The following is a 144,179-nucleotide window of genomic DNA, read 5'->3' on the forward strand; positions in this document are numbered from 1 at the left end:
TCGGACACGACTGAAGTGACTTAGCAGACGGGATTGAAGATTCCCTCTTTCTCATACCCTGGAGCCTGGGATACTTCCTTCTTCCAGTCTTCTTTCTGGTTTCCTAGTCCCGCCCCTTTCTCCCCTCTGCCAATAGTGAACCGTGTTGGTGGTCCTCAGCATCCCCTTTTCTTATCACTCCACAGGTTGTGTAGGTCACGGCCATCCTCATGATTTCCGTGATCTTCTGAATGCTGGTATCTGCCACCTCTAAATCTATGTGCAAAGGACTCTGAGTTCCAGACCTCTCTAGTGAATGCTTTTGACTTGAGTGTCCTACAGGCAACAGGCACTCAGATTTCCAATTTTTCATATTAAGGTTACTCACTCTGGCCTTTTGCCTCTGTTAATGGAATTAACATACACTGGACATTCACCTGGGCTTCCCAGGTGGTGCTAGTGATAAATAACCCACCTGCCAATGCAGGAGACATAAGAGATAAAGATTCCATCCTGGGTGGGGAAGATCCCCTGGAAGAGGGCTTGGCAATCCACACCAGTATTCTTGCCTGGAGAACTCCAGAACAGAGGAGCCTAGTGGGTTACAGTCCATGGAGCCACAAAGAGTCAGACATTACTGAAGCAATTTAGCATGCCCGCACGTACATCCACCTCTCGTTCCTTTGCCATTCCCATCCCATGGTCAAGTCCCATACTTTCCATTCTATTAACGTGTTTCAAAACCACCTTAGTCTCTATTCCTACAGCTGTTTTTCTTAGTCAAGTCACCATCTACTTGGCTGGTTTATTAAAGAATCTTAAGTTACTACTTTCACTCCAACCCTTACCGTTACCTCATCGTTTCTTCTGTACTGAATACAGTATGTTGAATTCCCCTTGAAGTTCTTACATCTGTAGACTAAGGAGGGCACCAGTGATTTATCAAACTAATTCACAATTTACTGCGTGTATTTTAATAGCATATATGTAACTGTAGGCTCACTAATGTCCTCATTTGATTAGTGTGGGTGAGATGTACAGTGTGTGAGATCAGAAGCACTGCAGATAAGTGTGATCGCTGGTTCTGCCAGGTTGCAGATGTGTAACTTTAAGTGATTAACTCAGCCTTTGCAGACTCAGTTTCTTCATCTGTAAACTGGGGGTGATCGTAATACTACTGTTTCATGGTACCATTGCGGGGATTTGACAAAATAACAGCACAATGCCTGGTACATTGCACAGTCAAGAAAAAAGCTTTCATCTCTCTCTAAAATAAACATTTTATTTAAAAATATACATATATTTTTTTAAAAAGAACACATGCCAACTTTGGTATTTAGCCATTGCTTCTTTTCTCTTCCTGGTCACCCACATTTCTTCCTAGTTATGTATAGTTGAGTGAAGGAGCCAACGTGAAAGCTCCACCACACGGGGTCCCTGCAGAGAACATATGCTGGCTCTTTGGATTTCTTTGCAAAGTGCCTCTTTGTGTTTCCAGGAGGCAGGATTTCAAGCACCCAGCTGTGCACTGCCCTCTTTTCTCACTGCAGGCACGTTGGAGAGAACTCTGGGGAGCAGCGTGGGTTCCCTTCCTTTGGAAAACGTTACAGCAGCCTCCAGGATCGCCATCATTCTATGACCTTCTCCCAAAACCCCTCTGGAGCTGTTAAAGCACACACAAGGAGCTCACAAGGCTGAAGGTGATTAAAGTAAGCGCAAGAGACCACCATGAGTTTGTCTTAACCCATAGAATTCTAGAAACTTAGATTCCACCAACTCCTACCATCAAAAGAGAACGTCTTCATGTTACCAAACCCAATGAGTCTACAGCAATTTCCCTGGGAGGTAATAGAGAAATTTTTCTTGGATCTCTTGCGGTCTTAAAGTCATTTCCTAATGCATAGTCTCACCCTGGCCAGGGCTCCCCTGAAAATGTGGATTCCAGATTCAAACCCAGCTCCTCACCACGCTGAGCAGCTCTCTAGCTTATAGGACTGTCTTGTTGTATGTCTAGTAATATCACCTAATGCTAGTTGAGTTTCCACATCTCAATTGCCCTGCTGGTTTCTACTGGATTTGTAAGAAAACTTAAGACTCCAGACTCTTTCACTCTGAGTTCGCTTACAGCTGACAGCAAACTTGGTGCATCTGTGGACCACAGCCAAGCCCTGAAGGGGGGACAAGCTGCCCTCACAATCCTGCAGCTTTTTTTCCTAAAAGATAGAGGCTCTCCATGGACACCCTAGCCTGTAAGTGTCCCTTTTGTCCAGAGAGCTTGTTCTGAAGATCAAGATGAAGGCATGGGACAAAATAATAATGTTTCCTTTGTCCTCTGATTTTCCAAATGTTTCTGTATCTGGCAATGAAGATAAACCCTAAAAGCTCAAACAGATGTTTTAAGTGGTAGAAAGACATCTATGTCCTATGTTGCTGCTGTTTGATCACAGAAGAAAAAAATGTCAGCATGAGTGTCGGTTTTAGCTAAAAATCCCCTCTCCTTTGGGAAAACGAAGACACCGCCCCCTCCTTGTCATCATAGGTAAAGGGATTCTGGTTAGAAGACTTGGAAATTACCAGGCTTCTTGCAACCTCCCAGTCCCTCAAGATCGGAACCATCTGTGCAGAGTCTACGTGGTACTGGACATCTGGGACAGGGGATGTGCTCTGCACAGGTGAGACATCAAGTTATTATCTCCCGGATGAGTAAATCTGATGCAGGAGTTTTCAGCCAAACCAGCATTGGTTTCTAGAAAAGGTGATAGAAACCTCTTCAACAGGTCTTTAGAAAAGACTGTCTTAAACGCTTGGGGTAGGTTTTTGATCCGCCCCACCTCCTTTTTTTCAGATGGGAAATAAATGTTTCTGGATGGCAAAGGCCACCTGTTCACAGAACTGAAGACCCTCCTGCTTTCCTTATCTGTCGGGGCGATCACTTCATGGAGAGAATGGTTTCTCATCCCAAGCTTTTCGATTTCCTTTTCGTAATGTAATGTCTCAGCTGAACCAAGGGGCTGTGACCTGACCTTCCTGCCTTTCCTCCCTCTTTCCTTCCTTCCTTCTTTCCTTTCCCCCTTCCTCTCCCTTTCCTTATGGTAGAATGTGTGCCTTCTCAGTAACAGTGTTAGAAGCAGGGCTTCTACTGAGCACAGGCTTAATGAAGTATTTGCGCAAAGGAACTTCCTGAATCCATTGGATAAGGGTGAACCCACAGGACTGCACCAGAGTTGGGAGCACCTGCAAATGTCTGCAGGTCAGCTTAACCACAGGGTGCTCCTGGGGGTCTTGAGAGGACCACATGTGGTTAGTTTCAGGCTCTAAAAGCCTGAAGAAACTTGACCGTAGCCATCTTCTTAAGTCTCTGTACATCTTTTAGTCATGCCCAATTTGTCACCAGAGTAGAAGACACAATTAAGAATTTAAAAGAACTTAAAAAAAATCTCCCTTATAGGAAACATAAATTAACACAGATGATCAGGGAGCAACCAGCTTCATCAACCTTTTCCCAATTATCCTCAGTTTCATCTTTCAAATCTCACTTCGGATCTACAGGAAGAGAGCGTGAATATGGTGGGTGGGGGTTGTGGGTGGAGGTTGAAAGCAATGATCCAGGAGTCTGCTCTGGGTTGTGTGCTGGTTTGTAGCAGCAAATATCTTTCGTTAACTGTGAGGCGTATATGTCAGTGCCAGATAATAGCCTAAAAATATCCCAATGAAAATGCATAGCCTTACAAAGACAGAGGCCTCCTAGCCAAGTCTAGCCCTTCAGACAGAAATACCCAAAGGAAAAAAAAATAATTGACACTCAGACCAGAGTCTCAGAGATTGCTGTGAGGTTGTTTTCCAAAGGAAGGGGGATAAAAATAACATTAAAAAATTCACACAACTTGGCACATGAGAAATGGACTGACCAGCGAGCTTTGTCAAGATCCCCCCAAAATGTCAACGTCTGAGGAACACACAAAGGTGAGGAATGTGTCAGGAAAGTTTTCTTCCCCATAGCTTCATCATCAAAGAAGAGATGGCAATTTTCCCCTCAGAATCTTTGGTTTTGATGACAGACATCAAAGCAAAGTGGAAAATGTACCGTGTGGCTCTTTTAAAGCACAAGGCAGATGAAGGAATGTAAAACGACTGTCGTCTTCCACCGCTGCTCTCTGTGAGAGGAGGCAGTACCTTTCCAGTGACCACAGGTGAACGCTCCCTGTCTCTTCACATCACAGTCACTGTCGAGACGGGCTTGTTCATCCTGAGCAGGTGGCTGTGCGTCACTGGGTTGGAGCCATGAGTCATACATAGAAGCAACTTGTAGTCTGGGTGATGAATCGGGAACTCGCAGTGAGAAAGGCCAAGATCATTTCACAGCAGATGGAGGCTTAAAGGCTTTTGGTATAGAACTCTGTTGCACTGCCTTGAAGATACACACACATACACACATGTGTATGTATATGTACATATGGATGTGTATATATGGATACACATATCCACACATACCTATAGACACACATACATATACATATGTATATATCTATACACACATGCATATGTGTGTGTGTGTATATATATATATACACATATATAATATATATATATTCTCCTCCTGCTCTCCCCACCCCCTCAGTAAGATGCGGCAGCTTTCAGAGTAGTAATCACCAAAAACACTCTGTGTTCACACATGTTAACAGGTTAACAATGGAATGACTTCTAAATCTTTTTTTTTTTTTTCAAAAAGAGAACTTCTAAAATCACAACATGTTTGGTTATTTTCTCCATAAGTGCACAGTGAACATTTTTTTTTTTTTACAAAAGAAGAAAACAGTGCCTTAGTGATTTAAATAAAAAATAAAAACAGCGAGAGCTACCTTCTACAGCATGCAACACTATGAATCCGTGTGTTAGAACCACAGTGAGCCTTAGAGACTATCCTGCAATTTAAGTTTTCAACTCCCAGCAAAAGCAGGGGAAGTGGTGAGGAATGCACAGGAGACCATCGTCTTTTTTCCCTTCCGTCCTTTTCGACGTGCAATTGTGTTTTCTTTCAGAAACCCAGACCTAAAATACTCTTTCCTTGGAACTATACTATATATAGTATAGTTACTATATATACAACGTAACGATTTCCGGTTTTCCCCAGAGCAACCCAAATCAGTGATTGCCAACCAAATGAGGATAGGGAGAGCTTCACGAATGATGGACGGAATCATTGGTTTCTTTCCTTTGATTTCTTTCTTTTGACTTCCTTTTACAGCAAGTTACTATGCAGATGGAGAATCGGTTACCCGGGAGAACCTTGACTTTCAGCTTTTTAACATATGGTTTTATTAGCAGTAGGACAGCTGATAAATGGATGAAATCCTCTTCTCCAAACGTTGGGGCAGAGAAAGGGAGATCTTCAAAAGAAGGGAGAAAATGGATGGAGAATTTGAAAGAAAAGTAGAGTGGGAGAAAGATAATGGAGGTGAACCCCTCCTTCCAATAAGAAAATAAAAAGAGAAGCCGAACATCCATAAATAATCACCCTGTTATATGAATAGTAACCCACTGTGTTTATTCCCGTCATACGTGAAATGATGTTCTTTAGTGCTGTCTGCATTATTCCTGATAACAGTTTCTTGAGACCAGAGAGATACTCTGATTTGCTTACATGGTCATCTCTAGTCTTTGACACTAAAGGAGGTTGTGCTGGAGAATGGCAGGAGGTTTTGTCTCTCTTCTTGCTTTAGGGTTCTCTCCTGTTTCACAATGCTTAACACCATGGCGGGGATTCCCAGGTGGCTCAGTGGTAAAGAATCCACCTGCCAATGCAGGAGACCGGAATTTGATCCCTGGGTTGGGAAGATCCCCCGGAGGAGGACATGGCAACCCACTCCAGTATTCTTGCCTGGGAAACCACGGACAGAGGAGCCTGGCAGGCTACAGCCCAGGGGGTAGCAAAGAGTCGGACTCAACTGAGCAACTGAGCATACACATCACCATGGAGACAGTGACAGTGATCCGGCCACTGGTTAAGAAAGGGAAATTTCAGGTGTGCTTCTTTGGGCCAAAGGTAGGTCGGTTGTTATCAGTGACCACATGGAGTCCTGGGTACAGGGTTGGGGGTCACTGTAGCGGGGGTGGCTTTGTGGCCAAGGGATACTGAGTTCACTTCACTTCCCTGGGAATGGATTGGTCCTGTCCCTCTGTTCTGCCTTAAGAACCTGACACTGGGCCTGACCTCTGTTTTGAAAGGCGAGTGATGGAGACATGAGAAGCAGCCTTCAGGGGTACGACTTCCATCTACTTTGAAGGACTGGCTTCTGTGTGTTCCCCAGAGAGCTTACAACTTCTTTCCATGGTAAGAGTAACAAATTCATGAGAAAATCTTACGAAGTGAGATTATACCCCAACAGTGCCTGAAAAAAATACAAGCTAGAAAAAAAGATTAGTGTTTGAAAGGCATTGGAAGAAAAAAAATTTTTTTTTTGCATTCTTGATCTGAAAAAACATAATTTTGAAACCATTGCTGAAATCATTAATAGTCACTGAACGTTGGCAAATATTACACTATCCATCTATTAAAAAAAAGACTCCTGTTTGTTCTTGCTGGTTGTCACAGAAGTCTCCATGCTTGTTTTTCATTCTCTCCAGCTCCTCCTCCCCTTCTTCCTCCTCCTTCTTCTTCCTCTCCTCCTCCTCTTCCAGCTCCTTCTTCTTTGGGAGAATGTAAATATTTGTGGTCATGTGCTTTCCCCGATGGGATTCCTCTTGGCCTTCCTTAGCACTTCATCAGGTGTTTACCACTGCTGTAAGTGGAGGTCCATGGGGGAATTCAGATTGAGATCCGTGACATCCAGGAAATCAATGTTGAAGATGCTGGGGCCCCCGGTAGACAGGGAGCTGAAGCTTGGGGTGGAGCTGGGCGGCGTGAGGTCCAGCCATTCCATGCTTTCCCAAGGAGATTCTGTGAAGCTTAAGGGCAGCCCACTGCTGTCCACAGAGGAGGGTGAAAACTGGGTTTGCATAGGGGACAGGGGGCCCGGCAGGATCTCGTGTGCGTTGAAGAGGTCTTCTGCAGCCTTCCCTGAGAATCCATCCATCATCCCATCGAAAGGAGGCTCCTCACTCCCGATTTTCAGAAGGGTGGTGTCATTCACCTTCCCCAAGGGGCTCTGAGAATTTAATAAGACTTCCAGGTGCTCGTCGCTCTCAGCACCGAAGTGATCAAAGGAGAGCTGGCCTCCTGCGGACGCTGGTTCAAAGGCTGCTGAGGACTTGGGGAGGGCACCAGTGGGGCTTCGAGAAGACCTGGGTATCTTTGGGACTCTGTGAAGACATGAATGATCCTCTCTGGCGTCAGCGGGCATTTCTGTTGGTAAAACACAACGGGAATTGTTCAATCACTTCCGATCGATTGTGATCATTCAAAGACTGATCACTCAAAGATTGATTCATTCACTTGAATGAATCTTTGGAATGAATGAATGACTTCCAAGAAGGAGATGGCCATGCTTCTTGGGTCATGGCTCTTCACCCGGTCTCACCCCTAAACCACTCTGTATATTGCAAGTTCTTCCCTTGGGTCTCTTCCCAAACCCTCTCTTGCTGGAAATTCCACTCTGCGATTATCAGACGCTCAAAGCAGGTGCTTTTACCTGCTCCTTCACTGACACCTGGCTGCCCCTGAAGACACTGCATCCTCACCATCCCCTCACTGGGGGCTCTTTGCTACCCAACCAGAAGATAAGTCATCAGGTCCTTTCCTGCCACCACTGTCTGATCGTTACTCCTCCTCCTTATTATAACTCCTCAGTGGTTTTGAAGGTCATCCTGCTCTCAAAGTCCACCCCCTGCCCTCCGTCTCCTGGTCCTTCTTCCTCATCCACAAAAAACTACTCCCTGTTCACTGCCTTTCTTCCACTTCAACTCTCGTCATTCTCCGTGACTTCAGCATCCCGGAAGTGACTTGTTGTCCAGGGGGCCTCTCCGTTCCCTGACACCCCATCCCCCTCAGTGCAAGTGATGCTGCCATTGCCACTCTGCTGGACACACCCCGGACCTTGTGGCCCCAAACACTGCACCCTCTCAAAGTTCCGTTTCAATCACCATTTCCAACTCCCTGTCCATTGCCTCCCATTCCTCAAGTTCACTTCATAAGGACCCTCTGATGACAAATTCTCAGTCATTTTGAGTCACCCCAGTCTACTGACTCCACGATTTTCTCATCATCCATCAGCTTCTTCTGGTTTTTATTTATTTTGGCCATTACATGCGGCATGCAGCATCTTAGTTCCCTGAACCAGAGATCAAACCTGCCTTCCCTGTAGTGGAAGCATGGCATCACAAGCACTGGACCACCAGGCAATTTCCTGGCTTTTACTCCTTTCCTTGTGCAGTCTGTACTCTTGATCCACCACTCTAATTACTCTCACATATATCCTCAATGCCCCTGCCCTTTCCTTCCATCACCGTACTCCCTTGGCAAAACCTCACACCTGGATGAATCTAACCGTCTGCTTTCTCCGAATCCTTCCAGGATTGGTTGGACTTTTAAGGAAAAAATTGCACAATGAAGTTGCCCAGTTCATTTTTAAATTCATGATGTTAAGTCGGCACTTAATACTGCCTAGTAGGGGGCTTCCCAGGTGGCGCTAATGGTAAAGAACCTGCTAGTGGTGAAGAACCGGCCATCTCCATTGTAAGATGTGAAAGACGCAGGAGACGTAACAGACGCAGGTTGAATCCCTAGGTTGGGAAGGTCCACTGGAGGAGCCTGGCGGGCTACAGTCCATAGGGTTGCAGAGTCAGACACGACTGAAGTGACTTAGCATGCATGCACTCAGGCACGGAGAGAGGGTGATCCTGCTGTTGTTTCTTGTGATCGATTCATCACTGTTCTTCTTTCCTGGAATTTCCCAGGCTCCACTCCCACACCCTGTTTGCAGACCTTGCCACATACTTCATTAAAAACATAAGGGTATCTTCACCGCTATATTTAAACTGGATAATCAACAAGGACCTACTGAATAGCACAGGGAACTCTGATCAGTGTTATCATGTGGCAGCCAGGATGGGAGGGGAGTTTGGGGGAGAATGGATACGTGTCTATCCATGGCTGAGTCCCTTTGCTGTTCACCTGAAACTTTCACAATGTTGTTAATTGGCTATACCCCAATACAAAATAAAAAGTTTAAATACAAAATATAATGGTGTCTGATAGGAACCTGCTCATCTTTCCATCATGAAACTTAACAACGATACAGACATCTGTGCCCATGTTTTTCTTCTTCCCTCTTGTTACAAGGGAGGAACTGCCTGTTTCCTTGCATGATGCCCATCTCTCTTGCCAGACAGCAAACCCCCTAAAGGTGGAGGCTTTGCCTGGTTCAGCGATGGACCTAGTCTGATGCCTGGCCACTTTCTCTCTGAAACTTTCAATGCTGTCACTTAAGTGCTCAGCACTGAAGAATTGATGCTTTCAAACTATGGTGTTGGAGAAAACTCTTGAGAGTCCCCTGAACAGCAAGGAGAGCAAACCAATCCTAAAGGAAATCAACCCTGAATCCTCATTGGAAGGACTGATGCCGAAGCTCTAGTACTTCAGTCACCTGATGCAAAGAGCTGACTCATTGGAAAAGACCTTGATGCTGTGAAAGACTGAAGGTAGGAAGAGAAGGGAATGATAGAGGATGAGATGATTGGATGGCATCACTGACTCTATGGTCATGAGTTTGAGCAAACTCAGGGAGATTGTGAAGGACAAGGAAGCCTGGCATGCAGTAGTCCATGGGGTGGCAAAGAGTTGGACTTAGGGACTGAAAAACAGCAACAACTTGAGGGCTCCAATATGGGGTCTTTTCTTTTTATCCACACATTCTCCTTACATGGTCATAGTCACTTGTGTGCTTTCAAATTTTAGGCACAACTATGCAACTGTTTAAAAAGAAATAAACGGATGACTTACAAGGAGGCAAAAAAGAACACAGTGATCACTGTCACTGCTTGAATGACGTGTGAACATGAAGGGCCCATCGGTGGGAGATTCATTTTGAGCAGACTTGCTTTACCTGCTTCCTTCTTCTCATAATAAGAAGAGAGGGACGTTGGGATTAGAACAGTAGGGGAAAATGGTTTAGCAGGAAAAACATTTAGGAAAACAAGGACCAAGCTGAAAGACGAAAACTGTTAAAACGATTGCTGAAAAGTTTTCTGAGGAAAATGGGACAAAGGTGATGAGGGGTCACACTCTAGGACTTCTTTTATCTGCTGCAAACATGGACAGGAGGCTCAGAGGCAGGCACGCTCCACCCCGACATGGCTCTTTAGTCCAACTCACAGTGAGCATCTGACCTTGGCCCTAAGAGTCCACACCCTAGAGTGCACACAGGGGCAGAGCATCCTGATATCTTACCTCCACTTTCAATGAGGACATCCAGGAGTTCGTCCATCTGCTGGCTCCGGGTCATTTGCTGTTGCCAATTAACCAAAGGAGAACAGAGAAATTAAAACGTAGCGACTGCTTCTGTAGGAAATCATCGGAAGCAGTATGACAGGTTCTTGAATTAGGTTTGCTTAGTAGTGTTGTTTTTTTTTTTAAATTGTGGTAAACTATAAACAACATTAAAAATTTACCATCTTAACCATTTCAGAGTACAGTGTGCATATCCACTAGGGTCATTCACGTGGTTGTCCAACTGGCACCACCGTTCAGCTCTGGAGCTTTTTCATCTTGCAAAACTGCAACTCTGACCCCACTGAACACTAACTCCCCACCCCCTCCTCCCTACAGCTCCTGGACACCACTGTTCTGTTCTCTGCTGCTGTGGATTTGATGACTCTAGGTATCGCATATAAGTGGACTGATACAGTATCTTTGGGGCTTTCCTAATAGCTCAGTTGGTAAAGAATCTGCCTGCAATGCAGGACAGCCCGGTTTGATTCCTGGGTAGGGAAGATCCGCTGGAGAAGGGATAGGCTACCCACTCTAGTATTCTGATCTGGAAAATTCCATGGACTGTATAGACCATGATGGGCTCACAAAGCAGACACAACTGAGCCACTTTCCACAGTGTCTTTCCCTTTGTGGCTGGCTTATTTAGCTTAGTATAACTCCAGTACTTTGGCCACCTCATGCGAAGAGTTGACTCATTGGAAAAGACTCTGATGCTGGGAGGGATTGGGGGCAGTAGGAGTAGGGGACGACAGAGGATGAGATGGCTGGATGGCATCACCGACTAGATGGACGTGAGTTTGAGTGAACTCCGGGAGTTGGGATGGACAGGGAGGCCTGACGTGCTGCCATTCATGGGGTCACAAAGAGTCGGACATGACTGAGCAACTGAACTGAACTGAACTGAATGTCTTCAAGGTTTTGCAGCAGGGGTCAGAATCTCCTTCCTTATTAACTCTGAGTAATATTCATTGTGGGGCTTCCCAGGTGGCCCTAGTGATAAAGAACACCTGGCAATGCAGAAGACTATAAGAGACTTGGGTTCAGTCCCTGGATGGGGAAGATCCCCTGGAGGAGGGCATGGCAACCCACTCTAGTGTTCTTGCCTGGAGAATCCCATGGACAGAGGAGGCTGGCGGGGTATAGTCTATGAGGTTGCACAGAGTCAGATGTGACTGAAGCAACTTAGCATGCAGGCATAATATTCATTGTATAAAATATGTATTTCATTTATCCATTCATCCTTCAATGAACACTTGGGTTGGTTCCACCTTTGGCCTTCATGAATACGGACATTAACTGGCTAAAGGTTTGGGTAGCATGCGGTTTTGGACAGGAAAACTACTAAATAAAACAATCTGACACAACAAGAGAAGAGGGGAAAGGAGGCAGAATGATCTCTAGCCCAGAGTCGTTCAGAGTAAATTCAGTTGTTTGAGAAGTTTCCATTCTAGGAGATGGGCACCTTAATATATAAATAGTACGGCCATTTTTATCACTTTGAAGTGACTTGGCTAGGACACAAAATATGCCTCAACAATCAAGCATCTTTTCTGATCACAATGTCATGAAACTAGAAATTAATCAGAGAAAAAGCAATGGAAAAAAATGCTTATTTGGAGGCTAAACAACATGCTACTAAAACATGAATTGGTCAGTGATGAAATCAAAGAGGAAATTAAAAGATACCTAGAGACAAAGAAAAGTTGGACTTAGTCTAAAAGTTGGATTATAAAGAAAGCTGAGCACTGAAGAATTGATGCTTTTGAACTGTGGTGCTGGAGAAGACTCTTGAGAGTCCCTTGGACAGCAAGGAGATCCAACCAGTCCATCCTAAAGGAAATCAGTCCTGAATATTCATTGGAAGGACTGATGCTGAAGATTAAACTCTAATACTTTGGCCACCTGATGAAAAGACCTAACTCATTGGAAAAGACCCTGATGCTGGGAAAGATTGAAGGCAGAAGGAAAAGAGGGCAACACAGGGTGACATGGTTGGATGGCATCACCGACTTGATGACATGAGTTTGAGCAAGCTCTGAGAGTTGATGATGGACAGGGAAGCCTGGCGTGTTGCAGTCTGTGGGGTCGAAAAGAGTCAGATGCGACTGAGAGACTGAACTGAACTGAGAGACAAATGTCAATAAAAACACAAGCATGCAAAATCTATGGGATGCAGCGAAAACAGTTCTTAAGAGGTAGTTCATAGGGATACCGAAATTCCTTAATAAAATAAGAAGAATCTCAAATGAACAACCTAACCTACCATCTAAAACAGTTAGAGGGACTTCCCTGGTGGTCCAATGGTTAAGACTCTGCACTCCCAATACAGAGGGTGTGGGTCCTATCTCTGGTTGGGGAATCAGATCTCTCATGCCGTGCAGCGTGGCCAATACAAAAAAAAAAGCAACTAAGGAAGGGGGCTGGGAAAAAAAAATTAGAAAACGAGCAAACAAAACCTACAGCAGAAGGAAGGACATTAAAGATCAGAGAGGAATTACATAAGATAGAGATGAAATAAGAATAGAAAAAAAAAATCAATAAATCCAAGACCTGGTTCTTTCAAACAGCAAACAAAATAGACAAACCTTAGGCTCACCAAGAAGGATGGACCCAAATAAAAAAACTAAGAAGTGAAGTGACTTGGATCTGCCTCCCGTCTGGGTGCTGGGGATGTGGCTCCCGTTTCTCTGGCTCCCCACTGCACTTAGAGTGAACACACCTTCCCCTCTGGCTCATCTGAGTTAAGTAAGCTCTGTCTGTGGAAGTCCACTTTGTCTGGCCCTCTTTTCTTTTGAAACCACAAAGGATCCATTTGATGTTTACAGATACCAGGGGATGGGAATGAGGAGGACAAAGGCATACATGGATCTCAGTCCCTGGGATCACTGAGTTTGGAAGCTAGGAAGAACCTTAGAAACAGTTGCCCCAGCAATTACTCTCATGTGTTAATATTTGAGTACGTATCTTGTGTCAGGACAATGCAATCAATGCTATGTCATCTAGCACCCTTATCCAGTAGATATCGTCTTCATTTCACAGAAGAGAAGTTGAATTCTTGACCAGTGTTTGTGGCAGTGGCAGCTGGCACCAAGTCTGGACATTTGGGTGCTAAGTCAGCCTCTTCTCTCTCTGCCTCACACAGCATGTCTACACACACCACGCTTCTTCACAGTGAGCATCTGGACAGTCTGCTTGTTCCGGCGGGGGAGGCCACAGAATCTACATGCATGAAGCCACATCATATAAAACAACATGCACTGAGTCAGCCTGTTCTTCCATGAAGATCAAATCGTGCGCTTACCTGCTTCACTGCATCTTCGTAGGATGGCGGCTGGGTTATTTCTGAAACTGCGGAAGTGGACTTGGAAAAAGTTGGGGATGGAATTGGAAACTTTGGCCCTGCCTTATCAGAAGAGTGCAGACCCGCCATCTGCGTGAGTAAAATTCAAAGAAAGACGATCAATCCATGCATCGACATTGTATATAGCTCCTGTTTTAGAAACTATAGACTGAACTGTAGAAAAAATTGATTAAAGGGGAAAAAGATCTGGGGCTTAAATATATATCACAGATATGTTACAGATGTATATGAACAACAGGACACATCACTGTGGATGCAATGCTGGAGGCATCTCAGGATGGGAACCTCAGAAATTCATTCCCCTCCTCTAAGGGGCACCCTGTCTGTTGGGAGAAAGCGAGATGAGAAAGAAGCAAAGTGTCTGTCCAGTCCAACACAAAGAGCTCCATCAACCCAGGCATTTCCAGAGTAATTTATCTCTCAGCCTGTGTTGTTCCTAAGTGAAAGTATTAGTTGTGCAATCATATCCAACTCTTTGCACCCCATGGATGGTTGCCCTCCAGGCTCTTCCGTCCATGAGATTTCCCAGGCAAGAATACTGGAGTGGGTAGCCATTCCCTTCTCCAGGGGATCTTGCTAAACTAGGGATTGAACCCAGGTCTCTCGGATTGACAGCAGATTCTTTACCATCTGAGCCACCAGGGAAGCCCGTTTCATTCCTAAGTGAGTGTATATGCAGGTATTGCTGGAGTGTCTCTTCATAAGCCAGCCCCGTGTGCTATAAGTGTGTTCTGTGGGGGTACCCAGGACATTACAGAGTCTCCATCCCCAAATGATGCCCTGCCCTGTGGCATGCAGCGCTTTTGTGTCATGGTCAACTCATGTCTGCCACCTTTTTTTTTTTTTTTTAAGACTAATTTTATATATTTTTTTGAACTTTTAATTTTGTATTGGGGTATTATAGCTCATTAACGGACAATGCTGTGATAGTTTCAGGTGAAGAGTGAAGGAACTCAGCCATACATATACACGCATCCATTCTCTCCCAAGCCCCCTTCCCATCCAGGCTGCTACATAAAAGTCTGCCTCCTTTTTGACTACCTTCCCACTGCTCCTTGCATTCCCCATATCCTGCATCTTTTACCTCTCTGATTCTCCTGCCTGCTGACATGTGTCATCTCCTCCCTTTTACATGGCGACTCCAACTTCTGGCACCTCTCCATTCATTTCCGAGGATCCACTATTTCTCTCATTCTCCACATTTTCTTCCCCCATGCTCCCTGACTCCTATCTTCAACTTCACTGAACTTGGTCTGTTCGCCACACTCTTTTGCAAACCTGCCAAGGCCATTTTACTTGTCATATTTTCTGGGATGAACCCAGGAAATGATGCCTTGGAATACTCTGACCTATATCCATATATCCATTTCTGTCCTTTTCAAGTAAACTTGTTTCTATCCAAAATGTCATTTCTTTCTGTTTGAACCTCAACACGGGGAGGAGAGGGGCCACAGAGAGAGATGAGGCCAAGTTGGCTCCCAGCTTAAACCTTTCTCCAGGTGCCTACCTTTTGCTGCACACCTGGGCTTTTGGGAGAAGGTCTGCCCCCGGCAGCATGACTGCTGTCTGCTGCAGCTCCAGAGAAAGGGGGGTGAAGGCTGGGAGGCTGGGAAGAGAAGCTTGGAGGGTGGCCCTCGTGTGCCCCTGAGTTCTGTGGAGAGGAAGAAGGACAAATGAAATGGCTGATCCCTGCCCTGGTGTCTTATCTTTCCAAACCTCCCTAAATTCCATCACCAAGGCCTCAAATCCAGCTTTGGACATTTCACCTTCTGCTCACAAACTCTCCATGGTTTCCACACATCTACAATGGAGGGTCTCCACATCTAACCAGGGTGAGTCTTCAAAATGCTCCATGGTCAAGCATTATTCATTTCCCTCTGTGAGATTGCGTGTGGGTATGTTCAGTTGCTTTGCCACGTCTCATTCTTTATGACCCCATGGACTGTGGCCCACCAGACTCCTCTGTGCGTGGGATTCTCCAGGCAAGAATACTAGAGTGGGTTGCCATGGCCTTCTCCAGGGGATCTTTCCAACCCAAGGATCAAACCCATGTCTCCTGTATAATAGGTGGATTCTCTACCACTGGGCCACCAGGGAAGCCCTCTGAGAGCTTAAATTCTGCTAATCCAGCCACAACTTGTACATTTTGCTTATGCTTTTTTCACATGGAATGACCTTTTCCCGATTCTCCTCTTCCAACTCCTCAAGTCCAATCCCTTTGCAAGTCCTCCCACTCTGCTAGCCCTTCATGGTTGACACCCACTCCCCTAAGGCTCTGTGTAGCATTTAACATCATGCTGCTCAGTGATGTTATCCTATATTGCTCTTTGTCTTTTTATTTATTCATTTTTTATCATGGAATCATTCATGTCTTCAAAGAGTGCTTTGTAAGCCATCAATTACTGTGCAAGTGGTGGTTCTTCTTGATAGCATCCATATCATTCACTTCAGCATCTTCTGGTCCAGAGGTATTTCAAGAGCTACTTGTACTTTTGATTCCGAGAACACCACATTGACATCTGTTGTCAACGAGGATGAGAATCCATGTTAAATTTCAGCTCCTCCCAGAGTGCTGACTCAGGAGTGAGCATCCTTCATGTGAATGTGTTGCTCTAGTGGGTTCATAAAAATGTATCTGCATTACCCCACCTCATACTCCCAGGGTAGAGAATATTCAACGTGAAAGAGGCATACATTTTATTAATAGTATCAGATAATCCTTGGTTCCATGACCCTGGGCAACTGGCTTCACCTCCCTGGGCCTTATTTTCCTCAATAGTGAAGAATAACAAATTGTAATTCGTAAGGCTGTTTTGGAATCCGTAAGGACTTCCCTGGTGGTAAGCCTCGGTAAAGCGTCTGCCAACAATGTGGGAGACCCGGGTTTGATCCCTGGGTCAGGAAGATCCTCTGGAGAAGGAAATGGCAACCCACTCCAGTACTCTTGCCTGGAGAATCCCATGGATGGAAGAACGTGATAGGCTACAGTCCATGGGGTTGCAAGGAGTCAAGACACGACTGAGCGACTTCATTCACTCACTCACTCAAGGCTGTTTTGACAATTAATGAGTTGCTCACATACATATCTCTTTTGAAAAAAAAAACAATGTGATTTTTTTTTAAAGATCATCTTATTGTTATTTTTTGACTTATTGATAGACTGATTTTGTTGCTCTGGGTCTTAGTTTCAGCACATGAGATCTTCAACGTTCGTTGTGGCATAGGGGATTTGTAGCTGCCACTCGTGGGATCTAGTTCGCTGACCAGGGATCAAACCCAGGCCCCCTGCATCGGCAGCATGGAGTCTTAGCCCCTGGACCACAAGGGAAGTCCTGTACATTGCCCCTTAATACCTGGCACATGGCAGGGATCCAATTAACTTTTTTTCCTATTCCCTTCCTAATAACATAGATCTCAGAACCTTTGTAATTTTCTTTCTCAAAGAGACTTAGACTTTTCTAATAATTCTTCGGTTTCATGGACAGAGGAAGTCTTGGATGCTCCCCTTGGTCTAGTCTTTGAACCGGATGTTCTTCTGAGCCATCCCTATGACACCCTTCATTCTGCTCCCGTCCACACTTCTTTCTGGTCCTGGACTATCCCACCCAGGCTCCTGGAACAAGGCCCTTGCACTTGCTGTTCCTCCTTTGCTTATAATGCCTTCACCCTAAACACTTACAAGGTTTTCTCTTTTATCCCCTTCAGATGTTCCTGGCCCTTCCATTTATTTATTTATTTATTTTTTGGCCCTTCCATTTAAACTTTCAAACTTCTCATCTCCCTTGTCTGCTTTTTCTCTGTAAGATGTTTCATCTTCTAATATATTAAATACTTTACTTAGACCTTTTGCTCACTGTCTGTCTCTCCATGAGAATAGGAATTTTGGTCTGGCTAGCTCAACACTAATCCCCAGATACTAGAACAGAGCCTGGCACACAGTAGGTAAATATTTGCACTTTACAGACCATTACTCAGAGAGAACAGTAAGGTCTGATAACTTTCCCTTTGGCCCTCTTGATGGGTTAGTTTGGCCTACAATGAAGTTTGACACCAAGGGGTCCTGGGAACAGCCCCATGAGCCAAATCCAGACCCCAGCTTGTTTTGTAAATAAAGTTTTATTGGAATGGCCATGTGCATTCATTTACCATGTTGTCTATGGCTGCTTTGGGGTTCCAGAGGTAGAGCTGAGTGGCTGTGACAAAGACTGTACATTCCACAAAGAAAAAACATTTATCATCTAGCTCTTTACAGAATAAGTTTGCCATCCTTGTCTCGTAAGTGAGTTTGTCTGACTGTAAAGGTTTGTGGATCGTGGTGCCCGGGAGTTACTATCAGACTTTTAGCAAACCCTCCCCATGCAAAGTTCCAAGGTCAGCTCCTTAGCAGTTGTAAATTCACATCACACTTTCAGGAAGAGCACGGGGCCAGTTCTTACCTGTGCAGTGCACACCTGGCTGCTGACAGGTGAGGAGACCCTGTGTTCTTCTCCTTGGGCGCCTGATGATGGGGGAAGGAAGTAATGATTGTTTGGCGATGGGGGCAAACTGATGTGCTGTGGGCTTTTCACAGCCCCGAGGGGCGAATGCTGCGGTGAGCACTGCGGGCTGAGGAATGTGGAAGACAGTATGTTGGTCTGACCCGAGGGCTCTGCACAGTGAGTGCTCCCCAGGGGCAGGAGCTGAGCGTCTTCGCGAGGCGGTGGCGGCTGGCCCTCCGAGCCGGTGCTCTGTCTTTTCACGGCTGTTTGCCGGGATGAGAAAGGACAGCTGGACACGGCATCTTCCTGCTTGATGGGGGCGGCTGGGAAGAGGGGCGGCTTCTTGTCGGGACAGCCGCTCCTCTTGTGCTTCTGCAGCTGCAGCCTCAGCTCCTCCACCTGCCTCTGTTCTTGCTGCAGCTTCCAGGTGAGCTCGTTGATCACCTTCTGCTTCTCCACCAGCATCTTGTCCTTCTCCGAGTCCAGCCCGTCCAGCTCCGGAAGCATGGAGCCGCCATTCAGACTGCCCATGAGGGTTTCCTCGGCGCACGTGGGGACCGGGGAGGGATGCAGGCCAAAGGATGGGGAGGCGTCGTTGAAGGTGTCCGGCAGGGACCCCGCCACAGACAGGTCAGACGAGGCGGGTGAGATTGGGGGGCTGGAGCTAGTGCTGCCGAAGTGGTAGAAGCCATTGGACAGGGCGCCGGTGGAGGGGGAGGACTGGTAACTGGGCAGCGCATTGCTGGGTGTCACCGGAAAGGTGACAGTCGTGATGTCACCGAAGTTGGGCACAGGGTTCCCAGAGCAGTCCTGGAAGGGCCGGAGTCGGTCCATGAGGGCCGTCTTGGTACCGGACACAGGCAAACCTCGTATTCGAAGCTGTTGTCTTAACTCAGAGACCTGAAGGAACCAGGCTGGTGTTAATGCTGCTTAGTGACAAACTTTTTTTTTTTAAGTATTGTTACGGCAGCTTTAAGATGTCACAAATGGAATCTAACATGTCCTCTTATTTGTTAACGATTTTGATATCATCTTGCATATTTTTAATGATTTGTAAAAAAAAAAATCATACACCATGTTTTCATGGTCTCACATTATAGAAATGTCCAGCTTAGATGAACCACGGGGGTTATCTGGTCTATTGCCTTGCAATCCCCATCCTGGTCCTTGCCCCCACTTAACAGGTGAGAAAGCTGGTACCTGCCTGGGTTTAGACATCAACCCTTAATCAGCAACACAGGGCAGCCTGACATGCTAAGACCTCTGTGCCCTTGGTGAACATCCTGCTCACCCCATTTTCCCCACACCTGGCAAGAGCATTAGAGCAGAGCCATGCCCGACATGGGGTTCCTGATTCAGCAGGTCTGGGTTGGGCACTGAGAAGCCGGGTCTCAAACAAGTTCCTGGAGGATGCTGTTGGTGCCAGGACCAAGTTTTGAGCATCACGGTTCTGCATTGCCATGAATGTCCTAATTTTAGTGACTGGCTAGATAACAGTCATATACTGAGAGAAGTGTGTGCAGAGATGAGACCATCAGTTCAAATCCTGGCCCTGCCTCCTCCCAACTCAGTGATCGCTCTGTGAAATTGGGTGACAGTACCTCTCTTACACAGTTTTGTGGGAATGAAAATGGCTTAGGATTTGCAAAGGGCTTGGAGTAGTGCCTCACAATTGTTGGTGCAAGGTTCTTGCTTTATTGTTATGTGGACTCACAAGGAATTATTTTAACCCCACATTTATATCCATAAATGTCTGTTGCTGTTGTGTTAGCCACCTCAGTCGTGTCCGATTCTTTTCGACCCCATGGACTGTAGCCCACCAGGCTCCTCTGTCCATGGGATTTCCCAGGCAAGAATACTGGAGTGGGTTGCCATTTCCTTCTCCAGGGGATCCTCGTATCCCAGGGATCAAACCCATGTTTCATGCATTGGCAGGTGGATTCTTTACCACGGGAAGCCTATAAATACATGTACGTGTATATATATCTAAACCTCTGCTTGCAGATGAAAATGTCTGGATAAAAACAGGCTAAAATTCTAACAACAGTTCTCTTTGTCTGCATTTCTAAAATAGCCCTCATCAGCATATTACTTTTGTAATCAAAATGGAAAACGTATCAAATACCTAAGTGTCAATAATTCAATATAAAAGCCAGAAATCAATAGGGAGATATTCTTGTGATGTTTTGTACAAAAAGGTCTTTTTGAACCTCAAAGCTAAGAGACTAATAATAAAAATACTGGCCACAAAACTGAAAACTATAGGTCAAAAATACTGGGAGAAAATACAAATAGCCATCTTATTAAAAAAAAAAAAAAGAAAAAAAGCAGGGAAAATAATAGTAAGCTCAGCATATCCACAGGAAAATATTGACACCCAAACTAAAACTGGGTAATGGACATGATCCAACCCTTCACAAACAAAAGATAAAATTAAAAGAAAAATGGGGACTTCCCTAGCAATACATTGGTTAAAACTTCGCCTTCCAATGCAAGTTTGATCCCTGGTTGGGGAGCTAAGATTCCACATGCCTCGTGGCCAAAACACCAAAAGATAAAACAGAAGCAATATTGTAACAAATCCAATAAAGACCTGAAAAATGGTCTACATCAAAAAAAAATTATTTTTTAAGAAAATTAAAAGAAAAATGACCTATAACATCTGAGTACCAGCTAATATTCCAAGAAATAAATATGTACATAGCTTTGCGTTTACCAGATGGACAAAGAAATAAATAATAACACTTTGTGTCAGTGAAGTAGCAGCAAAAATAATTGTATAAAAATGTTGCTGCTGCTGCTGCTAAGTCGCTTCAGTCGTGTCCAACTCTGTGTGACCCCATAGACAGCAGCCCACCAGGCTACCCTGTCCCTGGGATTCTCCAGGCAAGAACACAGGAGTGGGTTGCCATTTCCTTCTCCAATACATGAAAGTGAAAAGTGAAAGTGAAGTCGCTCAGTCATGTCCGACTCTTAGCGACCCCATGGACTGCAGCCTACCAGGCCCCTCCGTCCATGGGATTTTCCAGGCAAGAGTACTGGAGTGGGGTGCCATTGCCTTCTCCGATAAAAATGTTAAGGAAAAAAAAAAGCTTTTTAAACCTTGCTATTCTGAGTGTGACCATGGGCCCAGCAGCATCAGACAGCATGTGGGAGCTTATGATAGAAATGCAGACTCTCAGGGCCCTCGCCACACCTATCGAATCAGAATCTGCATTTGACCGCGAGCCCCAGGTGGACCACTGGGCACGTGCCGGCTTGAGGGGTGTTGCCCTAACACACTCCTTCTGGGAACAGATTGGCACAGACATTCAGGACAGGAATGTGACAACACGGACAAAGAGCTTTCAAAAACAGTCATGCGTTTAGGTTCAGGAGTTCCACTCCTGTGTATTCAGCCTGGGGAGATAACTAGAGAAATTAAATGTGTATGTGAATTATACATTTCATAGCAAAAATCTGGAAGCAAAAGTCCAATAGATGGAGGTCAATGAGGTGGAGAAATGATATGCCAGTACTAAAAAGAAAAACCTTACTGAAATATTAAAAGTTATGAAAAAGTCCATGATAAATAAAATAGAAAAGCATGCCAGAAGTATATACTCAGTAATTATTTTAAAACCAAACATATTCACAAATATTTTAAGTCTAAAAGGAAATACTATAGAATCTGTGAGTCAATTGTCTTTTAAAATACTTTTTTTATACACTATCATATTTCAGTAGTGAATATGTATTACCTTAAGAGTTACTTAAAAAATTATCTTCAAAAGGATTGCAATTACTGACTATATCACAAGCAATAAGATATGCTCTCAGCCCCCTAGCCTGGCTAGCCTTGTCTTGCCATTTTCTTCTATATTCACTGGTTTGAAAAAGTGAAAAATGGCAACTCGTTATTGTTTTAATTTAGAATTACTTAAAATTAATGAGTTCTACATTCATTTTTAGAATCTGCTCTGGCACTGAATAATTTAAACTACATTATTAAATAATGCAGCTCATATTCTAAAATAAAATGAATACTTGTTCAGTCCAGTTTACTTTAAATTTCAGACTGTTATGCTGTGTAGGCTTGCTTGGCACAAAGATTTGTATTCACCTCTTTTATACATTCACTGGTGTTTTAATTGTTGATGAATTTTTAAGTCAAATCAGCCAATCCTAAAGGAAATCAACTCTGAATATTCACTGGAAGGACTGACGCTGAAGATGAAACTCTAACCCTTTTGGCCACCTGATGTGAAGAGCCAACTTATTGGAAAAGACCCTGATGCTGGGAAAGGTTGAGGGCAGGAGAAGGGGGCAGCAGAGGATGAGATGGTTGGATGGCATCACTGACTGGATAGGCATGAGTTTGGGCAAACTCTGGGAGCTGGTGAAGGACAGGGAACCCTGGAGTGCTACAGTTCATGGGGTCACAAAGGGTCACACACAACTGAGCGACTGAACACCAGGGCCTTCTCTGGTGGCCCAGTGGCTAAGACTGTACTCCCAATGCAGGGGACCTGGGCTCCATCCCTGGTCAGGGAACTAGATCCCACACTCTGCAACTGAAGATTCTGCATGCCGCAACCAAGACCCAGCACCGCCAAATGAATACATAAATAATTTAAAAATATTTGTTTTAAAAAAACAAAATAATGCCAAACCCTATACCTTCAGATCATCTAGGTTGGATGGGAGTGGGCCTGGCTTGAGAGAGGAGACACCAGTTTGTCCAGAAAAGCTGTTTTTGGCAGGAGACAAAGGGGTATTGCTCAATGGTGCTGAAGACGCATTTGGATTTCTGGCCATCTGCTCATTTGGTTCCCTGTAAAACAAACACAGAAGAGGTACTGAAAATACAGTCAGATTTATGTATGGGGATATGACATTGTGATTTATAATAGGAAATGTATATATTTGGTCTTCATCCTGGTTTCTGGCACAGCTCCTAAAACCCTGGGGGTTTCCTAAGTCTTGAAAACAAAAGCTGTCTTTTGTTATCCTAATGAGGTGACTGTTGGAAGCCACTTAAGCTTGGAGGCTGGTGGCCTGGAGACTGAATCATGTGATTAGAGAGTTGGAGTTTTCAGTCCCACCCCTGACCTCTAGGGGAGAGAAATAGCTGGAGGTTGAATTGATTCACAAAGGCCAATGATCTACTCAATAACATAATGAAGCCTCTATAAAAACCCAAAAGAATGGGATTTGGAGAGCTTCCGGGTTGTGTAGCAGGTGGAGATTTGGGGAGAGTGCTGTATCTGGAGGGACATGGATGCTCTGCCTGACTCCCATGTACCCTGCCCCAGGCCTCTCTTCCATCTGGCTGCTCCCATGAGGACCTACATGCTTTTACAACAGACTGGTAGTCTAATAAGTAAAATGTTTCTCTGAGTTCTGTGAGCAACTCTAGGAAATTAATTGGAACCCAAGGAAGAGGTTATTGGAAAGTCCAGTCAATAGCTGGTCTGTCAGAAGGACAGGTGACAACTTGGACTTGTGACTGGTGTCTGGAGGGCGAGGGGCCAGTCCTGGGGGACTAAGCCCTCAAGCTGTGAGACTGAGATCCAACACCATCTCTGGGTAGAGGGCATCAGAACTGAGTTGAACTGCGGGACCCACCCCCCGACCCAGCTGGTGTCTGGTGGTGCGGGGAAGACTGGGCGACCCTACCACAGGACGTGGTGCGGTGTGGGACTCGCTGGGTCCTCTGATGGAGAAGCCACAGTCAGCCTCCATCCCCAGGTGCCCCCACCCCCGCCCCGGGCTTGGCTGACTTACTTGGGTGGAGCTGCGTGCAGCCCGGGGTAGCTGAAGCGGTGCTGCTGCTGCTGGCTGAGGATCTGCAGCTGCAGGAAGAGCTGCTGCTGCTGGAGCAGCCGGGCGTAGGCAGAGTCCATGGGCGGAGGGGACTTCTCCGCCTTCTGGTCCGGGGGGATGTACTGGTGGTACTTGAGCTTCTTCACCTTTGGCTTGGGGTCCTTGGGCTTTTTGTGGCGGTTCTTGCTGTCACTCAAGGACTTGGACTGCAAAGCGGATGGAGAGACGGCATGTGCTTTTAGATGGTGGATGGGAACGGCTTGGCATGAGGAATATTACCTCTAGATTTTATCTGATGGGTGTCCTTGAACCCCGACACACAATATAGCAAAGACAGGAGGCACAATGAGATCCTGGAAGTTAAGGTACCTAACAAACAAATCCATGCAAATACATCGCAAAGGATGGACACTCCTTAGGCAGGAAGTCTTGAGTCTTAGAAGTGGCTTCAGGGAACTTCCTTCCCAGAACAGAGGTAAGTCTATGTTTCACTGAGGCCAGCTTCCTAACCTAAAACCTAAACCTGATGACTAATGAAGACGACATTCTGTTCTTGGGTTAGGTTCATAAGAAGGTTCTTTTTTTTGGGGGAAAAAAAAAAGTTCACTGTGGACCATTTTTAAAGCCTTTATTGAATCTGTTGCACTGCTGTTTCTGTTTTGGTTTTTTGGTCGTGAGACATGTGGGATCTTTGCTGCCTGACCAGGGATTGAACCCACACTCCCCGCATTGAAAGGGCAAGTCCTAACCGTTGCACCGCCAGGGCGGTCCCAAGAAGGTTCTTTCGTCTGTATACGTGACATCATCTTTAGTGAAGCTCCTCGTGAGCTGACTTATTAACAACATAAAAGGAGATAAAATTAAGGCTGTCTCTAAAAACCCAAAAGGTAGATTCTTATTGCTTCTAAATCAATTCCCCTTCCCACCAAATACTGATATAAGATCAGGAAGTGACACCCTCTGAACTAAAGATTCTTCGCTGACTACAGGAAGGACAAGTCACCCACTGAGACCTTTCCAGAAGTTACCAATCATGGTGTACGGTTTGGATCCTTGAAAAAAGTTAAGGACAGAGGCCTGGAAGTGAAGACACATTTTTGAACGTGGTATAGTTATCCAACTTTACCATATCTCAATGACCCCGACCTGCAAGTTGGGTAAAATATTCTCTACTTTTGATTTCAGTAACCAATGGGAGGATGGTAAAATATATTGTTGAAACAATAAGATTTCAAAGGACAGTGTGATTATATTTATAACCTGTCCCTGAAATCCAAAGACCTCCAGAGACTGAGAAACAATAGGTCTGTACTTCATTCAGTTAAAAAAAAAATACATTTCCAATCCCTGACTGTATTACAGAAGATTGAAATGAACAGGGATGTGATGATGGAAGGGTCTTAATCTGAGAACAAGCTGGCAGGGGAAGGTGTGGTACCAGCAGTGTCCAGAAGAGGGAGCTCCTGAATAGCCAGCAGGCAGGTTGTCACAGGGAAGCTTTCCCATTTTAACCACGAAACACACATCTGAAGGTGACCTATTGGATTTGCTTTTCTCTGATTCAGCGTGCCCGTCCACCAAAGCCTTTTTTTGTGTGTGTGTTCTCAGGAAGGCTTCTTGTACACTTAGCTCAAGGATTCCTATGGGCCAGGGGCCCTCCTCCCTGCTCAGTCATCGATGGGTTAGTGCTCCAGGTAATGAGTCAGCCTTCTGTTCTTGGGAGAGTTTCCCCCAGCTCCTGCAGTCAGCTCTGCCCTGCTCCCACTCCTCCTAGGACCTGCTTGTCTGGGGAAGCTGCAGCCTTGCATCTAAAGCAACTAAATCAGGGGCTCAGCCATCTTCTCTATTTGTTGCCTTATTATCACAGAGACTCGGAGCATTCCGAATGTATTGTAAATCAAACCGTTTCCTCCAGATAGTGAGCACAGACCACGGAACCCATGGAACTCTGAATCACTGGAACTTTATGTGTGCTGCTCTCATTTGCTCAGTCATGTCTGACTCCATACAACCCCGTGGGCTGGAGCCTGCCAGGCTTTCTGTCCATGGGATTCTCCAGGCAAGAATACTGGAGTGGCTTGCCATGCCCTCTTCCAGGGGATCTTCCCAACCCAGGAATCAAATCCGCATCCCTTATGTCTCCTTCATTGGCAGGTGGTTTTTTTTGTTTTTTGTTTTTTTTTTTACCACTAGCGTCACATGGGAAGCACACCTGGAACTGTATAGCTGCATATTTTTGACATGACTCTTCATTGAAATTGATTGTCCTTTCTCAGGACAATTACTACACTTTCTTAGTACGAAGAGGCTGAAGGCTCTGCTCATTTGCATTCAGTTCAGTTCAGTTGCTCAGTTGACTCTTTGCAACCCCATGGACTACAGCACGCCAGGCTTCCCTGTCCGTCACCAACTCCCGGAGCTTGCTCAAACTCATGTCTATGGAGTCGGTGATGCCATCCAACTATCTCATCCTCTTTGTCCGCTTCTCCTCCTGCCTTCAATCTTTCCCAGCTTCAGGGTCTTTTCCAACTCTTTTGCATTAGGCAAAATTTAAACACTTCAGTAGAAATATTAATACAATTTCTCTTTGCTCCCAATGGTGGAAATCACTGAATCATATTAATATTAAAATATAAATATTCTCCCAAGTCAATATGTCTCTTCCCTCTACCTGTAATGAACAAAATTCACCAGTAGCCACATAATTTCAAAGCTGTTGAGCTGAGTGGATTGTGAAGTGAAAGTCGTTCTTTGCGACTCCATGGACAAGTCCATGAAATTCTCCAGGTCAGAATACTGGAGTGGGTTCCCTTCTGCAGGGGATCTTCCCAACCCAGGGATCGAACTTAGATTTCCTGTGTCTCCTGCATTGGCAGGTGGATTCTTTACCAGCTGAGCCACCAGGGAAGAGTGGATTGTAGGCTGGGTTTAAGCCACTGCAGTCTGGAGAGCTTTCCTGGGAATCAGAAATGCCTGTCATCCATTCAGAACATGAAAACTAGTTTTGTGGGCTTCCCTGGTGGCTCCGTGGTAAATAAATAATCTGCCTGCCAGTGCAGGAAACACGGGTTCGATCCCTGATCCAGGAAGATCCCACAGCAACTAAGCCCAAGGGCCACAACTGCTGAGCCCATGTGCTGCACCTGCTGCAGCCCGAGCACCCTAGAGCCTGTGCTCTGCAACAAGAGAAGCCACCGCAAGGAGAAGCCTGAGCACCCTAGAGCCTGTGCTCTGCAACAAGAGAAGCCACCGCAAGGAGAAGCCCGAGCACCGCAACTAGAGAGCAGTTCCCACTCTCCGCAACTAGAGAAAAGCCCATGCAGCAGTGATGACCAGCACAGATAAAGAAACAAACAGAACTAAAAAAGAGAAGACCACTTTAGTGTGTATGCAGTGGAGGGGGTGGCAGGGCCATTACTTTAACACTGATTCTTACTCAGCTTACAAGCTTTTAAGAGTATTTCTTAAGAATCATCTCAGCATTAAGTGCCAGCTTTAGAGCTGAGAAAATATTAATATGCCCCCAAGTCAATGAGAAGTTATTTGGGATAAAATATTATGAAAAAAGTCAAATGACTACCAGTTAACTGAGGAGAAAGTACCCTGTGAATTGTTAGATATAGTGCTGAGAAAATTAAACCCAAGCTACGCGATCCTGTTTATTCTGTGCCTCCTGCGAATGTGAGGCCTCCGTTCAGGCTGGCCTCCCTTGTGGAAAAGCCACTGTCCTATCTATACCTGTGTTACGGCGCGTGCAAATCCTGTGTGCTCTGCAGTCAGTGTCTGTCTCTAGGCTAAGCTACCGAAGGTGTTCAAGTCAGGAACGTGCTGGCTGAACTGTGAGCCCAAAGAAAGGAGCCACAGACGCTTCTCTTCGGCGGGGAAGACCCCTGATGGGCAAGAGCGTCTTGGTCCACGTACATTGATAGCCCACTTCTCCACCCCTGTCTAGCAATGCTCCCAGTGGACTGAATCCATCCGTTGGTCCACATGACTCTCCCCGTTGCCAGACCTAACTCAGCACACTCTGCCCCGCAATGGCCCTGTGAGCTGCATGCTCGGGCGGGCGTGGAGGCTGGCCCATCCTACCTTTACGGCTGTGTGTGCAGTGATGGGGGTACCCAGGGAGCCAAGCCCCTGCTTGCCCGGGTCTGGCTGGTTGCCGGGGTGTGGGGCTGGGTCACTCCTCTCATCTTCTGGATCCTGAAAATCCAAATTTGAGCCTGATTAGGATGCAGGAGCAGAAACTGTGACACGGGGATGCTGCAGTGGAGGCGCCCACCCTTGTCCCCCAGCTCTGCTGCGTCAACCCCAGCTTCTTATCTGAGGAGAACCTCAGACTCTGTCCCCAGGGGTGGAGAGTCAAGTACATGATCTGTCAACCAACTGAGGACTCTTTTTAAGAGAGAAAGCAGGCATGGTAAATAATCATTCCATCCAACAAGTGTAGAACTGGCTTGGGCTAGGCGAACTGGGACATCTGGTCACCCTATGGGCGGGATCCACCTACTTGCAGTGAGGTCTACATGTTGGAATTGACAGTGGGATTGAAAAAGAGAAGAAGCGGGAGGAATGAGTGGAGGGACTTTGGGGGAAAGTTAGGACAATGAAAAAGTTAGATGAGAAGGGGGTTGGCAGATTTCCATCTGTGTGTAGGTATGTGTGTGTATGTGTGTATCTGTGTCTGCATATATGTCTCTGTGTATGCCTCTGTAATGTATGTGTGCATATGTGTATGTATATACATTCCTTTGCATGTGTGTCTGTGTGTGCATACCTGTGTGTCTGTGTGTATGTCTGTGTATATAAATATGTGTGTGTAGGGGTGCAGCATCAGGAAAACCTTAATGAGAGGCACGTTCCTACACACAGAGGATGCAGAAATGAACGCAGCATCCTCTTCCTGCCCCACAGTCCTATGCCACGACTTTGAGAAAAGGCCCCTGAGCTGCCCAATCTTTGCCTGAACACGTGTCAAAGGTCTGTAGCATCCTTTTCTCTCAGAGCCCATGCCCTCCTCTCTCACTTGAGGCTGCTGGATTAACTGATGCAAAATGATTTTTGCATTTTGCCTGACATTGCTCAGTGCTCATTCCCTTCTTCCCCACTTCAAGGGTGAAAAAGAAAAGCGTGTGTCTTCTGCCCAAACCATCTTTAAATCAGAAGCTGAGGAATTTACTATCAGAGCAATAAGAATACAAATGGCCTGATGTACTGTTTGATGTTATCAAAGACGCTGGGCTGCAAAGAAGCTCAGGATGCAGGGAAGAAAGAATGCTTTGATTATAAACTCTTGCACAACAAACATGCAGCTCTTTTGGCTCTGCTTTTTCTGTCTTCTGTCTCCCTCTTGTTCCACATTTCCTCCTGGCAGCCTTGAATTTGCTCTGATGGAGTGAAGAAGGGCCTGACAATGACCGGTAACAGTACAGCTTCAGGAAAGAGGGTCATGGTAAATAACTCCTGAAACTGTCTGTGATCCCTGCATGCTTTACAGTATAAAAATGTTTTCAACTCATATGGGTTTAAAAAGTACAAACATCCAGCTATACAATAAATTGGGCTTCCTTGGTGGCTCAGCAGTAAAGAATCTGTCTGCAATGTAGGAGACCCAGGTTCAATCTCTGGGTAGGGAAGACCGTCTGGAAAAGGAAATGGCAACTCACTCCAGTATTCTTGCCTGGAGCATTCCATGGACTGAGGAGCCTGGCAGGCTACAGTCCATGGGGTTACAAAGAGTTGGACAGATTGAGCTACTAACACACACACACATCCAATAAATAAATCCTGGGGGTGTTGTGTTCAGCATGGTGACCATAGTTAACAAGACTGCATGGTCTCTTTGAAAGTTCCTAAAAGAGTAGATCTTAAAGACTCTCATCACTAGAAAGAAAATTTGTGACTATATATGAAGATGGATGCTAACTAGAATTATCCTGGTGATCATTTCACAATATACATGATGATATATTGTATCTATCATATATATTGTGAAATACACACATAATTCACACATGTATCACATGTATATGTTACATCAGATGTAACATATACACACACACATCACATGTATGTTATATTTCACAATATATACAGTAGATATAATATCCAACAATTATGTCCTACAGTTGATATTGTATATACTGTATATATTTGCATTTTGCCTGACATTGCTCAGTGTATTTCATGACATATATGGTATCAAACAGTTGTGGTGAACACCTGAAATTAATACAGTGTTATAAGTCAATTATATACCTCAATTTAAAAATTAAAAGTGCACACAGATATAAAATATCTATATATAATAAAAATAAGATATAAGATATCTATATATAATTAAAATATATAAAATAACGTATGCTCAGTTGTTAAGCTGTGTCTGACTCTTTTTCGACCTCATGGACTGTAGCCCACCAGGCTCCTCTGTCCATGATATTTCCCAGCCAAGAATACTGGAATGGGTTACTATTTCCTTCTCCAGGGGATTTTCCTGACCCAGGGATTAGACCCACATCACTTATGTCTTCTACATTGGCAGGCAGGTTCTTTACCACTGAGCTACCAGGGAAGGCCCATGTAAAATAATATAAAAAGTGATAAAAATAGTCAATATGTGTGTGTGTGTGTGTGTGTATATATATATATATATATATATATATATATATATATATATATATAGTATCTGATTTCAAGTCATTGAACAATTCCTGTGAGGCCAAGAGGAGTGAGGTCTTCCTGAAAGGAAGGGGCTGAGGGTGGAGGGTTCTCTCCAGAGTCGGAATGTGGTGGAAGATTCACATCTTGCTGTCACACGAGTGTGACCCCTCCTCTCCCTCCTCCTGTGCGGACGCTCACACTCATCTTCTCTGGGGGCTCCAGGAATACCATCCTGCCAGGCAGAGGGGAGTGCCATCAAGGCTGGATGTGGCTTCTAGAGGGGATGCTCCAGAGTTGGGGGGGTGGTCTGTGGTGCTCCCAGGGCCACACAGCTACCCAGCCTCATCAACTCATTTCCTTCTCTGTAACATCTGATAGAAAACTCCCACAAGGTGCCTAGCACTGGTCCTGGTACGCAGCTGGTGCTTAATCATGGCAGTAGCTGTTGACAGCTATCATCCTGCTCTTTATAAATGTGCTTTTAATAGTATTTGCAACGTATATTTATCATGTCTGGACAGTCTGTAGATTTGTCCAGAAAGAGGGGAGTGCTATGTTTGGGCTGGGGCTGGAGGCAGCCCTTGCAGAATTTGGCGTGTGGACAACTGCTAAAGGCAGGAGCAGCTTGGGCTCCTGCTTTTTAGCCAATCAGTTTTTCCAGTAGTGAAGTACGGATGTGAGACTTGGACCATAAAGAAGACTGAGCACCAAAGAATCAATGCTTTCCCATTGTGGTGCTAGAGAAGACTCTTAAGAGTCCCTTGGACAGCAAGGAGGTCAAACCAGTCAATCGTAAAGGAAATCAACCCTGAATATTACTGGAAGGACTGATGCTAAAGATGAAGCTCTAATACTTGGTCACCTGATGTGAAGAGCCAACTCATTGGAAAAGATTCCAATGGGAAAGATTGAGGGCAGGAGGACAAGTGGGCAGCAGAGGATGAGATGAATTAAATAGTGTCACTGACTCAATGGACATGAATTTGAGCAAACTCCTGGAGATAGTGAAGGACAGAGGAGTCTGGTGTGTTGCAGTCCTTGGGGTCACAAAGAGTTGGACATGACTTAGTGACTGAACAACAACCACCAGCACCTCCAGCTCCTGCTCCCCAGATCCTACAGTGGCAACTCAATCACAGGAAGGACCGTGAGCTTTGAAACCAGTCCTGCAGTGGCCCTTTCTTTCCAGGAGACTGTCGACTGACTGTCAAATCTTCGGGAGCCTCATTTCTACCTTGTCTGCAAAAACGGAGATAAAAGAGATCTACTTGGCCGAGTAGATACTGAAAATTTAAGTCAAAGGACATATTTCTGGGGACTCTCTCTCTTGGTGTTTTCTGGAAGCTCCTGCCCTCACACACAGAACCCTGAACTGAACACTGTGAGAGTTAGCAACAGGACGATGTGTTGTGAAGAGACATCTCTCAGGTCTCTATGCTAAACCCGCTGCGGAAGCCGTGATTTCAGGACTGAAGAGATGAGGAGGCTGGAAGGGGGTTTGTTTACCTGGACTGTCCCACGAGGACCAGCCAAAGGGGTCTCCGTAGCTTTCGTGTCCGGGGGGGATCCCGCTGAGCCCTGGAGGTCTTCCCCTCGAGTCTGATCTGGAGAAAGCCCATCACTGCTGCTGTCCTCCTCAAAGGCAAACGCATCCGCCGACTTGGAGAAAGTCACCTGGTTCCCTGAGGGAGGGGAAGCCAAGAACTGGGTCAGCAGACAAGCTTCCAGATGTCGCCCCCATTCGGAGCACTACCCGCTGCCTTCAGAGTTCCCAGTTCAAGGAACCCAGCTCCCCTGCACTGCAGGTAGATTCTTTACTGTCCGAGCCACCAGGGAAGCCCAAGGTAAGAGTGAAGGTAGATTTAAAATGATTTGGTCTCTCCTCTATTTACTCCGTAGAGGGGGACTTGCATTTATAAAAGTGGCATGTTTGGCAGGGAGGATTGAGTGACATACTAGAGGTCTATCATCACCTGTCAACCTTTACTTAGTGTTGATCCATTCCTGCACATTTTGTTATGTGAACCCCTATCTTTCTGGAGCTAAATCAGGGAAGATGAAGGAAAGAATGTGGGCCACTGGGGGAGAAGGCCCCCTGTCTCCCTCGGGCTTTACAAGAGGTGAAGTTGATGTGATGGCGTGCCATTTGCATCGTGTTCACATACAAAGCAGGCACCCAGCACGAAATGTTTTGCAAACTTTGCTATTAAGGATAAGCCAGGGGAGCTCCTAAATTTAAATTTCTAAATGTCAGAAGAGGCCTAATGTCACCAGAGTGTTCTGAAGCCCCATTCAACAAACGCATATCTGTTTATAAAAAGCCATAAATGTGTCTCAGAAACTGGAGCGTGATCTTCATTATTTTTTTTTAATTCTTTGGATTTTGTTGTTATTCCTCTTATCTTTGTGTCTATTTTGGAAATCCCCAGCGACTCGCACATGTTCAGATTCTTCCCCAGCAGCCTGCATGGTTTTGGGAGGGGAACCCAGGCCTGGGCTTGGGAAGTGGGGTTACCAGACCAGGTGGGACTGTGGTCACATCCTTGAATGTCCCTCCCATTTCTTAGTTACCAGATCTCCTCTCTTATTATCCAAGTGCAGAGTACAAAATGTACCGAAGCCACAGAGCCCTCCTGACCCGCTTGCAGGCACAGCTCTTGGAAAGGAATTTATGTATTATCAGCAAGTTTTCCAGCCCGGTGTTCCGCAATCACACTGACAAGAACTTTTGACTCAAGCTCTGGGCAGATAAGAGAGAGGAGCTCTCACCGGGGAGATTGGAAAGGAGCTGGAAGTAACGGAACAAACGTGGTTTGGGGCTTGTCACCGCCACCGCTGCTGGCATGTGTCCCGGACCCCCACTCAGACACGCAAGCGTCAAGTCAGGAGGGAGGCCGGGCAAGCACAGAGCCGCTGAGAACTCCAGTCGCTGGGCAGCCTGCTAATCTGGAAAGGCTAGGGGACCGGCCCCGCTGCTTCTCGGCTTCCAGGATTCCTTATAAAACTCAATGTCACTTTTCTATGATTATAAAGGTAATTTTTACTTATAAAAATTCATTTGCACCATATGAAATGAACATAACAAGGTATATAATAATCCCACTTGCATTAATGATTTATTTCTTCTTCCGGATTTAATTCTATCCATATAGCAAGACACACACGGATTTAAAAAGCATTTCATTCAGTTAGGACTGGGTGAAATAGACCATTCTGAAACTTGCTTTAAAAAAAAAATTTTTTTTTTTAACTCCACAGTGCTTCTTGGAGATCTTTGCATGTGAACACATAGAGATCAGCCTCAATTTTTTGGTAACAGCTACACCGTATTCGACTGTCTTAATAGGAACTTTTAGTTTTCAACTTTTATTTCCCAAAGGGCCCTTATTTGTATCTATAAAAATTTGAAATAATAGAAAAGTGCAGAGAAGAATATAAAACATCTGTTCATGTATCATCTGAAATAAATACATGCCAGTATTTTTTATGTGTGTGTCAGAAACCGATTCATTTTCTAACAGAGGGTTATTTGACAAATGTCTGCTTTTTCTTTGCAATTATGGGTCACTTTTCTCTCCCATCTGGTCTCAGACCACTGCACCCCTGCCCCCACCCTCTATTTTAAGGGTCCAGAGTTAGCTCACTCTCTTCCTTCTTTTCTCATGGCAAACCCTGGACTCGGCAAAGAAGCTCAATTTGTTGTTTTCACACAACGTGAAGGAATTTTTATACTGTTTTCCCTTTCTCCAGGGGATTGTGTGATCTTCCCCGGCAGGTCCTTCTGGAAGCCTCTATGAATATGCTTCCATTGTAACTCAACCTGTTAATTTCTTTACTTAAGAAAACATGTTTTCACTGGCATTTCAACTCCTACTTCTGTTTGTGGAATTAAATAAAGGCTTTGTCCTGGGACTTCCCTTGTGGTCCCATATGGCTAAGACTCTGCACTCCTGATGCAGGGGCACTGGGTTCGATCCCTGGTTTAGGAACTAGATCCCATGTGCCACAGCTAAAAAACCTGCAACAAAGATGGAAGATCTCATGTCCCACAACCAAGACCCGACACAGCCAAGGAAGTAAATAGATACATACATCATTGTTAAAGAAGGCTTTGTCCCTGTTTAAAAGATGACATGTGTTATTCAGGGCCAGCTGGGCAGGGGAATTGGGGTTGAGTGGGTATTAAGTCTTCCTCACTGGCTTAAAACTCAACACTCAAAAAACGAAGATCATGGCATCTGGTCCCATCACTTCATGGCAAATAGATGAATAAACACAGGAAACAGGGACAGACTTTATTTTTTTTGGGCTCCAAAATCACTGCAGATGGTGACTGCAGCCATAAAATTAAAAGACGCTTGCTCCTTGGAAGAAAAGCTATGACCAACCTAGATAGTGAATTAAAAAGCAGAGACGTTATTTTGCAACAAAGGTCCATCTATTCAAAACTATGGTCTTTTCAGTAGTCATGTACAGATGTGAGTTGGACCATAAAGAAGGCTGAGTGCTGAAGAATTGATACTTTGAACAGTTGGAGAAGACTCTTGAGAGTCCCTTGGACAGCAAGGAAATCAAACCAGTCAATCCTAAAGGAAATAAGTCCTGAATATTCATTGGAAGAGCTGATGCTGAAGTTGAAGCTCCAATACTTTGGCTACCTGATGTGAAGAACTGACTCATTAGAAAAGACCCTGATACTGGGAAAGATTGAAGGCAGGAGGAGAAGGGGACAACAGAGGATGAGATGGTTGGATGGCATCATCAACTTGATGGATATGAGTTTGAGCAAGCTCTGGCAGTTGGTGATAGACCAGGGAGCCTAGTGTGCTGCAGTCCACGGGGTCACAAACAGCTGGACATGACTGAGCGACTGAACTGAACTGATCCCCAGAAATTGCAGCATTTTGTTGGGATTTACTTGGTACAGGGCCTGAGCGCACACCGACTCAGAGAGCCCAGCACTGACTGTGCCAGCCCCCAGCGGCTGTCAGCCTCCTCTGCCCAACAGAACCCTTGATGGCCGAGCTTTAGCATCTTATATTCCCTCCCCACTTCCTTCAGTCTGAACAGGTATGGATCTTCTCTGTGTGATCTGACCCTTCATGTGACAAAGAATTCACCCCCTGCCTCCCTGCCCCCCAACCCCCACTCCCCACTCCATACAAGAGTATTACATCTGAAACTCATACAAATGAGAGTGAATTAATTAAACCACAAAGTTGTCCAAGGGTTCTAACTCATGTAGAAATATCATAAGAAGGGTGGGGATGGAAAAAGAGAGAAAATTTCTCTTATTCCCTGACTACTCCCCTTCAATGATTTTAAGTGGAAAGATAACGAATGATGAAAACAGTAGTTTGTGCGACTTCCCTGGGTGGGCCAGTGGCTAAGACTCCATGCTCCCAGCGCGGGGGGCCTGGGCTTGATCCCTGGTCAGGGAACTAGATCTCACATGTCACAACAAAAAAGATCCCTTGTGCCGCAACGAAGATCAAAGATCCTGTGTGCAACTAAGGCCCAGTGCAGCCAAATAAATAAACAAACACTAAAAAACAAACAACTCCCCCCACCCCAGCCCCACACACACAAAAGATAGTAGTTCAAATCAGCAGTCCATTTAGCAGTGGCAGCAGTAACAGAAACAGTCAACTTATGTTTGGCTTCAGAATGGCCCAGGAAGTCAGAGTAAGGACTGCAATCTCTCATCCCTGTTTTGTAGAGGAGGTCATCACAAGGTCCAGGCTGGTCCCAGTTCTCTAGAGATTGAGCTAAGACTGAAGGTCCAGCCTTCAGATGCTCAGAGTCCCAGCAGAGGGGGTGGCAAAATGGATTTTCCTCCAGCGAGGTTGTCAGATGTGTGTTGTTTCGGGAACATGTTAAGACCTGCTGGGCTGGTGGGTGAGGTGGGGCTGATGACATAGAAATCAGCCATGTCCCTTTTTCTGCACATGTGTGCTAAGGACAGATCCATCCTTCACGACATCTTTTACTTGAGTTTTTGAGATCTGAGGGAATGAACGTGACACCCTGACCGTGAGAATAAAGGAGGCAGGGGATCACGACAGTCTTGTTGCCGTTGTCTCAGAGAAGGCGTGGGAGGACCGTGGAGCCCTGCTGTCGCGGTCATAAATCAGCATGTCCTTTCCACTCTGACACTGTAAGTGCATGCTCACTCAGTCATGTCTGACTCTTCGTGACCCCATAGACTGTAGCTCGCCAGGCTCCTCTGTCCATGGGATTCTCCAGGCAAGAATACTGGAGTGGGTTGCCAAGCCCTCCTCCAGGGGACCTTCCCGACCCAGGGATCGAACACGTCTGTTACATCTCCTGCGTTGCAGGCAAATTCTTTACCACTAGTGCCACCTGGGAAGCCCAGCACACAACAACTAATATGCAGGGCAGCCAAATTAATAAATAGGTATTTAAAAAAAATCAATGAGATAGCTTTCTTAAAATAAAAAAGCATTGAGGTTGACATATGTTATATGTTATTCACAAGGTTCCTGACACACAAGCGTCCAATCATTTCTAGCTGTTGTTGTTATTATTGGTTTTGGTAGGAGTGTCTGCTTGTCTCAAGTTCACCATGATCAAAAATTTTAAAAAAGACCACCCAAGAGGCAGTTGATCCTGTGGTTAGCTGTGCAAAAGTCAGCACAACTCTGGAGCCAGAAACACCAAGAGGTTCATTCTGGGAAAGCGAAGCAGACCTTCCCCAGAGCACAAGGGACATCGCAGGAAAGGCTGTGCACTCCCCCTTCTCCTGCCTGGTTCAGGCCAGGCTCGGTGAAGAGGGACAGAGGTCACCTTATCTGGCTGCCGCAGGAACAAGCAGAGTCTATCGGCTCTGTGTTGTGACCCAGGGCCCCTGCGCCAATCTCCCAGGGCTCGCTGGGAGCTGCTGGAGTGTAGGGCGCTGGCTATTGTCCTTGGAGACACGTCGGGCCATGTGATGACAAGGACCCGCTTCGGGAAGTCCTGACATCACCCCGCAGCTATGCCCACAGGGCTGACTCCGGGCCTGGCCTCTTGGGGATCTCAGTCTGGCCCCTTGGCGTACCCCCACTCCTCTTTCTCTCTCTCTCGGAAGTGATTAGATGAATGAGTCAGTTGGACTTTCCTCTGTATAAACATTTAAAATTCCGAGATTACAGTAAGATAGCCAGGGTCCTGGTTACCTTGCCTCTGGATCCACACCACGGGCTGGAATGCAGGGGGTGGAACACGAGAACGAACTTCACTCGCTTATCTGTATGCAAGCCTGAGCGGGGCACATATGATGGCTATTTTAATTCTCGGTCAGCCCTTCTCCTAACATCCTCCTGGAAGAGGTGGAAGCCAAATCCACTTCCTGAGGGAGGAGGTGGTCGGGTGCCAGGAGCTAGTTTAAATGCAGCTCCCGCCTAAAGAGGTTCCTATACACTGAGGATACTACAGTCTGGAGGAGACTGAATGAACTGTCCAACAAAGGCTGTGGAGCCCACGGCTCTTGAAGGGGATCAGATGGCTTCAGGAAGAGAATAGGTGGACATGGGACTTTGGAGAAATAAGCATTCCTTTACCTCAAATTCCTGGCACTTTAGAAATTGACTTTATTAGGGGAGAATATATATACATGAAAATAAAAGTGTTAGTTGCTCAGTTGTGTCTGACTCCTTGTGACCCCATGGACTGTAGTCCATCAGGCTCCTCTATCCATGGGATTCTTCAGGCAAGAATACTGGAGTGCGTTGCCATGCCCTTCTCTAGGGAATCTTCCTGACCCAGGGACTTCTCTGGTGACCCAGATGGTAAAGAATCTGCCTGCAATGTGGGAGACTCAGGTTCCATCCCTACATCAGGAAGATTCTTGCCTAGGAAAACCCATGGAGAGAGGACCCTGGCAGCCGACAGTGCATGGGGTTGCAAGGAGTAGGATGAGGCTGAGCGACTAACACCGTCCTTTCTATGTGCTGTGCTGTGCCTAGTCACTCAGTTGTGTCTGACTGTTTACGTATATACATATTACAGTGTACATATTCATTCATTTATATGTATTGCTGAATCCCTTTGCTGTCTACCTGAAACTATTATAACATTGTTAATTGGCTATATTCCAATACAAAATAAAAAGTTTAAAAAGAAAAAAAAAGGAAACTGACTTTAAGTCTCTAGACAGACCCTGATGCTAAGGACTACAGGAGTTGGGAAAAACAGTTAAGCTGCATCAGCACTTGTCCTGTATTGACCATTGAAACCAATTCTCCAGGAACAAAGAATATTGTTAGGTGGGTAAAGATACATTAGCGTCATCTTAGAGCACCTGAACTTTCCTCCTTGACATTCCCGACCCCCAAAGCTACTGGCTTCCTGGTTCTCTTTTCCCACCACCTTTTCTAGAATCCTCCTCAGAAAAGTATTTATTACATGTTTCTTTCCCTCAAGGATCATTTGCACTTTGGAAATCCTTTCTCATTATGGAATGATAGATTCTGGTCATGAGAAAGTTATGCCAAAGCAAATGACCCCGCCATCTGGTTTAAGGGCCATGGTTGGTGTCTATTTGCCTTCAAAATGGACGATTAGAGAGTGTTGAGACTTCTAGAGAGGCTGAAGGATGGCTGGATTCCTAGTAAACAAGAATTTTTGTTTTGTTTTATTATAAAGTCTTAGCCTTGGGGTTATAAGTGAGCTAAGACTATCGTAGGGTCTTTTAGAAAAATGTACATGACACTTGTAAGTGGATGGTTTCTGGGCCATCCCCCAGGGACAGAAATGTTGCTTCCTGTGTTGAAAGGTTACAGTGATAGAAAGAATGACTTCATCTTTGAAAATGGGGCTATATATTCTGAATCAGGCTTCACTGGTGGCTCCAATCAGGAAAGAATCCACCTGCAATACAGGAGACCCAGGTTCAATCCCTGGGTCAGGAAAATCCCCTGGAGAAAAGAATGGCTACCCACTCCAGTATTCGTGCCTGGAGAATCCCATGGACAGAGGAGCCTGGTGGGCTACAGTCCATGCATGGGGTCGCAAAGAGTCAGGCACAACTGACTGAGTGACTTTCACTTTCTTTTCATTCTGAATTGTGGGTTCACTTTTTTTAAAAGGAGCTGAAAAAACGAATTCAGGCATTCAGGTAGGAAGCCTGGCTCAATCCGAGGAAAAGAGGAGGACACTTTAGGGTGCAGGAGCTTGCCCCCTGGAGCAGGACACCAGGACCCTTTTATTGTCTAAATAGCTGGGAAAGCCAGCCGGGGTTCTCCTTTCCTCAAGCAGAAGCCAGGCCTCTGGACAATAACAGCTTCCTTGGTAGCTAAGGGATGCTCCTGGCAGTGAAGGAGATACTCGGATGACCAAAGAGAGGATTAACCAGCTCGGAGGAGAGCTCTCCAAACTGAGAGTGTGAAGTGCCGATGACCACACACAAGCAGAACAAAGCCAGGCTCAACTCCAATGCACAGCTTCTGGTCTCGCACGGTATCCCTCTCTCATGGCATTTGTTACATTCAGTGTTCTGGCCTGAGAGAGAGAGAGGCTGTTGGTGGTTTTCTAAGTAGGAGAAACAGGAAAACAGGTGTAGGCTGTGAGATGTAGTCACAAGGCACCCCCGAGTCAGTAAAACCAGAAAACCTGGTATTTACCATAGCTAGGACATGGAAGCAGCCTAGATGTCCATCAACAGATGAATGGATAAAGAAGCTGTAGTGCATATATACAATGGAATATTACTGCGCCATACAAAAGGAACACATTTGAGTCAGTTCTAATGAGGTAGATGAACCTAGAACCAATTGCATAGAGTGAAGTAAGTCAGAAAGAGAAAAACAAATATTGTATACTAATGCATATATGTGGATCTAGAAGGATGGTACTGATGAACTTATCTGCAGGGCAGCAAAGGAGACATAGACATAGAAAACAGACTTGTGGACACAGTGGGGGAAGGAGAGGGAGGGACGAATTGAGAGAGCAGCACGGAAACATACACATTACCATATGTAAAATAGACAGCCAGTGGGAATTTGCTGTGTGATGCAGGGAGCCCAAAGCTGGTGCTCTGTGACAACCTAGAGGGGTGGGATAGGGAAGGAGGTGGGAGGAGGGTTCAAGGATCGGGGGACATAGGTGTACCTTTGGCTGATTCACGTTGATGCATGGCAGACAACAATACAGTATTGTAAAGCAATTATCCTCCAACTAAAAATAAATGAAAACCAAAACAAAAAAGAACCTAAAAAACAAGCCCCCTTTTCTTTCACATCATATCACTGTAGCCCACACAAGCCTAAGTTTCCTCCAGCTGGAATCTGTAAACTTCTACCTGACTCAGAGAATAAACCTGCAGGCTGGAAGAGTGAAGGTTGGCTGGCACCCCGAAGGAGAGGCAGGTGTAGGGGGAAAGATTTGCTACAGTCACTCAGCTGAGGGTAAGGGTGGGGACATCTGCCAAGGAGAAGAAAAACCCCGCAGTGGGGGCTGGTTCTCTGTCAACAGCCTCCTTGCGAGATGTTCTAGTTTATTTCATCTTCGTGTTGAAGAAAAATTGGTCTTGAATAAAACCTGGGCGGGGGAACGGGGAGGAAGACAGTGAGAGTTTCGCTCTGGGATTGGCAGAAACACAGACGCACAGCTGCGGAGGGTGCTGGAAAATGTAAACACATCTGGAACGGCGCGTGGACCAAGGAAGGAATATACACAGAGGCCAGGAGAACAATACACAGAAAACCACCACCCTGAGTTGCTGCTTTGCTGAGGGTGGAAGATGAGATCCAGAGAAGTGACAGCCAGGAGAGGGGTGGGGATCACCAGTGCCATTGGAAGGGTTACTCAGAGGGCTATTTCTACAGCTGGTCTCTGAGAAGCTTCCTCTGTCTCTATGACATGTCATAAGATAGATGACATGTCATAAGATGCCACTCATTTGAAAAGACCCTGATGCTGGGAAAGATTGAAGGTGGGAGGAGAAGGGGATGACAGAGGATGAGATGGTTGGATGGCATCACCAACTCAATGGACATGAGTTTGAGTAAGCTCCGGGAGTTGGTGATGGATAGGGAAGCCTGGCATGCTGCAGTCCATGGGGTTGCAAAGAGTTGGACGTGACTGAGAGACTGAACTGAAGATGCCACTGCCTTGCTGGTAGAAATTCACGCACGTTGAAAGATTGCTGCTAAACAGGCTGACGCATGGGGGTTCCCTGGATGAGGTCAACCTCCGCCAACCTTTTCTCTAGCTTTTCCTTCTCTTTATTCTTCACAGATCCCTACCTCTGTTTATACATTATTCTCTTTGCTTTTTATACTTCCTTCCATCCCCCCAACCACCCTCTACTGGGCACTCTGTACCCTGCACAACTTCTATTTTCACACCATTTATCACTTTTTATTAGGATATATAATCATTCACGGGTTTTGCTGATCATCTGTGTCTCCTGTGCTAGAATATAAGCTCTGCTAGAGCAGACATTTTTGTAGGTTTTGTTCATTAATATGTCACAGATGCTTGAACAGTGCCTGCCACACAGAAGATGCTCCATAAACATTAAATGAAGAAATGAATATGTGAAAGGGATCTCTTAGCAAGTCCATCAGTTTAAGTTTCCATAGTCTTCTAAGTCTGTAGCTCTAGACCAAGACTTTCTTCTGCAGTCTAGTTTGGTTGAAAGCCCTGCTTACTGAACCCCTGCCTCTGGAGTTCCTGTGGACCCCTCAGCTCCAACATGAAACAGGAATTCATCATCTCTCCCCTGATCTGCCCCTCTGCTCACAGTCTGCATCTTGATACATGGCTGCCATTTAACTAGCTGACCAGCAGGGGAACCAAGGTTGGTCATCTGTGACTCTTCCTTTTATCCACACTGACACATTCTACCAGTATCTAACAATGCATATCAAGTACTTCTCAGATGCTCTTTTTTTCTGTGCCCACAGCATGGCTCTTGTTCAGGCTCTTGACCAAAAGCTAGTCATTAAAATTTATACCCCCCTCCCTCTTCCACAGTATAGAGATATTCCTGTGAAATTGCTGTTCCTTCCTTTCCTCTTCCCTGGCTAGATTTTGGAGGATGATAAGGCTGCAGGGCACAGGTTGGCAAATTTATAGCTGGTGAGCCTGCTGTCTGTTTTTGTAAATAAAGTTTTATTGGAACACAGCCATGCCCATTTGTTTCTGTATCGCCTGTGGCTCCTCTTCCACGATGATGGCTGAGCTGAGTCGTTGTGACAGCTTGGAGAGCTTGCTTACTCTCTAGCTCTTTAAGTTTGCCGCCTTTGTGCTAGGGGATGATGGAGCAGCAAGACCAAAGGAGTCTGTGTGCCTGAAACGTTTGCCATAGAATAAAACCCTCTCTGGACCATTTATAAATAAGAAATAAATGTCTGTTAAGCAGCTGAAATTTTGTGGTTTGGTTAGCAGCTTCTGTTATCCCAACTAATAACAAAAGAGATGTAAAATTCTCAAAATTTCTAGGGGGGAAATATCCATGTAGGATTTATTTCCAGAAATACAAGGATGATTAAGAAAGACAGTAGTACCACATTCCTAGGAGAGAGAAAGAAACTCAAATGGTCATCTTTTCATGAACGTGGAAAGCATTTTAAAAACTAAGCATCCATCTTGCAAGCTACTCTTAATAATGGAATAGAACAAACACTTCCTTAGAATACCTGTTTATAGCAAAAGGCAGTATCATATTTAGAGGTGAATGACTAGAGAAATTCCCAAGGAAGACTGAATCAAACAAAATTGTTATCACCAACATCACAAATAAAACTGGACTAACTTTTTGGCCAATCCAATATATAACATTATAATACTGTTTTTGAACCACCGGCAATATAGCAATAATAATAATTTTCTTCTATGTAATATATCAATAGTTATTAAATTATATAATAAAGCTGCATAATGTAAATATATAAATTATATGTGCTTTATATAATTCATACATATAATTTTATAGGTTAGATACACACCTGTATATTTTATGTATAATAAAATATATATATTATTAGACTTGTATAATATAGTCTATTGTTATCATTTATATATAATTTACAAATATTAACAGGTAATTTATAAATAAAATACACAAAATTACATATAATTTGTGCTATGAATATACTGCATGTAACTTAAAATGATATTTTGCAATTTACTAATAATTCCATGATGTTTCTTTTCAACAACCAGCCAGTGTTTCCAGACAGAAAGGAGAAACAAACCAGAAGGCACATCTTCATTATTTGCAGATGATGTGATTATATATCCAAACAATTTAAGATAAAAATGAGAAACTACTGGAACTATTAAGAAAATCTTCAAAGTGCCCCAGTTACAGAATAAATGTGCAAAATTAATAGGTTTCCCATACGCAAGCAATAACTGATATGAATTTATTTTTGAAAACCTTACCAAGGGAAATTTTTAAAAGAGGCTTGTGTAGGTGAAAAGAGATACTTTTTGCCACAGAATTCATATAATTTAAACATATGAATTCACCATAACTTAACCCATAAATTCACTGCAATCCCGAACAACATTCTAACAGGATCGAAGTTGGCATGTAACAAACTGATCCTAAATTTCACCAACCAGAAACTAACAGAATAGCCAAGAAACATGAGAAAAATCAGGCCAATGTAAAAAACCTTGTGAAGACAGAGATCAAGACACATTATAAAACAAACCACTAAAATTGTGGAAAAAAGAAAACTAAACCTTGTCTCTTAAACCATGCACTCTCATATATAAAAGTGTAATTACTTTTATATTTCAGCATAAAGACTGAAATATAAAAATGAAGTATAAACATGTTAGAAAACAGAATAGGTGAATAACTCCATTCTTGAGGTAAGAAGTGTTTTCAGTAAGCAGTAACATCCAAAAACTCAAAGAAAAAGATAAAGAGATTGAACTATACAGAAATTAAAAACTGCTACAGGTAAAATACACTACACAGAAAATCAAAAGACAAAGGACAGAAACAAAACAAACAAAAAGGTAAAGGACATGTTGTTGACAAAAGGATGTGTAATATTTGTGACAGAGGATCAGCTTTTTAAAGATATATTTTGTGTATGTATATATATATATATATATATATATATATATATATTTTGGTGGTGGTGGGGGGCTTCCCTGGTAGCACAGACAGTAAAGAATCTGTTTGCAATGTAGGAGACCTGGGTTTGATCTGTGGGTTGGGAAGATTCCCCTGGAGAAGGAAATGGCTATCCACTCCAGTATTCTTGTCTGGACAATTCTCTAGACAGAGGAGCCTGGCGGGCTACAGTCCATGGGCCCGCAAAGAGTCAGACACAACTGAGTGACTAACACTTTTCAACCCACAGAGCCCAAACTGGGCTTAGCGCCCAGTTCTTCCCACTCAGGTCCAGTGCTCTTTCAGTTCTGCCAGTCTGCACCCCTTTAAAAGAGGGAACCAAGGAGCACCATGACTCCGGAGTGATGGATCCCCATGGGAGAGATGTTCTGACCCGCTTGACCAGAACCACCCTGGTCTATGTCAACCTGACGTTGGAGGCGGGTGGCTGGGAATTTCTTCCTTGTTCCTGGGATTTCTGGGAACATTTTGGGACAGTAACCCCTGGATAGACTCTTGTTTAGTGAGATGCCTTCACCCCCAGGACCCCAGCACTTCAGAGGAGCCACGGCTGCCTTCAGATCCCAGCATGGAGGAAGCCTGCCATTGGAGCTAATTACCTTTAATGGCCTCTTTCACAGCAGAGTCCACAGGGAGTATGTTCTTCTCCACCAGCTCCAGCGGCCCCGGCCGGAGAGCAATCTTTTCGTTGAGGTCATCTGCGAGACGGGCTCTTTTCAGCTTCATCTGGGCAGTTGGAACCGATCTCTCTGCAGTGGAAGCTGAGGGGTTAAAATCAAGAAGATTGGCTCTAGAATTTAATATCATTTTTGTGGTTTTATTTTTATTCTGTTTCTTGCTTCTGTAACCCAAACACTCTGACACATTGTACGCAGCCATCCTAATAATTTTTCGATGCAATCATCCTCCTTTCACATGGATTAGCAGCAAAGACTAGACAGTTCCAAATAAAGGCAAATTGAAGAGCATAGAAGCGTTAGACAAACTGGCTTTGTGAGGATTTCGGGAGAAAAATGTGTGATTTGTCGATTCTGTAAGCAAACAGTCCACAGGGCCTGCCTCGTTTACTGACTTTAAATGACAGCATTTGCATGCCCATCCAGTCTGTATGCGCTTCCCTGGTGGCTCAGCTGGTAAAGAATCTGCCTGAAATGCTGGAGACCTGGGTACTACCTGGCCCATGATGAGCTGGCAGTAAAGATTATCTATTGTTATAATTGGGGCTTCCCTGTGGCTCAGCGGTAAAAAATTTGCCTGCAATATAGGAGATGCAGGAGACGCAGGTTTGATCCCTGGGTCGGGAAGCCCCTGGAGAAGGAAATGGCAACCCATTCCAGTATTCTTGCCTGGGAAATCCCATGGATAGACAGCCTGGCGGGCTACAGTCCTTGGGGTTGCAAAAGAGTCAGACACAACTGAAGGGACCTAACAATCCGATTCAATTGTAATAATTGTGATAGCATGACTTCTTAAGGGTTTCAGACCTGTTGAGGTTGTGATACTAACTGATTCAAATGTCCTGATCTGGTTGTAAAAGAGAAACAATTTTGGAGGGAAATGGTTATTTAATTAAACAGGGATTTAAAAAAAGAATATATCCAACAGGCAGCTCAGCTTCTCACCACTGGGAGGGTGAGAACGGTTACTGACAAGCTCTAAATCACTCTTTATTCCTCTCTGGGCAGGCCCTGACTTATTTCTGTGCAAGAACATGGAAGAGAGTCTTGAAAGCCAGTTGTTGCAATAAGGCAGAACCGGAAGTTAGGGTTCCATGAGAGTTTGCCGCTTTCTGCTCAACTCTGAAAATTTAGAAGGTGAGATCTTTCCAGACCTCATAGTACCACTGTTCTATTCATGTGTGTGTGTGCTCGGTTGCTCAGTTGCGTCCGATTCTCGGGGTTTACAGCCTGATATTTTAATTCAAGATGGTAATGATGTAACAGATAACATTCCTTTTTTGATTATGTATTCTTATACATATATATTGCTGTAAGTGTAGAAAATGTTAAAAAAATTATGCAAAAGAAATGAAAGCATTGGGAAACCTCCTCCACTTAGAATCTACTGTTTTTAATAATTGGGTGTATTTCTTAATTACTTACACAGTATTTATTGTTAGGTCTTTGTCTTTTCATCATAGAATCTGACTATAAATACAATTTATGTATATACTTTGCTTTCCTGAATTCAACTGTGAATATAGTTTTGTTTTCTGGTCTCCTCAGTAAACATCATTTTGTAAGCCTTGGATGCTCAGTTGCTTCAGTTGTGTCCAACTCTTTTGTGACCCCGTGGACTGTAGCCTGCCAGACTCCTCTATCCATGGGATTCTCCAAGCACGAATACTGGAGTGGGTTGCCATGCCCTCCTCCAGGGGATCTTCCCAACCCAGGGATCGAACCTGAGACTCCTGCTTTGCAGGCAGATTCTTTACTGCTGAGCCACCAGGGAAACCCTTTCGAAACTAAACATTTATTACTGGTATGAAGGATGGACATTTTAAAGGAAGTTGATATATGTTGGACATGCCCTGTGTGCTCAGAGAAAGCTGAGCAGTGGTGCAGCTCAGATTGGACCCCAAGTGTGGTACCTTCTGGGCCACCATATGGCTTCTCGATTTGACCATCAACATGGCCTCAGATGACTAGGTGACAGCTCAAAAACCACTTGGGAATGGAAGTGGCTCCTTTCTAAGCGGACTCAGCCACTGTGCAGAGACAAAGAACCTTGAGCAATGGTCCGTGTTCCCTCTCACTGACGGTACTGCTTTAATGATCTCGAGCAGCCTTACCTTGGAGTATGTGCATTTTCACCACGGCTGCACGGTCGGACCTGCTTCTTGCCTTGCGCTTCAGGGTGTCTTCAGCCTGTTGGACACAAACATGGAATCAATTCCACTCTCAGTATCATACAGCCGAATCATCTAATTTTAACTTTAAAAGAAACCCCTTTTCTCTCAAAAGGAAAAAAGCATTACTTTCTTACAAATGAAACATGCAAATATCCCTGTTCTACATTCTGATGAAGGAGGACTCATCTAGTAAAACCTCTCTAGTAATTTCAGGATGGAGAAATAAGATAAAGAGGTCAAAAGCTTTGGTCCATCTCAGCGCTCCAAACTTAAAGGGCAGACAGGTACCTATTCATAAAATACTAATAAAACTGATATTATCATGCTGCTTATATAATAGCCGATCTTATTTTGTAAAGGAGTCACAAATTAACTAGAGTCAGGGATGAAATGTAACCTCATTCCATCCAGGATAACATGACAACACATGCCCTCCTCCTGTTTTTCCCTTGAGTTTTCTCTCAGGATGTGAAAATGAGAATCCTGCAGATTGAGACCCACATCGACGCTGCAAGGACACTTACAGATGTAGTATTTATTGAGTCTTAAAGGCAAAGGCACCCCACTCCAGTACTCTTGCCTGGAGAATCCCATGGACGCAGGAGCCTGGTAGGCTGCAGTCCATGGGGTCGCTAAGAGTCGGACATGACTGAGTGATTTCACTTTCACTCTTCACTTTCATGCATTGGAGAAAGAAATGGCAACCCACTCCAGTGTTCTTGCCTGGAGAATCCCAGGGACGGGGAAACCTGGTTGGGCTGCTGTCTGTGGGGTCGCACAGAGTCGGACACGACTGAAGCGACTTCGCAGCAGCAGCAAAGTTTTTTTGATGGTGGAGTTGTCTGCAGAGACGGTGTGGGCTGTGGAAGAGCCATAACCGAACTTCAGGGCCCTCATTTCTGGGTTCTGATCTCAGTGTATTGGCCCCCTGAAGAGGGGTCTGGGGCTCACTCCAGTTCTGATGAAAGGCAGTTATTCTCCAGGCAGCAGGAAGCACAGCCTCCCATGAGCAGCCCTAGGGAGTCCTGGAGCTCCGCCCCTCTTCCCTGCTCCCCTACCCTCTCGCTAGCGGCTAGGATTCTCTAGCAGTGGCCTCCCAGGAGAAGGAACTTGCTGGCCTTCCTTCTAGGTGCGCTGCTGAGGCTCCCTAATTAGCACTTACGGTATCGATAAATTCAATTGCAGAGGCTTGCTCTGAAGGTAGAGAATACATGCTAATTTCCCCCCTCAAATGCTAAAAGAAAGAGAAATAAACAGAATTCCTTCAGCCTTCCATTTTTGTTTAGTCACTCAGTCGTGTCCAACTTATTCGACCCCACGGACTGTAGCCCGCCAGGCTCCTCTGACCATGGGATTCTCCAGGCAAGAATGCTGGAGTGGGTTGCCATTTCCTTCTCCAGGGGATCTTCCCAACCCAAGGATTGAGCCTGCATCTCCTGCATTGGCAGGCGGATTCTTTGTTACTGAGCCACCAGGGAAACCTCTTCACCTTTAAATAGCATTAAATAAGCCACGTATCTGCAGGTCTTACCCTACCACTGAATTGGATTTAAAATCATCTGTTCATCACTGAGAAACGCCTGTCATGAAAGAGAGGCCAGCTTGCCAACCCACCTTATCTACCTCATTTCATGTCTCTGAAAACTCCTTGTAGGGATGCCTCTACTGACATCAGAAAGACTGGGGACAACTTTTTTTTTAAAGCTCACCAATAGCAGTTTCAAATCCAACATCATTGATCCTATTTCCACAGTTTTCAGAGCCTAGGAGGAAGATGCCACACAGTGTGGGGGGAGGGGACCAGCCAATTGTAGGAGAAATTTGCCCAAACTTAGCACCTGGAGCGGAGAAGGCAATGGCACCCCACTCCAGTACTCTTGCCTGGAAAATCCCATGGATGGAGGAGCCTGGTAGGCTGCAGTCCATGGGATCGCTAAGAGTCGGACAGGACCGAGCGACTTCACTTTCACTTTTCACTTTCATGCATTGGAGAAGGAAATGGCAACCCACTCCAGTGTTCTTGCCTGGAGAATCCCAGGGACGGGGGAGCCTGGTGGGCCACCGTCTATGGGGTCGCACAGAGTTGGACACGACTGAAGTGACTTAGCAGCAGCAGCAGCAGCAGCACCTGGAGATCCATAGCCTGGAGTCTGAGATCAGAAAGATGGGAGGTTTGCAGAAAGTTACCTTGTCACTATCCAAACGTTTTCTTTGTTCATGGAATTCAGGTGGGCTTTTCAGGGCTGAAACAGAAAGATACAGACGTGAGCAGGGGACCTTGGGGCCCGGAGCAGCGCGGCGGCGTTTGCCGGTGTGCTTGCTGAGCTGTGCACGGGGGCGGGGGGGAGGTGATCGCCTTCTTCAGGCCACAAGCAGTTGAAGAAGAAAGGCCTGGAGGTCACCAGCTTCCCCGAGGCCGGAGGACACAGAGAAAGGTGGACGTCAGCCTCAAACAGGAGGAGCAGCGGGGGCAGAATACGCGATAGGAAAAGGAGTGGCAGAGACGGGGCATTCCAAGATTCTGAAGAGGGGCAGGCCCAGGGGCGGGGACAGGCGATGCTCTAGTTTTAGGGAGATGGGGAGACTGGGGTGACCACCACTCTCTTTGACTTTGCCCTGCCCTTGAGTGCAGAAGTCCGGGTGGAGGTCAAGGTCAGTGGAAGGGCTGTGATCCATGTTGTGGGAGGCGACTTGTCGTTTTGGGTCAGGGAGGTGGCTGGTCGGGCAAGAACATGCAACCAAAGGGTGTTGAGAGAGAAGCACGGAATGAGACTTTGAGGGCTGGAAGGGACCTTGGAGATGGTAAAATAATGGGGAAACTTAAGGCCCCTGGAATGGGATTGACTTGCCCAGGGTCACACTGGTAGGGCTAGGAGCCAAGGTCCTCTGACCATCTAACTTCTCTTCAGCTGTGATGCTCAAAACACTGAGGCCCGGGAGACACGGGCACTGGGCCATCACAGTCCACAGCAGCCAGGAACGACCTGGACTGGACGCCAGCCTCCTTCTCTCCACGACCCCACGGCTTCTCCTCCTACCAATTCCCAGCAATGCCTCACGGGGATGAACTTTTGGCTTTGCTTTTGCAAAAATCTGCCTTTTCATTGCCTTTCCTGATCCCCTGGAACAATCACAACCCAGAGCCATAAACAGTAACTTTTCATCAGAAGTGATGAGGTTGATCAGCGGTTGCAGAATTGCATCAAATATCCTCCTGGACTGGAGGTCTGAACAAGTGGGTGGATCACGTGATCCAGAATTCTAATATTACTTCAACAGATGTCAACTTACAAGCTGCAGTCAAGGAAACAGTCCTCCAAACTGACTGGCATAAACAACAACAACAACAAAATTGGATATCTAACCAGATGGGCACTTGTGTGTGAATGTGTGAGCACGTGCATGCGTGTGAGTGTGTGTGTCTCATTCAGCCTCAAATCCATGCCTCATGTGAGCCCAGCTCTTGGACGGGCTTGTTGGAGAGAAGGGAGACTCCACTCTGGGTCCTGGCAGCTGGTCAAGCCCATTATCCTTGGATATTGCTTGGGGAGCTTGAGGAGCTACTGAGGCATCTCTCTCTAGACTTTCCTGTCTCACCCAAACTACTGCAGAGTTGACCAAAGGAACAGGCAGACTGGTCCCAGCTGGCTGCCTTGTGCCAAGGAGACTGGACAAGTCCTTTTCTCCTCAATTTGACCAGAGACTAAGGGGCTTCCTTTTTATAGGAGAAAAAAAAATAAATTGTTGCTTGACCACCACATCTCCCATCAATCTAACACCTCCAGTTTCTCTTTGCTGCTTTTCACTCTTAAAAGGAACCTCTCTGCCAACTCTGCCCTTTTCAATGGCCTCTTTCCCCTCCCCTGTCCCCTGACTCAGTGGCTCTGGAAAAATGTGCCAGTCTGCTGCATTGCTCATAGTTTCTCTGACTTGGGTCTGACCCCCATCCTGAGTCAGGAGGCTTGTCTTTATTTGCCTTTGATCACAGCTGCAATTTACACTGGTGGAGTTCCAAAACCATCTGCTATTTCCCCAGGCAACCAGATCCTACAAATCTGCTTGAGGGCCACTGGGTCCTGGTGAGTCTGTACCATCTGAACCCATGGGGCTTCACCTCTGTCCAACAGTCTGGTGGTCACCTAGGTATTATATACTGATGTGGCTTAATCCCTTCCATAATCCAGAAAAGGAATTGATTTTAGTGTGGCCTTCCTTACTAAGTCATTAAAAAGAGTGACATAACTTTTTCCTTAAGAAGCAACCCTAAGGGGACAGCATGAATCTATCTTGAGATGGCTCTTACATTCCAAACTCAATTGGTTTTAATTGGGCTTAGGGTTTAGGGGGAATTTATCTGCTTCTCTTATCCCTGAGGCTTTTCAATTCTTATTAGTGGAGCTTATTAACTCTTCCACAAAATGCTGTATTTCCTGTATCTTAGCCTGCAGAGTTACAATTCATCACTCTTTGGAGGTAACAATTCCCCTGTGAAATGACTGAATAGTCCAGTTCTCTGATGCCAGGCCCACAGTGGTCTTCTGGAACCTTCTGCCACAGGGTGGGAGAGGCTATGACCATTCAGCAAGGACTTGGGAAGGAAGCTAAAAAGATTCACACACTGGGTTGTACCCCACGCTCTTCTTTCCAGGACTTAAAGGATGTTACATGGGGCACTGGGTTGGCCTGCCATGGCCTCTGTGACATGTATCTTTTCTGGGATTCCAGAGAAAAGAGGGTTTCAGCCCCTCCCCCCAAGGGCCAAAGAAAGTGAAACTGCATTCCTGCGTACCACATTGACTTTTTGGAAAATCCACGAAGGACCCCCTCTGCTGACAGCCCTGGGAGTATCAAATGGCAACATTTTGTATTTAAGGGACATTGACATTTAGGATTGAAAAAGGAATTTGGATTGCTAAATAAAAAAAAAAAATAAGTCAATGTGATTCCAAATTAAAATACGGTTGTAAATTCAGTCAGCCACACGTCTCGCTCATCCCCTGGGAAGAAGATGAATCGCTTCTCACAGGGGAATTCATGTTCTCGATGAGGAGTTTAGTCACGGGCTATTCCTATTTCTGTCTGTGCAGCTCCAGCTAATTTGGGTCAGCTGTGTGTATAAACATTTGCTTACTTAGAGCTCAGGAAAAGATCCCAAGATAAGAACAGACCTCCTGCGGTGGCCCCCTGCTTCTAACCTCCTGCCTCCAACAGGGACCCAGAAAAAAGAGAAAACACTCTGGAGGGCCGTTGTCAATCTGTTAGGGAAAGAAGCCTGGGGCTGGTGGCAGTTCTGATGGTGGAGGCGGAGCCTGCCTTCTCCCCTCCGGCTTGGAGGGGAGAACACAGCTCCTCCTCTGGTGTACAGGTCAGGACCAAGAGGCTGCATCCAAGAGCCGGTGTTCTGGGGCAGCAGCTGGGACAGTGGTTCCCAAAGTGTGGCCCTGGACCAGCATCTTTGGCATCATCTGGAAACCTGCCAACAGTACCAATTTTCAGGCCCCACCCAGACATACAGAATCCAAAGCTTGGGTGAGAGGCGGAGGGACAGAGGGTCTGTGTTTGGACAAGCCCCCAGGGGGATTCTGGTTCTCTGGCATTTCCATGGCAAGTAGGTCCTGATCTGTAGATGGGAATCAGAGGTACTTGGGAATCAGAGACTTCAAAAAGGGGTGCCTGATGTCTATGACTGATTTCTCAGTATTTCAAAGAGCTGAAGAAAAAGGGTGTGTTTGTCCAGAGAAAGGCTGCTTAGTTTCATGAAACCGTCACTTTTCATAGTTGCTGCCTAGAAGCAGAACAACTTGGTTTAGAACTGTTTGTTCTCATCAAAAAGCACTGGCTGGTAAGTTTATATGCCATTAATTAATCAAAGACAGATATATGGATAATAATTCATATATATAGGGGTTTGGGGGGAGGAAGACACAGCTGATTTAAATACAAGCTCTACAATAGTCATGGGTATAATTAAAGAAGTCTTGGATGACTAAAGTTTTGGGAACCATCCCTCTGGGTTCTGTCCTTGCTTTGCCATCTACTTCTGGTGCAGCCTTGAACAAGTCTGAGAGTCTTCCCATGTTCTCAGTTTCCCACTTACAAACAGGTTTAGCAATGCTTGTCCTCTTGACCTTGCTTTTTTTTTTTTTGGTCATGCTGTATGGCATGGGGGATCTTAGCTCACCAACCAGGGATCGAACCTGCACCCTCCTGCATTGGAAGTGCAGAGTCTTAACCACTGGACCACCAGGGAAGTCCACTGGCTTTGCTTTTAAAGACAAATTGGACCAGGAGTATTTTTCTTCCAAACAAATGGGATCCATGGTATGCATGTGTGGTTAATACTTTGGAAACTGTCTCATCTCTTTAGGGTGGCAACAAATGGCCCATTCAGGACCCAAAGGATAGTCTCAGGGGGCCTGAAAAGATTGCCTTTTCCCAATGGACCTTTATAATATTACAGCCTGGCTTGCATGCTCAGGGAATTCAATGCCTTCTACACGAATACTCCGGAATTTCTCAGAAGGGTCCACAGATACATTCACATGATGCCTGCATTGCTAGATCACTAATTTCTAAGGAGCAAGGAACTAGAGATGAAGGAAAGAGTTGGGGGAAATAGAGAAGTCAGGATTTTGGACCCAAATGGGCTTGGTACGAAAACCGAGGAGGCTTTTTTCTCACTCCACATTTGAGATGTTAGGAGGGAGCGAAGGGGGACAGATGAAACCCTTGTGCGTGTTCTGCTCAAACAGCCAACAGTGGGGGGGGGGGGGGCGTGGTGCTGTGGGGAGAAGCCAAGTCAGATGAAGGCATTGAAGACAGGAAGGAAGGCTCTGCCCCGCCAGCTTCTCAAAACTATCAAGACGCTGCGTGTGCTGTGGGTGCAGGGACCGGCCCGTGACGCCTCTCGCTATTCAGGAGGAGGACCAGAGAATCCAGGGATTTACCAAGGCTTTGCCATAAGTATGCGGCTGCGGAGGCCTGGATTAGTCTGCAAAACAAATAAAGGCAGCACCATTCACACACAGCTCATTGTATCTTTCCATTCATCGACATCCATCAGACCACGGAACCAAGCTGCCCAGACGCTTCTTTCTGGCCAGCGGGGCTTTCTTTGAGTCTTGGCGGAGAAGTCGCAGCCTCTTGGGCGCCCCCTGGGCTTCTGTAATCGACTTCAGTTCTCTAATGCCGTTTTCTGGATTCCAGGAGAATCAACTCAATGTTCCTGCTTCTCTCCCCTGGATTCATAGAGATCAGCCCCAGTGTACTAGCAGAAGGAGAGAGAAAGTCATTTCTTTCCTTCAGGTCTCCCAGAAATCTACTCCATGTAGTGGTGAGATGTTGTCCAATATTATTAACAGGCATAACTAAGCAGGAGAATTGGGAGAACATTCTAGACGGTAAGCTCTTTGAAACAGAATTCATGTCTAATTCCTCTGTGTTCCATGGGGCTTTTCTCCCAACAGACGGTCAAAATATCTACTGAACTGCTCTATGACTTTTTTGTTTCATCGAAAACTCAGAGCTGAATCTCTTTCTGCACTAAGAATTCTGAAGGGGTTGGAATAAAATAGTATTTAAGATTCAACTCAGGAGATATGTGTTAGTCACTCAGTCATGTCTAACTCTTTTGTGACCCCATGGACTGTAGCCCGCCATGCTCCTCTGTCCATGGGATTCTCCAGGCAAGAATACTGGAGTGGGTTGCCATTTCCTTCTCCAGGGAATCTTTCCCACCCAGGGATCGAACCCATGACTCCTGCTTTGCAGGCAGATTCTTTACCATCTGAGCCACAGCATTTACCCTCCAACCCAGGAGACTGGTGCCCAAAGAGAAGAATGTAGTGGAGAAAACCTGCATGAGAAATGATGACCAGACCTGAGCCTGCCCACAGGAGGTTGGGCTGTGTCCCAAAATAAGAAAAAATAAGAGAACCCTGATGTCCTCTTGCAGCCTTGAGCCTGATGGGGACGGTGGCAGAGCCATGCTTCTGAATTCCAGTTGATGGTGACAAGTAGGCAATTTGAAACTTTCCTCTTGAGATTCAGAGGTGGGATTCTGGAAGGGAGTCTGAACCATAAATTCTTAAAGTAATATTTCTACACTAATGTTGAAAGGCTAGTTCATCAGCTTTCCCAACTCTTTTGAAAATGTGAACTCCACCATTGATACTATAAATGTGAAAGCAGTCTTAGAAGCCAGCCTGGGGGTGTACTTCTGGCTGAGAGCACTTTTGTACTGTTTAAAGGGGCTCTGTGATGGCTGCTACTCCAGGATCAAGAGATGCAGGTTTTGGCCTCAGCTGCTGCAACAGGAGGGGACTGCAATTTCTTCTTTTTGCAATGGGCAATGGCCTTGGGTCAAAATAATGCACAACTCAAGACTAATTCTGTCCAAGGAGAGCAGGTGTTTCTGTGAACAAACTAAACCAGCAGGGCTACCTGGTAGTAACGGAAGGACAATGAACAATTCACCTGGCCAGCAGCTCTCCACTTGAGCAATTTATAACAAGTTTGAAAACTCAGGGGGAGGACTGCAGTTATTTCCGGTGTTATGGACAAGGTGACGCTGTGTTATCATTTTACTGTGCGTGCATTTAAAGTCTTGCGGTTCCAGTTTGTAAATAGGACCGCTCTGGGCTCTGGCTTTGGGATGTTTGACGCATGTCTGAGGCCTCTCCAATCTCAGCTTCATGAAGGTTAAAGACAGTGAGACGGGGACTAGGGCAGGGTTTTCAAACTCTGTTTGAAGAGGACCCTGGGGAAGAGAAATAGGGTTATCTAAGAGGGGTGAGGGGGGCCGAGTGAGTGGGGCAGAGGCCCCTGACCCTGTTGCAGCCAGTATGTGTGTGTGTATATATATATACACACATAACACACAACATATTTAACTATTAAAAAACACCCAAAATCATCAAATTAGGTGATCTCCAATGACTACCGGCTTTGTTCCCTCTGTTCTACTCACTTTCTTCCTCCTTTCCTCTTTTCTTCTGCTTCAGAAAATTAAAATGATAGAAGAAAGACATAAATAGCCCTCTTGGGAAATATAACTGGTCCCACTTTCTGTGTTTCTTTTCACCTTTTCCCCTAAAATCTTGAGCCTCTACAAAGTACAGTTGTGCTCACGGTGGTCCCCACAGCGCCCAGCATACCACCGTGCACAGAGTCTGGATCATCATGAAATATGTTGAATCTGATTGAGTAGAAAAGACCCAGAGACTGTGAGTTCCTGCTTCCTTCTGTGGAGCAACTGCCTTTACACACGTATGCCTGGTGGTGGTGGGATGGCTGAGTAGAGACTAGTGTTTAAGCTCTGGGTCAGTGGGGCTACCATCTGGGCTCCCCATCTCAGCAGGTGCAGAGGCTTGTCTGGGTCTGGCTTCCCCAGAAGTGCTAAGTCCCTGAGATCCAGGGGCCAGGCCTGCACTGGGCTGGGTGCACCTGCTGTAGCTTTGACAATTTTCTACAGCAGAAGTGACACCCTTGGAGAGGAGGTGGCTGAAGACGATGGGAAACTGATGCTGCTCAATCTACCTTTCTCATTTTGCTGAATTAAAAAGGAAATATCACTGCATGACTCATAGGACTTTCCCCAGCAACTGTCTTCAAAACACAATGGGCTATGCGTGCAAAATTTCTGTTAAGCAGTGTTTCATTAATATATACACTGTCTGATTCTGGAAATCCTGGAGAAAAGTGAAAAAAAGTGAAAGTGTTAGTCACTTAGTCATGTCCAACTCTTTGCAATCCCATGGACTGTAGCCCATCAAGCTGCTCTGTCCATGGAGATTCTCCAGGTAAGAATACTGAAGTGAGTTGCCATTCCCTTCTCCAGGGGATCTTCCTGACCCAGGGATTGAACCTGTGTCCCCTGATCTGCAGGTAGATTCTTTACCATTTGAACCACTGGGGAAGCCCCACACTATCTGATTCTGGAAATCCTGGATAACAAAAGATTCTATTTCCTTTGGACCCTACTCTGCAAATGGACATTTAATTTGCATACCTTACATAGGGGTGTTATGTAAAAATGTGCCATTGGATTCATTCCTGTTTTTATTAGGTATCTTATTTCTGAAATTTAACTCCAGAAACTTCAAAAAAAATTTTTATTCTCCTCCAAATGGCAGCTGCAAGACCCAGGTTTGGATTATTTAAACATGTAGGTTAAACTTTAAATCAGTTGTGAACAGCTTGAGCAGATGTAAAGATACTGGGTCTCTCTACTTCAATTTCCTTTCCAGAATTAAGGAAAGAAATGCCCATGAAGGATTGCTGTTGTTATTGTTTAGTTGCCAAGTTGTGTCCAACTCTGTGGGACCCCGTGGACTATAGCCAGCCAGGCTTCTCTGTCCTTGGGGTCTCCTAGGCAAGAACACTGGAGAGGCTTGCCATTTCCTTTCCAGAGGATCTTCCTGACCTGGGAATCGAACCCAAGTCTCCTGCATTGGTAGGTGTGTTCTTTACCTGTAAGCCACCAGGGAAGCCCCCACGAAAGAACTGAGTATTTTAATCCCACTGAAACTGACGTATTCATCTTATATTTGAGGGCATGTGGTAGAGACTGTGATCTGCTGAGAGGATCCTGGTGGATCTACACTCGTCTACACTTCACTGTTAGTGAATCGTTCAGTTCTAGATGGTGGTTAAACAAATTCAATTCTACACATTTGCAACAGGGTTCAGAAATGACTGGCCTGCTCGGCTTTGAGAGCCAATGTATTTATCTGACATGAAGCCTGTAGACTGTGGGTCTCTCCTGTGTTTTAACACCTGCCTTTCTGGGCTGGCTAAGATGAAACAGGCCACACAGCCTTGTGCCTTTGGTTTCTCATTCTAACTGTACGTTTGATCAAAGCAACCTTTCAGTTGCAGGGTGAGATCTTTCTTTTGCGCTTAGCAAATCGCTAAAAAAAGTTGTTCTGCCATAGGTCACCTGCTGTTTATTCTTTGCAGGGCTGAGCCATGAACAAAGAACTTCATCTGAACTCCCAAAGGAAAGAGCTTGAAATATTCTTAGTTCTTTTCTGGTTCTGAAGCACCAACTATACTTAAAATGTTTAGACTTTGGATCACAGGGCACCAAGGTTACTAACTGTAGGACATTCAATCAAGGGCAAATGCTTGCTTGTTGCATGCTTAACTATGAAGTCACAGTCTGGACAAGGACCTGGATTTCTGCAGGAGTCATTATGGATTTTTACTTTTAAAATTTTAATTAAAAAATTAAAAATTTTAACTTCTGTGGGAAGAAGTAAAAAAGTGTAACCTAAAGGAGCTTACATGGTGATTCCATTTATTTGGTACTTTTCCTGTTTTTATAGCTCACCAGAAGGTAGCTTCAACTGCTAAACTTGAAGTTTTCAAGTTTCAAGGTAGGAAATTTCAAATATACCTTCCAAAAGATAGGATAATCCTTCTTTGACCCAATTGATGGGCAGTAATTCAATGTTATACCATTTATACTAGAATGGTATTGCTGCTCATTATTCCAGAAAGGAAGTAATTGACAATATTCAATTAATTGGGGACTCAAGTACTCAAATAGAAGTGAAACCAAGGAGGTGAGAGAAAGATGATACAATTGATGCTTCCAGGAAGAACAGTGATTATGTCCAATTCTAAAAATAGAGGGGGATGGAGGCCCATAGAATTGTGTTTGTCTTGTAATCAAATCCACTACATTAGAATTTTAGGTACAACCTCTATGAGTAAAGGGAAGCCCTGGCAGGTGAGTAGCATTTGGGACAAAGCCTCTAAGGTCTGGGATTTCTGCTGACCCAGAGTCCGTGAGGATCTGGGGAGACTGATCCATGAAATTGGATTATGACCTCGGAGGTGCTTTCCAGCTCCCAAATTGCACGCCCCCCTGCCACCCCCATATAGACCAGTCCATAAGAAACAGAGCTACTCACGTGGTACGATGCCTTGGTTAGCCAGTTGTTCTTGGGTCCTTCTCTGTTGGAGTCGTAACTGTAAAACTTAGAAAAGGAAGTGTTAGTATGTGAGCTAGGCTAAGACTGATTGCGATCACTTCTATTTGCCCCATATCTTTTTTTGCCTGATCACTCTTCTCATATTATTTCTAGAACAGTTCTGAAAGTCTGAAGTGTGAGAAGGACACTTGCATTTTGTTGTAGACATGGACAAGAAAGGATGAGAGAAGCTGAGGGGTTGCAGGGTTTTCCAGCAAGTGAGTGACCACCGGAGACTAGAAGTCCAGTCTCCTCTTTGAAGTGAACGTTATTTTCAGTGTCACACTCTGTCTCCCCCTGCTATGCTACCTGGGAGATGAATACCATCAAATGCTGCAACGAGTTCAAAACAGGAGACAGAATAAAGAAAGTTTGGTCTCAGAAGTGTCACCTGGGTTCAAATCCCACCTGGGATTGCCCTTCCTGGGTGGATAACTCTGGGCAAGCTGTTCAACCTCTTTGACCCTCAGCTTTTTCATTTGTAAATGGGAACCATGCCCTGTGGGATTGCTATACTTTGATTAAAACATGTATGCAGGTTGCTTAGCAGAGTGCCTGGTACCATAAGTCATCAATAAATGGTAGTATTGGGACTTCCCTGGAAGCCCAGTGGCTAAGACTCCATACTTCCAATGCTGGTGGCCCAGGTTTGATCCCTGCTCAGGGAACTAGATCCCTCAGGCTGCAACTAAGAGTTCATATGCCACAACAAAGCTGGAAGATCCTGTGTGCCACAACTAAGACCTGGCACAGCCAAATAAATGAATGAAATAAATATTAAAATAATAATGGTACTATCATGAGCGTCTGGAATTCACCTGGAAATTCAGAGAAGGGCCAATGGAGTCATGCTTTGGTTAGAAAATGCAAAACACTATAAATTGTACAAACTGTAAATTATGGAACTTTCTGTTACTATCTGTAGCACAAGTAGATTACATATATATCACATATATTTATATATGTAAGTAAGTTACATATATGATATATACTATGAGTGTAATATTTATGATTTCCTTCTCACTTAACCCCCTAAAAGAATCTATCTTTGGACGTATACATTTTCTCAAGGAGATTCAGAGTTTGCGGTCTTGATTCCTGGGTTTAAGCTGCTCAGGATGAGAATAGAAAGAGCAGAAATTTTCAAAGAGAGGAACTGGTTTGATCACCTTATAATGAAACGAGAGAACAAGCATTGCTTTTATGAAGAGAAAATTAGAATGGAGAGAAGAAAAATGAAAGGGCTATACAGCTGTCTTTCAAGTTCATTCACTATTCCACAGTGAGGCTTCAGAGCAAATGCAGTCATAAGATATACTGAGACGAGCTTCTCTGGTGGCTCAGTGGTAAAGAACCCACCTGCCAATGCAGGAGACACGGGTTCGATCTCTGATCTGCTAAGATCCCATATGCTATGGAGCAACTAAGCCTGGGCCACAGTTATTGAACCTGTGCTGTAGAGCCTGGGAGTTGCAGCTACTGAGCCCTAGAGCCCGTGCTCCACAACAAGAGAAGCCACTGCGATTAGGAGCCTGCACACCACAAGGAATAGTAGTCCCCGCTTGCCACAACCAGAGAAAAAGCCCATGTGATAAGGAAGACCCAGCACAAAAATATATAAATAAATAAACATAAAAAAACCCAAGATATTCTGAAAGAGTAATGAAGACGAGTAATTTTTAAAGGTGTTGCTATGGGTTTTGAACTGGCTTCTCGCCAACCTTCGTGGGAGAGACCAATGTTGCTGAATTGCTATCAATTCTTTTTGGAGGCTAGACTGTGCTTCGCTAAACAGTCTCATGTGACTCCATCTTAGGACTGAACACACAAAACAGAATCAAATGGAAATATAAGATTTATAGTAGAATATCTGAAGTAAAAAAAATTCACCAAAAGGCCTAAAAAAAGAATGAGTATCAAGTCAGTACACTTGAACACAGAGCAAACTGAAGAAGAGAGATAAAATGATTAAAAAAGTGGTCAGACCCTCAGGTTCCTGCGCCCCAGTATCAAAAAGTCTGTTAACAACATCAGCTCATTCAGTTTAGTTCAGTTCAGTTCAGTTGCTCAGTTGTGTCCGACTCTCTGAGACCAAATGGACTGCAGCATGCCAGGGTTCCCTGTCCATCATCAACTGCCAGAGCTTGCTCAAACTCACATCCTTTGAGTCAGTGATGCCATGCAACCATCTCATCTTCTGTCATCTCCTTCTTCTCCTGCTTTCAATCTTTCCCAGCATCAGGGTCTTTTCTAATGAGTCAGCTCCTTACATCAGGTGGCAAAGTACTGGAGCTTCAGCTTCAGCATCAGTCCTTCTGATGAATATTCAGGATTGATTTCCTTTAAGATTGACTGATTTGATCTCCTTGCAGTCCAAGGGACTCTCAAGAGTCTTCTCCAACACCACAGTTCAAAGGCATCAATTAGATCATTAGATCTACCTGATGTATGTATAATAATCGGCTCACTAGAGCCCCAGAAAGAGAGCAGAAAAATAAATAATTGCCACAACTCCCCAAATTTGGTGAAAAACAGAAATTTACAGATTCAGAAAGTCCAACAAGCCCCAAACCAGATATAGTCACAGAAAAACCACACTTAGATTCATCATAATCCAATGGCTGAAAACCAAAGAGAAGGAGAAAATCTTGAAAGTAGCCAGGAAAAACAAAACATTACATAAAGGAAAACATTGATTTAAATAACCACAGACTTCTCAGCAGAAATCACAGTTCAGAAAATAAAACAAAATGAAAACCAAACAAAAACTATCAACCCAGAACACAGAATATCCTCTAGGAATGAAGGTGAAATAAAGATAATTCAGGTAAAGGAGAAAATCAGATAATTTGTTTGCTAGCAGACTTGACTACAATAAATACTTAGGGAAATCCTTCAGGTTGAACGGAAATGGTATCAGAAGGAAATCAGGGTATTCAAGAATGACTAGAGTATATCAGAAATGGTAAATCTCTGGGTAAACTGTAAAGATTGTGTTCTTCTCACTAGCTAAGTGAAGCATGGTTGGTTGCCCAGCGCCCTTGGCGTTGCCCCTCTTGTCACCTGGGAGTTTCTGTAGTCCTTCTCTCCAGGGAAGGACTGGTGGGCAGGCTGTCAGTTCAGCGCTCCAAGCCTAGAGGGAAAAGCCAGACAGCCAAGGGCAGGATGATCCTGGCAGTGGCATTTGTCCCTGGGAGGCTTCTTCTCCAGGTCTGGCAAAGCTCTAAGGCTAGAGGTGGAGATTGAATGACCACATCCCTTTCTACGCCTGCCTCCTGCTGCACCTGGGAGAGTCCTGACACTGGGCCAAAACCGTACCACCAGTGGCCTGCACCTTTGGACGCAGCCGTCCTTAGCTACTGCCTGGCCTCCATCCCCGATGGTCTCTTTGTGCTTTACTGCCCTCCCCGCTTTCAGCTTGCTGTGGTCATCTGTGTCCCCAGAGCCCTTGGCAACACTCCACTGCTCCACTGTAGCTAAAAATACTCTGAGCAGAGGGTTGCTTTCCAGTCCAAGCCTAATGCCTGCTTCCAGGTCCAACCAGCTACACACTACAGGTGTCCATGAAGCTCTCTCTTCACTTCATTTGAGGCCATATGGTTTTCTTTGGGAGGTGAAAGGGAGGGAGTTCTTGATATCTTTTCCACATCATCCCAACGTATTCTCGTATGGTTCTGGCATTCAGGTGTCAATCTGTTTTAGCTTTCAGAAACAAAACAATTTTTTTTCTCTACTTTTACATTCTTCTAGTCATCGCTATCAGAATTGAGAGTCCTGTGTTTATACTCAAGTTGCTTCTTTTTTTTTTTAAAGTAAGTTTCTTTATTAAAAAAATTAAAATCACTACAATGTTATATTTAAGGACAAAATGAGATAATAAAAAACAATGTGATATGTCCCCTGAATGTTAAAATAAAGCATGGTGATTACTGTGACCAAGTTGAGTTAGGCAATATTTATGTCATTCTAGAAATTTCCATAAATTGCCTAGGAACCAATAAGTAGATCTGAGAAGATATTAAGTTTAGAACAAGAAGGAATCCTCAGTACATGTTGTTCTTTTCTACACAATACTGAGATTAGTGATTTTTATCTAATCATAAAAATATCAGCTCTACTATATTAAATTCTCTTCAAGACTCATATTAGCCCAACTTAGTTTTCTTGGTGGAGAAGGAAATGGCAACCCACTCCGGTTTTCTTGCCTAGAGAATCCCGTGGACAGACGAGCCTGGTGGGCTGCTGTCTGTGGGGTCGCACAGAGTCAGACACGACTGAAGCAACTTAGCAGCAGCAGCAGAAGTTTTCTTGGTACAAACACAGATGTTTGTACTAATCAAGTTGCTTCTTTATTCAGAAGTTCTGGGATCTCAATTCTGATTTTCTCATCTGTCTGCCTTTTCCTGTCCCAGTTCTACACTATTTGAATTATTCTAGACTTAAGCATAGATGTTCATGCCTGGTAGTGAGGATCTTATACCAACCTTCTTTTATAAACATGTCTTGACTACTCTAGCCTGCTTTCCCACCCGCCCCCTCAAATGAATTTTAGGATGTGAGTAGCAAGTTCTGCCACCACCTCAAGAACCTACCTCTCTGGAAGCAAATGGGATACATCCCTGTAATATTCTATAAGTGTGAACCCTAACCAGCCAGGGAAGCATTATCCTGTTTAAGATTATTAAAGAATATACAGAAACTTCAGGGTCAAGGATTGTGCAAGACCAGGAATAGGTTCTCTGAATGCAGCTGGGACTGAGACTGGGTTCCCAACTCAAGAATGGGAGCTAGAAGTACTATTCACAGTAGCCAAGATATGAAGATAACCTAAATGACCATCTACAGATAAATGGATAAATAAATCTGTGTTATACACACACAACGGAATATTACTAAGCCATGAAAAAGAACCAAAGACTGCTATTTGCAGCAACATGGGTGGACCTAGAGATTATCACACTAAGAGAAGTAAGTCAGATAAAGGCAAATAGCATATGATATCACTTATATGTGGAATCTAAAATACAACACAAATGAGCACATCTATGTGTTGGGGAAACACGTAGGACTCCCAAACACAGAGGACAGTTGCCAAAGGGTGATGAGGAAAGGGATGGATTGGGAGTTTAGGCTTAGTAGATGCAAAGTAGTATATAAAGAATGGATAAACAACAAGGTCCTGCTGTAGAGCACAGGGAACTATATTCAACATCGTGTGATAAACCATTGTGGGAAACTATGAAAAAGAAGATTAGATATATCTATATCTGAGTCTACTTTGCTGGAGAGCAGAAATCAACATATTATAAATCAACTATACCTCAATAAAATACATTTTTTAAAGATGGTAGCTAGAGATGTCTACACACCACTGGCTTGCTACCAGAACACGACAGTGGCCTGTGCCCAGCAGAGCAGAGCCAGCCAGGATGGGAAGGACCAGGTCTAGCTGGGCACGTCTCTCAAGAGTTTCAGGTAGAAGAGGAAGGGAATATAGGAATTGATGGATATAGTGACATTCCTCTTGTCGCATAGACTTTGGACTCTAAAGTTTAGCCTCATGGGTACAAATTTCAAATGAAACAATTTGGATGATAAAATGGTAACTTCTGCCACACTAAACCCTATGTTTTAATGTATTTCTTCCATTGGAAGGTATCCTTTCAAATGAAGAATCAGAAGCCACTAAAACAGGAAGCATGTTTCATTTTCACTGCTTCCTTGGTAACTAAGCACAAGGGACCTTCAGCTCAGTATCACTGTCCGTAGTGTTTCCATAGCAACAGTCATGTAGGGTACCATTCTCACCAACACAGGTGAATGGCTCAGCCGTGTCTCTGGTTAGGATGAGGCTCCTGAATGATCCCAGGCTCTGACGGCATCACACAGAGTTGTTGCCATGGTTTTGGTGAGAAGTATTGCTTTTCTGAGGATTACAAAACACTTTATGTTCCAACTCCATGCTGGCTCATTCCTGACAGAGTGGAAAATGCGTCTCCTTGGCTGAAATGTTCCTCTTGAGTCCAGCCCAAAGATGACATTTTTAGGAAAGTTTGAGAAGAATCCTGGGGCTGTTACTGAGTCACGATAGAGTAGAAATGGATCTTTTCTATTTAAAGAGTTTTGTGCTACTGTTTGAAAATGTCACATTGCTAGGGAACAGTGGAAATGGAAAACTTTCCATTTGCCATCAACAAAGGAAGATCGTTACTGAATGTGAAGCAGAGGAGCTGAAGAGAAGTTCTGTTACCTGTCTGACCAAAATAGAAGGAGGCTGATGGGAATTTGATTTAATAATATTGGTCTGAACAAGCTTGAAGCTCTAAAATGGGATCACTCATCTGGAATGTAGCACACATAATTTTAACTCCCACCCCCATCCCCCACTCCTATGAAGCTGTAGTTTAGACTGGTTCCAGAATCTCTCTGGATTGCAGTTTAATACAAAGCAAAAGAAGAGATTAGCTTAGCTTAGATCAAGGATTTCCCCAATTTATCTTATACCAAGAGTCACCTGGGACCTAGGGGAAAAAAAAAACTATCTCTTTGGTACCTTTCCTGGAGACTATGGTCCAATAGTCCTGTGGTATATTGGAAATATATTTTAACAAACACTCCAGGAAATTCTGAGGAAAAAAAGTAGGTTTGAGAAATAGAAATAAGCAAATATACTATGTGAAAAAATGAGACCACGTTTTTACACTGTTTTGTGACTTTTCTTTTTCATTGGTAATATACTGTCATTTTTTGGGGTCAGGGGTATATATGTACACCATCATTTTTAATGACTGCACAGTATCTGGTCATGCATCAATAACTGTTAAACAAATCTCATTTTATTTTACATTTAATTTTTCTTCCTGCATAAGTGATGTATTTGTACTCCTACTGGGACTATTGGAGGGTTTCCCTTTCACTACACCCTTATTATCAATGCTATTAAAGAAGAAAAAAGCCCTACTAATTTGATTGGTATCCATTATACTTTCTAATAAGTCAGACACATTTTCATAGATTTGTTGATTATTAGTATCTTTTCTTTTGTGAATGACTTGATAACAGTCTTTGCAAAGTTTTCCATTGGCATTACATTTTCCTATAGGTTTTGGGAGAGCTATTTTTATCTGAAGCACATTAAACACAGTCATATGTTGTGAATTCCCCCTGGGTTTTAGTTTCCACTCAGTTTTGAGTGCAATGGTTTTTGGCATTTAACATTTCTATATGCAATCCTTTTAAAAGCTCTTTTATGATTTCTATCTTTGGTGTATACTTTGGAAAATCCTTTTCATGTCCAGATTATATATTCATTTAAATGTTCTTATATCTTTAAGATTTGGGGTTTTGTATCTGACTTTGGAATGCATCTGGAGTTAAATTTGGTATATAGTATTTAAAAAGGTTTTCATTATTTTTACAAATTGTTAACTAATTATTCTAACATAATTTCTAATCAAATGGATTTTAGATGTTAATTTTGTTATATACTACATATATAACCCTTGAATCTGTTTCTACTCTTTACATTCTGACCTCAATATTTTGTTTTGTTTGCTTACAGGCTGGATTTATTCCTGACTTAAATATACATTTTGTATGGCATGGGAGTCTGATTTGGGAAACCCTCAGCTCTCCAGTTGCATAATATTTGTGTAGATGACCCAGTCCAAGCCTTCAGAATGATTCCTAAGTAATTACAAGGGTCCAGAGTTCCAAACAATAAAATTATCTTCTAAAAGTATACATTTTCTAGACTTTCAGCAGTAATAATAGATGCCAAAATACATGGAACTGTATCAAAGTTTTGCATGAACATAAATCAGAAATCTAGCATTCTGACCATACTAAATCAAACAAGTGGAATCAGAATGTTATAAATATTTTAGCTAGACAAAAATTCATAAAATTTCTATATATATACACACAAAAGCTTCTCTTCACAGGGCTTTTCAGGTCTATTATATTCTTCTGGGCTTCCCACGTGGTGTTAGTGGTAAAGAATCCACCTGCCAATGCAGGAGATGTCAGAAATGTGAGTTCGATCCCTGGGTTGGGAAGATTCCCCTGGAGGAAGGCATGGCAACCCACGCCAGTGTTCTTGCCTGGACAATCCCATGGACAGAGGAGCCTGGCAGGCTACAGTGCATGGGGTCACAAAGAGCTGGACAGTACTATGCAAGCATCTGCATGCATATCCTTCCACTTCTCTGTATATTCATTCTATTAATTTTTGAGAGCTTGATATTGAAATTCCACCTGAAAATCTCATTTTGTCTACTTATAAATAATTGTAATATATAGTGAAACTATATATAACCTTGTTCTGTATTTTCTAAGTCTCCTGTAAATGTGTCCTCATGCTTTCATAGTTAAAAAAAAATTGAAAAATAAAACAGTAGCTTCTATCAGCAGCAGAGGTGACGCATCAAGTCAGGACAGTGCCGTGTGTCCACAAGCATGTTTACATATGGCAGGTGTGTGTGTGTGTGTGAAGTCGCTCAGTCGTGTCCGACTCTTTGTGACCCCATGGACTGCAGCCTACCAGGTTCCGCCATCCACGGGATTTTCCCAGCAAGAATACTGGAGTGGGGTGCAATTTCCTTCTCCAGGAGATCTTCCCGACCCAGGGATTGAACCCCAGTCTCCCGCATTGTAGGCAGACGCTTTACCGTCTCAGCCATGGCAGGTAGGGAAAGCTTAATCTAGTGAAGTCTGAGTCTGAATCAATCCTGAACTACTCATTCTATCAGAAAAGGGAGAAGACAAAAGAAGAGAAAGCAAAGATGGGCTAAAGGTAGAAAGAGGAAGTAAAGAAGAAAGAGAGTAGGACAGAGGGTTAATTTTTTATTGTAAGAAGAGTGTTTGTGTTTGTGTGAGTACTCAAGTGATGGCTGTCAGTTCATATGTATCTAACAGAATGTAAAAGATGGGTCAGATTAGGGGCATATGAGGTCCTGCTCCAGAAAGGAAGCAAGAGATGGGCCCAGTGTCTTAGTGTTTCCCAGCTCTTTGGCAATTGTGAATTCTTGTTTATTACTTTCTGTCTAGAATGTGACATGAGCCCATGCAGTTGTATCACACAAAGAATCCCAAAGAAATTGCTGGGATCTGTGCATTAAAGTTTTATTTGGTCCATCTAAAAAAATTATTACAAAGAGCATCATCTTTATCCTTACCCACCACTTCCTCCCATGCTGCCATGGAAACAATGGCTTCCTAAGACTATCATATTATTGGTATTTGATTGATTTTCTGTTCCACCCTTCCGCCACTCAACTTTTTTTTCTTTCCCTACCAAATTCTCCATTTTTCTTAAGTGAATCTTTCTTAGCCTCGTCTCACCCATGGTCTCTGTGCAGCTAACTTGCCATCACCTCTACAGCCTCTAAGAATGGTCATATTTTCTAAAAGAACACCAGAATGCATGGACTAACAAGATTTTTTCCCCAATTTTTAAATTAATTTGTATTTAAACATAACAAACATCATAACCTAACTTTTATTTATTTTGCATTTAGTAAGTCATTTTTGGGTGGGAGGAGAAATAAATTAAAAAAAAAAAAACCTCAAAGAAGGTGAATGATAAACAGAAGACATGTACTCACTAAACCAATCATATACTCATCATCTATATGAATATATATATTCATATGGATATATATATGAATATATATATGATGAATCATATATTCATCATCATCATCTTTCTTCTAATGTTCCACAAAATCCAGCCCAACAATGGCACTGCCATGATTACCAGAGAAGGTGAAAGCAATTCCCTAATTTTGATGAGTGAACCCAAGAGTCTTCTTCCAACAACATTTCAAAATAATAACACAAAGAGGTCCTCTCTGGACCCCAGTCTCCCTTCCCATGAAGGACAGGACAGACAAAGTCAGCAATAGGTGTTCTCAAACTTAAAAAAAATCACTGAAAACTTTTTTTTCCCCCAAGCTGAAATCCTACATGGAAGGAAAAGCAAAAACAAAACAATACCCAGGACCAGGGTGCACAATAAAAGCAGAATCTCTTGTGAAATGTCAGAGTTCTATGAATCAGAGTTTGAAAAATCATTGGATTGGATCGTCTCTAAATCTCTTCCAACTTAAATATGTTACTTTCGTGATTTTGATCTGAAAAAGTCTCAACCCGCCAAGGAGACATTGCTCAGGAACAGATGGGTTGATTTTATCCACGGAGTGAGGGCTGAGGGGTGGATTACGATGCCACCTTCGCCTCAGCAGAACCCTGTTTCTCCAGCCCTTCTCCGTCCTTTGAATGTCCTTATGTGCTCAGTAGCTTCAGTCGTGTCTGACCCTTTGCGACCCCATGGACTGTAGCCCACCAGGCTCCTCTGTCCATGGGATTCTCCAGGCAAGAATACTGGAGTGGGTTGCCATTTCCTTCTCCATTGAACCTCCTTGCAGGGGTATAAAGCCTCACGAGATGCAGGAAAGCTTCAGATTCAGAGGACCACACCCAGGTTCCTTAGCAACAGCAGCAGAGGGAAGCCTTTCTCACCAGCAGATGGTGGTGGGCTGTTGCTCTGTTTCTGCATCACCTTCTTACAGTGGGCTCTTGGCTCCCAGTAGAATCCTCTGAACCCTACTTAGCAATCAGCATCCCTTGGTAACCCTGACAGCCATCTTTCCATCAGACCTATAGCGCTGCTTTTACTCTCGTTGCTCTATACTTTCTTCAAGTCCTGCATATGCAACATGCCCTCTGTCTAAATACAATTTCTTTTAATCATTTGAATATTGGATAATGGAGGTCAAAGTCCAGAATCCCAGAGAAAACCAAAGTGAACTGCATTCAAAAATTAACCTGCATCTATACAGAATTCCTACTTTGCACACAGGCAAAATACTTATGAGTTGCAGTTAGAAGATCACCAGAACTCTGTCTGCTGAAATATATCAGTGGATGTCCTCTGCAAGTCAGACGAGAGTTCAGGGGACCAGGCCCTGCTCTTCCCATGAAATAGCTGTGTGACCTTGGTCAAAGATACTTCACCTCTCCACAACTCAGCTCTCTCCTACTAAAACAAGAAAGATGAGCTGGTGATCCCGGAGGTCCCTTGGAGTGTTAATATTTCATGACCCTTGGCTTCATCTTTGACCAGGGTCTTTCTTTGTATGTCTCCAAATTCAAGCTGCTGAGATGTTTCCTAATCTCAAGAGTTTTCCCCATGAGATGATGCGACATGTCTTGGAATAGTTCTAAGCATTACGTTCAAACTGCAGGAAAAAGGCTGCAAGATAGAAAGCCGTCCCTCACCGATGGTTCTAAGAAGTCAGATGTGAAATGCTGGGTCTTGAAATGAGCCTCCAGAAGGAAACGTGACCCCAAATACTATCACTTTTACAAAGACTCCAGAAATCTTTAGGGACCCCAGGCCAATTTGATGATCACGCAATTTTGCATGAATCTACCAACTCAGTCTCTCAAAAAGGATTCAGTCGTTCCTTGCTATAGGCTGAGGCATCTCCAGACACTGACCATGATATACAGTAATTTAAGGTGTGAATAATCTAGTGAGGAAGAAAAGACACCCGTACATGAGTCAGAGAAATAAAGTGTTAGGCAACACATGATTAAAGCATCCATATTCATAGGAGGCTACCAAGGATAAAAGAACAGAACCTTTACTTTTTCAAGGGAGAATCTTATTAGAAAGAGGGCTGATAAAGGGAATTGCTGATCAAGGGAAGAAGCACTCATTAAAAACTAGAATATGGAATCAACATGGCACCTCCTGTCCAGTGCCAGCTTTGTGAGCGTATCACCTGCCACCAGCACCCTACCAAGGGCCCCGTGCTTAGTCTAATGCTGTGTTGTCAGCACCTGAAACTGTAACCATTTACAGGGCCTCACATTATAATCCTGCATCGGGCCCCACCCACTATGGAGTGTGCCCCAGAATATCACCTTGTTCCAGGAGAGGGATCCTACTGTAGGGTGGGAAGAGATGGGACTGGAAAAGGAAGTGGGGTTCATGGACAGAGGGCCTTGAATTCTAGGCTGTACTGCTCAGACATTATCCTGTAGAAAGGTAGGAGGTTATTTTTTCAAATTTTTAACTTTTTTAAGAGTTTAAATTTTAAACTTTTTTGTATTAGGGCACAGCTGATCAACAATGGTGTGGTAGTTCCAGGTGAACAGCTAAGGGTCTCAGCCATGTCTGTACACGTATCCATTCTTCCCCAAACCCTCCTCCCATCCAGGCTAACATAACACTAAGTAAAGTCCCATGTGCTATACAGTAGCACTTTGTTGATTTTTCATTTTAAATGGAGCAGTGTATACATGACCTTTCCAAACCCCCTAGCTATTCCTTCCCCTCCCCACCTAGGCAACCGTAAGTCTGTGAGTCTCTTTCTGTTTTGTAAGTTAAGTTCATTTGTATCATTTCTTTTTAGATTCTACCTATGAGGGATGTCATATCATACTTCTAGAAGGTATTTTTTTGAGCAGCAGAGTTATATGGTAACATTGAGATTTTAGGACAAATAATCTTGTGATAACATAAATGGGGGAGACAGGGCTGGTGTGAAGACCCTTATCAGGATCCATTAGCAAAGTAAGAAAGTTCACTTGGACGTGGTGAGAGCAGAGAGAAGAGGTGAAATTTGAGAAACATATGGAAAAGAGGAATCACTGTGTCTTGATAATAAATCAAAGACGGAGAGACAGAGACAGTTGAATCAAATTTACATGACAATTTCTTTCCCCAGTCTTTTGCAAAAAAAAGATAAAAATAAAATGACCCACACTAAAGCACGGTGACTGTAATTATTGGTGGCAAAATTGGTAAGTCTGTCAGGGGCCTCTGAGGCAAGGCTTTCATTGGCAGTAAGGTGAGAGGGTTAACATTGTTCAATCTTTCATTTTATCCACTCAGTATTTACTGATCTCTTCCTAAACATCTAAATACCACTTTAGATATTAAAGATCTGGCTGCAAATAAAGCAGTCACAGGCTCTGCCTATGAAAAATTTACAGCCTAGGAGGGAAAAGATGTTAAGCAATTACAATTGTGGGTATATGGTGAACGGGAAGCAGCACATCATTTTGAATCAGAGAGACTTTTCTGGTCTTTTCTCCCAGGAAATTTAAACAAATAAATAAATGGAGTTGTTAAGCCCATGACACTTAATTTGCTACCTTTCCATTTCACTAAACTACAGCCTACTTTGTGTGTGTGCGTGTGTGTCTCTGTGTGTGTGTGTCTGTGTGTGTGTCTGTGTCTGTGTGTGTGGGTGTGTGTGTGTCTGCGTGTGAGCAAGGGTAATTTCCGTTTCCAAAAGACTTGGCTTCCCTGATGAGAAGGGGAGATTTTGACAGAGTAAAAGATAAAAGAGAAAATGAGAAGCAAGTGATACTTGCCTTCTGTTCCCTTCTGAATGGTTTTTCACTGAATTACCAGGCAATGCTCTTTTGACCTACTACAGAGGTGGGTTTTGTGTAGCCAAGATGTTCCCACTGGATGGCCTCTCACCCAGCCAGGCTGGGATTTTCCCTAGAAATTTTGGAAATAGGACTGGGAGACAGATGTCTATTTTGGAGCTGTGAGGAGTGGCCATTTTCAACCACATGAACTGGACAGATGGTGAACCTGGCTGACAGGGATGCAAAGAGCCAGTGAGAGTGTGGCTGGAGGGTGTTCCAGTCCCCAATTCCAGCCCATCCTCCTCTATGGATCAATCACGTTCCTGTTGCTGAGTTCCATGAGACATCTCCGTATGCTTATAAGCTTTTCTGTTTAAGCTCGTTCAAGAATTCTATTTAATTCTCTACTGTTTGCAAACCAAGATGCTCCCTACTGATTAGCATTGAAGAGGGACAGCCGGTGGTGGTGGAAAGTTACCAGGACAAGCAAGCAAAGCTCTGAGACCTATTTTTAAATCCTGGTTCACTAATCAAAATCCCTAAGGTATGGACCCAGGGTTTGTAAAGGTGGCCAAAACATATACTGCAAAGTGTGACATTGGCAGACCCTGGAAGCCGGGATAGGCATGTTGCAGGAAACGTCTCTGAGTGGTTGTTAACGCTGCATCTTCCCTCTGTGGGGCCAGGTAAGCACCACAAGCCCTAGACAGAGCAGAGCATCAGCCAGCTGAAGGTTCTCCCCTCAGAAGGGACAGTCATATCTGTCCATAACGTAGGCCTTGAACTTCTTTTGTTGACCTCCACCCTGGGTTTTGGGCTTCCTGGGTGGCTCAGCAGTAAAGAATCCACCCACAATGCATGGGACATGAGTTCGATCCCTGGGTCGGGAAGATCTGCTGGAGGGGAAATGGCTTCCCACTCCAGTATTCTTGCCTGGGAAATCCCATGGACAGAGGAGCCTGGGGGGCTACAGTCCATGGGGTTGAAACGAGTCAGACATGACTCAGCAAGTAAAAAACAACCCCACCCTGGGTTTAGCTGAATCGACCTTCAGGTACAACCCCTGACTTTGACATCACTGTCTTCAAGGACACAGGCCAGTGGAGGGTTTTGTGAAAGGTAACAAGCAAGGGACTTCTCTGGTGGTCCAGTGGCTAAGATTCCAGGCTCCCAATGCAGGGAGCCCAGGTTTGATCCCTGGGCAGGGAACTAGATACCACATGCCTCAATTAAGAATTAGCATACTGCAACTAAAGATTCCCACATACTACAACTAAGACCTGGCTCAGTCAAATAAATAAATATTTAATTAAAAAAATAAGATGTTTAAAAAAAGGAAAGAAAGTAACAAGCAGGACCACCCCTGGAAGTTTCAGTGATGTTCAGGGCTGGAAGCTGATACTGTTGGACACAGACTGTTGAAATAACTGCTCTCTTCTTGTCCAAAGGGTGGCCTGCCACAGAATCCTTTCCTCTACCTGCCACTCCATGGCAAATAGATGGGAAAACAATGGAAACAGTGACAAAAAAATTTTTTTTGAGCTGAAAAACCACTGAAGATGGTGACTGCAGCCATAAAATTAAGAGACGCTTGCTCCTTGGAAGAAAAGTTATGACCAACCTAGACAGCATATTAAAAAGCAGAGACATTATTTTGCCAACAAAGGTCTGTCTAGTCAAGGCTATGGTTTTACAGTAATCATGTATGGATGTGACAGTTGGACTGTAAAGAAAGCTGAACACCGAAGACTTGATGCTTTTGAACTGTCATGTTGGAGAAGACTCTTGAGAGTCCCTTGGACTGCAAGGAGATCCAACCAGTCCATCCTAAAGGAAATCAGTCCTGAATATTTATTGGAAGGACTAATGCTGAAGTTGAAGCTCTAATACTTTGGCCACCTGATGCGAAGAGCTGACTCATTGGAAAAGACCCTGATGCTAGGAAAGATTGAAGGCAGGAGGACAGGGGGACAACAGAGGACGAGATGGTTGGATGACATCACTGACTCGACCAACATGAGTTTGAGTAAGCTCTGGCAGTTGGTGATGGACAGGAAAGCCTGGCGTGCTGCAGTTCATGGGGCTGCAAAGAGTTGGACACCAGTGAGCGACTGAACTGACTGACCTGGTATTTTCCAACTCTGGGACAAACCGCCCTCCCAGGAGCAGCCTGCATCACTCGTGGGTCTGATGTTGTCTCAGTTTGGGTACACAGGCATCAGCCCACCTGGTACAGAGGACACAAGCCGATGAGAGCTGAGAGAAGGTGGCTTTTTAGGCCAGGTTGTCTAGACTGCTCTTGCCCCAATCCTGGCTGTGTTTTTCAAAGAAGGCTGAAAGCCATGGATTATTTTCGTGTGTCCTGTTGACATCTGAGCATACCCTGCTCCTCACCTTCAGAGTCCAGGTACCAACAATAACTGTTCCCTTGGCCACTGTTACCCTGTGCACTGACATGCAGCCAAGGGGTCACAGTGACCAAGAAGGACAGAAGTGGACCGTCCACCCACCCATGTCTGGGGACACCCAGAAAGAGGAGGAGAAAATGACCATCGGGTGACGGAAGTAACCCTTTGTGGTCAGACGGAGAAGGGGAGCCTGGGGGCTGCTGGACTGGCCTGAGTGGTCCTCACGGATGAGCATGGGAAAGAGGCTGGGGCCAGGCACCACAGTTCTTTCTTCACTTCACAAGATGTCCTGACTCTACTTCCTTCGAGACACACGAAGGAGACACACGAATTCAGGTCAGCTTCCAGCGCTGGACACATGTCGGGCAGAAAACCATGGGCATGTTCACATGCCAAGAGCCCCAGCTCGGGCTGACCACACAGTTGTTTCAATGATTAAGCCTCACGCACAGAGTCGAGTTGTTTGAGAACGACGTCTGCTCACACAAACACTGCAAAGCGACCCTTTCCCTAAGCACCATGCTCTCAGTTTGTCAAAACATTTGAAGAAGACTAATTCAGGCCTCAAAAGGAATTCTCTCTCATGCAGCCAGCTGCCAGGTCTGTGAGCCGAAGGCTTTATGTTACAATATTTCAAGACACTAGAGACAGGAGGAACGCGGGCCTCGAGTGGACGTCCCGTGGGGCTGACGACGTCAACAAGGGGACAGAAGGCGCTCTTCACCTGCTCTCTGGCAGAGGGGATGGGATGAGGAAGCCGGCTCTGGCCAGTCTAGATGCCTGTGAAGAGCAGTACAGGGCAGGAGTCACAGACGTGGGCTCTGAAGCCAGGGGTGGGTGCGTTCAAGTCCCAGCTTTTCCATTTACTACTCGTGGAGTTTTATGAGATGTCCTTTGGGGCTGGGTGCTCCAATTTCTCCATCCGTGAATGTGGGGGAACAGACAGGGGGCCAACATACCACCCCCTAGGACTGTTGTGAGGAGTCAGTTAGTATAACATATATGCTATATGATGTGCTAATAGCCGTACCCAGTAAGCAGTGAGCACGCGATCATTCTTGAGGTGCTCTAACGGACTGTGGTGCGTGTCCCCAAAGTCCTCCCTGTGTGGGGAGGACCAGCCAGCCTCGGGCCACGCTGTCATCAGAACTGCCCACTGAGCCCTGCCCGCTCAGCCGTGGGGAAATTTTTTCCTCCATCGCAAACAGGTCCCTGGAGCGCAGAACAGCAACTCAGCAACTGACATAAACAATTTCAAACAATCATTTCAGAAGACAAATGGCTCCATTTGGGCATCAAGATTCCTCCCAGAGGCTTTCCCTGCCTGTTTATGTGTTCCGTGGCCTCCAGCCACAAGTGAATTAGGCGGACAGCGCGCTCACGCCCGGGGAGGCGGGAGGGGCCTGTGCGGACCAGCACCTGCTGTTTGACCTGCTTTCCTTGAAAGCTGATGCTGGGGGTGGGGGGATTCTGGAGGAAAGAAACTCCCATTTCCGCCTGCCAGTGCCCACCTGTCATGGGACACATTGTGAGATACAGGGAAAATAGAAAGTGTAGGTATATTACAATTTTTTTACACGTTAGAAAATAATCTTGGCCCTGCTTTTTTTTTTTTAACAAGGTTTTGAAACAATCAAAAATAATATTTCAGGACTTCCCTGGTGGCTGCTACTGCTAAGTCGCTTCAGTTGTGTCCGACTCTGTGTGACCCCAGAGATGGCAGCCCACCAGGCTCCCCCGTCCCTGGGATTCTCCAGGCAAGAACACTGGAGTGGGTTGCCATTTCCTTCCTTGGTGGCACAAGTGGTTAAAGAAGATGCCTGCCAATGCAGGAGATGTAAGAGAGGCAGGTTCGATCCCTGGATTGGGAAGATACCCTGGGGGAGGAAATGGCAACCCACTCCAGTATTCTAGCTGGAACATTTCCTGTCTCTGGGACGTTCTGTGGTGCTGGGTTCTAGTCTATGTGCTAAGACCAGAAATTTCTGCAGAGGGTGGTGCTTTACCGAAGCCAAAGGCTCCTTTGTTTCTATGCCTATTCAGTTCTCTCAGTAGAACTTGCTGAATTCCACCTCTCCTAATTCAGTCCTTTCTGTCTTGAAGCCAGAGGAGATGGCTGCTTCGTGCTAAAACAGCTCTAAGCAGAAGGACCATTTATTTTGTTGAGACTGACTGGCTTTGAAAAAGCCAGGCGTCCACCCATCTCTGCACCATCCCTGTGGTTTCCCCGTGGCTGTGTGGTCCTCAGAGGATCACGTGGCCAACTTGGTTCTGGGAGCCCAGAGCCCAGGCTCTGCTTCTAAATCTACTAAGTGACCTTGGGCAAATTTCTTAACATCCCTGACCCTCAGGTCTCCTCATCTGCACGACCAATTTTGCAATCTCACAGAGTTGTTAGGAAAATATAGGCGCAACGACTTGAGAGTTTAATTCACCATAAAAATAAAAGATGTTATAATTTAGCAGACTGCTGTCTGAACCCCAGGCACTGCTCCCTGTAGTCAGAGCTCTCCACCTTGGTTTCAGCTTTAGATGGAATGACATTTTAAGTTGTCAAGGTGGAGGGTCTGGGATATCAGGGGAGCTGGAAGAACAGTCATGAGCCATGCTCATCCTTAGAGCTGACTGGTAACCTTGCAAGATCCGGCTCTCACTGGAAAGACCTGAGCTGAACAACCACCACCTCTGTCTGGAGAATGAAAATGATAACAATATCTTCCTCAAAAAGTTTTTTTTGAAAGAGAGGGAAAGTGATAGTATGTATATAAAACATTTATAGAATATATTGTAAATGCTGCAGTGATAATGATTATCTGTATTACTTGCAAACACCACCTGGGGTTGAAAAGAAATGAGGGACTTCCTTGGTCGTCCAGTGGTTAAGACTTCCTTTTCCAATGCAGAGGGTGCAGGTTAGATTCCCAGCTGGGGTGCATGACTCAGGGCCAAAAAACCAAAACATAAGACAGAAACAGTATTGTAACAAATTCAGTAAAGATATTAAAATGGTCCAAGGACTTTCTTGTTGATCCAGTGGCTAAAAGTCCACACTCCCAATATGGGGGCCTGGGTTCGATCCCTGGTCAGGGAACTAGATCCCACATGCTGTAACTAAGATGCGGCACAGACAAATAAATAAACAAATAAAAATAAATATTTTAAAAATGGTCCACATTAAAAGATATCTTAAAAAAGAAAGCAATGAGGAGAGTTAGCAGCAAATCTTATGACATAATCATCAGAGGCTAGTGGTTGGTAATTTACAAACAATATGATATTTTATAATAATATTAAAGGTATTTAAAAATACTGTACAACAGCCTATAGTATACGGATGTAGGTAAGGAGAAGGCAATGGCAACCCACTCCAGTACTCTTGCCTGGAAAATCCCATGGACGGAGGAGCCTGGAAGGCTGCAGTCCATGGGGTCACTAAGAGTCGGCACGACTGAGCAGCTTCACTTTCACTTTTCACTTTCATGCATTGGAGAAGGCAATGGCAACCCACTCCAGTGTTCTTGCCTGGAGAATCCCAGGGATGGGGGAGCCTGGTGGGCTGCCGTCTATGGGGTCGCACAGAGTCGGACATGACTGAAGCGACTTAGCAGCAGCAGCAGCAGCAGCAGCAGCAAGGATAAAATCATGAATACTAATCTGTGAATAAAAGTGCTAGCTTTGTTGAAGTCTATAGACACATAAAGGCAAAAGGAGAAGGGGGCAGCAGAAGAAGGGATGGTTGAATGGCATCACTGATTCAATGGACATGAGTTTGACAAACTCTGGGAGAGAGTGAAGGGTAGGGGAGCCTGGAGTGCTGCAGTCCGTGGGGTCACATTCATGGACACAACTTAGCAACTGAACAACAGCAAGCACATCCCTATACTAGATCAAGTACTTTTTATTTGCCTTTTCACTACAGCCACACAAAATTTCCACAGAGCAGGCAGTTTTTGGTCCCATGTTCTCAGATGGATAAGAGGAGAACTTGAAGAACATGCTCAAGTTCACACGATCAGGAATGGAGGAGCCACAATCTGAACCCGGGTCAGCGAGACAGCAGGGTCTGTATCACAACATACATATTGGAATTTTCCGACATAAATTAACCAGAGGGATTGTCAGTGCTCAGTCTCAGCTGGGGACCAGGTTTTCTCTGTTGTAGTTTGAATGTGAACATGCTCTTGGATTAGTGGGAATTTATAACAACTTCAACCTCCCAGGTATTCAGCCAACTTGGCTCAGCAGCTCTTCCCATCAGGAATCTTTATCTCCTGTGACTCCATGGCTTAAACATAAACATGCAAGCAAAGCCCACTGCTAATTTATGAATTACCCAAGTTATTCTTGATGACTTCAAAAGATGCAGGAGACACTGAATAGATCTTTGAAATAAGGAATATAGGAATATAAGAAAGAATATAAGAAAAATTAAAAATTACTTATTGTCTAGATACCCGGAGATCATCACTGAGAATGGGTCTTTTTAGACTTTGTTCTATGCTTGAACACTTCTGGTAGTTTCTGGTATGTTTTGATCCCTAATTTGCTGAGTTTAAAATATTTCAACTTTCAAAGTAGTTTCTGTTTAAAGGGAACCCTCATGCACTATTGGTGGGAATATAAATTGATGCCTCCACTGTGGAAAATAGTATGGAAGTTCTTCAAAACACTAGAAATACAACAACCAAATGATTCAGCAATTCCACTCCTGGGTATACATTAAAGAAAAAAAAAAACAAAATGTTAATTTGAAAAGATACACACACCCCAACATTCACAATATTATTATCTATAAATGCCAAGATACAGAAATAACCAGAGTGTCCATCAACACCTGGATAAAGATAAATAGATGAAGAAGACATGGTATTTACACACAGTGGAATATTACTTAACCATAAAGAAGAATGAAAATTTGTCACTTGCAGCAACATGGATGGACTTGGGCATTATGTTAAGTGAAATAAGACATATAAAAAAAGATAAATATTGTATGATACCAGTGATATGTGAGATTTTAAAAATACAACAAGCTAGAATACATAAATTATAACAATGAAAGAAGCAGACTCACATAAATAGAGAACAAATTGGTGGTTTCCAGTGGAGAAGCGGGAGAGGACCAGTATAGGTGTAGGGGATTAAGAGGTACAAACTGCTGGGTATAAAATAGGCTCAAGGATGTGTTATACAACATGAGGAATATAGTCAACATTTTGTGATAACTATAAATGGAAAGTAACTTAAACATTGTATAAAAATTTTAAAAATACAAAAAATAAAAGAATGCTTTTTAATTGCCATTTGATCAAGAAATGAGATAATATATAAGATTTACTGACATTTCTCTGTGTGTTTGGGGAGGGCACTAAATTTAAAACTGTCTTCTAGGGAGGTGGGAAGAAGGTTGAAGAGAGAGGGGACATAATATACCTGTGGCTGATTCATGTTGATGTTTGGCAGAAACCAACATGATTCTATAAATTCAATTAAAAATAAATAAATTTTTTTGCAAAAAAAAATAAAAATAAAAATAAATAAATTTAAAGAAAATAGTCTTCTAACATTTTATGTCTCATCAGTTACTCTCTGTAAAACTGAGTATCAAAAAGTTCCATGTGGAACTTTACCTCGGATAAGAAGCCAGACCAACCAGTCGTGAGGACAACAAAATTGAACGACTTCCTGAAAGGAGAGTTCCTGGAAATAGGAAAGTGAAAAGCTGCTTATGGGGTATTTTCCAGTCATTATCTGTGGAATAGGGACATTCCTGGGGGCTACTGGACTATATTTAATGAGAAAGACCTGATGCCTTTGTACCATTTAAGAGTCTAAGGGGAAAGAGACGCAGATTGAGGGCTGGATAATGTACTTGAGAGGCAGTTCAGATGGAGATGTTAGGCAAGACATACTGCGAATTTGAGAGGCTGTAATCACTGACCATTGCTACACATACCCAGTGATGACTGAGGTTCTAGATGGGGGACCCAATAAATACGTTTTACAATGTTACAGTGGCTTAATCCACTGCTTCTACTGCTCGAATCCTATTGCTTTCTCTAATGATCTAAGGTATCTGAATACAGCAAACATCAACTGGAGTGGCTGAAATGTAAGAGAAGTATTCTAGTAGTATCTATAGGGGAATAGGAGAATTGATCTTCCTTCAACCAACAGGAGAAAAGAAAGAAATGATTCTTTCTTCAGTGGTTCCAGGGAGCACTTTGCTATACTCTGTAAAAATTAAAGTCGGGAATCAGCTTTATTTATTCTAAATTTCTGGGAATAAATGATACATCTTATTGTAACAAAATTTGGAGATCCTTGTTTTTTACCTAAAAATATTAATTCAGAGAATTCTCTGGTGGTCCAGCAGTCAGGATTCTGCACTCTCACTGAAGGAGGTGTGGGCTCAATTCCTGGTCAAGGAACGAAGATCCCACAAGCCATGCAGTATGACAGAAAAAAAAAATTTTTTTAAGCAGTTCAAATCTAGTTAAGTAAAGCTTGACTTACCAGCTATTCTGGATGATGTCAGGATGGAAATGGCTGCAAATCACTGATTTAAACAAATGCTCTCTGCTCAATAAAGCTGAAAATCTGAGTACTTAAATCATAAGACTGCAAAAATTTGTTATTTGGCTAATGGTTGTGCTGATGTCTTAAAAATCATATTTAGGACTTCTCTGGTGGTTCAGTGGTAAGAATCCACCTGCTAATGCTGGGGACATGGGTTCAATCCCTGGTCCAGGAAGATTCCACATGCCATGGCGTAGCTAAGACCATGCACCGCAACTACTGAGCCTCGCTCTAGAGCCTGTGCTCCACAACAAGAGAAGCCCCCACAAAGAGAAGCCCATCCCCACAACTTGAGAGTAGCCTCCATTCGCTGCAACGAGAGAAAGCCTGTGCATAGCAACAAAGACCCAGTGCAGCCCAAAATTAACTAATTTAAAAAAATCTTATGTATGTCTATCGAACTCACCATTCCATGCCTCTCTCTTGTGCAATTCACAAGCCACCAGATCAAGTAATCCCTTCTCACATGGGGAATGCAGAGAAAGCCTCAGTAATTCTACGAAGGTCTTTCCCTCACAAATGGTAGGAACCATTTTGCCAGCATGGAAACAGGTACCCAGTGAGCTGAGCTGACTTTCCCAAGATTGTGAGTCAGAGAGTGGGTGTGTGGGCTCCTGCATAGGTCTAAGTTCTACCCACTGGAGAGTGGGCATGAGACTTCAAAGGCTGGTACCTGGGAAACACACTTGCTGACTTCACCTTTCTGATCTAGGCAGAGATGCAAGACAGCTAGTCACTATCCGATAGAGGACCAGTGAGCTCGTGCTACATGAGAATGAAGCAGATGAAAGACCACGTTATGCTCCAACACCTCCTATTCAGGTTCGGCTTTTCTGAGGTACATGAAACCCTATCCCTCCAGTTGAGCACTTGGACATCTGCCATGCAATTCTATTAATTGTCCAGTTCAACTCAATTAGATCAGAAGCCATTAAATTTGGTTCAGTCCAATTTGACAAAATCTTACTGTGTCTATCATGCAGTGTAGCAGATTAAAGAGGAAGGCCACTCTTTATGGTCTTAAAAAACTCACATTTTCATTTTTCCAAAGATCCCAGGTACATTAAATTGGATTCATTATTATCCTTAGTACAGGTCACATTGTCATCACTGACCCATGAATGTTGTTGTTCAGCCACAAAGTTGTGTTTGATTCTTTTCGACTCCATGGACTGCAGCATGCCAGGCTCCTCTGTCCTTCACTGTCTCCTGGAGTTTGCTCGGATTTATGTCCACTGAGTCAGTGATGCTATCTTACCATCTCATCCTCTGCAGTCCTCTTCTCCTTTGCCTCCAGTCCTTCCCAGCATCAGGGTCTTTTCCAGTGAGTTGGCTCTTCGCATCAGGTGGCCAAAGTATGGAGCTTCAGCTTTAGCATCAGTCCTTCCAATGAATATTCAAGGTTGAGGTCCTTTACTATTGACTGGTTTGATCTCCTTGCAGTCCAAGGGACTCTCAAGAGTCTTTTCCAGCACCACAATTTGAAAGCATCAATTCTTCAGCACTCAGCCTTCTTTATGGACTAATTCTCACATCTGTACATGACTACTGGAAAAACCATAGCTTTGACTATATGGACATGTGTTGGCAAAGTGATGTCTCTGCTTTTTAATATGCTGTCTAGGTTTATCATAGCTTTTCTTTCAAGAAGCAAGCATCTTTCAATTTAATTCATTTCCTTAATAATCAGCGTGCATGTCACCACCAATCAAGCTAAAACCAGCATCACGATAACCTTTCTCTTCCCTTGGACCACATGCGTATCTACTCTCCCCGTGTCTCCCACTCCAGAGGCAACTACTTTTCAGAATTCTGTATTTATATCCACTCATTCTTTTTTTTGTTGTTCTAGTTTTAAGCCCCTACCCTTGACACCAATATGCCTAAAAATATATAAAAACATACCCCGTTTACTTTTATTGTTTCTGAATAGTCTTTGGTAGGAAAATAAAATGTACTCATTCAAGGCATTTTTAACAGTGCCTAATCTATGCCCATCACCGTTTTCGGTGCCAGGGAAGAAAGCAGTGAAAATGAAGGAACAAACAAAAATTCCTGCCCTCGTGGACAAATAAACAAATAACCAAGTAAAAAGTTTAGTGTCTGCTGTAGCGGTTAGAGCTATGGATAATAATAAGGATGGTTAGGTGTGGAGGGGAATTTGGGAGTGTTGCCATGGTAATGAAGATGCTAGGGAAGCCAACCGCCCCTGAGTATATGAGGTGAAAGTAATGGTCTCAGGCAGGTGGCCTGACTGAATATTCCTCTAGCTTTTAAAAAAAATTTATTTATTTACTTATTTTTGGCTGTGTTGCACCAGCTTCACTCTGGTTGTGGTGCCCTGCAGCATGTGGGATCTTAGTTCCCTGACTTGGGATTGAACCTACGTCCCCCTGCACTGGAAGGCGAATTCTTAAACACTGGACTATCAGGGAAGTCCTTCCCCTCTAGTTTTATAAAAGATTTTAAATTCCTATTTAGGACTTGAAATACACTTGTCTTCTAGGATCCAGCTAATTGTGTTGTCACATGGGCTTTTAGACAGCACAGCTTAAAGGAATCACACACAGAGAATTAGAGGGTTGGCTCTAACATCCCATGTGAGGACATGGGCTAGGTCTTTTTTGCTCCCCAAACAGACCCCCAGCTTCTAACACAGCCTCCAGTATAAGGGCAACAGGAAAGAGGTATTCATGCATGTCTGTTGAATGAATGCATAAATATGTAACTCTCATATAGCATTTTTCAGCACTTTCCAGGTGGCCTGTAGCTCCTAGGGGACAGGGATTATATATAAGCCTCTGATGGATATTCCTAGGATGGGGCACTGGTGACAATAAATAACCGAGGTTTGAGGAGTGAGGTGGGGGAAGGAAAAGCATCAGAGTTTACACCTGGCTGGTGCGGAGGGCCTGTCAGCGACCTATGTGTAGAGATTAACCCCGTTAGAGAAATCACGCTCGGAAACTGTGAGGCTCTCTGTCCAGAAAAAATTTTCCATGATGTGTCTGTCCAGCTAAACTTGCCCTCCGAGGTGCTGTGTGAATAAAGGTGAAACATGCCTGGGAATCACTGCCTTTTAGAAGCTCATAACTGACATTAGAAATAGTAAAGTCTTCAGAAATTCTGCAATTAAAAATCCAATTTAATTTTTCACTATACTTTGTTCCCTCTTTCCATTTTTTGGTTTTGATGTGAGCTATTTTTTTTAGAAGCCTTTATTGAGTTTGTTACCATATTGCTTCTGTCTCATGTTTTGTTTTTTTTTCCCTGAGAGGCACGTGGGATCATAGTTCCCCAACCAGGGATCGAATCCGAACCCCCTGCATTAGAAGGTGAAGTCTTAATGCCTGGACCACCAAGGAAGTCCTTGCATCCCTCAAATTTCCTGCTGAACAACTTTAACATACTATGAAATGAGTCTTCTGGGGACCACCCTGTGGACAACAATGGGATTAAGGCTGGATAATCCATATGCAGGGAAAAGGGCTGAAGAACAGTCTGTAGGACACAGGCATGTGGAGGGGTTACAGTGAGGAATGGCATAGTGGCCGCTACTGTCATAAGGCAGAATAATGTTTCCTTCCCCAAAGATGTCCATATCCTAACCCCTGGGGCCTATGAGTATGTGACCTTAGCTGTTCTTATGGACTGAACCGTGCCCCCCATCCACCCACCACATACCAAATTCACATGCTGAAGCCCTAACCTCCGTATGTGATAGTATTTTTTTTTTTTTTTTTTACAGACTTGGTTTATTTATTTTACTTATTTGGCTGGCTGGGTTTCAGTTGCAGCATGCAGGATCCAGTTTCCTGACCAGGGATCAAACCAGAATCCTCTGCATTGGGAGACTGGAGTCTTAACCCCTGGACCATCAGGGATGTCCTTGGAGATGAAGCCTTTGGGAATAACTAGGTTTAGACGAGGACTCGATAGTGGGGCCCTTGTGATGAGATCAGGGTCCTTGTGAGAAGAGATCAGAGCGCTTGCTGTCTATCCGCTTATCTTTCCCTCTGCCATGTGAGGACACAGTGAGAAAGCGACCGTCTGCAAGCCAGGGAGAGAACTCCGACCAGAAAATTACCATGATGGTGATGTTGGATTTCCAGCCCCCAGAGAAAATAAATGTCTGTTGTTTTGCTACCCAGGCTATGGTGTTTTGTTCTCGCAAAATACCAAATTATGAAAAGAACACTGAATATATGAAGCAATTGAAAAGACTGCCTTCAGAATAATCTTAGAATAATAATGGGCTAATCATAAAGTCAGGGCTTCCCTGGTGGCTCAGTGGTAAAGAACCCGCCTGCCAAAGCAGGAGACATGGGTTCTATCCCTGAGTTGGGAAGATCCCCTGGAGAAGGAAATAGCAACCTACTCCAGTATTCTTGCCTGGGAAATCCCATAGACAGAGGAGCCTGGCGGGCTACGGCCCGTGGGGTCACAAAAGAGTCAGACACGATTTAGTGACTGAACGAAACCAGCAAATTATAAAGATGGCAGGTGTGAATTATTCATCAATCCACGCAAGAAAAACTTACTGAACATCTACCCTATGTCTGGTTCCCCAAGGATATGACAGTTAAAAAATGACATAGTGATGCTTTTATGAAGATTATAGTCACCAAAACTTTACAAAAGTACTCAGGCTATTCATTCGGGAAAATTTAAAAACTAACTGCAAAGATGAACCACTCAAATCCTCTGTTTTGTAGATTAAAAAAAAAGAGAGAGATCTGAAGAGACCAATTAAATTTGGTGATATACATAGTTTTATAGCCCAGCTACCACAGAAAATGCAGAATGTCCAGTGTAGGTGAAAGTATGCTCCTAATATTGCAACAGGCTAAAAAATTAATCACTGCTTATCTCAAATTCAACTAGGCATCTTGCATTTTGATTTGCTAAATCTTGACAACCCTAAATTTCTGGGGGATAGAGTCAAGGTCATGGCAGAAACCAGAGTCCACCTTGGTATGAGCTGTTTGGGAAGAAGAGAAAAAGAGAACAAAGCAAAAGAAACACAATAGTTCTTTAAAAGGGAAACCCACGAATGGACCTCTCTCTCCTTTTAATCCTTTGTGCATGGTGTGTGTGTGTGTGTGTGTGTGTATGCATGTGTGCACACATATGGGTCCTTGTGTCTTACTGGCAGAGGATTATGGTAATGAGGAAAATTATCAACAGTGATACCGACTACAGATATCGACATAACTAGAAGATGGAATACAATAAAATGTGGTTAATTCAAAAACACTAAAATGACTGCACGTAAGTAAACTGCCTATGATGTATGCCCAACTGACACACAGCCCGATCACAGTTTTACTTATTCCAAATCTTCGCATTTTCACAGAACCATAAAATGTTTCTCAAGGGTGGGAGAAATCACCAAGCCTAGCCTAGACATTTACAGATGAAGCAACCAAGAGTCACAGGGAAGAAATGTCAAACCGAGGACCACCCTGTAAATGAATATGAATAATAGAACAGTATTTTTTTGTGTGGGCTTACTAAGTGCCAGGCATTTTTTTTTTAATGCTCTACTTGTATTACCACATTTGTCACAACAATCTTATGATTCTTCTCATTATTCAAACAAAACAAATTGAGACAGAGAAAATTATGTAATTTATCTAAGGTTTCAGGTTACACAACTGATAAGAACAGGTACCTGCTAAAAACCCAGGGAGTCTGGCATTCCAGTAGGATGAATTTAGATCACTAAACATGTTTGTCCATGTAAACTTTCATGCCTATTGCTCCGGTAGCAGACTTTGTAGTTCAATAACAAGGTCACTCAAATACAGTTTATAGAAAGTCAGTTGGAAACGGTTACCATAATGCTGGTTTCAGAGTGGAAACAGTTATCTGCTCCCTTATAAACCAGTCCTACCAGCTTACTATGATCAGAGAACAATTTTGTTTCCTGCTTTTTGAAACATTTTAAATGAAATACACCAGAATCTACTATCAAAGCAAACATTAGCAGTGAGATAGAGTTTTATGAGTTTACATTTTGAGCAGTTTGTGAAAGAAAAGGAGAAGGAAAAAAAAAAAAAAAAACAAGAGAGAAAGAGAGAAATCAAAACAGAGAAGAGGCTTCTTGATCCATTGTTAGCCATAAAGTAAACCGAGGACTCTTGAAGAGGCCCTTGTGCTCTCAAGCTGCCAGCCAGACTTCTGTGTTCCTGCAGCTACAGCAGTAATGATCTCCAGGAAGAATAATCACATAAGAAAAATGATGTCTACTTAGTTGTACATTCAGTTTGTCTTCGTCTCTATCTTTCAAGACATCATCAACTCCTAACATCTCAGATGACCAAACCACTTTGTCCATTTTCAGACCCTCTGTTTCTGTTTATCGAAAGTAGAAGATTAAGCCTGCCTTTGTCTGCTTTGATAGCACGTTTTCCCAAAGCAACACTTTCTGTGACACAAAAGCATGTCCAAGTTAAAACAAACAAACAAACCAAGAACGACAAAAGTGAGGCTGCCATTGGAGTTCTCAGAAGCTCCAGGGTCCAGGTCTGCAAGATCTGCCTGGGAGACACAGGACTCTACCAACCCACTAAGGCAGAAATTGGGAGAACCGTCTGCCTCTCCTCTGCACTGCAGCTGAAGGAAGCATTGCTTGACAAGCCTGTTTCAAAACTCCACTATCAAGTACATCCCCAAATCCATCCAGAGACAAACCAGGCCCTCCCCCGGCCCTACAGGGAACTGGTGAGGGCGCGTCGGAAATGTGTGGAGCTTCTCACAGAACAAACTCACATCCTCTGTTCTTCAGAAAGGTGGCAGTGTTGCCCTGCGGTCCCGACCAAATTGCGAAGTGGTGGCCGTGTCTCTGTGTCTCTAGTGGATTAACGGACCAAGCACCTCACCTCACCACGGACGGAAAGGATGGATTACTCCGCTGCAGAACCTAGTGCCTCGCAGACTCGCCCCGGATCTTCAGGGCGCTGAGTCTTGTTTCAGGGCGCTTTGTCTTGAGCCCAAGTTCTCAAGTTTTTATCTCGCTTTGACAGTACAGAGCCACAGAAAATCTCCATGGGATCCCACAGACATCTAAAAGCCAGGCGCACCTAAGGAGGTCCCAGAGGGCCCTACTTTACAGCATCCACTCTTCTCATTTTTTGTAACCTCCTTCCAAGTGACATGCTGAGTGGTCCCATGTAGAAAGGCTATGGAAAACTTAGCGAACTATGCCAGCATCCTTATAACACCTGTTATGGGAAATGTTCACATCACAGTTTAAAGTAACTCACAGCATCTTCTGGGCTTCCCAGGTGGCAGTAGTGGTAAAGAACCCGGGCCTCCCAATGCAGGAGGTGCGGGGGTCCATCCCTGGGTCAGGAAGATTCCCTGGGAGGAGGGCATGGCAACCCTCTCCAGTATTCTTGCCTGGAGAATCACATGGACAGAGGAGCCTGGCGCGATACAGTCCACAGGGTTGCAAACAGTCAGTCACGACTGCAGCGACTGAGCATGCAGACATGGCATCTTCTAGGTAGAAGCTGTACCATTTATTGAGCGGTTTGTCAGCACTTTTCTAAAACCAATATTCTACACAGAGCTGCTAAGAAAGAACTGAAGAACTGTCCCTGTCTCGGTGTGCAGACCCACACACCAATATCTTCCAGGGGCGAGTACACGCAGCGGCCTGTTTGTGGGGCGGTTAAAGGCCCCGTCTCCTCCCCCACTCACCTTCCCTTAGTGTCCGCGGAGAAGTTTCTCTATCGGGACAGAAATTTGGGGGGAAAGTCTCCATTTATAAATATCAGATGGTTTGGGAAAAAATATTTGTGGCACTAGACTTTTTTTTTCCCCTACAGTGATGTCATTTTGAATACTTGGTGCGCTCCAAATTTGCTATTTTTACTTTCCCCAAGTGACTTTTTTTGGGAAATACATTTGTTTGGATTAGCTACATTTGAAGTGGCTCCTGTATGTAATGTCCAGCGCCAGGTTCATCTTCTCACAGTTCTCAGCTCTCAAACCTGAAATCCCCATGAGCTCATTTTCAAGGTTATTCCTTTTTGGATGCACCCTCCCCGCCCCCCTCCCCCAACTAATTTTTTTTTTTTTTCTAGACACAGATACAGAGACAAAAATAAAAGGATTGGCCTTCTCACAAACCAAACCACGCTCTGCGGCTCAAAGCATTGACAACAGAAGACATGAAAGCCACCCCTCTGCCCCACCACCCAGGCTCATAAAATATTTGACTTCCCAAATGTGCTTCTGGGGGACAGAGGTGCAGGAGCCAAGGCGGGCTCTGAAACGTGCACTGGAAAGCAGTGTGCAGCTGAGACGTAGAAGAGGAGGAAGAGCTGAAGAAGGAACGCTCAGTGTCTTCGCCCTACCTGATCTGAACTTGGTCCTAATCAGCAAAGAGTGCTCAGACCCCAGGAGTGTCATGTTGAGTTGATTCTCAGAGAGCCGCTGGTCCCTTAGCCAGACGCCCCCTGATGTCCACCAGGAACGGGCTCCCGGGAGCTCAGCTGACCGCAGTGAACAACCCAGAATTCATCCAACTCTCCTCGAGCTCCCCTGGGTAGGAGTACAGCGGCAGCCAGGGACCGAAACCCGTGTCCCCGGAAAGCGGCGGCCTCCCCCCTCGCCGCAGCGGGGCTACTGCGCTCTCGGCCGGCAGGACCCTGCGCCTCCTCGGGGTCTGGCCGGGCGCCGCGGGCATCCCAGGCGTGCGCGGCTGATGTCATAGGCTGCCCGCTCCTCGAGCATCCCCACCACGCCTTTATGAAGGTCCCCAGTTTGCTATCTGATCCTTTTTTACTACTGACAGGAGCTCAACCAATCAGGAGGAGCGAGCGGCGCCCGGGACTCTCAGCCGCCGGAATCCCGGGAGCCGGTCTGGACTCGGGCTGCGCGGGGGTGGGAGGCCGGGATGCGGGGGCGCGGGCGGGGGGCGGAGCCGGGGAGGAGGGGAGCGGAGGGGCGCGGCGCCCGGCGCGTAGGTGGGCGGGCCAGGTGGGAGGGTGGGGACCCCCGGAGAGGGGGCTTTCCTTGCCCGCATCCTGGGAGACGGCGGCGGGGCGGGGGTGGGGGGAGGTGCTGTAGGCAGTGTGTGTGTCCCACCCCAGGGGGACACTTGCGCTCCCGCGCTCCCGGGACGCACGGAGCTCTGACAAATAACCTAGGATCCCAGCGTTCCCAGGGTCCTCACGTTCTCTCCCCGTCTGCAGAGGCAGAGACCAAACAAACATCCCGAAGTTCCCGTATCAAACCTGGACACACGTCCACGGAGAAAACGAAACGCCTTTCATTTTTCTAGGAGTCAGAATGACTGCAGATCCAGCCGGGGCTCAATGCTCTCCCTCCAGGGGGAGAGGCAAGAGTTGGAAGCCCTTTGAAGAGCTTCCTTCCCTTGGGCGGGGCTCAAGGAGGGAGAGTCTCAGGAGCAGAGGGATGTCGGACCTGGGTTTGGGTTCGGGTTGGAAAGACTGACTTTTCCCAGGAGGGAGTCCCTCCTTCCTGAGGGGCAAATCCATCTCGAATCCGACCCCGAGGGATTGCGCATCCAGAATGTGCCAGGTGTGCTAGGCGCCTCTGTAAATGAAACCTGCTCTCAAGACCTGAAGAAGTTTGCTTAATTGTTAGCAGCACAGAAAATAAAAACTAAACTATATACACATACAGCGTTGGGTTAAATTTATCTGCAACGTTCTATGCATGTGGGCCTCGAAGTAAGCATCTGTTACTTACATACATGCCTGCTTATTGTCTTAGAGCGCAAAACCCTTTCAAGATAAGTGGGTGACAGGTGAAGACCTGATGCGACCATACCTCCTGGGACAACCTGTAATGTTCTGAGTTTGGGCCTTGCCCATATGCTTGGGTCCTTGGGATCCAACCAGCAGTTTGCATAACTGAGATCTTCTGGAATAAACCATCTGACTCCTGACACATCAGAGAGGCAGAGCAGTCGGGTCCTTGTTCCTCTTGGAAATAGGGTCCTGTCCCTGGAGGCCTGTTTTCCAAGGATGAGCTCACGAGCAGCTCAGGTTCTGTGCCACATGCCCCTGCAGAAGACCTCAGTCTCCTAGTCTTGCTAGAATAAATTACCCCTTGAGTAATTCAATGTAACACAGATTTATTATCTTGCAGTTCTGGTGGTGACAAGTCCACAGAGGGTGTCACCCGGCTAACCTTCCAGTCTTATCAGGACCACCTTCCCTTGTGGAAGATTTAGGGGAGAACTGTTTCCTTGCCCTTTCCAGCTTCTAGAGGGCGCCCATGTTTTATGTCTCGTGGCTTCTTCAGGTTCAAAGTCATCTTGATGGGCCCAGTTATTCTCACGTGAGATGGCTCTGCCCTCTCCCCTTTGTCCCCCTTGTCCACGTTTCAGGTCCTTGTGATTATACTGGGCCCACCTTGGATAAACCCTGTGGTAAGTTCAGCTGATTATCAATCTTAATTCCACCTGCATCTTTTTATTATATAATATTAAAAAATATTTTTAGGTTATCGTAGTGCACTGGATTTGAGCTTTCTGCATCATATAGTACATTTCCACTGGCTATCTAATTTTACCTAGAGGGTTGGGATGGGGTGGGAGGTGTCAGGCAGGTTTAGGAAGGAGGGGATATATGTATACCTATGGCTGATTCATGATGATGTATGTTGGAAGCCAACATAATATTGTAAAGCAATCATCCTTCAATTAAAAATATTTTTTTGAAAAAAGAAAAAATAGGTAAAGAGCATGCAAATATAATTCATTTTAAAAGGAAATAAATATGGAAGCAAACAAAAAATTTATTTTTCATTTTTCGGCCATGCCATGTGGCATGTGGGAACTTAGTTCCCCAAGCAGGGATCAAACCCACACCCCCTGCATTGGAAGCACAGAGTCAACCACTGGACCGCAAGGGAGGTCCCCACATGCATTCTTTAACTCTTCTTCGCTATGTGATGGAAAATAGATTCCTGGGGTTAAGATGTGAACATAGGGGGTAGTGGCATTATGTTATTTGTGACACAAAGTGACCACTTTCCCTACCAGCATGTTCTTGTCCTTGGTTGAACCCCAGGCTCCTGATCTTCAATGAAAAGAGGTCAAGGGGAGGGAGATTTGGGAATAGAGATGCCCTGGGGCCTAGAAGAACCCTGGCCAGCTTTGAGATGCCTGTGACAGGGAGGTACTCGACAGGGGAGAGATTGGTGGAAGAAGGAATGTTGCTAAATGATCAGAGTAGAGAAAAAACTATTCTGAGCCACATAAAAAAAAAAAAAGCCAAACAGATTTTTATCCTGAGGATTGTGGAGCTGAAGAGAGATACATGGCAACTTGGCAGAGAACTCTTCTTGCAGTGAAAGTTGGGATAAGGGTCTGCCTGACCCAGATGAGTTGGACAGGAGTAGATTGTTTTTCCTCTGCAGGCCTGAGCTAGGGCGAGAGAGACAGAGAGAAAGAGAGTGGAAAAAAAGAAAGAGAGAGAGAGTGTGTGTGTGTGTCTGGGAGTGTAGTTTCTTTTTTGAGTATGTTTAAGAAATACTAGTAACTGTAGCCTTCCTTAAGTTTCCCATCTGAGCATGGAGTTGCTGACATCTCTCTGGGATTTATACCGCCTATGGCATGGAATATCTATGATATAAATATGCTTATATAGAAGCTCATCCATCCCCCTCTCTATGCAAGCAATTTTTCTGAAAAAAAAAAAAAAAAAAAAAAAATTTTTTTTTTTTTTGGTGGAATTTAAAAGAGGATATCCCGAGGGAAGCTGATCTTCCAGGCTGCTGTGTTTTGAGAGCAGCAGGCTAACATAGCACCTCAGGCCCCCAAGCCTCTTTCTTGCAATTTGATCACAGCCGCTGTACTTCTCGGGGGACTTGCTCTCCCCCTGAGGCCTGGAGAGAGCCTGGGATGGGATGTGATGTAAGGGAGAGACAGGAGCTGCCAGGGAGATCTCCATTTGAATCTAAGCTACCCTTGTGACCTGGAGTGATTCAAGTCTTCTGAGATGCGTGGTCAACTGACCAGAAATGGCAACACAGAAATGTTTCCCAGTTACAACCTGGCTTCCCTTTCCCACCTGGAACTCTGGAGAATTCCCAGCTCCTCCAGGTACCCATACTGCCAGTGCAAGATGGGGGACCCCCATTGCCTTCCCAGTAAATCTACCTCTGGGGCCGGTGAAACGTGTGTGAGCTCAGGGACACTTGCGGTTCTGCTTGGTGACCCCTGTGATGACATCTGTGCTCTGATCTCCAAGGGTCTCTATCTAGATTCCAGAAGGGAGGGGTGAATCTGGACTACCAATGACCCATTTAAGGAATTCAGCCTCTGCCTATCAATTTCTCAATTTCCTATCAGTTTCAATACCAGAAATGTGTATAAAGCACAGAATGTGTTCTAGAACTCTAGGGGTTATAAAGATGAAGGAGACATGATCTTGGATCTCTGAGGACTAGAATAGAGTGGCAGGACCCCCCAAAACTCCCAATAAACCAGAAATCCTATGTCATCATTACACCAGCAATGAAATCTCAGATGGAACTCATATGAACCACCCTATTAACGTAGCCTGTTTTCTCTTATGAATGTGAATACAAAAGGACTTTGGCCTGATTTAAACAAAGACTTTAAGTTAAACAATTGGAGAAGGACATGGCAACCCACTCCAGTATTCTTGCCTGGAAAATCCCATGGATGGAGAAACCTGGCAGCCTATAGTCCATGGGGTCGCAAAGAATAGGACATGACTGAATGACTTCACTCTTAAGTTAAACAAATATGAAGAAAGTAGTTTCAGTTGAGAGTTTCGGTCACAGCTCCTTCTTCTTCCTCTGCCTGCCAGCAATGCCTCTCACCTTTCCTTCTCTGTCTCACCCCTGCCCAAGACAAGGAAATCTAATTTGATAATTCAGAGTTAGAGCCACTGGGTTGGGCACTTTTGCAGAATAGGGTCACTGTGTTGAAAAGTCACGCATATGCATTTTGCCTACTTTTCTGCTTCTTCCTTGATGCTCTCACTTTAAGAGGTGGGGAGGAGTGTAGATCTGAAATAAAGAATGTGCATCTGGCCCCTATGGGCTTCCCTGGTGGCTCAGACAGTAAAGAATCAGCCTGCAATACAGGAAACACAGGTTTGATCCCTGAGTTGGGAAGATCCCCTGAAGAAGGGAATGACAACCCACTCCAGTATTCTTGCTTGGGAAATGCCATGGACAGAGAGGCCTGGTGGGCTACAGTGCATGGGATTGCAAAGAGTTGGACACAACTGAGTGACTAACATCGTCTCATTATCATCATCATCTTCCCCTGTGTTCATAGCAGCAGGAGTTACAAGAGCGAGGACATGGAGACAACATGAATGTCCATTGACAGATGAATGGATTAAGAAGATGTGGTGCATATACACAGTGGAATATTACACAGCCACAAAAGAACACAGTAATGCCATTTGCAACAGAATGAATGCAACTAGAGATGATCACACTAAGTGAAGTAAGTCAGACAGAGAAAGACTAATCCCATATGATATCATTTATACGTGGAATCGAAAATGGGACGTAAATGGATGTATCTATGAAGTAGAAACAGACTCACAGAGAACAGACTTGTAGGTGCCAAGGGGGAGGGGGTTGGGCTTAGCAGATGTTAAGTTATTATACATGGAATGGATAAACAACAAGGTTCTATTGTACAGCATGGGGAACTATATTCAATATCCTATGATAAACCATAATGAAAAAAATAAAAGGATGTATATATATATATATATATATATATATATACACACACACACATATATATATATATCTGAATCACTTTGTTGTACAGTAGAAATTAACACAACTCTGTAAATCAACTGTGCTGTGCTTAGTTGCTCAGTCGTGTCCGACTCTTTGCGATGCTATGGACTGTACAGCCTGCCAGGCTCCTCTGTCCATGGGGATTCTCCAGGCAAGAATACTGGAGAGGGTTGTCATTTCCTCCTCCCGGGGATCTTCCCAACCCAGAGATCGAACCCATGTCTCCTGCATTGCAAGTGGACTCTTTACCATCTGAGTCACCAGGGAAGCCCAAGAATACTTGAGTGGGTAGCCTATCCCTTCTCCAGGGGAATCTTCCCGACCCAGGAATTGAACCGGGATCTCTAGCATTGCAGATGGATTCTTTACCAGCTGACCTAACAGGGAAGCCAACAACTGTACCTCAATTCTTAAAAAAACAAACAAACAAAAAAAAAAACATCTAACAGTGTTTGACTCAAACTACTCCAGTCATCTCAGCTCCATTAGGCTGGTTGGTGCTGAATTTAAGCCATGGTGGTGTCCCTGGCCCAGGGTATATGCAAGAGCCTGTCACACTGCTGTGACTTGCTTGCCATGGAGGGTATGGAAGATGGAAGCGCACTGCCCACAGCTGGACTCAGGGTTGTCATTCAGTCTTGGGTGGGTGCCATTGATGTGGTGCAAATTCTTCAATTCCACTTTGTATTGTCTATTCTGCAGGGGCACCAAGATGACAAGTAAGGACCCACTAGTTCAACAGACACTTGTCAGTTTTTGTCTCTAGATTCTCTCGGGGATCAGGCATTGCTGGTCCTTTCTCATGTATTCCAATGCCTTCTCCACTGGGGTTTCTTTGAAAATAAGAGGTACAAAACCTCTCTTGTACTCCCTCTTGCCAAGTTTCCCTATGAAACTACTCCTTTCCCAGCAGTTCCTGTCAAGTGAAGGGGAGATCCACGCCTGGGTTTCTGGCCTGGGTGATGCCTCACCATCCACACCCCTGTGTTTTCCCCACCCCCAATCTTTCACCACGCTTTTTCCATTCTCCTCCTAATACCTCCTCACCTACCCCTTAATTTGCTCCTAATGTCTCTTCCTTACTTCAAACCCCCACCCCTTGTTTTTTTCCTGGTATATTTCAAGTGTCTTTTGAGTGGTCCCCCTCCTCTTTCCCTGCTCCAATGCATCTCCATGTTGTCATCAAGGTGATATTTCTAAGTCATAAGCAGGATCATCTGCTTCCTGCCTACAACCTTCTTTGCCTCCCTAGTGCCAAAGGGTAATGTCCACACCCTTAAGTATGACATGGAAAACCCCACATAATCTGTCCCCATTAACTCTTACTTTATTTCCTGCCTTTCTTCCTACTTCATTCTCTGTATGCTCACAGTAACAAAGGATTTTAAAAACACTGAGTCTTTTCTCTCTTCCTTTCCTGTTTCTATTACCTAGAATGCCTAGAATCCTTTCTCTGTCTAGAGACATCCTACATACTACTCAGCCATAAAAAGGAATGAAATTGGGTCATTTGTAGTGATGTGGATTGACCTAGAGTATGTCATAGAGAGTGAAAGAGAAAAACAAATAACGTCTATTGATGCATATATGAGGACTCTAGAACAATGGTACTGATGAATCTATCTGCAGGGCAAGAATAGAGACACAGATGTAGAGAATGGACATGTGGGCAAGGCTGCGGGGAAGGAGCGGGATGGACGAATTGGGAGAGTAGCATTGATGTATATCCACTACCACATGTAAGAGAGAACTGGTGGGAAGCTGCTGTCTACCTGGTGCTCCGTGATGACCTAGCGGGCTGGGATGGGGCGGGTGGGAGGGAGATGTAAGAGGGAGGGGATATATGTATACATACAGCTGATTCACCTTGTTGCATAGCAGAAACGAATACAATATTGTAAGGCAATTATACTCCAATAAAATTAAAAAAATCAATTTTTACCTTATTGAGAAAACCTCTGACAGTCCCAGGCAGAATTAATCACACCCGCTTTGCTTTGCTCTTTTTGTATCTTGCTTATACCTCTGTTATTGCATTTGTCAAGGAGTATTATCCATTATTTTTTACATGAAAATCTCTTCACTAGTTTCTCAGCTATTGGGGGTCAGAAATGTTATTTTCATTTATCTGTAACTCATTGTCTAATATTTTTCCTTTCGTTCTATTTTACTATTTCCTTGTATTACTCCTGTTGTCATAAACTGCCCTTTGACATACTTTGTGTTTGAATTATTGTCTATAGAGTAGTGTTTCTGGTTTTTGATCGTCTCTTCTGCAACTATATTATGAATTTCTTGAGGGCTCTGGATACATCTGAGAGGCTTCATCTCTGCCAAGGCATCTTAAATGATGGTTTTCAAATAGTCATTGTAACAGGGGTTGGTGTAGGGACTGTTTGGTTCTGATTCACTCCATTCAGAGCCTGATACAACCTTACACACTTTCCAGAGATGACGAAACCGCTTCTGGTTCATAAAGTGTGCTCTGATGTGGGAGTCTGCTTTCTCTTCCAAATCTTTTTTTTTTTCCAACTGGTCACATTCTGTTTCCCAACTCCTCCCTTTGCATCAATTGCCTGCCATCTCCCCCACTCCCCAGAAAACAGAATGGAGGTCCATAAATCCCTGACCCGCTTCAGATGACCTTACGAATCATGCATGTCTACTCTCATTAACCCTGGACGCCTATTACGGCCAAGGAATGGAGACGCACCACCTGGCCAGGGCAGTGCGGGCAGGCCAGCATGGACTCCTCCTGGACCCCAATCAGTCAAGAGCTTTCCAAACCTCATCTCTGTCTCACCCCTGGTTTCCAGGGCTGTGAATCAGGGAGGGGGAGCTTTTAGTTTTAGGGGAAGTAGTCTAGGGAGGACATTGCTCTTGCTTTGGAAATATTACTTGGGGAGTTGGAATAGGTGAACTGCCATCTGACTGTTATAATCACTATGCTCCAAGCGAGAATGTCTGAAAAGGGGGAAACCCAAGTGCTGTGGCAATCAGCAATGACAATAGGCAAGACCGTTCATAGTGGGAGGTTCATTAACCCATAATATCCTCAGCTCCTCTCAGTAAAAGGAAATTAAAAAAAGAAATCGAATCATTTCAGCAAACAGCCAAGGGACTCTCAAATCCACTAAATGCTTCTACCACAAAATTCCTCTTTATGAAGATGATTTTTAAAAGATTTATTTTTGGCTGTGCTGGGTCTTCAGGGCTGTGTGGGCTTCTCTCTAGTTGTGGTCTTGGGCTTCTCAATGCAGTGGCTTCTCTTGTTGCAGAGCACAGGCTCTAGGGCACGGGGCTTCCGTAGTTGTGGCTCTTGGGCTCTAGAGCAAAGGCTCAGTAGTGGAGGTGCCCAGGCTTAGTTGCTCCAAGGCGTGTGGTATCTTCTTGAACCAGGGATTGAACCTGTGTCTTCTGCATTGGCAGATGGATTCTTATCCACTGAGCCACCAGGGAAGCCCTATGAATATGATTGGAACAGGCACACTAGCTTGATAGAAATGGATTCCTGAAACTCTCAGACTAAAACTTACACAACGTTCAGGCAGGGGCTGCGATCATCAGTGGTCTTCCTTTTGCAAGATTTGTTTTTATTAAGACTTTTTGGAGCAGTTTGAGTTTCACAGTAAAATCGAGAGGATGGCAGCGAGATTTCCTGTAAGCACCTTGCTCTACATGTGCACGGCATCCCCCTGAACATTCCACTACAGCGACGCATTTGTTACACTTTGTTACTGATGACCTTCCACTGAATCATCGTTATGACCCAGAGTCTACAGGTCACATTAAGGCTCAGCCTTGGTGTTGTACATTCTCGGGGTTTGGACACACCCCAGATGACACCGTTCTAAAGGAAATGACACAATCCTAAAGGAAATCAACCCTGAATATGCATTGGAAGGACTGATGCTGAAGGTGAAGCTCCAATACTTTGGCCACCTGATGCGAAGAGTTGACTCATTGGAAAAGACCCTGATGCTGAGAAAGATTGAAGGTGGGAGGAGAGGGAGTGACAGAGGATGAGATGGTTGGATATCATCACCGACTCAATGGACATGAATTTGAGCAAACTTCAGGTGGTAGTGAAGGGCAGGGAAGCCTGGTGTGCTGCAGTTCATGGGGTCGCAAAGAGTCAGACATAACTTGGCAACTGAACAGCCACACAATGGCATAGACCCATCGTTACAGCATCACACAGAGAAGTTTCACTGCCATGAAAAATCCTCTGTATTCCATGTTTTCATCCCTCTCTTGCCATAAGATTTTCCTGTCTTATAACTGCACTATTTTCATGCTTCTTTCCCCCTAAGGACACATATACTTTTCACTTTTTAAAGCCCTTGAGTTCAGACAGTCTGGGAGTCATTTGAGACACTTTGTGACAGCTGAAATAATTGATGCAGAAGAGAGGGTCTCTGGTCCATGAGAAATTGTCCCTCTAGATAGAAGCAAGACCAGGGCTTGGGGCTCAAGGCTTCTGCGTGTCTGTTCTCAGTGGCTGATGCAGCCTTTAATTTTTAAAAAAAATCTTTTATTTTGTATTGGGGTATAGCCCCTTAACAAACAATGTTGTGATAGTTTCACAGTGAACAGCCAAGGGACTCAGCCATACATATACATGTATCCATTCTCCCCTAAACTCCAGGCCCATCCAGGCTGCCACTTAAGAACATTGATCAGAGTTCCCTGTGCTCTACAGTAGGTCCTTGTTGGTTGGTTGTCCATTGAAATACAGTGGCAGTGTGTGCACGACCATCCCAAACTCCCTAACTACCTCTTCCCCCCACCCCACTCCACACCTCCCCCAGCAACCGTAAGTTCATTCTCTAAGTCGTGTGTCTCTTTCCTCTTTCACATAGCCTCTGGTTTGACAGGTGACTCAGAAGCCTGCTCCAGTTTCAGTCTCTGGGTATACACGTGCCCGGGGCTTCAACAGGTGTTTTCTTTATTCCCCTGGGTGGTCAGTATTCATGTCAGAGAAAATTTAAACATCTCTTCATTGCTTCCTGGCTCATGCAGTATTTTCTTACAGTACGTTGCCAATTTCTGCTTTTCTTCTGGAAAATTCTTTATTACGAACTGACCTTGGTACTGACCCATTTAAAAAAAAAAAATCCATAAAACCCAGGATTTTGTTACATTAGCCTTTAAAGCCAAAGGAGGGTAACTGTGTGTTGAAGCCTTTCGTGACATGAGGCTGGGGTATCTTCCAGTGTGTTTGAAATGAAATTTATTAAAAATGACTGAAGGTGAATCCCAGAAGAGTCAGTAAAAGTTACACGTCTGCCGAGGTTTAGGTTTGGAAAGGTTATGGAAACATGGAGCTGTTGGTGGTGTTTCCTTGTGTTTCAGGGGTGGTAGTGGCTTGAGGGCTAGTTATGGAAAAAGATGTGGGTTCTGGAGTAGGATAACTGTTATTCCTTGGCCCCACATTTTACGAGCTGTGTGATTTTGAGCAAGTTACTTAACCTCTCAGTTCTCTGTGCCTCAGTGTCCACATCTGTAAGACAGGAAGATTCAGTTTGAAAAGTTACAGAGAGGATCTGATCGGTAAATAGATACATATAAAGCACTCAGGGAGCTTCCCTGGTGGTTCAGACAATAAAGAATCCACCTGCAATGCGGGAGACCTGGGTCCCATCCCTGGGTTGGGAAGACCCCCTGGAGGAGGGGATGGCTACTCAGTCCAGTACTCTTGCCTGGAGAATGCCATGGACAGAGGAGCCTGGTGGCTGTGGTCCACAGGGTCGCAAAGAGTTGGACATGACTGAGCAACTAACACACACGCACACAAAGCACTTAGGACAGAGCCTGGTAAGTGGCAGTTTCCCAACAGAGAGTGGGAAAAAAGAGTCTCCCCATCCCATAGATGGCTGTGAAGGTGGTGGTGATGGCCGCGCTGACAATCCTGCGTTCCTTATTGACCAGCCCACTTACAGGCAAAACCAAGGTATAGAGAAGTCCCTCACACATGTCACAGTGATCTAAAAGGCTGCATATTACAGTCTGTGAATCATGGTCACTTTGGAATAACTGTTTTCTGTGGAAAAACTAGCCGGAGCTATTCCCAAGTGGTGAAAAATTCAGCATTCTTTAAACCCCGGTTTCATTGACCACACTGTCCCTTCACAGCTGACTGTGGTCCTGCAGGTAGGGACCCGTTGCCACGGATGCTGCCATCAGACCCCTGAGTTGCAGGTTTGTCTTGGCCGGCATCTGAGTTTTTTTTCCTAAAGATTCCACTGGAAATACAAATGTGGAATGACCAATGCTTAAGTGAATTCTAATAATTGGAACAATATTCAGTTTTGAGGCATTTAGACTTTGAAAGTTTTCTTCTTACCCTATTTGAGAAGGAAAAAAAAACCCTGCAAATTAATATCTGCTTGGGTGGAAATTTGTGAAGCTAGAACTAACAACTCTAAGAGTTTTGAGTCCCCCTTATTGTTGCTGTTGCTCTGTGGGGTTTGCTGACTGGTGATTTGAAGCTGAACACCCTGCACCTGCCGGAGAATAGAGCCAAGTGCTAAATGCCGAGGGATCAACTGTCATCAGAAAGTCTTCTGAATCTGGGGTACAACATACATACTTCCGTGTACAACATACATACTTCCGTGTACAACGTACATACTTCTGTGTACAAAGTCATGTGTATGTACGTGTGAGTGTGAGAGAGAGAGAGAGTCACTCAGTTGTGTCCAACTCTTTGTGACCCCATAGACTGTAGCCTGCCAAGCTCCTCTGTCCATGAAATTCTCCAGGCAAGAATAATGGAGTGGGTTATCATTCCCTTCTCTAAGGGATCTTCTTGACCCAGGGATCAAACACGGGTACCAGCAGTCCTGCTCAGAGGTGAAGTGATTTGACTAAGACCATCCAGTTACTTAGAGGCAGGCTGTGATTTGACCTCAGTTGTGTCTTGAAGTGCTTCATACACTCTTTATTCTTAAAGCTACTACAATATATACATTTTGCACAAAACTCGAAAAAGATCAGTTCCCTCGACTGTCCTAAGTCATTTGTTCTAAATTATTTGCAGAATGAGCCAAAAACCTTTCCACAGTTTTCTTTGATCTGTGACCACCTACATGCTAGGCCTGTCTTCCGTAAGAATATAAATTTAATAGTCTACCTAGGACTATTTATGGAACATCAGAACTTCCCGAGGAGTGAATAATGGTTTGGGATTGATACTGGGTTGGCCAAAAACTTTGTTCGGGTTTCTGTAACATCTTTCAGGAAAAACCCAAACAAACTTTTTGGCCAATACAGTCTTATGACATCAGCCTTTAAGCTGCTCATCACTGATACAGCCTGTGATTGAAGTGATGTTGATGGGTTTTTAGAGACATTGATGGATTTTAGTTTTTTAGCTGGAAATGATACCCCATTTGGGAACACAGTGAAAGCATTTTCTGATATCTGACAAAACTATCAAAGAGAGAGAGAAAGAGGGGAAAAAAATTCTACAAACATTCATGACTGTGGAATTTAAAAATTACTGACGTTATTTGTTTAGTAAAGATTATAACTCACTTCAACATCACAAAGAATGAAATCCCTTTGACCAGATAATAAGCACAGCATGTTCTTTACGACAATGCCAACAATAAAACTAGAAGACTTTACAATTTGTTGTTTATCAGGTCCACCAGACACATCATTTTTCTACATGCCAGGCTTGGGAAATTCTTTATTTTCTCTCTTCTTCTTATAAATAAAGACAGCACAGAGCTGGCACGTTTCTCTCAATGCACTTTGCACTATAAAAGCCATATGGCTTGGCACTGGTGCTGAGGTCCTGGAGTTTGCAGCTCTGAGGGTGTACGTGTGTTCTTATTTCGCATCAGGGTCGGAGAAGGGTCTCCTTTATCTTACGGCAATGGCAGAACTTGCCTTTAAAATGTTTTTTTTTTTCCCATCATATTTCCTGAATCTATTTATTTTTCTTTATCTTCAGCCACCACGCTAGACCACCCCAACATAAATTTTTATTTTGATGGTGTAATAACCTCATAAATATCCTCCCAACTTCTAGTCTTGCCCATGGAAAGTCGATTCCCCTCACAGAAGCCGGATTAATCTTTTTAACATAAATCAGTTTAAAGCATCCCCTTACTGGGACTTCCCTGGCGGTCCAGTGGTCAAGACTTCACCTTCTAATGCAAGGGGTGTGGGTTCAATCCCTGGTCAGGGAGCTAAGATTCCACAGGACTCAAGGCCGCAGAACCAAAACATAAAACAGAAGCAATATTGTAATACATTCAGTAAGGATATTAAAAATGGTCCACATCAAAAAAAAATCTTACAAAAAAAATAGTATACCCTTTACTTAAAACTCCCCAGTGGCTTTCTAATGTCCTCAGAATTAAACCACACACCTGAGTGGTTCTGGGTATATTTTCTACTATCTTGTTTTTTCATCTCTGATCTTCCTCCTGCTTCCTCTGTCCAACCCCCCACTCTGGGGTGGGGTGCAGCAGGGAGGCAGTGTCCAGGAGGTGGACCAATATGGCTGGCATTAATAGATTTCCCTTGTCCTCTGACTTCTGGGTGTGTCCGGCCAATGTGGAGCTCTAGCATGGATTCCAGGGAGGTGGGAGACAGGGGTTATTGTGTTTGTTTCCCAGGGTCTCGTGACCTCAGCAGCATCCCTGTGAAGACGGCAGCTCTCAACAGGCAGTCTTGTCTATTAAGATCCCTTCCTGTGGGCCCTGCTGACCATTCCATCAGCACTAGGAGTGCCTGAGGCGTCTTTCTGGCTGCAACATCCTTCCCCAGATCTCCACGTGCCTGGACTCCACTCACACAGGAATCAGCTTCATACAAAGTCCTTCTCTGACCTTCTTCCCCTAGGTAGCCTGCTCACCCCAGCGTCTTTCTAGCAATTTCTCCGCTTTGCTTTTTTCCAGTCCCTCACCATTAACTGAAATGGTCATATTTAGTTACCCGGTTGTCCGTTTGTGCGTTTGTCTCTGCTACCAACACCTGAGCAGGAATCGTGTCTTTCTGGTGCCGCTTTGCGACCCCGGTGCCTAGAACTGCACCTTGCACGCAGCTGGTGCTCAGTATGACTGACTGACTAAGACTCATACTCGCTCAGTCATGTCTAATGCTTTGCGACCCCATGGACTGTAGCCCACCAGGCTCCTCTGTCTATGGGATTCTCCAGGCAAAAATACTAGAGTGGGTTGCCATGCCCTCCTCCAGGGGATCTTCCTAACCTAGGGATCAAACCTGCATCTCCTGTCTCCTGCATTGGCAGGCAGATTCTTTATCACTGAGCCACCTGGGAAGCTCCCAAGCTAAACGTCTATTGAATGAATGCAATGGAACCATCTTATTTTACAGTCAAGGAAGCTGAGATCTGTGGAAACAGACCCTGTCCAGCTCCTCACGTGGGAATGGAACCAAGATTTCTGTGACCCAGGCTGCCTTTCCTGTTCTCAAGTTCCTGAGTCTTTTTTTTTTTTTTTAATTTTTGATGTGAAATATTTTTAAGCCTTTATTGAATTTGTTACAACATTGTTTCTGTTTTATGTTTTGGTTTTTTAGGCTGCAAGTGGGATCTTACCTCCCTGTTCAGTTCAGTCCAGTTCAGTCCCTCAGTCATGTCTGACTCTGCGACCCCATGAATTGCAGCAAGCCAGGCCTCCCTGTCCATCACCAACTCCCAGAGTTCACCCAAACTCACATCCATCGAGTCGGTGATGCCATCCAACCATCTCATCCTCTGTCGTCCCCTTCTCCTCCTGCCCCCAATCCCTCCCAGCATCAGAGTCTTTTCCAATGAGTCAACTCTTCACATGAGGTGGCCAAAGTATTGGAGTTTCAGCTTTAGCATCAGTCCTTCCAAAAAACACCTAGGGCTGATCTCCTTTAGAATGGACTGGTTGGATGTCCTTGTAGTCCAAGGGACTCGCAAGAGTCTTCTCCAACATCACAATTCAAAAGCATCAATTCTTTGGCACTCAGCCTTCTTCACAATCCAACTCTCACATCCATACATGACCACTGGAAAAACCATAGCCTTGACTAGATGGACCTTTGTTGGCAAAGTAATGTCTCTTCTTTTCAATATGCTATCTAGGTTGGTCATAACTTTCCTTCCAAGGAGTAAGTGTCTTAATTTCATGGCTGCAATCACCATCTGCAGTGATTTTGGAGCCCCCCAAAATAAAGTCTGACACTGTTTCCCCATCTATTTCCCATGAAATGATGGGACCAAATGATTACTTAAGGCTGATTCATGTTGAGACATAGCAGAAACCAACATAGTATTGCAAAGCAATTATCCTCCAGTCAAAAATAAAGTAAAAGTGTTAATCGCTCAGTCTTGTCTGACTCTTTGCAACCTCATAAAGTGTAGCTGACCAGGCTCCTCTGTCCATGGAAATCTCCAGGCAAGAATACTGGAGTGGGTAGCCATTCCCTTTTCCAGGGGATCCTACTGACCCAGGGGTTGAACCTGGGTCTCCTGCATTGCAGGCAGATTCTTTACTGTCTGAGCTACCAGAGATGCCCAATTAAAAGTACATTTAAATTTAAAAAGATACTTTATTTTTAAAAAAGAAAGGGGCCTCTCTTTTTGCCATCTCTTTACTGACTATGATTTTTTAAATAAAATGAGTAATTTCCCCTAAAGGATGGATGCTCTAACCTGCATTTCCTCCCTGCTGCTGCTAAGTCACTTCAGTCATGTCCGACTCTGTGCGACCCCATAGACGTCAGCCCACCAGGCTCTCCTACCCCTGGGATTCTCCAGGCAAGAACACTGGAGTGGGTTGCCATTTCCTTCTCCAATGCATGAAAGTAAAAAGTGAAAGTGAAGTCGCTCAGTCGTGTCTGACTCTTAGCGACCCCATGGACTGCAGCCTACCAGGGTCCTCCGTCCATGGGATTTTCCAGGCAAGAGTACTGGAGTGGGGTGCCATTGCCTTCTCCGGCATCTCCTCCCATCTTTCTTTATTCTCTTCTTTCTTTCCTATGTTCCATCTCTATGCCTTATTGTAGCTATGAGCCACTGATTAAGAGTTGATGTTTAGAACCTTAGAAAAAAGCCATGCGAGGACTGGGGAGCAACTAGGGTAATGAAGACCTGGGAGATTTTGGAGGCAGTCAGAGCCTCTGTCCCTCACACAGTGATAGTAATATAGTTACTGATACTTAATTGACGAGTGCTCAGTCTGGACCAAACATAGCATGAGGCACTTTACGTATAATCCATGTAAGTTCTTACATATTCCTAATGGCAATCCCCTGACCTATATATCTTCCTTTTCTTTCAGGAACAGAAGTCAAAATTCAAGGTTAGGAGATGGGTGAAGACATGGGTCTGCCTCACTAAACCCCATTTACTACTTTCTCCAAGTCTAATGAGGTTCCTGGTAATTCAGGATGGGGAGCTGCAGGTGACCCTTCAAAGAGAGGGAGGAGACAGAAGTAAGATGCTGAGTGGGAGGTTAGCCAGAGCTTGGAAAAGTCAGATATTAGAGGAGGAATGAAGCCCATGGAATAGAGAGCATATGCAGCCAGTTTCAAGCAAAAAGTTCAACATTAGATCTTTAAAATTTTTTTTTTCTTTTTTAAATTTGGCTGTACCGAGTCTTTGTTGCAGCAGGCGGGATTGCTAATTGCAGCATGGGGGATCTAGTTCCCTGACCAGGGATCAAACCCAGACCCCCTGCATTGGAAGCAAGGAGTCTTAGCCACTGGGCCACCAGGGAAGTCCCTTGAAATTAGATCTTAAGCCTGAAGTGAGACATGGGGATCCGAGACTCATCCCAGAGACCATGTTTCCTGGCCCTTTGATGCTCTGGTGCCTTCTTTGCATCTGTAAGACTATTTTTTTGGAAAGGACACTGATATTCAAGGAGGGCCTTTCTCTCTAACCCAGTAATGAGGAAATACTGGCTAGACTCTCTCTAGGGCAGAGAGAAGTTGCCCCTGAAACAAGGTGACTAGCTTTCAGGCCTAATAAAGCATCACTAAGGACAGAGTTAGGGAGAAGAACTCAGAAGTTAGGAGTATCTGCAAAAAAAGAGGACCAAGCTGAGGGCTGTGTGTCCTTCAGCTGTCAAACAAGACTTTGGATTATTGAGTGTCAGCTCTTCCTTGCAGCCCCAGGTTCCATATCCAGTGTATTTCGTTGATTGAAGTCACCGGCAAATGGCCACTCCCTGACCCAGAAGACTTTCTCTGCATTTTACAAAAGGAGCGAGTGGACAGAAAGGATGGTGAGGCTGCTGCATCACGGAGGCAGTGTCCGGCCATGAAACATTAATCTCCATTCTTCAAGCATCCCAAAGAAATGTCTTAATTTATTGCCATGCAGAGGCTGTTGTGCAATTGACACTGACACAAAATACTTCTGCACTTTCCTAAGTCTACTTTTGAGCCGCCCCATGTTTTCATCATAATATTTACTTCTGGGTAAATAGGCTAAATTCTCCGATTCTGATACAAAACAGAAAGATCAGAGAATGAAAATAAATAGATGACATGGCTGTTTAAAGATCATGGAAAATGTTTTTGAGCAGCATAAATATTTGATTGTAAAACTTTCAATATGTTGTGTCTATTAACTAGCAATGTACAATATTTAAATAATTCAGCCAGTTGAAATGGGCCAGGGTCATTGCGGGAGGACAGAGCGAAGGCCCAACGTGGCAAGAGGCCAACCTGCAGTCTTAACATAACCCCAAGACTGACCCCAGACACTGTCCATGCTATCTGGAGTTCTTTGGTCAGGCCGAGCCACAGACGGGAGCAGGGGGTTTGAATGAAACACCCAGGGACATTGAACATTTCCCAGTCACTTTCCATCACTACCGTGGTTTGCACAGAGCCTTCCGTGTGTCATTGCCTCTTGGACCTTCAGATGCTCAGTTCAGTTGGCACTCTTTGGTTTGACCCTCTGATTTTGTGTTTGGAGGTTGCGGGGTGGGGGTGATGTTTCTAGAATGCCATCTAGGACTTCTGTGGAATTACTCTGAGATTCCATCCATTCCCTCTGATATCCGTGACATGATAATCTTGCAGAAAGCATTTGATTTACAGTCAAGAGGCTTGAGTTTGGGAAGCCTCTGTAGCCATCTGGGTTCGGGCAGTTCTCTGAATGTCTCTGGGCCTCACCTTCCTCATCTGTGAAATGGGACTGAGATGTTCCCTGGCTGTTACCCTGGGTGGTTATGAGGGTCAAAAATCCAAGTGAGGAACTTCCCTGGTGGTCCAGTGGTTAAGAATGTGCCTATCAATGGAGGAGACATGGGTTCAATAGGTCCAGGAAGGTCCCACATACTGTGGGGCGAGAAAGCCCGTGCACTGCTGCTACTGAGCCCACATACCTGGAGCCTGTGCTCGGCAACAAGAGAAGCCACTGCGATGAGAAGCCCTCTCGTCACAGCTAGACAGTTGCCCTGTGCTCGCCGCAACTAGAGAAAGCCCGCGTGGAGCAATGAAGACCCAGCACAGCCAAAAGCAACACGTGAAAGTGAAAGTCACTCAGTTGTGTCTGACTCTTTGTGACCCCATGGACTATACAGTCTGTGGAATTCTCCAGGCCCAGAATACTGGAGTGGGTAGCCTTTCCCTTCTCCAGGGGATCTTCCCAACCTAGGGATCAGACCCAGGTCTCCAGCATGGCAGGCAGATTCTTTACCAGCTAAACAACAGAAATCAATTTTAAAAATGAAAAGTACGAAAGTTCTCTGAAGGATGGTCCTCGTTTAAGGAAGCGTCGCGCTCACATGAGAGTGTATTCATCCCTGCATGTGTTCTGCTACCTGAGACCAAGGCACACCGTAAACCTCTTTATAAATTTGTTGATCAAACAAATGAGCACTGCTGGCAGCCTACGCCGTCCTCTCTTTGCTCAGTGCTGCAAGGAGTATGCTCAGAACTCCCAAGATTGAGGATCCCCAGCTGATCGAGATTGCAGTGGGCCCTTGTTGTTCTCAAGGGGTGTATCTTGCAAACCCGAGGACCCTCAGGTTCCTGTAGAAACTTGAAGAGGAGAAGGACAAAGCTGTAATGAGAGGCTGAGATACTGGGGGACAGTCTGCACCCACCCCTGGCTTGGTGACTGCCCAGGTGACTGAATCCCCAGGACAAAGGCAAATTTCTAGACATAGTAGACTCTAGGGTGGCTCATAAACAGCGAACACCAGAAATCTGAAATTAACAAATGACAATAGCTGATTTGCTATGGTAAATAACTGGGGAGAAAGTAATTTCATAAAGCAGTGTGAATGATGCACTGATTCTAATTTTCTGGTGTTCCTCTGCCCCCTCTCCCCTTCCTGCTGCGAATCCTTGAGACAGCTCCTGGGCACATCAACACAACACAATTGCTTCCCCCAGTTTTTGAATCTTTCCCTCGTGACTGATGAAGTCCTATAGAGATGCACATTGAGAGACCTGTAAGCTAATTAGCTTTAACAGACTGTGTATTCTCTTGTGTCTGAATTTAGAACAGACTTTATTACATTATGTACATCTATTTTTACTCCTTGTTGTTCCGTCACTAAGTCATGTCCGACTCTCTGTGACCCCATGGACTGCAGCACGCCAGGCTGCCTTGTCCTCCACTGTCCCATTTTTACTCATCACCTCACTTTAAATATTTAGAGTGCCTACTATGTGCAAAATTATGTGAAATACTACCTACCAGGGGACATAAATTGCAATCCATTAATTTCTACCTTTAGACCCTTACTGTCCTTTCTAGGGGGTAAAGGCCGTAAAAAGCACGGGTACAACAAAGTATGAGCTTGAATGTAGGTGCCTTGTCTGTATTGTCTGTATTGGACATCCTTGGTACTGTGCTGAGCATATGGTAGGTGACATTTACTGAGTAAGTTTACTCAGGAAATATGTACTGCGTAAATGAACGTGTGTATGAATCTCGCACTGTATTTCACTGAATCCAAGATGTACATTTTTCTATCTTTTGTTGTTGTTCAGTCGCGTCCAGCTCTTTTTGACCCTATAGACTACAGCATGCCGGGCTCCCCTATCCTTCACTATCTCCCTGAGTTTGCTGGTTCATGTCTATTGAATCAGTGATGCTATGTAACCATCTCATCCTCTGCTGCCTCCTCTTCCTTTTGCCTTCAATCATTCCCAGCATCAGGGTCTTTTCCAATGAGTCGGCTCTTTGCATCAGGTGGCCAAAGTATTGGAGTTTCAGCTTCACATCACTCCCAAAAATAATACCTCTTAAAGAATCAGTGACATGCAGGGACTTCCCCAGTGGTCCAGTGGTTAAGAATCTGCCTTCCAATGCAGGGGATGCGGGTTCGATCTCTGGTTGGGAAACTAAGATTCCCACATGCCTCAAGGCAACCACTGAGCCCACACACCATCACTAGAGAGAAGCTAGTGCCACAACAAAGGCCTGACACAGCCAAAAATAAGTAAATAAACAAATATTAGAAAAATCAATGGCATGCAAAGTGGAAAGGGGAAGGTGTAAGTGAAGAGTCTGCAATTAACATAAGCACACTCTACTACCATATATAAAACAAATAACCAACAAGAATGTGCCGTAAGGCACAGGGAAAGGGAAAGTGCAAGTCGCTCAGTCCTGTTTGACTCTTTGCGACCCCATGTACTGTACAGTCCATGGAATTCTCCAGGCCAGAATACTGGAGTGGGTAGCTTTTCCCTTCTCCAGGGGATCTTCCCAATCCTGGGATGGAACACAGGTCTCCCACACTGCAAGCAGATTCTTTACCAGCTGAGCAATCAGAGACACCCTGATAGCACAGGGAACTGTGCTCAGGATTTTGTAATAACCTCAAAGGGAAAAGAATCTGAAAAGGAATATCTGTATCTTTATCTGAATCATTCTGCTGAACATCTGAAACCAACACAACATTTGTAAATCAACCATACTTCAACCAAGAGAAGAAAAAATACTAATGAAATGTCACACTGTACTTGGAAGGTTTTTCTCTTTCTTAGTGGTTCATACAATATTGTCTCTTACAATCAATACTTTTGAATTTGATGATGTACGATAATGACACAAGGTAGGATTTACTTAAGTATTAGAATACAGCACTTAATTCCTTGGACATTCTAAGAGGAACGTTTCTTTGTAGGAGGAGCTAGACTGCATTTGAGGAGGAAAAAGGAAGATCTAGCTGGGATGGAGGGGTGGAAGCAGGGACAGCTGACATGGAAATAGGTTACACGTGTGAACAAAGAAAGACACAGAAAGAAGTGATTAAAGTATGTTTCAGGGCTATAGAAAACGTAAACACTCCTGGGGTGGAGAGTTCATATAGGGAAGCAGTACAGCATAAGCCTGTAAATAAAGGTGGGATCACAGAAGATTTTAAAGAGCTGTGAATAACAAGCTGGAAAGTTTGGAGTTCATCTTGTATATAAATTTTGAGCCAAAATGTGGCATACTAAAAATAGTGTTCTAAGAGGATTACTCTGTGCAGGGTGGATTGAAGTTTGTAAAACTGGAGACAAGGAGAGCAGATAGTGGATTATTTTTGTAATCCATCAGAAATTTAAGGAGAGATTATGCTAGGGTCATAGAAATGGGAATGGAGAACAAAGGTTCGAGATATGAGAGAAATTTTGAACGAATTGGTCAATGATGTCTCTTGTTTTACATAATCATCATTCATTTAATTCTTTTTATGAACCAGGTAGCATTATACTAACTGAGATCAAACCAGTCAATCCTAAAGGAAATCAGTCTTGAATATTCATTGGAAGGACTGATGTTCAAGCTGAAGGTCCAGTACTTTGGCCACCTGATGCAAAGAACTGACTCATTTGAAAAGACCCTGATGCTGGGAAAGACCGAAGGAAGGAGGAGAAGGGGACGACAGACAGTGAGATGCTTGGATGGCAACACCGACTTGATGGGCATGAGTTTGAGTAAGCTGTGGGAGTTGGTGGTGGACAGGGAAGCCTGGCATGCTGTAGTCCATGGGGTCACAAATAGTCGGACACGACTGAATGACTGAACTGAGCATTGCACTAAATACTTTCAAGCATCATCTCAGTATTCCAATAGAACTTATTATTTTCTCCATTATTTTCTTAGTATCACTTATTATTTTCTCTGTTTTATAGCTGAGGGAATAGTAAATGGCACATAATATGTGTCACTAAACACTTCTTACCTTGGATTTGTCTTTTTTTGTTGGTAGTATTACGTCCTCTGTTTGTGTTCATCTACAACTGATATCTTTCTATATATTTTATTTTTAACCCTTTAATGTCATTTGAGTTTAGGTGTTTCTTAGTGTTCATATCCAAAATCATAGGGAAACTTCTTGATTTTGTACTATAATTAAATTATGCAGTTTTTATACAGGTTCCATTTGACATTTGCTGCCTTTATTAATTTTAAGTATCTGTCATTTTTCAATTGCTAATAAGTATTTTCTGATGTCAGTCTGCTTCCTTTTCAGGACCAGCTTCATAAGTATAAAATCTTCCCAAAGAATGTTGAAAATGCATATTAGAGATTAGGTGATCTATAATTACTTCAATGACTGTTATTGAAGGGGGTGCTTTTCTTCTGACTTAACCAATCAGTTCCCTTTTGGAGACTGTGGAATAATTTTATACATCTGCTTTTCCTCCCTGACGATTTAGGCGATGTGTTCAGTATGGAGAATTGAAATCAGTTCTATCAAGGATTTTGTATATTAGTATTAAAATATCTGGGGTCCAGGTGAAAGGGAAAGGAAAACTTTTGATTCATAGATCTTCAGTTTGCTAGATTAGAGAACCAATAGATTGTAGGGAGTGAGGAGGGACTTCAAACCAGAGGTAACTGTGGAAGAGGGAATCTGGCCCCAATGAGACGACATCCCTACACCATCCCAGTCTCTGCAGGTGTGCTGGAGTCAGCTCAGACTGTTCGTGATGTTTGCTTGCATGCATCTCTTCCCAACTCCATCTTCAGTGACATCACGGTGTTAACTGAAATAGATGGTAGTAGGAATATTTACACCACAGACATTGTCAAATACTACAAATCATGTCACCACAATGACAGATGGCGGTTAAACATTTACCAGCATATGGCTGCTTTTTAGAAAACATATTTAGTTTTCCATTTTCCTGGGTCCAATGTCTAACTCTGCCTTGAGAAAACTTGTAATGAAAATGAAGCTTGATTTTGGTGTTTTTACATATTCTTCTGTTATGGGCCGAATGGTATCCTCTCAAAATTCATATGTTGAATCCTTTAACAGTCCACACACCAGAATGTGATTGTCTCCAGAGACGGGGTCTTTAAAGAGGTGATTAAGTTAAAATGAGGCTGTTGTTTGTTGTTGTTGATCAGTTGTTAAGTTGTGTCCAACTCTTTGTGACCCCATGGACTGCAGCATGCCAGTCTCCTCTGTTCTTCACCGTCTCCTGGAGTTTACTCATACTCATATCCATTGAGTCGGTGACACTATCTAACCATCTCATCTTCAGCCGCCCCCTTCTCCTTCAATCTTTCCCAGTATCAGGGTCTTTTCCAATGAGTTGTCTCTTTGGATCAGGTGGCCAAGGTATTAGAGCTTCAGCTTCAGCATCAGTCATTCCAATGAATATGCAGGGTTGATTTCCTTTAGGATTGACTGGTTTGATCTCCTTGCAGTCCAAGGGACTGTCAAGAGTTTTCTCTAGCACCACAATTCAAAAGCCTCAATTCTTTGGTGCTCAGTCTTTTTTACAGTCCAACTCTCACATTTGTATATGACTACTGGAAGCACCATAGCTTTGACTAGACAGACCTTTGTTGGCAAAGTGATGTCTCTGCTTTGAGGTTGTTGTGGGGAGCCCTAATCTAATCTGACTTGAGTCCTTATAAGAGTGGGCAAATAGAACACAGAGAGATACCAGAGACGTGTTTGCACAGGAGAAAGACTAAGTGAAGCACAGCAAAAAGACAGCCACCTCCAAGCCAAGAAGAACAGCCTCAAAAGAAACCAACCCCACTGACACTTTGATCCTGGGTGTTCAGCCTTCAGAACTGTGAGGACATGAATTTCTGTTGAGCCAGCCAGTCTGTGGACTTTAGTCATGGCAGCCTGAGATCACTCATACATTCCCTCTCATGAGCCCAAACCATCTCATATTCCCTCCCCACCTTTACCCCATGGGAATGTCAATCAGGCCCTTCTGGTTTTTTTGCAAATAGCAGAGAATCATGGAATGAAACTGCTTCCTACTTGCCAGCTTACTTGTTTAATCAAGTGTGTTAAAGATTCCTGCCCAAGGATCAGCTTAGCTCTCTATTACGTGAAGGTGCTGACCTCCCCCTTCCCCTTGTCGCCTCACACTTGCCCCTAGAGCTTCTGTCTACGTAGAGTCAGACAGGGGAGTGAAGGGGACAGAGAGAAGCTTGCACACGGGCGAGAGCACAACCAGAGCTCAAGATGATGAGTTCACAGATGGCTGACACAGATTAGTTATCTTGATGAAAGAAACAGAACTTTTTTTTTTTTTTTTTTTTTTGGCTGAAAAGAACTTCCTTCTTCCAAAATACACTATCTTAGAGGACTATGAAGTGGTGGACTGTTCACAGATGAAATTCGGAAACTGGCATCTTCAATTCCAAAGATGTGCCCAGCTGACCCACTTCTCATCTTATTCCCACCTAAATCTGTGTCCTTAAGCCAAAAAAGACCCCTGGGGGTGGTGTTACTTCAATATCTCACAATGAATTATGGACCTCGAGATTGTCATGCTGAGGGAAGTAAGTCAGATAGAGAAAAAAAAATATGATATCGCCTTTGTGTGAAATCTTACAAAATGGTACAGATGAACCTATTTATAAAACAGAAAAAGAATCACAGATGTAGACAACAAACTACAGTTACCAAGGGGGAAAGAAGGGAGGGATAAATTGGGAGATTGGGATTGACATACACATACTACTATATATAAAATAAATAACTAATAAGAACCAGTATAGCACAGGGAACTCAACTCAATACTCTGTAATGGCCTATATGGGAAAAGAATCTAAAAAAGTGTGGATATATGTACATGTACAACTGATTCACTATGCTGTACAGCAGAAACTAATACTAATACAACAGTGTAAATCAACCAAACTCCAACATAAATTAATTAAAATAAAAAGGATTATAATTCAGTCTTCTTAATTATATTTAGAAAGTCAGAAAACAATTGATTTTGAAATGATTGATGAATTATTGTGTAGAAACATTTGTACTACAAGATTCTTTAATATAGCTAAATAAATATTTGTCTTACTAATGATGAGAAGGCATGGTGATTCACAACACTGGACTTCTTCAAATACACGCATAGTAGGCTACAGTCCATGGGGCTACAGAGTCAGACATGACTGAGAGACTGAGTCTGCGGGGGCGCACACACACACACACACACACACAGAGGATAATATATAGGAAAGCCATCTCTCAACAAATCCTTACTAAAGCTGTATCATCTGCTTGACACAATGATGAGTAAAACACACAGCCTCTGTCCTCACGCAAGTACAAGGCATATGAATACACCCTTTCAGTACAATAGATTCTAAGAGAGGCGCTATCGTTACACACTGTATGTGCTTGGAAAAGTCATTTGATTCCCCTGAACCTCAAATTTTCTTATCTGTAAAATGGGATCACTGAGTCCTCTTGGACCATTGCTGAGTTATTTCTGAGCATCAGTTAGGATCAAGTAAGCGAGAAGGGAATGGCAGCCCACTCCAATATTCTTGCCTGAAGAATTCCATGGACAGAGAAGCCTGGAGGGCTTCAGTCCATGGGATTGCAGAGTCAGACATAATTGAGCGACTAACACTACTACTACTAAGTGAGAATTAGGGGCTTCCTAAGGCTATAAGTCTTCCCCTAAGGCTATATTAGGGACTTCCCTGGTGGTCCAGTGGCTAAGACTCCATGCCCCCAGTGGGGGCCCTGGTTTCACCCCTGCTCAGGGAACTAGATCCTCTATGCCACAACCACAGTGCCCACACGCCACGACTAAGACCTGGTGCAGCCAAATACATAAAATTTAAAAATAATAAAATTATGTTAATGGTAAATGCCAGGCCTTCTCAGATCTCATCTTAAAGACAGAAACATGGTACTCATTGGTTTGGCTCCTACAGGCAGAATGGCTGTCTCGTGTGCACTGGACAATTTCAGTTACCTTGGGCTGTGGAGCCTGCGCTCGCAGAAGCAGACGGTCTGGGGCCGCCTCACTTCCAGCCTCTGCCCCTCCCTGTGTTCTCTGCCCGGCTGGTCATCACTTTTGCCTCGACATCTCACAATGGGACAGAAGAGAATGGGTTTTGAGTTCGAAGGGCACGGAAGACAGATCTTGCTTTTCTTTGCATGGCAGTTTATTAATTTCTCTTTCAGCCACCGCAGATACTTGGAAGAAAGGAAAGAGACCCACCAGTCCATCACTAAATCAATAACTTAAACAATGAATCTTAAAGCCAGATTCATCCACAAGGACTATAGCAGGAGGGTCCCTCCACCTTCAAGGAGACCACTTGTTTAATCAGTTCTTCCCTACGTGCTGGCTGCCTTTGTGAGTTCCCACTGTAAATGAATTTTGCATTCGAGGAAAAGCCAAGGGAGGTTAAATGAGGTGTCCCAAATCACAGAGGTCTGCCTGATTCCTTCAGCTCTGTTCCTTCAACTCAAATTGCCTCACTATTGTCTCCAAGATCCTAATTAATTTTCAGAAGTAGCATATTCATGGAAACCCAGTTTCTAGGCTAAAATAGAACACTGCCGACCACCACTTTCTGTCCCTACTGGTTTGGGTACACACCTTGACCCATAGGCAAATATCTCATTATCTCAATTCCTGACTCTGGAATTCTGATCAGGAGGAGGGTTAACATTTAAACTAAAGGGCTCTGGATGACTAAATCCTTTTCTCTCCTGACTTGCCTTGCTGCTGCTGCTGCTGCTAAGTCGCTTCAGTTGTGTCCGACTCTGTGCGACCCCAGAGACGGCAGCGCATCAGGCTCTCCCGTCCCTGGGATTCTCCAGACAAGAACACTGGAGTGGGTTGCCATTTCCTTCTCCAGTGCATGAAAGTGAAAAGTGAAAGTGAAGTCGCTCAGTCGTGTCCGACTCTTCGAGACCCCATCGACTGCAGCCTATCAGGCTCCTCCACCCATGGGATTTTCCAGGCAGGAATACTGGAGTGGGGTGCCATCGCCTTTTCTGGACTTGTCTTGGGGCTGCAGCTAAGACACTTGCTAATTGGATCAAAATAAGAAATATGTCGAAGAAACGAGAAGGGTTGAGTTGGGTTTCAAGTTCAATGGCGGCACAGACTCAGCCCAAGCCCAGGTGGCTCACGTCCACCCCGTGTCCCTCCACTGACAGTTCTGTGTCCTGGACACAGTCCTCCTGCTGGTAGGCAGGAGGAGAAAGGTCGGGCTGGCACGCTCCTCGGTCCCCTTTTGCCTGTTAGTTGGCAGATCCTCATAGAATAAAAGCGCCTTTTCGTGTAATTCTAATCAAAACACACTTTGAAAGGGGTGTCTGCTGCCAAAACGTTATATTTATCCCAAGAAAAATGAGAAACTATTTTTGGATTATCTGCCCATGGCTCACCCGCCTTACTGCAGATAAACTGGAATTACTTGCATGCAGACCCTGTGTTGCTCAGGACATGTGTTGTGCTCCCTCCCAGGACTCTGCCTGTGAAGGAGGCTCTATGCTGCTGCTCTTCCTGGGTACCTCCAAGCTGGGGTTAGATGATGGATGTGGGATCCACAGAGCAAGGTCTGAGTTCTGGCTTGGCTACTTCCCAGCTCTGTAGCTTCAAGCAAGTTTTTTTTTTTTTTTTTTAACATCTCCGAGTCTCAGTTTCTTCATCTATAAAACGGGGACATTGTTGTTGTTCAGTTGCTCAGTCGTGTCTGACTCTTTGTGATCCCATGGTCTGCAGCATGCCAGGCTCCCCTGTCCTTCACTATATCCCGGAGTTTGCTCTAACTCATGTCCATTGAGCTGATGATGCCTTCCAACCATCTCATCCTCTGTATCCCCCTTTTCCTCCTGCCTTCAGTCTTTCCCAGCATCAGGGTCTTTTCCAATGAGTCGGCTCTTTGCATCAGGTGGCCAAAGTATTGGAGTTCTAGTTTCAGCATCAGTCCTCCCAATGAATATTCAGGGTTTATTTCTTTTAATACTGACTGGTCTGATCTCCTTGCAGTCAAAGGGACTCTCAAGAGTCTTCTCCAGCACCACAGTTTGAAAGCATCAATTCTTCAGTGCTCAGCTTTCTTTATGGTCCAACACTCACATCTATACACGACTATTAGAAAAACCATAGCTTTGTTGTCAAAGTGATGTCTCTGAAGAACACCCAATTTGAAGATGGCTGTGGGAATTAAATGCAATAAAGCCTTGTTATATTGGAGGTGGGGGCCAGGGGACTCAGTAACTGCTTTGCCTCTTCTCTTTCCAGATCTGTATTTGGCCCTGAAAGAAGAGATCTTAATTTACCTTGAAGAAAATGGCAGAGAAACTAGGGGAACCACACACTTGCCTTTATCTTCCAGGTCTTTTGGCCAGGAAGACCTAGCTCCCAAGAGGGAAGCAGTCATGAACAGGCTGCTGTAGAGCAGGAGACAAACTCTAATGGTCTTAGGAGCCAGGCAGATACCAGAGATGCAGAGAGAAGACAGGAAGTGATGGGAACTGCAGCTCAGTGGGGATACATGTACTAACCACAGGCCTTCAGATTTGAAGATTTCACAGCACCAAGCATGCTGCTCAGCAAACACATGGGTGGGCGTAATGGGCCCTTGGGGCTGCAGTTTGTAACTCCTACTCTGGAGGGACGTATTGTCTCATTCCTTCAATAACTGTCTCACAAAGCCCACCTCCCCTGGAAATCTGTCCTTCCTTCCTTTGCTTGTGGGCCTTGGTCTTTTCTAGTCCAGCCACTCATTTGCAAACATTGACTGAGCACCTATTTTGCACAAGACATTGTGGAAGAGGCAAAAAAAAAGAAAAAAAAAAAGCCAGAGTGGATGCAGCATCCAAACTTAAAGCAAAGCATCTAGAAAAGAGAGGAGTGTTTCAGTGAGCTGTTACATATATGCTGTTGTGATAATGTTGTGATTTGCTAGGGAAATAGTAAAGAAATTGCTTCTGTCTAGGGCAGGAGCAGAGGGATGTTTCATTGTGAAGGTGTCTCATGAGTCCTGACGGGCTCTGACAAGGAGGGTGGCTGGCAGGGAGGGTGAGTGCAGGCCATCACAGGCCCATGGTTTGGGGTTTTGCTTGTCTCTCACGTGTATGTTTATTCCCTTTTTCCTGTTGGAATTTTGGAAGCTCCTTGAAGGAGGCGACTGCGTCCCCTATGTGGTTTTCCCGATTTCCTTGACATTCTGTAACACCTACCTTAGTTTTTCTTGCTCTTGAAGAATCTTTTTCTGGTTGTTGAGAAAAGGAGATGCAAGATTTTGTATCAGTGGGAAGCAGACAGTCCGAGGCATTTTCGGAACACAGATAAAGGTGGTGAGATTGGTGCTGGGTCTGAACGAGCCGAGGATTCCTGAGACTGCGGCTGACAGATGATGTCTTGCCCCTGATAATAGTCCATCAGGACTCCCTCCTCAGCTGAAAGGAGAGGACAGGCAGGCACATTGGTCCTTAATTGTCCCTAATCACAGATGTTCAGAGGCAACCCAGAGAGAAGACCTCCCGCATTATGGATCCTACCAGGAAGCAGCGGATCAGGTTATCAGCAGCCTGAGGATAAGGAGTGTTGATTTAGCTGTAGGAGCTTGGACCCAGGCTGATTTCACAAAACCAATGACACGAGGGCTCATCTCTTTAACCAAGGCTCCCAGTCTTGTCTGTTTCAGGAAAGGTGGAGATGAAATGGGGAAAAGATAAGAACGTTTCCCGAACACCTGCTCTTTGTTGGACTAAATTCTTTACCTATATGAGCTCATTCACTCTTCACAGTGACCCACAATCAAATCGATAACAGATGTTGTTTTTAATTTTACTTTGGAGGAAAACTGAGCTACCGGGTTGCATTGCCCACCCAGCATCAAGCTTTGAGAAAGTTGCAGGGCTGAGCTTCAGTCCCAAGCTTCCTCATCATAGAAGCTGCTATACCCTGCTGTCTCCGTGTCCTGGGGCAGCATCCTCAGGAAGCAGACTCTGGCAGTGTTAGGTTTGGGCATAGAAGGCACGTGTGTGCGCGTGTTTGCTCAATTGTGTCCGACTCTTTGAGGCCCCATGGGCTGTAGCCCGCCAGACTCCTCTGTGTGTGGGACTTTCCAGGCCAGAATATTGGGATGGGTTGCCATTTCCTTCTCCAGGAGTGTGTGTGTTAGTTGCTCAGTTGTGTCCGACTCTTTGCGACCCCATGGACTGTAGCCTGCCAGGCTCTTCTGTCCATGGGATTCTCCAGGCAAGAATACTGGAGTGGGTTGCCATTTCCTTCTCCAGGGGATCTTCCCCACCCATGGATTGAACCCATATCAGCTGCATTGGCAGGAGGGTTCTTTACAATTGAGCCACTTGGGATGCCCATGAAGAGGATGTGACCTTAGGTTATTCTCTTTGGCTGAGATCAAATCTCTGAGTGGGGTTCAGGTAAAAGGCATCAGCCCCCACCACTCCAAGTATGTGGGGGCTTTGGGATCACACTACTATGTCCACTACCCTACCCCTAAACCCCCACCCCAGAGTAACTTACCTGGAATCCAGGGCTTTCCCTACTGTGCCCTCTGAATTAGAAGGAAAGCCTATTATTAGACTAGAACTCTTAGGAGAGGAGAGTTATTTAGAGAGGATTATCTACAACATAAAACTTTTCAATATAGTATAGTCTTGTCCAGGAAGATGTTCAGGGCTGGGAATATTCATTGTCTATTCAAGGAGGTATTGTGTGCTGCTGTGTCCAACTGCAATGATCAATACTGCTAAGACTAGAACATACACTCTGCAGTTTTCTGGTGTAGCCAAAACCTTGAGTTTTCGACAGCCACAAGATCAGAAGTGTCCACGCCATTCAGCATCCACGTCCAACCCCACCATGGACATCCACACTGATAACTAACTCAATTACATTAGATTTTCCCCAGGTTCCTGCAAAGGTTAGGTCTCTATTGGACCCCGGGGTCCTCAGCTCAGAGTTCAGACACACTCATCTTCCTACATTCTTTCTGGGACTCCATTAGGTACTACACTTGATCTTAGCCAAAAGGCTGAGAAGCAATGGGCCGCCATCAGTTAACAAAAATGTGGAGGTGAGCTACTCACACCAGGTTTGCTCTGAGTAGAAGACATGGGCAGTGGGATGGAGAATTTTGTGGCCTCAGCAGGGGCATCAGGCCCCGTGGGGACAGTATACGAGGTCACATAGGTCAGGAGACTTAGGCGGGGCTCATAGTTGGTGAGGGGTGATCAGCTGACCTGGACAATCAGAAAAGGGTTATCAAGAGACCTCAGTGTGAGAAGAGGGTGGAGAGTGCACAGCGGGGATGTGGGCGGCTGGACTCTGAATGGATTTGGGATGGATTCCATGGTGTCTCAGTCTGTTTCTGTGCTGTAACAGGTCACCACAGACCAGGGGGCTCACGAACAACAGAAATTTATTTCTCCCAGTCCCGGAGGCTGGGAAGCCCAGGATGAATATGTCAGAAGATTGTATATTTGGTGAGAGCCCACTTTCTGGTTCATAAACCACTGTTCTCATGTGAGGAGTGGGGTGAAGGAGCTCCCTGGGGTCTCTTTTTATCAGGGCACTAATCCCATTTGTGAGGGCTCCACCCTCATGATCTCATCACCCCCAAGGCCCCTGGGTGTGAGGTTTTAGTACATGAATGTTGTGGGGATGTAAACAGTCAGCCTGGGGCCAGGAGAGCTCAGCTTTCCCAGCTCCTCAGCCACATGGGCAGTCACATCTTCATTAAGGCACAGACTGTGGAGTCTGACTGCTCAGGTTCAAATCCCAGCTCCTCTTCCTGCTAGCTGTGTTGAGTGGGTGAGTTACTCAACCTCTCTGTGCATCACTTCTTCACAGAGAATAATAACACGGGCCTTGAGGGTTTAGGATTAAAACAACCAATATGAGTGAAGCACCTAGAACATGGAACAGAGGAAGTGCTGGTTCTTTTGTCCATAAATTCCTTCTCTCTCCTTTATCTTCTCTTCTCTGTTTGGGGGCTTCCCTTGTAGTTCAGATGGTTGAGAATCCTCCTCCAGTGCAGGAGACCCTGGTTCCATCCCTGGATTGGGAAGATCCCCTGGAGAAGGGCATGGCAACCCACTCCAGTATTCTTGCCTGGAGAATTCCATGAACAGATGAGCCTGCCTGGCCACAGTCCATGGGGTCGTAAAGAGTTGGACACAACTGAGCGACTTTCACTTTTCTCCTCTGTTTTCCACCCTTCTTTCTGTTTATCCTTCCTTTTCTTTCTCTTTTCCTTAACTGACTCTCATGTGGAGCTGACATAATATGCTTTGATTTATGACTCAGAATGTGGTCTCCTTTGTGGTTCATTTATTTATTTATTATTATTATTATTTTTTGTGGTTCACTTAAAATCAGGTGAGGGAAAGGTCCTACATCGGAACAGCCCTTTCAGTTGTGTCAGTTTTTTGTCGTTGTTTGTTTTATTTTTTAATTAGTTTTTATTGGAGTATGACTGCTTTACAATATATTAGTTTCTACTGAACAGCTAACTGAATCAGCTATACATATACATATCTTCCCTATTTCTTTCGCATTTAGGTCACCACAGAGCACTGAGAAGAATTTCCTAGGCTATACAGTAGGTTCTCATCAGTCATCTATTTTATACATAGCAGTGTGTATATGTTAATCCCAACCTCCCAGGTCATCCGCCTCCTTGGTATCCATACGTTAACTTCCTACCTCTGTGAGTCTATTCTGCTTTGCAAATAAGATCATCTAAACAATTTTTATGTATACCACATAGGTGCATTAATATACAGTATTTTTTTTCTCTTTCTGACTCACTGCACTCCTTTGTTTCTTTTTGGTAGTTTATGGTCTCAAGTGAGATTTTCCCATGATCATGTAGCTCCAAATAGAAGACCTGCTTCCCTGCACCCCCATCCCGCCCCGACCGCCATTTTCATTACCTCATCATTAAGCTTCCATTAGCCTTTTCTGGATCCTGATGTCACTGAGATCAGGCTTTAATGTGGCATGGCCAAGTATGCAAGGACCCACTCCGGATGTGATAAAGGTTTTTCCGTTTCATGAGAAATCTTGAATTCATTCTGAGATGACTTCAGGAGGGTACAGAGATGTTCTTTTTTTAAAAGGCTATTTTTGCCCATGGAACACACCATTTCCACAAGTAAGGAGCCTCATCCAAACACCATGCTAGACAGGCAAGCTCCCAGCTTGGGAGATGGTTAACTCTTTCCTTTCCTAATTCTTTACTCTTTCATGGCTTATCAACATGGAAGGGAAAGTACATCAACTCTTGGGAGAAAGCTTAGACATAAGCAAATTTGCAATCTGCAAGCCAGCACTGCAAAGCTTAAAAATGAACAAAACCTCAGGATGAAGACAGACAGTTTCTAAAATCCAGTTATGATGGGGAGTGAGGATCAACAGTTGATGGAGAGCCATGTAAAGTAGCCGAGACAAAAACATTTTGTGAAAAATGGTGCTAGATTCAAGTAAGCCTGAGACCGGAAGTTGTTATCTTTCTCCAAAAAGGCAGAAGGATGAAACAGCCCCAATCAAAGAGAATAACAGCACCCTTCCATTTGTTATTCAGGAACCAAATGAGGCTCATTTACAATACATAGTTACAGCTCTAGAATTTGTCCAGAGGAAACAGAAATCCAAGTTTGATTAATCAGGATTGTTTATTTTAAAGCCTGAACATTCAGCAATACTAAGCACTGCAATTAATGTTAGCCCTGAGTTAATGAAATGGCAGATCTGTTAGGGTTAGGATATGTGAATAATGCAGAATTAGCAATAAAAGGAGAGACTCATTCCATCCATCCATCTATCTATCCACTCATCCATTCATCCAGCCAGCTGCCCATCCCTCCCTGCCTCCATCCACCCATATATCCATTCCTCCATCCATTCACCCATTCATTCATTTGCCCATATGCCCACAATTCATCCATCCATGTATCCTTCATCCACCCACCCACCCACTCATTCACCATTCATCCAACCACCCACCTGCCCACCCACTGGGACCTTACTGGAATGTGCTGGTTGTCGTACTAGCTGATACATACATGAAAAGTCAATCTGAGCCTCAGAGAATTTACAGACAAATAGGAAGAAGAAACATACAAGTAATTACAATACGATATGATGAAATAGGGTTCAGGTAGCACAGCATAGCACCTCCCCCCCAAAAAATAATCTGCTTAGAGGTGTCAAAAAGTTCTACAGAGAAGACAAGTTTTGTTCTGGAATATTAAGGCTGAGCAGGAGTCCACCAGGTAGATAGTGCTGCTTTCTCTATCTGAAATACCTCCTCTTCCTGTCCCTGGCAGACTTGGAGACAGGAGACAGTCCTGCATGGTTAGCCTTGGAGGAAGTCTGCACTGTTCACCAGAGACCTCTCTGAGAGTCTGATGTGTACCCTGCTCCCAATGCAAACACACAAATACACACAACTGGACACATAATTTCACTGGGTCCCTGAACCTATTCATGGGCACCAGACCCTTCAGCAGAGGAGTGAGGAGGAGGCAGAAAAGAACACGATGGAGAGCCTTTCCTGTCAATTACATCAAAAATCTATCTGCCAGAGGGTCAATATAAGGATCCTAAAAACATAAAACAAAAACCTTGAACCCAGAAACAAAGTAGAAAACTGGTTGCCAGGGGCTGGCGGGTGGGGGAAAGAGGGGGAAGATGGTAAAAGGTACAAACTTTTAGTTACAAGATGAACAGAGTCTGAGGATCTGATGTATAACATGGTGACTACAGTTGATAGCACTGTACTGAGTAACTGAAATGCTACAAGAGTAGAACAAGGGAACGTCCCTGCTGGTCCAGTGGTTCAGAATCCACCTGCCAATGCAGGGGACACAGGTTCGATCCCTGATCCAGGAAAGATCCCACATTCTGTGGGCAACCAAGCCCATGCACTACAACTATGATTCTGTGTTCTAGAGCCTGTGCTCTGGAATAAGAGGCCACCCGAACGAGAAGCTTGAGCACTGCAATGAAGAGTAGCCTCTGCTCTCCGCAACTAGAGAACGCCCGAACAGCAACAAAGACCCAGTGCAGCCAAAAATCAAACAATAAACAAATAAAATCTTTTACAAAATAGAACTTAAATGTAATCCCCCCACTACCACCAAAAAAAGATAAATGTATAAACCTGATGAATGGGTTAATTTACTCAATGAGGGGGATCCTTTCACAATGCATACATATATCAAATGATCACATTTACACTTTGAATGTCTTACAGTCTTGTCAGTCATATCTCAATAAAAATGGGAATATACATTAAAAAAAACCCCAATCAGAGTCAAGTTACTGGAGTTTATTGTAGATAAAGATATCAGTCAATAGTTTCAAGACCAACATGATCTTTTTTCCTTCTATAGTGTATAAGTAATGGATGCAGTTATTCTCAAATAAGTCCTTGATGTTTAGTATTACATATTTTGGTGTGAAAGAACCCTTGTATGTATCATGTGTTAAAATGGAAAGAAATATTAAAGCCAAAAGACCCACTGAGTAGTTTCAATCAAGAGTTTAGAACCTAGAGCAGACATCCAGGGAAGAAGTTACTAATGCAAAGGTGTCTGAATACAGCCTGCCTCTGGCGGTGGCACCTGCCATGTAGACATTTGTTATGTAGGAACACTGAAAAAGCTTCCAAGGCAAGACTGCCTCCAAACATGCCTTGCCATTGGAGTGGGGAAGACGCAGCTTAAAATCAATAGACTTTGTGCAAATTAGGGGCATCGCGCTTGCTAATGAAAATCACCCTCAGGACAGGCTTTACTATCTCTGTTTCCCCTTTCACTTCCACCCACACTGGCACCCCTTCAGCTATCCTGGGTAGAATCACACAGAGCTGGGTATCAGGTGATGAATGCGGCAAGCACAAAAGCTGCTTCTCTACAAGCCAGTGGGTTTCTCATTTTCCTTCAAAAGTGAATTTTGGACACCCCATCTCTGTTAGACTACAGCGCAGGCTATCTTTTCATATTCATTTCTGGAGGAAGCCCAGGAGATACTTCTTGCCTACTATTTTAAGGATTAAATATTTACCATGTATTATAGGTCATGGAAAATGGCTTTCTTTTCAAATTTCTGGATTATTTTTTCATGTCCAAGGGTGAGTCAACATTCATAAAGGCCTTTTGTAATCTACAATACTGAGTTTAGGCCAGTTGGTGCCCCTGGAAGATAGGAAAGCACTCACCCCAGTTTCTATTTATGGAATAGACTACAAGGTAGAAACTCCTTTGTGGCTTCTAAAGGCCATGTGACCATACCAGCCAAGGATACACAATGGAAGCATTGCGTGGGACTCCTGGAACATCTCCTAAAAGAGACGGGATCACACTTCCCCCCAACCCTTTCCTCTCTCCTTCTATGTGGAATGCAGTCATGATGGATAGTGACTTGGCAGCCTCTGGGACCATGAGGTAAACTGGAGAATGGAAGCCATGTGTTCAACGTGGCAGAGGAAACAGTCAAGAACTTGGGACCCTGATGATACCGATATGTATGTATGTATGTGTTAGTCGCTCAGTCGTGTCTGACTCTGCGACCCCATGGACTGTAGCCTGCCAGGCTTCTCTGCCCATGGACTTCTCCAGGCAAGAATACTGGAGTGGGTTGCCATTCCCTTCTCCAGGGGATCTTCCCAGCCCAGGGATTGAACCTAGGTCTCCTGCATTGCAGGCAGATTCTTTGCCATCTGAGAAGGGAAGATGACACCAGAGTCCCACCATATTAGCCCTAAACCTCCTCTTTGAGACTTTTTATGATCAGATCACAATTATAAAGGTTTTTTTTGTTTGTTTGTTTGGTTTTAGCAGAAAAATCCAATTTTCACTGAGATGCCATTCATCTTGCTTTGCTAGCCGAGGTCTGTCTCCATGCCTAGGAGAACAATCATCTCAGCTCTCATTTTTGCTGAATTATCCATGGCTGATCTTCCTGACTGGCAGCTGTCCAAGTGTATCAGCCATTCCATAGGGCGATGGCATCAAAAGATTGTGGGTCATCAGCCTGATGGAAAGTTACAGCTGGCATGGTTGAGCAATGGTTCTGACGCTGGTCATCTAACATCTAAGAGACTCCAAAGCCCTGCCTTTGATCCACTGTTTGTCAAAATCTTCTCTTTCTACCTGGTCTACTGAATAATGGGTCCGGACAGGCTTGACTCCTCCCTCTGTTGTAAATAACCTAGATATGAGAAGCACAACCCATTTTTCTTTCAATTATTATCTGACTCTTAGGGCTATTTGACTTTCCTGCTTCAAAAAACAAACACCGAACATGAGGATGAAGCCAGGACTGCCTCAAATGCAAGGAAAAAAAAAACTCTTTCTTTCTCTTCCCCTGAATGTTTTTCTAGTGACTCCTTTTGGAATGTTATTTTGAACTTACAAAGGTTCTTTTTTTTTTTTTTTTCTTAAAAAAAAAAAAAAACTTTGTGTATTTCTTTTAAGCATCCCTTGAGAAAGTCAGATTTAAACTTAGCCAACGCGTTGGCTTTTTAAAAGCACTTGCTTAAAATAGACGATGTAAATCTTGGTGGGAAATCTTTAGGTGCCCCGAATGGACAGAAATAGAAATGTTAATGGAAATGCCATTTGTAAAGACACTGGTGACGGCTCCATTCAGATGTGCCCAATCAGAAAAGACTGGAGTTTTGCAAACTATTCCAGTGTGAGTCTGAGTCTGACTTTTGGAGCTCAGGGAGGGCGTGTCGGGGTGGATACGAAGCCAGTGGAAGAAAGTAAAAGCGCAGGCCATAATAAAATTGTTGGGACCAGAGAGACTCCTGACTTGGTTCTTTTCTAACTCCTTTAAGGAGCAACCCCTCTTTCAAAGACTGCATCTTTCAAAGATTACAAACGTTAAATGAGTCACCCTGGTAAGTCTGCAGGGCTTGGCGTGATATCAGCTGGGTTGCTGTAGGTCAGTACAGAGTGAAGTCACAGAGGTTCACGCTATATGGGAACCCAGGGGCAAAGGCCTCTGGGCTGGGCTTCACGGGTGTGGACTTGACCTCCAGCTGTTCAGAAAGGTGCCCAGTCCTATGGATACTCCTTAGACCCAGGCAGTGCCAGCTCGGGGGTGTGGCTGGAGGATGGCACAATGTGGGGACAACACAGGGGGTGCTTTATCTCCCCCAGTTCTATTCCGGACATCCCCCAAAGCTCTCCAGATGAAATAAAATGGTACAATCTGAAACTTCCTTAGTCCTATTTTACGAATGTTTCAAAGTCTCTTTGGAAATGCAGTTTTGAAACACGCCTCCCTCCAGCCTTGCTTCCTCTTAATCACCTCTGATCCTCAAACCTGAGGACTCCCCTTAAACCACAAGCCCTGCAAAGTGTTCTGTACCCAGTAGCTTTCCCAGCCATCAGGTTATACACATTGTTATATTTATTGCTATGTTCACTAAGATCCTCAGGCTTTAATATCACCAGGCAGACTTTTAGCCCATTCATTAATTGGGGGCTGAGATGGTTAAGAATCCGCCTGCAATGCAGGAGACCTGAGTTCAATACCTGGGTCAGGATGATCCCCTGGAGAAGGGAATGGCAAGCGCTCCAGTATTCTTGCCTGGAGAATTCCATGGACAGAGGAGCCTGGTGGGCTACAGTCCACGAAGTTGCAAAGAGTCAGACACGACTGAGGGACTAACGCTTTCACTTTTCAGTTTCACTATATAGGTCAAAGCTACTCTCCCAATTCACTCCACCCTTTCCTTCCCCAACTCTGTCCACATTTCCATTCCCTACGTCTGCATCTCTACTCCTGCCCAGCAAATAGGTTCAGCGTACAATTTTTCTAGATCCTGTATATATATGTGTTAATATACAATATTTATTTTTCTTACTCTGACTTCACTCTGTATGACAGATTCTAGGTCCATCCACATGACTATAAATGACCCAATTTTGTTCCTTTTTCTGGCTGAGTCGTATTCCATTGTATGTATACACCACAACTTCTGTCCATTTACCTGTCGATGGACACTCAGGTTGTGTCCACATGTTGGTTATTGTGAATAGTGCGGCTGCGAACATGGGAGTGTAGCTCTCTCTTTGAGAGGATGATTTTATTTCCTTTGGACATATGCCCAGAGGTGGGATTGCTGGATCATATGGTGGTTCTAGTTTTCATTTTTTGAGAAACCTCCATTCTGGTTTCCATAGAGGCTGCACAAGTTTCCATTTCCACTGGCAGTGTTCCCAGGCTCCCCTTTTCTCCACATCCACGCCAACACTTGTTATTGCTGGTCTTCTTAATGAAAGCCATTCTAACAAGCGTGAGGCCACACCTCCTTTAGTTTTGATTTTCCTTTCCCTGACGATTAGTGATATTGAGCTTCGTTTCACTATTTTTCAACTTTTAATTAATACTAGTTACTAAATGGGGGCAATTTTGATAAAAGAAAAAAAAAACCTCTCAACCAATCACCCCCAGAAAATGTAGTTTTGCTATCTTAAACCCTTCCATCTTTCTAATCCATTTCACCAATACTGCGCAGACACTCAGGCATCTTGCTTTGTGCACAGGGATAAGGAAGTGTGGATAGAGTCTGTTCCCTGACTTTGCTCCTAAACCCTGTGTGCTGCCTGCCCTGGAGCATGGGCCCCACTTGAGAGGCCTTTCAGCTCTTGGGGTTTTGGTTCCTCTAGACTTCTTGTCCCTGGTTGAGATTATTCAGCAGCTTGTGCACCTCTGTCTAACTTGCTTAAGAAAAAGCAGAGATAAGGAGGGCTTTCATCCATTGGCTCAGATGCTCTGAGTGGATGGACCATGAATAGCGCTGTTTGGAAACCTACTTCTGATTATCACTGTCGAAGGTGTCAGCTGTCCAGAAAACTGCTGAGAGCAAAGAACACTGAGATTAGCTAAATGCAGAGAGGGCCACTGGGAGCTCTTCTCAAGGACAGTGGTGGGCTGAGAGCAAGCAGCACCTCGCTGCCAGGTGTGGCCAGAAAGTTCATTCTTTGGATTCCTCTTTAGTGGCACATGCCACAAAGCCAGAGGGAAATGACTGACTCCGTCCTGAGATCAGACACAGGGCCTTGGACTCCATTCACTTCCTTCTCATCACACAGATGAATCTGATGTTTTGTTCTAATAAGCCACAGAAAGGGAAAACAATGCATATTTCAGGAACTCTGTGCCCCAAGCACCAAAGAGGTATTGCACCATGATGGAATTCTTAGAACAAGTAGACTCCCAAGGTCATGCCCTTGGAGGTTATACATGTGTTAGGATTTACGGTTCCATTTTCAGGACCTTTGCAATTTTTATTTCTCTTTTCCTGGAATGCTGTTCTCTCTCATCTTGGCAGACTCACTCTCCCATTCCATTCATGTCTCTGCTCGAGTGTAATTGCCACACAAGATCTTCCTGCCTTCTCTATCTGAAACAGCCTCCCCGCCCCACCAGCCACCTGGTAACTTCCTCTGCTTTGCTGTCCCAAGTGGTGATCAGGAGACACATGGCTACTGGGCACTGGATGTGCAACTTTGATGTTGAGTCACTAAGTCATGTCCTACTCTTTGTGACTTCATGGACTGCAGCACACCAGGCTTCCCCATCCTTCACCATCTCCTGGAGTTTGCTCAAACCCAAGTCCATTGAGTCGGTGGTACCATCCAACCATCTAATCCTCTGTCATGCCCTTCTCCTCCTGCCATCAGTCTTTCCTGGCATCAGGGTCTTTTCCAGTGAGTTGGCTTTTTTCAGCAGGTGGCCAAAGTATTGGAGCTTCAGCTTCTAGTGCCACTCAATTTTTAATTGTCTTTAGCTTAAATTTTAAAACTGATGGTGTATAAATGATTTTCCTGTTAAACAACTTTATCATTTGGTAGAACTACCAATTTCACTTTAACCATTGAACATTTAGCATCCACACTGAATTATGCTGAAAGTGTCAAATATACTTGGGTTTCAAATAACTTTTTTAATGGCTTTATGATTTCATATGAGAAAATAATTATGTAAAATATATTGACATGTTGACCATATTTTGAATATATTTGGTCTTCTAAAATGAATTATAAAAATTAATTCCAAAGCTTTTCTCTTACTTTTTAAATATGGCTAGTAGAAATAAAAAACCTTCTATTGGACAGCATTGATTTCTATTTTTACCTTTTTACTACCTGACTTCATATGTTTTAATGCATTTAATAAAATTAATGAATAATAAATTATATATTCTATAATATAAATATTAGGGCTTCTCTGGTGGCTCAAATGGTAAAGAATCTGTCTGCAATGCAGGAGACCTGGGTTCAATCCCTGGGTCGGGAAGATCCCCTGGGAAAGGGGAATGGCTACTCACTCCAGCATTCTTGCAGCTCCTAAATTCTATATTATATAACATAAATTAGGTATTATTTAATTGTTTGTTTCCTTTTCTAGAAACCTTACGAGGGTCTTATATTTTCTGAAGTACTGATATTGAAGTACTGGCATCACCGACTCAATGGACATGAGTTTGAGCAAACTCCAGGAGATGGTGAAGGACAGGGAGGCCTGGTGTGCTGCAGTCCATGGGATCACAATGAATCAGGCACTACTTACAGACTGAACAAAAACAACAAATTAGCGCAAGGATGGGCAAACAAAAGGCTCTCAAGAAACGGAAATGAGGATGGTGAATCAAAAACCTCTCAGATTCTCCAAATACTTCTCAGCCTGAAACACACAGCTCTGGGCCAAAAACCCACCGAGATAAGCATCTGAAAGGTCCTGATGCCAATTTGGACTGCAAAAGAGCCTGGTTTCTCTAAGGAAACAGAATGAAACATTTCAAGGAAGTGTGTCTTTCACCTGAACTGTTCCAGGTTCAAGCCCTCAGGTGCCCTTAGTACACAATGGGACCCAGAAGCTTGGTTTTTCTTTTTTTTTTTTTCCTAAGAAGCAGAATATTATTTTTTCCCCTTGCAAAATCTTATGCAAAATCCAAATTATAAAGCAGGTAAAGTGCTGCAGTTCTCTCCCACACTGTTGGTGGAAATGTAAGTTTGTATAGCCACTACGGGGAACAGTATAGAGGTTCTTCAGAAAACTGAAAATAGAACTACCATGTGATCCAGGAATCCTGCTCCTGGGCATAAATCTGGACAAAACTGTATTAAAAAACATGCATGCACCCCTATGTTCATAGCAGCACCATTCAAAATAGCCAAGACATGGAAGCAACCTAAATGTTCATCAAAGATGAATGGATAAAGAAAATGCAGTCCATATACACAATGGAATATTACTCAGCCATAAAAAAGAATGGAACAATTCCTTTAGCAGCAACATGGATGCCACTAGAGATCGTCATACTGGGACTTCCCTGACGATCCAGTGGTTAAGACTACCTGCTTCCAATGTATGGGGTGTGGGTTCTGTTCCTGATGGGGGAACTAAGATCCCACATGCCATGCGGTGTAGCAAAACAAAACCAAACCAAGGATTAGAGATCACCATACTATGGGAAGTAACTCAGAAAAAGAAGACACATGTCATATGACATCACTTATATGTGGGATCTAAAATAGGACACAAATGAACTTATCTATGAAACAGAAACAGAATCAGGGACATAGGAGAGCAGGCTGGTGGTTGCCAAGGAGGAAGGGGTTGGGAGAGGGGAGAAGAGAAATTTTGAGGTTAGCAGATGGAAACTAGAATATAGAGAAAAGATAAACAACAAGGCCCTGCTGTACAGCACAGGGAACCATATTCAATGTCCTCTGATAAACCATTAATGGAACAGAATATTCCATTTACCTGAATCACTTTGCTGTATAGCAGAAATTTACACAACAAGGTAAATCAACTATACTTCCATTTTTTTTTTGAAGTGGTGTGGTTCTACGCTGTGGGGTCCTTTAGTTTCCCCTGCCCTTCCCCATCCTGGGAAATGTCCCTGGACCTCGAAGACCTTCAGGATGCATTTGGAGAACACAGTTAGGAGGCGAGGGAGGAGGGAAAGATACAGAGGCTGTAGCTTGGCACAAGTGATTTGAATTAGTGTCAGGGGGCTAGAGCGCAAGCGGAGGCATCGTGGTGGACACTGGTGGAGACAGAGTGGGGTGTTAGTCCCTGCCCTTGACCTGCTCTGAACTTTCAGAGACTAAGCTGGGGCCGGGGGGCAAAGCCCTCCCAGGAGCCTGAAGTAGGTTTATTAACAGGATAAACAAGAGTGCAGTTTAGGAACTGAGCTTTCGTACAATGAAATGGCAGAAGGTGGTCTTTTATTTAGATGTCACCTGCCTTTCTCTTTTCACTTTCTAAAACCTCATGGAAGTTTCTATATTAACTTACAATTTATAAAGCCCACACTCGTTCACTGTCTTTTGCTTTTGCAGATTTGTATATATTAACTTTACGTGGCCCTGGATCATTTATACTGAATGTGAAATTTAATTCATCCTACTTCTAAATAATTATATTTCTTTATAGAATACACGAAATGATTTTTTTTAATGCCTAAAGAAAAAGGCACCCCTGGGTTTCTGCTAGTCTCTCTCTCTCTTTTTTTTAAAGGATAAAACCTTTTGGTTATGGGCAATTTCAAATATATACAAAAGCTGAGAGAATAGTGTAATGAACCCTCTTACATCCATCAGACATCTTCAGTGAGTTACTCAGAGATAACCTGTTTCATTTATATTACTACTTCTGGTCTTCTGGATGATCTTGAGGCAAATTTCAGACACATATCAGTTAATCTGTGTTGACAGCTGATTCTTGTCATTCGTGGTACTGATGTTTTTTAAAGTCTCAGTTCAGTTCAGTCGCTCAGTCGTGTCTGACTCTTTGTGACCCCATGAATCGCAGCACGCCAGGCCTCCCTGTCCATCACCAACTCCTGGAGTTCACTCAGACTCACGTCCATCAAGTCAGTGATGCCATCCAGCCACCTCATCCTCTATCATCCCCTTCTCCTCCTGCCCCCAATCCCTCCCAGCATCAGGGTCTTTTCCAATGAGTCAACTCTTCGCATGAGGTGGCCAAAGTATTGGAGTTTCAGCTTCAGCATCAGTCCTTCCAACGAACACCCAGGACTGATCTCCTTTAGGATGGACTGGTTGGATCTCCTTGCAGTCCAAGGGACTCTCAAGAGTCTTCTCCAACACCACAGTTAGGGAATGCCAAAATAGCAGATACTGAACCGTGGCTCTTGGAAATGTACAGGGTTAGGTTCCTGAAAGCCTGTGGCTGCTAACTTTTTGTCAATTAGTACATTCCCTTGTTTTAGGTGTGTGTCTGTTTAAAGACACCTTATCGAATATATATCATGGGTTCATTAACATTGAACTTGTGGCCAACAGAGCTGTAACTCATGCCTGAAGGAAACTTATCTTACTTCTTCCTGTAATGCACATCGCAGCTTTCCTCTGCTTAGGGACACCAGATGGCACTTCAGCATATGCTTGGGGACCATTTTTAGCAATGAAGTCACAAGCAAAAGGCACACAAATGCCAAACATGTGGCACTGTTGACAGAATGAGCTGAGAAAGGAGGACAGGGTGGACATTGCCCTGCTGACCTCACAAGAACATGCCTGTCAGGTGACATCTCCTCACATCTGCTCACAACCTCCAATGAGTGTAAGAGAACCTGTCTTGATTGGGGGGTCGGGGCGGGGTGTGGTGCAAATAAACTTTAGCTCCAAGGCAAATTCGTAAAGATGGAATCACCAGTAATGAGGATCAATGACATCTCAGTATGTTGGCACTACATTTAATAGAAAGTCCTCAGAGTTGTTTTTTTTTTTTCCTTCATGCTGTTAATGTCCTTCTGTATATGCTTGTTTTCTGCTAATTTTTCTTTATGGGAGAATGGCAGTTCTATGATATTTGGATGGGGAGAGGGACATATACACAATGGAATATTAGCCATAGAATGAACAAAATAATGCCATCTGCGGCAATGTGGATGGACCTAGAGATCATCAAACTCAGTGAAGTAAGCCAAAGACTAGTATCATATGATATTGCTTACATGTGAAATCTAAAAAAAATGATATCAATCAACTTATTTACAAAACAGAAATAAACTCACAGACATAGGAAACAAACATGGTTACCAAAGGGGAAGAGGGGGATGGATAAATTAGGAGTTCGGGATTACAGTGTACATGCTATTATATATAAAATAAACAATAAGGACCTACTGTATAGCACAGGGAACTATACTAAATATCTTCTAATAAGTGATAATGGAAAAGAATCTAAGAAAAGAATGTGTGTGTGTGTGTGTGTGTGTGTGTGTGTGTGTGTGTGTGTGTATTCCCTAGTGGCTCAGATGATAAAGCATTTGCTTTTTCTTGGTCAGGAATATCCCCTGGAGAAGGGAATGGCTACTTTTCTTGTCTGGAGGATCCCATGGACAGAGGAGCCTGGCAGGCTACAGTCCTTGGGGTCACAAAGAGCTGGTCACAACTGAGGCGACTGAGAACACAACATAATATATATTTGTGTGTTTGTGTGTATAACTGAATCACTTTGCTCTACAGCTGAAACTAACTCAACACTGTGAATCAACTATATTTCAATAAAAGTATATATATAATTAAATTAAATTTTAAAAAGCAACCTAGAAAAAAAATAGAACAAAACACATGCTTAACCAATCATTCTAAAGTACAAAGATTTAGTTTTAAAAGACCATGGTGCTCTTCATTTCGCAATCAGTAAATAAGCTTATACATTTCAAACAGACAGAAGACGGATCCACCACGTAGAGAAACGCTCAGTCCTCTCATTTCCAGATGCCATTGAAAATTCACTCATTAAAAACGTTTTTTTCCCCAAAGATTTCTCAAGCATATATGCCAGGCTCTCCTTCAGATGCCAGAGTTAGAAAGAGGAATAAGCATAGTCCCTGTTCTCATTCTCAACACTGTCTATGCAACAAGATGGTCACACCCATGACTTTTGAGGACCTGTGAGATCTCTGCTGGGCCAACGATGGGAGCAGAGGGTTCTGGGAGTAGAGGAAGGTGATTCATTCTGCCTAGGGCTCTCATGTGTGGAAAGCATCACCAATGAGGTGGTATTGAGGGTAAATGAATGGACAGTAGGAAGAAAGCAAACGAGGCACTTGGCCACCAGTGGGTAAGCTGGTGCTTCTAGATCATAAAGACATGAGACTAAAAAAGTACGCTGGTGTGTGATGGGGAGTCTTTAAGGTGAAGACTGTGAGTTTTCCCTCTAAGGTGGTAGAAACCCCTGCGTATTCTTAAAAACAGTATCATGGCATGATTAGAAGTCTGATGAAATAAGAAACAGCAACTAACTGAATCATTCTTATATGATCATGAAAACACTAGATTCCAAAGAACTTCAAATCTAACCAAAATGTAAAAGTATTTCACATATGAAACTGATGGTATATAAGATGTAAGAAATCTGATCTTTTGAAGATAGAAAAAAAGAGCCCACAAAAGATTTTCATTCAAGTTCAGTCTTAACCCTAACTTCTTATTTGGTGATTTAACAGAGAAAAAGAAACTGGCCTCCCAGGTTTATATTTTGGTTCCCAAGGGTATATCTGACTTTGCAGGTTACTAGGGCACAAAGTTTTGAAATTTCAGGTCTGAAATTCAATGCTGAACATGGACAATTTGCCAGTAGTTGTGGACATCTGAGTAAATTCAGCCTCTCACAACAGGTTTTACAATCATGTTACAACCATTTACAACCATGTTACCTGTTATGGTTGTAAAAAAACATGTAAAACACGGGTGACAAACAGTTGACACCAAGCTCATTTTATTTGAAATTGGTAATCCTTGGTAAGGGTCACCCGTCATGTGAAGGCAGCCTAGAATTAAATCCATGCTTAACACAAGGGAAATCGTTGCCCTGTAGCTGTTGATTTTCACCTTACAGTTCTAAGTGGAAAGGGTAATGAGATTTTGCTCTATCCATGAGAGGTTACAGGAAAAGCCAACCAGCTAGTGTGTGACATGAACCAACAGCACCATCTGGAAATATAAAATTTCAGGTCCCACTTCAGACCTTCTGAGTCAGAATCTGCATTTTAACCATACACCCCAGACGATTTGTAGGCACATTATAGTTGAGAAGCACAAACATTCTGGCCATTCTGGCTTGATGAGTTGCAGAAGAAGAATTTGTCCACTAAGAATGTGCCTTTCATGGTCAGCTTTGTCCTCCTCATAACTGATTTGTAGGAACTAGATGCAGAAGCTCCGTGCACTCAATAAAACCATCTGGCTGTTTTTAGGCAGCTCATCTCTGTTACAGCGTGAGAAAACAAAGCAGTTGCACACAGGGAGTTAGCACACCCATCTATAGAGATATGCTTCCTAGAATTAATTTCAGTTTGTGAATTTTCTTTTCCCTCTTGACTTGGTATAAATTTGTTAGATCTCTTTAGCTCTATAACCAAAGACTTCCTGCTGTTCAGCTGCTAAACTATGTATGACTTAGATATCAGCACTGACACAATGGACATGAATTTGAGCAAATTAGGGGAGGCAGTGGAGAACAGTGGATGCCTGGCATGCTATGCTGGAGAAGGCAATGGCAACCCACTCCAGTATTCTTGCCTGGCAAATCCCATGGACAGAGGAGCCTGGTGGGCTGCCGTCTATGGGGTCGCACAGAGTCGGACACGACTGAAGCAACTTAGCAGCAGCAGCAGCAGCAGTGGAGAATAGTGGATGCCTGGCATGCTATAGTCCATAGATTTCCTCATGTTTTCAGACTGGATTTTACAACTTGCTTAGAGATTGTTGACTTCTCGGCCATGGCTGGCTGGTTCCCATCATTTCTGCCAAAAGACTAAATCTTCCTGCTTTCCTATAATCTCCTGCATATGAATTTTTTGCTCTTGATGGAGTTACTAAGCTGATCAAATTGTCATCTTAAGTCAAACATCAACATCAAGGATTATTTCATGTTACAAGTATTCTTTTCCCAAAAGCAAGATGATCTTATCCCAGGTTCCCAGAAGGATTTGAATATGTGTTTACTTATCTCATGTTGTCCAAATGTTTCTGGGCCTCACCAGCCGGGGGTTGGTTATAGGGTTTTTGAAGCTGGACAAGATTGAGGGCAGAAGGAGAAGAGGGCGTCAGAGAATGAGATGGCTAGATGGCATCACTGATGCGATGGACAACTTTGGGAGATGGTGAGGGACAGGGAGGCCTGCCGTGCTGCAGCCCATGGGGTCGTAAAGAGTCGGACATGACTAGGCAACCAAACAACAACAACCTGTGTCCAAATTCTAATCCTTGGAGCTCAAGCAAGAACAAAGCCTCCTCTCCTTTGTTCATCAGTTACTTCAAGTGGTCCCCAAGAGGTTCCTCCCAGGTGTGTCAAAACCAAGCAGTCAGCTGTGGTTGCTGTGCAACCTCTTCTGTCCTTGCCTGTCCTGTTGCAAAGCCTATTAACTCCATCTTCCCTAACAAGTAGGGTTTCCCAGGTGGCTCAGTGGTAAAGAAGCTGCCTGCCAATGCAGGGGACACGGAAGACTCAGGTTTGATCCCTGAGTTGGGAAGATCCCCTGGAGGGGGAAATGGCAACCCACTCCAGTACTCTTGCCTGGGAAATCCCAAGGACAGAGGAGTTTGGTGGGCTACAACCCACGTGGTCATAAAAGAGATGGACATAAATTAGCAACTGAGCATGCATGCCTTCCTAGTAAGTACACAAATGCATTCGGGCTTATTAGTGAATAAGATATCTGAGAAGTGTGTGACAACTGGCACTATTTGAGCTTCAGCTCAGATGGTGCCAAATGCAAAGTACCACCCTCGGAGACTTTATGGCTGGGCCTTGATTATGTGTGACAATAAAAGGGAAGGGGCAGTGAGTGGCCTTGTTTCCATCTTTTCCAGATCTACATGTGTTCCTGAAGCAAATTCAGCCACGCTTTCAACAAAGACAGTCTTGTTCTTCCATGCTGTCAGGAGAATTACAGTTCTAGGGGTCCCTGCAACAGACCAAGCATCTTGGCTGTTCTGAGAAGGGGGAACAATATGATGGTTTCTGTTGACCAACAGAAGCTTAGCACGATATAGGACAGACACTGTAGGTGCCTAGCAATTGCCGGTGAGTGGGGAAATCCTGAATATTCATCAGAAGGACTGATGCTAAAGCTGAAACTCCGATACTTTGGCCACCTGATGCAAAGAACTGACTCATTGGAAAAGACCCTGATGCTGGGAAAGATTGAAGGCGGGAGAAGAGGATGATAGAGGATGAGATGATTGGATGGCATCACCAACTTGATGGACATGAGTTTGAGAAAGCTTCAGGAGTTGGTGATGGACAGGGAAGCCTGGCATGCTGCAGTCCATGGGGTCACAAAGAGCCGGACGCAACTGAGTGACTGAACTGAAGGGAAATCCAGGTCCTCTGGTGGACTCAGCATCCCAAACCTCCAGGAGATGGGTGTGAGGAACTGACTGGCCTGGAACCAGGGGGTGGTCAGCAGAGGGGAAGGAAACCATGACACCACTTACCTTGTTTTGTCCCCTCATTCCTGTAATGAGCTTAGGAGTCTGGATGATAAAAATCATGTTTATTTTTCTATTAGGCTGCTCTCCTTTTTTTTTTTAAAGTTTTTCTTTTATATTGGATTATAGCCGATTATCAATGTTGTGAGTTTTCAGGTGAACAGGAAGTGCCTCAGCTGTACATAAACATGTATCCATTCTCTGCCCACCCCCTCCATCCAGGCTGCCACATGACACTGAGCAGAGCTCCCTGTGCTATACAGTAGAACCTCGTTGGTTATCCCTTTTAAAGACATCTCTTATGCTCTTTTCCTATTTTACACAAGATGCCTTCTGTTCCTACCAACCCCTGTTGTTTAAAATAGTGATTTTTCAATCACGACGCGTATGCAAGTTCTACATCTTCACACAACCAATTCCCTATTGAAAAGTTCCACTTGGACAACCTTTCTTTGGTTCATCAAACTCAAAGCCAAAGCAGACTCCATCATCCTCTCCAATCCAGTTCTTCCTTCTCGGTTTCATATGTGGTTGGCAGGTGTACCCACCCACTCACCCAATTGCCCAATACTGAAAACATCTTTACCCTTTATCCTTTCTCTCACTGGTAGCATCCAAGCAATTTTCAAAAACCACCGAGTCTAGGACTTCCCTGGTGGTCCAGTGGTGAAGACTTTGTGCTTCTAAAGCAGGGGGCACAGGTTTGATCCCTGGTTGGGGAAGTTCTGCATGCCTTGTGGTCAAAAAAATCACTGAGTCTAGTCTCTAAAAGTGTCTCAAATCTATTCACTTCTTTCCATTCCTTGACCTGTCTACTGGCACCAGGGCTGCCTTGAATAGGTGTGGCTTGTCTGTAACCCCAAGCAGACATGAGCCACTGTGTTCCTGAGGAAGGCCCTTGAAAACCATAAAGTCTCAGAGATGCACAGAAATTAATTCTGAAGCACAGCCCAGGCGAGTGGGAGGCCCATGGGGGCAGGAGGCGGGCAGATGCGTCTCTGGGCTTCTGAACACACTTTCATCTGCTGTTGCCTGATTTCCATGAACTTAAAAGCTACTGGGAACTCAATTGTCATGTGGTATTTACATTCGTCTAAGTCCAAATGACAGCTTGGAAACCCTCCAGCTAATTCATTTCTGGGTAAGGCAAGCATCTGAAAAGATTACAGGATATGGATCCGTGTCCAAAATATTATAATAAATTATCAGTCACATTTGCATTCAAATGTTAGGCTATTTATTCCAAATATGGCAGGGCTGTGATTTTGTGATCAACATGAAGTAGGCTAAATGGTTATTTATGTTTTTGTCTTCAGTTTTCCAATAACAGTGTTTGAGCTTAGCGATCTTGTTTTTTTCTCTCTTATTCAGCTGGTTGTCATTGTCTCCGAAAAATCATATAAAAAACCAACCCATAAGGAAAAAATGTTTCCTGCTTTTTCTGTTTCTTTTTACTTATATCATGACTCACATTTTACCCTTCCATCTTGTTTTTGTTTTGGCTGCATGACTTGGGGTTATCTTAGCTCCATGACCATGGATGGAACCCAGGCCCCCTGGCTGTGGAAGCACAGAGTCCCGAACACTAGATCACCAGGGAGGTCCCTACCCTTCTGTCTTGAATGGACTGCCTTAAGCAAAGGTAAGATATGTTGGGTCATAATTAGCATAATGGAATATTTACTTAAATATATCACCAGAGGAGACAAACTTTCTGTGGCCCGCAAGTTACAAGGAGCAGGTGCATGGCCAGAAAACCCAGGATACCGACTCATGAGACCAGAGACTTGAGAACTGCAGCTGCCCCACGATCACCTTCAGGAATGTTTTAAACTTTATTCTGTATCCTATACATAATGCATATTTTCATAATTAGAAAATAAGAGTTAAGCAAAAACAAACCACCAACGTAAAAACCATTTCAATAGAATTATGCTGTATTATTTGTTATTTTTTCACATTATTCCATGTTCACAAATACATTTCTATAATATCACTTTATTTATAAATGTGATCATTCTTTATTATACAATATTTATGTGGGTGTTAAGTCACTCATTCATGTCTATGGACTGTGGACACCAGGCTCCTTTGTCCGTGGGATTTCCCAGGCAAGAATACTGGAGGGGGTTGCCATTTCCTTCTCCAGGGGATCTTCCCAATCCAGGCATTGAACCCTAGTCTCCTGCATTGCAGGCAGATTTAAAAAAAATTTTTTTAATTTGCAGGCAGATTCTTTACCATATGAGCTATCAGGGATCCCATGACTGCAGTACATTTGTCAAAATCAAGAAGCTGATGTTGATATATTACACTTAACTAAACTCCAAGCTCTATTTGGATTTCATCCGTTTTCCACTGATGTCCTCTTTCAGTTCCAGGAACCAGCTCAGCGAGTAGCATAGTAGTTGTGTAGTTGTTGTGTCTCCCAGGCACCCCTAGTCTGTGACACCTTCCTGTTTTTCATGATTATGACAATCCTGAGGAGAATGAGTCTTGGGGGGAGAGGGTTTTTTTCACTTTAAGCTTTTTACTTTATATTGGGGTATAGCTGATTAACAAACAATATTGTAATAGATTCAGTGAACAACAAAGGGACTCAGCCATACATAAACATGTATGTATTCTCCCCCAAACTCCCCTCCCATCCAGGCTGCCACGTAACATTGAGCAGCGTTCCCTCTGCTATACGGTAGGTCTCTGTTGGTTGTCCATTTAAAATAGAGCAGCAGTGTGTACATGTCTATCCCAAACTATCCCTTCCCTACATCGTTCCCCCATGGCAACCACAACTTTGTTCTCTTAAGTCTGTGAGTCTCTTTCTGTTTTGTAAGTTCATTTGTATCATTACTTCTTAGATTCCATATCCTTATGGAATTCATCAATTTATTCATTCATCAATATCCTTCCACTATGTGTGTTAATGTGCTAAAATATAGCAAGATAAAGCATTTTGACATATATATATATATATATGACATACTATACTTCTGTTTTATAATTTTTAAATTGGGGTATCATCCTTTATCATCACTAAAACAAAAACCAAAAAAACAGTTTCAGAGTATTCCATTGTGAAAACTAAATCTTAATTTTTAGCCAACCTTAGATGACAGATAGCTCCTTAACTTTTTACACTACAATTCCCAACTCTGCTGCAATGCACATCCTTGATCTAAATTTCCAGGTGTGCCCCTGATCATTTTCTAAGGATAAATATTAAAAGTTGCCAAAGACTTTTCTCTCTAAAAAAACGAAATTATCTAACTGGCCCACCAAGTCTCCACACAGTTTTTATTTACCCTGCCAGCGTCCATAGGTACACTTGCATGTCACCAAGTGATGCTTTCATCAACAACACAGAGTGTTGTTGCCCTGAAGCTTAGACAACTTGACAGAAGAAAAGCAGCTGATTACATGTGCGGCTGAATTTTCTTCATGTCTATTAGACATAACGGAGAAGGCAATGGCACCCCACTCCAGTACTCTTGCCTGGAAAATCCCATGGATGGAGGAGCCTGGTGGGCTGCAGTCCATGGGGTCACTAAGAGTCGGACACGACTGCGTGACTTCACTTTCACTTTTCACTCTCATGCATTGGAGAAGGAAATGGCAACCCACTCCAGTGTTCTTGCCTGGAGAATCCCAGGGACGGGGGAGCCTGGTGGGCTGCCGTCTATGGGGTCGCA

The 144,179-nt window shown here is 44.3% G+C and overlaps 1 protein-coding gene across 2 annotated transcripts; it reads right to left on the minus strand.

The window, feature by feature from the left end:
* Positions 1-1,172: 1,172 nt before the first annotated feature.
* MYOCD (myocardin) lies at positions 1,173-90,763 on the minus strand. Of its 2 annotated transcripts, none has more exons than XM_055576481.1 (15): positions 90,388-90,763; positions 59,583-59,648; positions 54,612-54,655; positions 49,852-49,907; positions 47,605-47,680; positions 45,413-45,574; positions 32,216-32,391; positions 28,139-28,252; positions 24,011-24,255; positions 22,904-23,057; positions 18,203-19,144; positions 15,274-15,417; positions 13,707-13,835; positions 10,364-10,421; positions 1,173-7,321 (listed from the first exon to the last, which is right to left on the minus strand). In XM_055576481.1, the coding sequence occupies exons 5-15, from the start codon at positions 47,618-47,620 to the stop codon at positions 6,750-6,752; spliced, it is 2,712 nt and encodes a 903-aa protein (XP_055432456.1). In that variant the 5' UTR covers positions 47,621-47,680; positions 49,852-49,907; positions 54,612-54,655; positions 59,583-59,648; positions 90,388-90,763; the 3' UTR covers positions 1,173-6,749. The 2 variants fall into 2 exon arrangements, with proteins under 2 accessions (XP_055432456.1, XP_055432457.1); XM_055576482.1 differs by having other exon boundaries at positions 54,612-54,931.
* Between the last annotated feature and the right edge of the window lie 53,416 nt (positions 90,764-144,179).

Source organism: Bubalus kerabau, chromosome 4 (assembly GCF_029407905.1).
Source record: "Bubalus kerabau isolate K-KA32 ecotype Philippines breed swamp buffalo chromosome 4, PCC_UOA_SB_1v2, whole genome shotgun sequence".
NCBI lineage: Eukaryota > Metazoa > Chordata > Mammalia > Artiodactyla > Bovidae > Bubalus > Bubalus kerabau.

Bases quoted from the DNA above. Each gene is read 5' to 3' on its own strand.
- MYOCD (XM_055576481.1), bottom strand. The intron at 19,145-22,903 runs GTATAGGGTTTG...TGGTTCCTTCAG, and splicing joins CCAACCTAGATGATCTGAAG to GTCTCTGAGTTAAGACAACA. The intron at 7,322-10,363 runs GTAAGATATCAG...TTTTACCAACAG, and splicing joins TGTCCTCATTGAAAGTGGAG to AAATGCCCGCTGACGCCAGA.